The sequence below is a fragment of the Dryobates pubescens genome, chromosome 12 (genome assembly GCF_014839835.1).
Source record: "Dryobates pubescens isolate bDryPub1 chromosome 12, bDryPub1.pri, whole genome shotgun sequence".
Classification (NCBI taxonomy): Eukaryota; Metazoa; Chordata; class Aves; order Piciformes; family Picidae; genus Dryobates; species Dryobates pubescens.
The window spans coordinates 15525350-15660435 of NC_071623.1; the positions used below are offsets into that span (position 1 = coordinate 15525350).

Consider the following 135086-nt stretch of genomic DNA (forward strand, 5'->3'; position numbering starts at 1 on the left):
TTCCTCTGGACCCATTCCAACAGATCCATATTTAGCACATTTAGCACAATTAGTACAAACCCAAAGTCCTGGTTTTTCCCACTATAAGAAAGCCAAGGCATTTCTGAGGACGCTGAGTGTGTAGTACTGCACTCTCATTCAGTTCTTTGGTCATACTTGGGTATGGCGTATGGTTGCAGAACTAGGTAACTCTCAGAACTTACACCAATGTTTAACGTGAAGTGATTTTAGGATTTTCTGTAGCTGTGTGAACTGTAAAGGTCTTCTGTGCTTGCTTGGAAGTGGATGGACAGGCTCTATTTTTTTCCACTTCACAGAGATGACATTTACACTTTGGCAATGAAAATTGTACGAGCTGCAAAATGCATGAAAAAAACCCCACCTATTCAAAGCAGTTGTAGTAGCTTTGTCTTTGAGGAGCTGCTTTGGTGCAAAGGTTAACCCTTTGTTCCTCGGCTCATTGACCGAGTGCAATCTGAGTGATGCTGAAACCTTCACGATGCTGAAAACTCCATGGACCTCTTTCTTTCCCACACTTATTGCTCGCCAGCTTTCTGAATTTCAGTAACTCCAGGGGTAAGTGACCGCAGGATGCCCGAGCTGGGGCATTCCGCAACAGCCCCGGTGTTGTCTGACTGCCTCCAGCCTTTGTGGTGCCTCCGGGACGGGCTGGTGCGAAATCGAGCCGGCATCAAGCCGGGCTCAGGCAAAACCTGCATCCGGAGGCAGTGCTTGCGACGGCTTTTCTCCTCTGAGCTGACCCCGCCGCTCGCCCACCCCGCCGGGGCCCCGCTCGGAGCCGCCGTACCAGTTCTGGCCAGGCGCAAACCGAGAACCTGAGAGGCGCGGCTAGCTGAGACTCCGCCTCCCTACAGCGCCCATTGGTGGAGCCGGCCGTGTCCCGCCCAGGGGCGTGCCCGAGGCCAGCACGGAGCTGTCCGACGGCCAGAACCCGCTGGGTGCCGGTGCCGCGGGAGAGCTGGATGGCGGCGGCGGCTGGGACGGGGCGCAGAGGCATGGCCCAGAAATACGACGTGATCGTGGTCGGGGGCGGCATCTCAGGTAGGTACGGAAAGTTGGCGCGGCCACCGCACATCCGCCAGCCTTCTCCGGGGCATCATACCGGGGGTGGTCGCAAAGTCTGCTCTGCGCCGGGGGCGGTGTAGGGGCGCCGGCGCTCGGGGACGGGGTACGCCCGGCCGAGCGGTGCGGGGTCTGGGAGCGGAGGGTGACTGGTTGTCGCGGCAAGCCTTGAGGCTTAGGCAATGGTTAACGCTAGTGTCAGGTCTCCACGGGGTTCAGATACATTTGGTATTAAAGAAGTGGGGAGGAAGATATCCAGGTGGCTATTTTAGACCGTATTCACGTCTTCTGCATTGATCTGTACCTTGTGTTCATCAGAAGAAAGTCCGTAGAAAACCTGACTTTACAATGTCCACAGGTGCAGGAGAATGCAGGGATACAGGCTGGGATTTTTGCATCACAAGAAATACGATCTTTTTCAGTGGTGCTTTTTAGGTTGCTCTTGCAGTGCTGGTGCTTCTATTGTTTTGATAAGTACTGCAGAAAGTCACCTGGGAATATCTGTAAGAACATGTTGGGCTTTTGTGATTGTGAAAAGAGCTGTACTCTGCAGACAGCCAAGTTCTCCCGTGTGATGGACTTGGAAAAGTACTTCCCAAAATACTATTCAGATCTACTTCAACATTTGCAAGTGCAAATGTTTCCTAAGATGAGAACGTTGCTAAACAAAATCTTAATTTGGTCTGTTCATCAGATAAATACAGTATTAGCAGCTTTGGCCAAGTTTCAGTTTTCAGGGAGTCTTTATTTCACTAACAATTTAGAAAAGACAAGTTATGTGACCGAATGACTTCAGTGATGCTACAATTATTGCTATAGGTAAAATTATTTTTTCATTAGAATTAAGAAGTCAGAGGCTTCCCTTTATCCAATCTGCAGTGAATTAGTGCATGAGACAGCAAATTGTTTACTTAATGACATTATTTCATTTGTTGAAACAACAGTAATTGTTTAAATAATTATTTGTGACAATGTAGTTATGTAAATAATCTGTAATATTGCTGAACAAAAACAGTTTGGACCTAGCTTAGGTTGATTTTTAGTTGTACCTGATGGCTGGGTGTTTTCCTGCTAGCACAAGTCGTTTGGTCTTGATCCTTAAGGTTTCTGTGATGCACAGAGTGCCCTTAGGGAATTATCACCCATACTGCGTGGAGTTGATGGCCATATGATCTTAATGTGGTTTCTAGGGCTCTGAGAAGCTTTTAATCTCTGACAGCAGCTTGCTCCTCTGGCTTTTCCAACCTGTAGCAGTGTTTGTAAAATGCATCCAGCATTTCTACATTCTGTCTTGCCTCACCAGTACAAGAGTCAGTATGTTACTTCAGAACACTTAACGCCTTGGACTCAAGCCTGGTGTGGAGTCTGTAATGGAGCCAAGCAGGAAACGTCAAGGCATTACAGTCCCTGAAAATGTCAGTGGCATTAGGAAGACAAATAAACATGTCACAGTACTGTTAGGGCACAGGAACATTTTTTCTTGCCAGTGGAAAGTCTTATTTCATGCCAGTGGCATAGAAATTGCTGTTTGCCTGTTGGAAAAGGCATTATTTTAAGAAAGATGCCTTAGATAAATGAACAATAGATTCCTTAGTTTATAATTAATCCAATTTAATATACAACACCATTCATAGCCAGGCATTATAATTTCTATCAGCTCCTAGTTTGTTTTGTGTTTGATACACTTTCTCTGTGGCTACCATTCCTGTATCAATATGCCTATACCTCAGTTCTCTAGGTAGTGAGACAGTGCTACTTTCTGGTCTTAATAAAATTATTCAAAAAAAGGGTATCTGTATCTAGAACGTTGATGCCAGTATAAATAGTAGTATCGACAGGATTTCCTTTCAACATCTCTCTGACTCTGGTCTTGACTTGCTGCTTATTTATCTATAGATAAATAAGATAATAGATATCTTATTTATAGATTTGCTGTTGCCTCAACTGGTCAGATTATTGCCTTCTCTCCTGCTGTATTTTAAACACTCATTGCAAGATGCTTGCAACAAAGAATAGGAAACTTTGGGATAAATAAGTTCTCCACTAGAAGTGCTTGAAATGCATATAGTGTATAAGCAAGCTGCTTGTCATATTGACTGTGAGCTTCCCAGCAGTGGGCTTTTAAAGATGCTTATACAATATTTGTAAAGTGAAGCCTAAATCCTGACTGATGCCTCTGGAATTAGTTATTCCACAAAATGAAGCATGGCCTTGAGAATAAATTTCTGTACAACCTAACACACTCTTCTCATCCATGCTCCTGGCCTCTGTATGCACCCACCTGTATATGGTCATTCACAGGGACACAGAATCTACTCTGCCTGTAGGAAGCTATATTCTAGGGATGGAGGGAGCTTCTGCAGAGCGCTTCACAGTGGGGAAGCTTTTGGAAGAATTCTGATCTCGTGGCCCCTACCACATACATTTTCCTCCTGAACCCCACAGAATTGTGTTCAAATTGTCCAAACTGCATCAGCAAGTACATTTGGACAAAGAGGTAGTTTGGGCTATATTGCTCTTTTCTTATGAGCATGCATGTTAAAAATGTGGATCATGACCAGAAAAGGCCCCAGGCACATGTTTGTATCTTTCTAAGTGGATGATGTCCCCCATAATACAGATAATACTAGTTATAACATTTTATTCTCAAACATTTTTGTTCTCAAAATTGATGCCTGAAGTTAAAGACTTTCCCTATACCTGCAAGGAGTTCTCATTTATATGCCTTGAATATGGCTCCCATTTTCTACTTGTAGTGTTTTCTACTGAATGGAAGGAGTGTTCTGGTTTGGATTGTTTTGGACTTTCTGCTTGTGCATTTTGGCGTAGGCTATGGAATTCCTTCATCCGTTAAACACAGCAAGCTGACCATGGATATGTGCCTGATTAATCAGCAGAATTGTAACCTGGGCATCCCATCAGAGAGTCCCCTGCTGCCTGGGTTAAGAAGCTACACTGTTTGAGGAGTGGGAGACTGCCATCCCCTGTGTGGGCTAACTACTGTATTGACAGCTTCCAGAAGTTGTGCTTTTTATGCAGCAAGTCACCACTGCACCACTCCTGGTCTGATACTTTGTGCCCATACCAGCTCCATTACCTACTTTACCAGCTAACATCACAGTTACAGGGAAATTCAGATTTTTGCTCCATAGCTCAATCATGCAGCATGCACAGGAGCTCTGAGATATGAGGTGGGTTACAAGGAGGTCCAAGATGCTCAGTCACTCACTCCTTGGGAATTACTTGTTAACAACTGGATAACATTAAGTTTTCAGGCAGTCTTGTCAAAAACTTCAGATTTTCACCTTTTCAGATCTAGAAAATGGCTGCTGCCTACATGTGACCTGTCAGAACTCTCTAAGTGTCCTTTTTGGGGCATATTTTCACATGGATAACAAAATGTGATATGCTAACTCAAAGGCTACTTCCTTGCCAAATTTCAACTGGCTGCTAGAACTTCCAAAACAGGAATAAAATATAAAAAAAATAAAAGCCATGGATTTTGAAAATCAAATTATGTTTGCTTCTTAGAGGTTTAGAAACAGCTAGCTGATTTTGACCAAGATTTTCCAGCAAAAAAGCCTGAAAAACACACCCTGAAAATTCAATCTTAAATAGTTCAAAATGTGACAAAAAAAGGGTGTAGGCAGAATATCCTAACTTTTTTTCAGCAGGAAGTCTGGATTGTATTTGTTTGCCAGTCTCACCTTATATGTGAATTTTGGACACTAGAAGCTGAATTTATCAAAAGAAGGCATGGAGAATTAAGAAAGTTATTTACATAATGCAAGCCAGAGACACAGCAGATACACAGAGAAATATGTCCAGAAGGAGTCAAGTCCAAGAAAACTTGCATGCCAATATCTTTTGGAAGAAATTCTAGCACATCGTGTTTCAAGCACAAATCACAAGGGAAACATAGCCCTAATTGAAACTTAGTCTGAAGATTATCGTTCTATGACATAGATAGTTCTTATTTATTTTTTCTTAGAAACAAGGCAATCTTGTGGCTCAACCAAACAGACACTTAGATTTTCCAGCTGCGTGCAGGAAATGGCTCTGTTTTCTAATGCGCTCATGGAGGACTCCGAGGGCCACAAATTGTAGGAGAAACTGGGATGTAAAAAATAGGTGTAATTAGTCTTTATATTGAAATAAAATATATGACACACTATAAAGGCTGTTTTGTTTTGTTTTGTTTTGTTCATTGAAGAGCACTCTGTGTCAGCATCTCCTGCTCCACAGTGTGTGATCTTCAACCTTACTGCCTGAGCTACCTAACACATTGGCTGTGGTCTCTGAGTGAAAGCCTGAATAAAGAAGAAGTGCAACTGTTGCTTGCTTGCTATCATGGCAAAACAACTGCAGTTGTATACTACTCTGTTTGTTTTGACAGCATGCTAAGCTGATGGTGGGTGGTACTGTCAGATAAAACTGTCAAAGACACAGTTCCTGGTAGAAGACATAATCAGTCCTACCTGTGTAAATCTGGGGTAATTTTCAGTAGATTTTTAATTTTTTCTTATGTTACTTCTAATGTTACCCAGAATTGGATCTGTAGGAATTCAGTTGCTGCTGTGTTGATCTCTTTGTATCTGGCCTGTGCAGGCTCTGGCTACCTGATTACTTCCAACTTCCTTTTTGGATCCATCAGGAAAGCTAATAATCATTAATAATATTGTCACTTGGTACCAGAATCATAGAATTGTTAAGGTTGGAAGGGACCTCAAGGATCATCTAGTTCCAACTCCCCTGCCGTGCGCAGGGACATCTTCCACTAGATCAGGTTGCTCAGAGCCACATCCAGCCTGGCCTTAAAACCCTGTAGGGATGTGACTTCTACCACCTCCCTGGGCAACCTGTAATTCCTGAAGGCCTTCTTTTGTTTTGTTTTAGTTTTTTTTTAATGAAAAAATGATAAACAATGTTTCACAGAGCCCTCAATTCTCCATGAGCTGCTGGCACTATGAGAAAACAATGTACAGCAGAAACAAAATCGTCGTACCCCCCTATGATGTATAATAGATGTTCTATACAATGCTTGCAAATAAGCAGAAATACCAGTTTCCGTTTGCCTCCTCCTTCATAATGTCTTCTAATGTTTTTGTGCTAAGGATTTGACACATTCTGATATGGGGCCTGAGTTTTGGTTAAGACACTCCTTTGTGTTGTGCTCAGTGCTTGATATTTAATGATGGCCAAAATATGGTCATGATGTGTTCATTATATACCTAGATGTAGAAATATTGTTATTTCCTTAATCTTTCATCATATTTTTCTTTTCTGCAGTAAAGGCATCATTAATAAACATTGTCTAACCCAGCATGATTCATAGGTTAGCTAGTTCAGAGCTGTACACCTATGGTTTTTTTGATGAGGCATAGTTTTGGGCTTATGTGAAAGTTGTTGAAAGGTAGGAAAGAGTATACCTGCTGGCTAAATAGATCTGAAGACTTAAGATTGTTACTCACTCCAAATAAATTGCCTTGGGGGAAAAAAGGAGAAAAAAAAAAAAAAAAAGAAAAGAAAAAGAGGGGAAAAAAGCCAAGTAGTTTGAACATATTTCCTTAGCAAATTTTGACAAATATCCTTGGCAAAACTACTTGGTAAAAAAATAGCCAAGTAATTTTGACAAATACCCTAGAATAGCAAAACCAGGCGTGGGACAGCCATTATGTCTTTCCTGGGAATACCAGTGCTGGCAAGGACATTGATCATAGTTTAGCAGCAACAATTTTTTCACAGGCGTATTTAATGGGAGATCAGTGCTTGGCAAACGTGATTTTATTCTGCATAGAGAACAAAACAATTATCAATAGTTAGAAAACGTGTAACTAACTCCCATGAGCTAGATTGTATCATCACTTTAACTGGTGCTACTCAATTCAACCAGTAAGGGAAAGGAGCGTGCTGCATTTCTAACTCCATGCTTTTGCTACTTAACTTTTTTCTGCCTTTGTTTGAGGGGAGGGCATTATTCAGAGAAAGAGCACAGAGCCACAAAGATAATTAAGGGAGTGGAACATCTCTCTTATGAGGAAAGGCTGAGGCAGCTGGGTCTCTGTAGCTGAGGAGACTGAGCAGTAACCTCATTAATGTTTATAAATATGTGAAGGGTGAGTATTAGGAGGATAGAGCCAGGCTCTTTGCAGTGATGTCCGATGATAGGACAAGGGGCAATGGGTGCAAGCTGGAGCAGAAGACGTTCCACATGAACATAAGGAAAAGGTTTTTCACTGTGAGGGTGACTAAACACTGGAACAGGCTGTCCAGAGAGGTTGTGGATTCTCCTTCTCTGGAGATATTCAAAATCCACCTGAGAGCATTCCTGTGTGATCTGCTGTACATGCTCATGCTGTGGCAGGGAGGTTGGGCTAGATGATCTTTTGAGGTCCCTTCCAACCCCTAATGTTCTGTGATTTTGTGAAGAGGTGTTCCCTACAATGGCCTTTGAACTTAAAAAGAGAAGTGGATTCATCCTCAGGATATAATTCCTCTTTCTGCCTGCCATGTTTCTGTTGACACTCTCTGTGAGAAACTGTCTTTGTGCCCTTCAGAACAAGGCTTGCATCTGTTAAAAGCTTTTAGACAGTAGTGCTATTGAAACCAGCCAGAGTGTCTTGGTCTCAGTTGGACAGTGTAGTCTGCATTATAAAATATCTATTCTCTTTTGGTGGCAACTGTATGATTTTTGCTGGGGGAAGGGGGTGGGGAAAGAGGAATTGATAAAAAAGAAATGAAAAACATTTACCTGAAAATGACAAATAAATGCAACCTCATCCTCATTATTTAATATCCTACATGGAGGATTGTGAAAGAATGTAGGGAAACATAAAAATATGGTTTCTGACAAACAAAGTTTGTGATGTTCTGGTATTAGGCAGGACTGAAGAAATTAATACAGACTGTGTATTCTTGGATTCTGCAAATTTAAGGGGCTGTCATTTAATTAATGCTTTAGTTATTTATTTATTTTTCATGTTTTTCATGGAAATTTTAAATCTTCAAATCCTTGGTCTGTGAAAGAAACAAATTTCTTTCATTCTCAGCCTTCTATACTTCGTTTCCCATTAGTAACTGAGTATATTTTATCTCTATTTTAAAAGAAACACCATCCTGTGCACAAAAATTCCAATGAGAAGAAAATCAGGGAGGGGCAATAAGGACCAGAAAGAGATGAGGAAGGGATATTTTACTCTGCAGGCATGGCACTAATATTTTGCATCTCTTGTTGACATGTGGCCACTGACAGATTTAATTCGCCAGCTATGTCTGGAAAACGTTAGGGTTTTCCATCAGTGAAACAGTAGAAAGAATCAGAGCATTACAGTGGAACTTTAATGTGGATATATTGACAATTGTCTCTCTTTACTAATGTATGCTAGAATCATGAGCAAATAAGTTTTAAAATTATTCCCTACTTAAGATCAGAAAAAAAGGGAGATATTCCCCCCACCCCGTGTGTGTTACTCAATTACAGCCTGCTAGAACACTACAGTAAAAGGGTTACTCATCATTCCTACAGCATAATTATCCCACTCCAGGCACAGTAGGGTGGATTAAAAAGGATTTTATGAGGGAATGTTGCATCAGGTGGGTTTGGGGAAACTTTCAGCTCAACAGGCAGCTAAAAAGTCAAATGCACTTTGTTGAAGAAGCTAGCAAGCAGGCAAACAATGAATCTAGAGAACCAGCAGATAGTTCCCTTTTCAGCAGTAACAGGTAGCTTTCTCTGCCTTTGGGTTGATTGGGGTTTTATTTGTGTGCTCAATATGGCACATACACAGTGGCCTCAGTTTGAAAAGTTAAAAGGTTAAAGGTATCAGACTGTCATCATCACTACCCTTGCATGTTTTGGAGATGTTCAGTACACATCATGTAAGTGATGCCTCTGGGAAAGATGCTGGTGGGTTTTGCTTCTGATCATGGTGTTTCAGTGCATCTGTTTGGCAATGTGGATTTACAGAACCTAGATTTTGAAAAGCAGAACTACTATACTATTCTATAGAATTACTATCATCTTTCCAATAAAGTAATTTAAAAAACTCTCACCATTTATGGTACAGAACTTGTATCTGCTCGTGTGCCTTCTGTCAACACCACAATTGATACAACTTGGAATTATTCTCATAAAAGCTACCCTTAAAAACGTTCCCCTACAAAATAGGGACTTGGTTGGGAATCAAGATCAAGTCTTTTAAATCTCAGTCTTGTGTTTTACCTGTAGAGTTGAAACTTTCTTCTGTTAGGTGAAGGCATGCTTTGTGGTATTTACCATCAGGCTACATACAAAATTCAGTGTGCTGTTCAGCATCTCTATTTCAGCTATGGTGTATGTCTTGTTGTCTGCAGATTGGCATAAATTCATTTTTTTGTTTTTCTTTCTTTTGCTTCCTCTCTCTTTCTTTCGCTTCCTCTCTCTTTCTTTCGCTTCCTCTCTCTTTCTTTTGCTTCCTCTCTCTTTCTTTTGCTTCCTCTCCTCCTTCCTCTCCTCCTTCCTCTCCTCCTTCCGTCTTTCTTTTGTCTTTCTTCCTTTCTTCCTTTCCTCCTTTCTTCCTTTTTTTTTTTTTTCTAACTGTATATCCAGTGTTTTTATGCACTTGAAACTGCTTTGCTTGATGGGATTGTGACAATTTTCTGAAATGAAAGCAGCAGCAAATCTGAGTTCTTAATAGCTGTGCAAAAATCAATAGGAAGAGAGCTTTCCTGCACAACATCTTCAGACGAGGGAAGATTGTTTTGAGATCGCCATAGAAACCCTTGTGGAGGATGTATAAATCATCTTGCCTTGTTTATTCTCATCCAATAACAAGTGAATTTCTACATCCAGATACTTCAAATGAGGCATGGTTTTGGCAGGTTCCTTTTATCTTTCTGAGGCAAATAGTGTATTTCTAATTCATAGAATTAGAGTGGTATCTGGAAGGAATACAGCCAGTGATCTGGGGTGGTTTGCAGCTTTATCTCTAAACTGCATTTGGAGAAAGTGAAGGCAGCAATGGAACACAGCAGCAGCCTCGATGGTAAGAGGCTTGTCTGAGCTGCAGGCATACAGGCATTCAGAGGTGCACTTTAAAATACCTTACCTAATTCTTGGTGGCATCCCAACAGATCACAATCCAGTGCTTCGATGTGCTTGCAGGGCACAGTGGATATTCACAATATCCTAGGATTGTGTGGCTGCCAACAGAGCCTCTACACATAGTAGAGGGTGATGGTTTTAGAGCAGTGCTTGTGCTGTGGGAGGCCCTTGCAATATGAAGTTCCTGTCTTCCCCCTTAGAAGCTCCTGGAAGGAGCATAATGTTCTCTATAGAGATAGCAGAGATGTTGGAAAGGAGGTGAGAGGTTAGCTCTATGTGGCCTGAAGGGAGCTGAGCAGGCAAAAATGGGGCAAGGAGCTGGAAGGTAGAAGGTATTGTTCATTCTTCTCTTTCATTCTCACCCCAATGATCAAACAAAAAGAAATCACACTCTCACAGTATCACAGTACATTAGAGGTTGGAAGGGACCTCAAGAGATCATTTGGTCCAACCCCTCTGCCAAAGCAGGATCACTTAGGGTAGTCCCCACAGGAATGCATCCAGGTAGGTCTTGAAAGTCTCCAGGGAGACTCCACAACCTCTCTGGGCAGCCTGTTCCAGTGCTCCGTCACCCTCACTGTAAAAAGTTTCTCCTCACATTGAGGTGAAATATTCTATGTTCAAGCTCGAATCTGTTGTTTCTTGTCTTATTAGTGTGCACCGCTGAAAAGAGCCTGGCCCCCTCCACTTGACACCCACCCCTCAGATATTTATGCACATTGATGAGATCCCCTCTCAGTCTTCTCAAGACTAAACAGCCCCCAGCAGTAAGCTTTACTTCCAGCTCAGCCCAGTGCAACCATTATATTCTCTAAAACAGCTGTGGCACGAATAGCTGTTGTACATAGCATGAAATGATGGTTTTAGGCAGCAAAGACTGGCATGCATTATTTTTTTTCTCATACCTATGACAGATTTTTCACTGCTCCTACAATAAAATCTTACAGAAGATTTACACACAGTCATGCTCAAGTGGCCAGTGGTTTTATGCAGACTAGAGAAATTCGACCTTTTATTTTATATATGTAGGAAAGCCACTTTCTGTGAGGAAAAAAACCCAACACTGTGTATTTTAAAAAATAATTTTCCCTCACATAAAAATTGAAAATATTTGTAAGAAGGTACTACAGTTAGTCTTGCTAATGCTATAGATTTGTGTCTTGCATGTTTATATTGAGGAAGAGGAGAGCACCACCATGAAAAGGATTAAAAAATTAACTGGGAAAATGGTAAAATGTTCTCTATAGGATTTCATGCAGGAAAAAAACCTTATAAAAACCTACTGAAAGAAATTAGATCAGTTTGTAAGCTGTGATCCCTCACTGACAAATGGCTTGTATTTTTTAAAATCAGAATATTAAATAGATGGAAGAATTGAGTACAGTTCTCCTCCAGCAGCAATCTAAAGAGTATGGCACAAGGGTGTAAAGATATTTTTGAGTATGGAAATTGGTTGTGTAATTTTTGTCAGTGTAGGAAGCAGAGTCCAGTTGGAGACCTGTAGCTAGCGGTGTTCCCCAGGAGTCAGTGCTGGGTCCAGACTCCTTCAACATATTCATCAACAATCTAGATGAAGAGACAGAGCATAGCTTTAGCAAGTTTGCTGATGATATGAGACTGAGAGGCATGGCTGACACACCAGAAGGCTGTGCTGCCATTCAGTGAGTCTTGGACAGACTGGAGAGGTGGGCAAAGATGAACCTAATGAAGTTCAACATGGAATATACCATGTACCAGTACAGGCTAGGGGTTGATCTGCTGGAGAGTAGCTTCATAGAGAAGGACCTTCTAGTCTTGGTTGTTAGTAAGTTATCTATGGGACAGGGTTGTGTCCTTTTGGCCAAGAAGACCAACAGTATTCTTGGGCGGATTAAGAAGAGTGTCAAGGGAGGTACTTTTCTCCCCTCTACTCAGCCCTAGTTAGATCACATCTGAGAGACCTGGGGCTGTTTAGTCTGGAGAAGAGAAGGCTGAGAGAGGGGACCTTATAAATGTCTACAAATATCTTAAGGGTGGCTCTCAGGAGGATGAAGTCAGTCTCTTTAGAGTGATACCCAGTGATAGGACAAGGGGAAATGAATATAAACTCAATCATAGGAAATTCCATCTCAACCTGAGAAAAAACTTCTTTACTGTGAGGGTGACCAAGCAGTGGAATGGGCTGCACAGGGAGGTTGTGGAATCTCCTCCTCTAGAGATCTTCAAAACCCACCTGGACATATTCTTGTGTGACCTGCCCTAAGTGGTCCTACTTTGCAGGGCAGTTGGACTTGATGGTCCCTGGAGGTCTATTCCCACCCCTGGCATTCTGTGATTCTCTGATTTGAGTTTCCTCAGTTCTGATTTCCAGGGAATGATGTTCCACTTCCCCATTAAAGCTGCCCAGAAAGATTTCTCTCCCCTGGTCTTTTCAGATGTGCATTCATTGTAGGCTCACATACAGTTGTTTTTAATCAGATTTTGAGGTAGTGTAATAAACATGAATATAATATTATTTCTTACTGTAGGGTATCTTGGAAGTTCTGATCAATAAGGCTGGCTTTCATATACTTAAGGAGGGGAAACAACTCCAAAGAAACAATGCTGCAGTGCCAAACTAGCCTGCAGGGCAAGGGGGTAATCCAATTTCACAGAGTCATGATTGCTTTTTACAATTTCAGCTGGCATTTGTCAAAAGCAAAAAGGACTCCTGTCCCATTGAATTTTCAGTTGTCTCTAGTGCCCCCATCACTAAGTCCCATAATTTGATGATCCTTTCTGAGACCACAATTCTTTTTATAAAGTGTCTACATACAGAGTGTTTGATTGCTACAGTCAAACCCCATTGCTGAGAAGTAACCTTGACAGTGAAGCCGACCTTCTTCCTGCATGTGAATGAGGGCAATGGCTAGCAGTAGAATGGAGAGTTGATGAGTGAGAGAAGTTGAAAGCCTACCTTACTGGAACATACCTGTTTATTATTTTTATCACTTTAATGCTGCAAGGCCCATAAGCTGGGCTTTGCCTTTCTGTGCATTGCACAAACAGAAGAGTTCGATGTGTGTCCCTTAATAATGGAGGGTTTACTGCTTAAAATGCCAAAATGTGTGGCAGCTTTAGGCTGTGCCTAGAAAATTTTTCCACAGATTGAGTAGAAAAGTGATAGAATGTAAATAAATTACCCTTGGATGTAAAAGGAAAAATAAAATGATAAGGTCTAAAAAATCCCATTGGTCTGATAACTAACATGAAGTTAGTTGTATGAACTAACTCTTTCTCTTTTGGATGCTTTTGTTTTGCTCTAGCAGATACTAGCTGGTGCTTTTGCTTAGCTGTTGTTGACCTTGGCTGCATTCTTCTTGTGGCTAAGTAATAACAAGCTACGTTCTGCTCTTCTCTCTTTTACAGCATACAGGGGAGAAGGTAGGGGGTGGGGGGAGAGAGGAGGAAGCTGTTGGTAACCCCCTGGTTTTGTCCAGGGCGGGTGCTTGTGTTGTTTATAAATTGTAAATATATGTAAATTATGTATATTTTGCACATACTCATTACATTTCATATTTCTAGACTGTAGTTGTGCTTGTAAATACAGCTTCTTTTGCTTCCACAGAGCTAGTCTGGCAATTTTATTTTGGGAGGTAATTTCAACCCACCACAAAATGCTAACCTGGAGGAGGAAGCTTCAGGCTGTAAGTGCTGTTTATCGAGATGGTCATAGCATGAAACTAAGCAGCAGGCATGTGATTTCTGTGGCAAGACATCATTAAGGTTTCTGAATCTTCAGGAATTTTTGAAAATGGGATTAAAATGTCTGAATTTGAAGCTTTGGTTCATTTTTTTGAACATAAGTGTGACCGGTTCCTGCCACTTGTTTTTAAGGACTTCCTCCTCTTCTGGTAGGTTTGTCAGCTGCCAAATTGCTGTCTGAGTCTGGGGTCAGTGTGGTGGTTCTTGAGGCCCGGAACAGAGTTGGGGGAAGGACATACACCATCAGGGTAAGTGCTTCTTTAGATGTTGGACTGTAACTTCTGGAGGTCTATGACCTGGCAAATGTCACTCCTACCTTCAAACAGGGGAAGAAGGAGGACACAGAGAACTACAGGCTGGGCAGCCTGAGCTCAATCCCTGGGAAGGTCATAGAACAACTAATCCTGGACACCCTTTCCATGCACATGAAGGACAAGAAAGTCATCAGTCACCATGAATTCACCAAGAGGAAGCAATGCTTGACCAACCTGATAAAGCTTCTATAATGGGATTACTGGCTTGGTAGATGAGGAAAGAAGAGTGGATATTAGATTTCAATAATTCAGCACTGTCTCCTGTAAGATCTTCATAGACAAGCTTATGGAGCTGATGAGCAGACAGTGAGACGGACTGAAAACTGGCTGAACAACCTGGGCCAGAGGATGATAAAGTCTAGCTGGAGGCCAGTAACCTGTGATGTACTACAGGGGCCAATGCTAGGTCCAGTCCCTCTTCATTAATGATCTGAATACTGAAGGGATTGAAGCATCTCTCCTATGAGGAAAGGCTGACAGAGTTGGTACTATTAAGCCTGGAGAAGAGAAGACTGAGGGAGATTTCATCAGTGTATAGATAGGAAGAAAGGAAGGGAGCAAAGAGGATGGAGCTGGGCTATTTTCAGTGGTGTCCAGTGGCAGGACAAGAGGTAATGTGCAAAAGCTGAAAGGTAGAAGGTTGGAACCACACAGAATCATACAATAGTAAGGGTTGGATGGGACCTCTGGAGATCATTGAGTCCAACTCACCCTAGCAAAACAAGATTACCTAAGGCAGGTCAGGATCATGTCTGGGTAGGTTTAGAAAGTCTCTAGAGAAGGAGACTCCACAACCTCTCTAGGCAATCTGTTCCGGTTCTCCATCATCCTTACAGTAAAGAAGTTTTTCCTCATGCTGAGATGGAACTTCCTGTGCTCCAGATTGTGTCCTCTTGGCCAAAAGGACACAGTCTTGTCCCATGGACAAAACCTAGACTCCAAGGTCCTTCTCCATGCTTTCCATCATTCAACCCCTAATCTATACTGGTGCATGGTGTTAATACTCTGTAGGTGCAGGACTCTACACTTATCCTTGCTGAACTTCATTAGGTTTCCCTTTGCCCAGCTCTCCCGTTTGTCCAGATCTTGCTAAACAGCTGCACAGATTTCTGGTGTATCAGCCAAACTTCCCAGTTTCATATCATCAGCAAACTTGCTGAGGGTACACTCTATCCCATCATCCAGATCAGTGATGAAGATGTTGAACAAGACTGGAGCCCCAGCACTGATCCCTGGGGAACACAACTAGCTACAGTGGACTTTGCTCCCTTGGCAACAACCCTCTGAGCTCTATTGTTTTTATGAACACTGTTATTGTATATATGAACATTAGGAAATCCTTTTTTTTACCTGTGACAGTGACCAGGCACTGTGCAGGTTGCCTAGGGAGGTTCCAAGGAGATTCCTCCTTGGAAATACTCAAAAGCTGTCTGGACATGGTCCCGGCCCTGCTTGACCTCCAGAAATCACTTCTAATCTCAACCATTCTGTGGTTCCATTGGGTTTGACATCATTAGCCAGGAGAAAGAGGGCGAGTAATGTTCCCAAAGAAGGCAGGGGTCTCAAGTTACTGTCACTTTTGTCAAGTAATGGAGCTCTGTTTGGACAGGTGCATTGCAGTGCATGCCAGCATTTTTTTCTTGACAGAAGCTTTAAAAGTGGTCTGAAAGCAATTCTGAGAGCCAGCAAATGACACTTGGTTGCCTAACCAGGAGTGTGTAGAGCCATTTTAGCTGCCCTAGGATACCTTGCCTCGCCTCCAGCTATAGGTCTTCCATGGGACATGAATCAGATTTGTCAGTCTTGCACAGAAGTCTTGGATAACTTAGATTGTGGGATATCACCTGTATTAAGGTAATTGAATTCCACCCATACAGTCCCTACCCTTTGTCAATGGCAGGATCTACTCTGCCTTTAGCATTAGAGAGGGTAACTATCATCTCAGACAAGGAGTGTCAAAGCATTTCTCCTCTCATTCCTGCCTCACTTTGTATACTGTAACAGGCATGTTAACTAAGAGCCCAGTAAGAAACAGCCTGAGCAGGGCCAGATATCACTACAGCTCAGCCATACATTTTACACAGCTCTACAATATCTGAAATAACACTCTTGCTTCTGAAAATGGACTGTGTCTTGATTGCCTCTAAAAAGAAAAGGAAAGGAATTGGCACAGGGTAAAGCAATACCTCTGCTTCCCACCCTGGAAGTAAGGGAGGTTTGAATTATGTTTGATGCCATTGCAGAGGAACCAAAGATAAACAGTGGGGTTTCAGCAGAAATCATTATACTGGAAACATGAAGCATAAACACCATCTTTCTGTGACACTAAGAGTGCCTAGCTTGAAATGCTCACTGTAAACAGTGTTAAAAAGGAATTACTGTCTTGGGCAGTCAGCCTACTCGTAATAGCATACGTCCCTGAAATTTGTTTTGTTTTCTTCTTACTTCCCAAGTGAAAGTGATGTTGGGCTGAGGGGTGTGTGGAGCACTTTCAGTGGCAGGCATGGCTGGGGACTGCTAGCCAGTGTGCACTAGGCTAGAGCCAAGGTGTGCCAGGCTGGAAAGCAGATTACTCTCCTTGCATACTGCAGTGCAGTGCTCAGCGCCTACAGCATTAAGTCTAAGAAGATAAATATACAGAGAGAAAACAAACCTCAATTCTAGAGATGGTTTCAACTTGAGAAATCTTTTGCAATGACAACAAAAGGAACATGAATTCTGAAAGAGTGAGGTTAGACTTCACCAAAGTGTTGATTAAGATGAAGTTCTTCACATGCTCTTGTATTTTGTGAGACTAAAATGCCAGTACTAAAAACTGCAGTGAAATTTAAACAAGACTTAATTCAATTGCACATATGCATGATGGAGTGACTACTCTGTGACCTTTGGTATGAAGTTTAATGAGGCCAAGTGTAGGTCTTGCACCTGGGAACATAAAATTCAGGAATGCAGCTCAGATTGGGAGCCACATGGTTTGAGAGCAGCACTGTAGAGAGGGATCTGAGGGTCTTGGTGGACAAAAGGCTTAACATGAGTGAACAGTGTGCTGCGGTGTCAAAGCAAGCCAACAGGATGCTTAGTTGCATTAATAAGGGTATCACAAGCAGGGATAAAGATGTCATTCTCCCACTCTGCTCAGCACAGGTCAGGCCACACCTTGAGTACTGTGCACAGTATTGGTCCCTGCTATACCAGAAGGATGCAGACAGGCTGAAAAGGGTCCAGAGAAGGGCCACAAGAATGATCAGAGGACTGGCAGACCTGTCATGTGAAGGAAGTCCGAGAGAACTGGGTTTGTTCAGCCTTGAGAAGAGAAGCTTAGGGGACACCTCATAACCATGTACAAGTACATAAAGTCATGAGGAGGGAGACTCCCTTTTTACAAAGAAACACACAGTAAAGGCAAGGGATGATGAGCACAAGTTGCTACTAGGGAGATTCAGACTGGATGCCAGAAAATTTTTTTTCACCATTCGAACTATCAAACATTGGAATAAATTCCCAAGGGAGGTGGTGAATTCCCCTACACCAGACAGCTTCAAGGCCCAGCTTGACAGGATGCTAGGTGATCTCATTTAAAGTGTATTCTTACCCTGTGAAAGGTTGGACTCGATGATCCTCGAGGTCTCTTCCAACCTTGGTGATACTGTGATCCTTGAGGTCCCTTGCAACCTGCTATTCTGTGAGTCTATGAATCTCTCACAGAGCTCAAGATTGCCTGGTTTTAAGTCAGTCAGTCTACATTTTCTCCTGCATGTGTAGTTGCAGTGCTAATCAGTATGAAATAATCCTTTCTACTTCTGGCTGCTTGTACTGAAGAGCTTCCTGCACATATTCTGATTCCTGTGTGTTTTCTTTTGACAGAATGATAAGGTTAATTACGTAGATGTTGGTGGAGCGTATGTGGGACCTACCCAAAACCGGATTCTCCGCTTGGCTAAAGAGCTGGGTATTGAGACCTATAAAGTGAATGTTGATGGGTATATGGTCCACTACAAATCGGTAAGTACTGCATCTTTCATGTTGAGATACCTAAAAATACCACTGAGCTTTGGAAATTACTGACAGTCATTAAAAGGCTTTCTTTTAAAGCTGACTTTCAGTAACCCAGTTAGCAGCAGTTGGAAATACTCATCATAGAATCATAGAACTGTTAGGGTTGGAAGGGATCTCAAGGATCATTTAGTTCTAACCTTCCTGCCATGAGCAGGTTGCTCAGAGCCACATCCAGCCTGGCCACAAAAACCTCTTCTACCACCTCCCTGGGCAACCTATTCCAGTGTCTCACCATCCTCATGGGGAAGAACTTCTTCCTAACATCCAATCTGAACCTACCCATTTCTATTTTTGTTCCATTCCCCCTAGTCCTATCACTGCCTGACACCCTAAAAAGTCCCTCCCCAGCTTTCTTGTAGGCCCCCTTAAGATACTGGAAGACCACAATAAGGTGTCCTCAGAGCCTTCTCTTCTCATATCCTATTTTAACTGAGTGGTTAAGTGGGATCGGTGGTTCTTGTTTTCTTTTGAAAAGTGTTCACCAAGACTGACAGCAGCAAAAAAAAAAAAAATTCAATTGGGATACATTCAGAAACTGATGATTTCCTTTGAACATACCCTCTAAAGAATTTTTGCCTAAAATTCAGAAGTTCTGAAGTAAAAGCCAGATTTAAGTAAGAAAAAAAACCCAACAAATCACTGTTGGATATTATTGAGCAACAACACTAGACAGCAGCATTATGGAACAAGTCTGGAAGTAGTATGACACACTGGCACCATTTACATAACTAGGATTCCTGAGAGATCCCTCCCAGTCCTGTAGTGTGGGATTCATCTTATTCCAGTTGCATGTCTGGAAGCTGGGCATCTAATTTGAGACTCACTGAGATTCCCTCTCTGGGTAACAGTGAGAAATAAACTCCTCCTGAGGCTTGCTATAAACTTCATGTCTGAGATGTGATATAGGAGTCCAGATCTTGACTAATGGGCCATGCTTGAGTAGATATTGGTGTGGTTAAAATGCACTGCAGTAAAACCTGTCTTGAGAGCAAGTTTCCAGCCCTTAGATATTTAGCCCACTGATTTTTTTCCTGAAGTCTGAGTCAGGACCTACTGCCAAAACCAATGCAGAGGGAGAGGGGCAGGGAGAGGGACAAGGACAGACCTGAGATTTGTAGGCATGAGGTACAACTGTCTATCTCCATAACTCACAAACTGCTTTATCTTCCTAAGACTACAACTTCTAAATTTTGTTAATGTCCTTTCATTTTGATACTACCCAGGCTCTGGCAGAATGAGGTTTATAGCCTATAGGAATCAGAGTTGACATATTTGATAGAGTAAGGCTATGTGGTGGATCCTGAGTTGATTTAGTTTCTGTTATGTCTTCCCACTTTTTTCTTCTGAGAACTGGAGCAGTGCACTCATTCTGCAAATCTGGTTCTGGAACCTCACTATACTGGGCAGGTTCCTGACATACTCAAAAAATAGTCACATCTTCAATGATAGCATAGCTTGTCCACAATAGTAAAAAAGTTACTTTGTCCCAGATGGTGTAAAATTGGTGTAGTTCTACAGCAAGAAGGCTGGCCTGATTTGTACCACCTGAATTTTTGGCCCACTCTATTTAATTTAAATTCAGACATGGATCCCTTAGCATTCTAAAAGGCACTTATCTTCTGGATGTCAAATAAAAAGCTCTAATGGGTTGCATAAATTTCAGCTTTTAATCCATTTTGACACTGAAGCTGCAGCTTTTTTTTTTCATCCCACGTTATATTATGCATATCCTTGCTAACAACCATGTAATTCTGTGAGTTTGCTTTGAAGTGAAAGCATGCTTCTAAGCAAGAGTCAGCATGATGTGCTACTCAACTGGATCACAGCCTCTGTGGACCAGTTCTAGATTTGGCTTCATGATCCTGCTGAGTTAACCAGTCCCCAAGGGAGGCATGGTTGCTGGCCCAGGGTGACAGCAAAGGGGCTTGCAAGTCTGCCAGTGTGGACAAACTTGAACACAGATGAAAAAACACAATGATTTTCCTCCAGTAGATCTTATTCCTCCTCCTCATCTTCCCACAAATTGCAGGCTTCTTTTCTTTTCCTAAGGTTTTCCACTGCTGCTTCTCCTTATTCTTTCCTTGAGAAGTCATGTAGTCATGCAGTCTTTGTTTTAGGGATCTGTTATTTAATCCCCTTTTACATCATACTTCTACCAGAAGCCCATTGAAAACCATCTCTGCAGTCCTGGCTATTGGTCGAGTTGATCAGTGCCCAGGGCCCTTAGGGTTTGTACATTTTACCTGCCTGCTGCACACTGTTGTCCTGCTGTGATGGTTATTTGGCCAGGTAGGGATTTGTGCTTTTCTGGCTACAGACACACCCCTCATATTCATTAAAGTTGCTCCAGGAACCCAAGCACCTGTGGTGTTTCCTAGGTGATAGAACACTTGTTAGCAAAGAGAATATTTGATATTAAATGATCGTTGCTCCAGAAATTAAATACTAATCTGAGAGATGAATGTTTCATCTTCTTAGGCTAATACACTGTCAGCTGTGGGTCAGCTACTGCCTTTCAGGTTTAAAAAGTTTTACTACAATCTTTTTTTCCCTTGTGTCTCATCTGATATTTCTATCAGCTGGTGGCTGTCAGGGAACACAGAGCTGGGGCCAGACAGGAGGGTCCATTCCCAAGGGCATTTCTTCGAATGCTGTGGTTTTGTCAGAGGCATGAAGGAGGGTGCTTTGAGGATGACTAAACTTGGCTTTAGAATTTGTTGTGACAGTCATTCAACCACATATAACCCCAAGCATCTTCAGATTAAGAGATTTTTGGTCTTTTTGTTTGCCTTTGTTTGTTTGCTTGCCTTTGTTTGCCTTTGTCAAGTTTGGCTCTTTCTGAAGGATTCCAGGGTTGGGCTGGGTTGGGTTAGGGGAAAGTGTGGGGAAATGGTTCATCCTAGCAGCAGAGGCAGCCAAGGGAAAGTGGAAATCCCCAAGGAGATTTCATGAGCCTCTTTGCTCTGAAAGGAATTTTTCCCATGTGTGTGTGGAAAAATTCCATGTGCTGCAAGCTTTAAAAAGCATGCTGATTCAATGTGAGCAGGTTTCTTTTGCTGCTACAGTTTGTTAGAAAAATCCAAATACGTAACTGTTGTTTATCTTGTTGTTGTTGGTTGTTCATTCTTTCCCATCAGTCACCATAGTAACATGGACTGCTTTGATATCAATCAGGAATTTGTTTGTATCCTGTTGTTGTAAATGTGTAACTTCAAACTATAGATTTTGTTACTGAACCCAACTTTCTCATCAGCCAAATTACTCTGTGACTACTGCCTCATGATTTGTCAAGAATGCTTTAGACTGAGAAAAAGCAGATGTGCTGGCATTCTCCCTTCCCAGAAGGGGCAGATAGCTTTTAATTCTTACAGAGGTCCTTGAAGGTCATGCTGTGCTCCATTTTCATGATCTCTTTAGTAGACCATAGAAAGTAAGTGTGTGAGGGCCTTGGTGTGGTATTAACCGTCCCATACAATTAGTCCTCTAATATCTGGTTGCAGCACCCAGCTCCAGCATATATAACATTAGTAAATGAGGACTGGATTTGCTTATTTGTTTGTTTATGATTTTCTGAGCAAGGTAACAACTGACAAAAGATAAATATTTGTATGCAAAGTTTCACTTTGCCCAACAGGGCTTCCTTCCTTCCTTCAGCTTTAAAAGATTAGGGCCCAGCAGTTAAGGCTGTGGCTAAATCTGTGCAGTTTGAACTCAGGAATCACAGACAGTCCAAGGCACTGCCATGCTCACAAGGCTAGACCTGACTACTGAGCAGTGAAGAATGCCCACCTATAACCCTCCCAAACCATAAGGGGGTTGTTGCTCTGTCTGTGCGTGCTATGCACAGCCCAAGGGCAATGGCAATCTGCTCTGGGGTGCAAGGAATGCCCTCTCTGTGCTTCCTGAAGTGTAGCTTGTCCTCAGCACAGCAGCTGGGAGCCAGGTTTGCCTTTCTCAAGACTGGCAAAGTTGTGTGCTCCTCCAACACAAATTGAAACTTGGGGTGGTGTCACAGCTGGGGTGACATGGGCTTAGTTCCTGTAGTTATAAGTCCCAGTGTAGCCCAGGGCATACCTCTGCTGCCTTCCTTCTAACGACTGAAGTGTGGTGCTTGAGGTTATTGTTTCCTTCGGATATGTGTGGGGTAGCTAATCCAGGCAGGCAGCAGGTCTCAAATCTGAGGTCTTCAGGAAAGCATTTGACACATCAGGGGAAAAAAAAAAAAAAAGAAAAAGAAAAAAATTTAAAAGTTAGATAAACTCTGTGGGTCAGACAAGCAACCTAGCAGCCTTGTGTTAGCATGGGAAGAATGCCAGTAGGTTATTTGCCTTTAAGTTAAGAAACCAATCATTCTCAAAATAATATACCCAGAACTCTATAAACTTGTTCCAAAATTAAATATTGCAAGACCTTGCCTGCTTGCAGTGAGCTCCTTTGTGCAATATGCAGCCAGAGCTCCTCTGCCATTGGATGAGCTGCCCAGGGAGGTGGTGGAGTCACCGTCCCTGGAGGAGTTCAAAAAAGGATTGGATGTGGCACTTTGAGCCATGGTTTAGTTGTCATGAGGTGTTGGGCATTAGGTAATAGGTTGGACTTGATGATCTCTGAGGTCTTCTCCAACATGGCTGATTCTATGACTGTTTTATTCTATTCTAGGTACATTTGAATGTACAGAGTGCTTAGGAACAAGAAATTATTACTTCACTGGACAGTTTTTTGAGTCTGTTTAGCCCTGAATTTGACAACCTGATCAGAACAAATGTACTTCTCTCCATCCCATCCAAACAAAATGTGGAAAAAAATTAAAAGAAAGAAGAAAATAAGAAAAGTGCTATTGTCCTCTTTAACATCAGCCTAACTGATTTCCCCCCTCATGCTCAGCTTCATGCATTCCATTGCTTACATTCATATACAGGGTAAAAAAAATCAAACCAAAACCAAAATGACAAAAAGTTCTGGGTCTTTTGAGGCAAAAGTCAGCCACATGATGACAGACTTTTGTGTTCTTGAGGAATGAATCACAGAATCACAAAAAACATCCAGTTGGAAAAGATCTCAAATCTCATCCAGTCCAACCCTCAACCCAGCACCGAAGGGTCAACATTAAATCATGTCCCAAAGCACCAGGTCCACATGCTGCTTAAAGACCTCTAGGAATAGTGACTTCACCACTGTCCTGGGCATTCCAGTGTCTGATAACCTTCTCTGTGAAGAAGTATTTCCTAATATCCAGCCTGAACCTCCCCTGGTACAGTTTGAAACCATTGCATCTAGTTCTGTTGCTTGACATCAAAGAGAAGAGGCTGCCCCCTCCTCGCTCCAACCTCCCTTCAGGTAGTTGTAGGGAGTGATGAGGTCTCCCCTCAGCCTCCTCTTCTCTAGACTGAACAACCCCAGCTCCCTTAGCTGCTCCTCATAGGCCATGTAATATATCAAGCTATGTTCTGGTGTGTTTCAGTTATGTTCTTATATGTATTTTAGGGGAAGTCAAGCTATATGACAGATATTTTCCCTTCAACATGGAATCCCTTCATTTATCTGGATTACAATAACTTCTGGAGGACCATGGACAAGATGGGAAAGGAGGTAAGCTCTGCAAATTGTCTCTCTTTTACAATGCTCACCTCACCATGAGTAACCATTAGTTTGATGTTGTTTCTGGAAGGCTTTTTAATTGCTTCTTTAATAGGGAAAGAAAAGGGGGGAAAAAAATATATCATTCAGGAAAGACACCTATATCACACAGGACCTATCAGGAATAAGAGGGCTTCCTCACCAAGAGGGAGCTGGAGTACACATTTAAAGGTCCCTTCCAACCCAACCATGGTGTGAGAGGATACAAAATATCTGGATATTTAGATACCTGAAAAAATATTAAGTTGAACCTTAGTGTATGTACATTCTCATGCCAGGGAAAATCATTTCATGAGCTGGGAGATTAAAGAATCACAGAATCATGGAACATTGGGGGTTGGAAGGGACCTCAAAAGATCATTTGGTCCAACTCCCCTGCCAGAGCATGGTCACCTAGAGTAGGTCACACAGGAATGCAACCAGGCAGAGTTTGAATGCCTCCAGCTCAGACTCGAGGTGAGGAGAAAGTTCTTCACAGAGAGAGCTGTTAGCCATTGGAATGGGCTGCCCAGGGAGGTGGTGGAGTCACCATCCCTGGAGGTGTTCAAGAGGGGATTGGACATGGCTCTTGGTGCCATGGTTTAGTAGTCATGAGGTCTTGAGTGACAGGTTGGACTTGTGGACTTGATGATCTTTGAGATCTTTTTCAACCTTATTGATTCTATGATTCCACAACCTCTCTGGGCTGCCTGTTCCTGTGTTTGTCACCCTTACAATGAAAAAAATAATTCCTTATTTTCACCTGGAACCTTCTGTGTTCCAGCTTCCATCCATTGCCCCTTGTCCTGTCATTGAGCATCCCTGAGAAGAGCTTGGCTGTGTCCTCCTGACACTCACCCTTCACATATTTATTAACATTAATGAGGTTACCACTCAGTCTCCTCTTCTCCAAGCTAAAGAGACCCAGCTCCCTCAGCTCCCAGAGATGGGAAGAATTTTTCCAATACCTCTGTGACAGACTTCATGAGTAAGGATGATTCTCTTTTTTTTTGTAGCTGCCAGATATGGGCTTCACTTTGGCTTCAGAGTATTTTTATTTCTAAAATGATATTTCTAAAATTCTTAAACTGTAAATGCCTTCAAAATTGAAGCAGTGCAACTGCAGAGCTTCCTGTATGCAAAAGATTAGTCCCTGAAGCATCATCACGCCGTCTTTGAAAGATTTATCAGTTGCCTTATAATCTGACTACAAATCAGGGTAACCTTCAAGCACAGCTCACAGAATCACAGAATTTCAGGGGCTGGAAGGGACCTCAAAAGATCATCCAGTCCAACCCCCCCTGCCAGAGCAGGATCACCTACACCAGATTACACAAGAACACATCCAGGTGAGTTTTGAGTATCTCCAGAGAGGGAGACTCCACAACGTCCCTGAGCAGCCTGTTCCAGTGCTCTGTCACCTTCAACTGTATTCCTAAAAAGTTCATTCAACTGATGTGGTTTTGTGGAGGGAAAGTTGTTCAGGATACTCTGCATGATTTTGTCAAATGCATTATTATTCTTTTTTTAAGATTGCAATACACAGTAGTATCCTCATCTGTCATGATACTTACATGCAATGGATTATTAAGAGTTTAGCTGTCAAAAAAAGTATTAATAGTATCTGGGTATTTTTTCTCCCCCTGTGGTTTAACAGAGAGACATATGGGCCTTTGGATACCCATCAATTCAAGAAGGATGAGGAACTGCATGAAAGAGTCCAGCTCAGAGCCACAAAAAATATTAGGGGAGTGGAGCATCTTCCTTACGAGGAGAGACTGTGGGAGCTGGGGCTCTTTAACTTGGAGAGGAGGAGACTAAGGGGTGACCTCATTCATGCTTATAAATATGTGAAGGGTGAGTGCCAAGAGGATGGAGTCAGGCTCTTCTTGGTGATGCCCAACAACAGGACAAGGGTCAATGGGTGGAAGTTGAGGCATAGGAAGTTCCGTGGAAACAGGAGGGAAAATCTGTTCACTGTGAGGGTGACAGAACACTGGAACAGGCTTCCCAGGGTGGCTGTGGAGCCTCCTTCTCTGGAGATGCATTCCTGTGAGATCTACTCTAGGTGATCCTGCTCTGGCAGGGGGCTTGGACTAGATGATCTTTTGAGGTCCCTTCCAGCCCCTGATGTTCTGTGATTCTGTGATCTTGGCATTGACTGAGTCTTAGACTGGAGGGGAAAAAATTCTCTCAGCTGTTAGAGAACACTAAGACCACTAAATTAGAATAGACATCTCACTTCTGGACAGCTAAAGGCCAGATGAGTTCCAACATAATGATATAGTTCATTAGTCAGATAAAGCCAGATTTGGTGGCCGTCCCCAAAGGTGGGAATGGAGACATTTTGTTTGATAAATTTATTCCAAACTTACAGCCATATGCAGGGGATAAATGCAACCTCTGGCCAACATATCAATCAACTCTGTGCTACTAGTTAGTAGCTATGCTATAGTATTGAATAATATATTGAATATTTTGCCTCTGTCTCCAGATTCCTCCTGAAGCGCCATGGAATGCTCCACATGCTGAAGAATGGGACAAAATGACCATGCAAGAGTTGATAAATAAGATTTGCTGGAGCAAGTACATAAGTCTTCATTCACTTTGAAATCCATCTGCAGAATGATAGTGGGTCCCTGACAAAATCTGGGGTACAGATGAGTATAGTTGGGATACAGGCAATGAGAGACCAGGAGGTTATTTGAGATGAGGCTGGTCTTTCTGATGAGCGTTTTTCAGGCAGTGGATGAGGGTGGTACAGCAGCACTTGGCAGGTGGGATTAAAGGTGCTGGGATATCTGGAATTTTCTTCAGCAGGCCCATGCATACAGGAGTGACAGCATGGGCTTTTGCCACCATGCTTTCACTTCATTCAGTTGTAGATTCTGTGCCTTTGTCTTTAGGAAGAGCAAGGTGGAAATAAAACTCTGCTTTGCAGGCATGAATAAATGTCACTTCCAGGATTGGAGATGAGGGCAGGCTAGGAGCTGAGGAGTGATGTCCTCCAACTTGGCTATGTCCTCTCCTGCACAGTCCTCTCTGCTTTTGCTGCATGACATGCATTGTGTGTACCGCGGAGCAGGCAGGCACAACTGGCTCATCAGAGAGCAGCATGCTATGCCAGAGGGCAGCTCCTTTCCAGTGTTCGCTCAATGGATGGGGGAGCATGAGACCCAAGGAGGGGGAGCTGAGCAGCTGTTGGCTTTGGAAACTCTGGAGAAGTTCAAATGCTGTTCCTTGTTTCAGTAGTACTGCCTGCTGGATCACCCCTTGAGGGAAACGAGGCAACCAAGGCAAACTTTCTTGTCGTCTTTCACCTCCCTGGCTAGTTTGCCCTCCCCAGCCTTCTTGTAGCCTCCCTTCAGATACTGGAAGGCTACAATTAGGTCACCTCAGAGCCTTCTCTTCTCCAGACTGAACAGCCCCAACTCTTTCAGTCTGTCCTCATTCCCATGAGATGTTGCCAGGCAGGTCCTTAAGAAGGATAAAATCTGCTCTTCCAAAATCCAGGCTTGTAATTCTGATGTTTGTCTTGCGTCTCTTAGGATTTTAAACTACACAGTCTCATGGCTATTCCAGCCAAGGCTGCCCTTGACCTTTGCACTACCCAACAGGTTTTCCTTGTTTGTAAGTAGCAGGCCCAACAGAGCATCAATCCTGCTTGGTAGGAAGGGTGCCCAAGCTGTTGTATTGCCTAGAAAATGGCCAGTCTGTAAGGGACCACACTGCACAATGGAAAAAGGAACAGTGTTCACTGTGAGGTGACAACTACTGCAAACACTTTTTTCTTCTTTTCTTGTGTTCAGTTAATTCCCTTTACAAGGCACAGAGAAGTGTGCTCATTTGAGCACTTGTGTCCCCACCTGCTGTGCCAGCCTCTGTGTCGTTCTGTACTCCTCTCCTGCCTCATATTCAGTGTCTTTTATTTGTGTGGCTGTGCTCTGTTTGCCCTTTCATTTGGACTGTGGTTTAGCACTGTGGTTTAGCACTGTGCCTGCAGCTTCCTGACCAAAAATTGCTGTTTGAAATTTATTTTGATTGCTTAATTCTTTCTCCAGCTCCATCTGATACAAGGTACAACCATTTGGGTTGTCTCTTGCTTTCTGTGGTGTTGGTAGTTTTCTTTACAATTAGTTTTCTCAGCCATCTGCCTGCAAACTTGGGTACTTCTATCTACCCTTTCTGTTGCAAGTGCACTGACTCTTCCTCTTCTGTTTTTTACTGTTCTTGGTCAGGGTGCCAGTGGACTATAAGCAGAACTGGATTTACAGCAATCTCTCCTCCTGTAACACACTTCTTTGCAAGACTGCTTCTGCTACCAGTAGTTTTGTGACACTCCAGTATTAATGCATGTATTCAGTGGAAACACATTTGAAAACTCAATAAAAAGCCCCTTAAGACCTTCAAAACAAATCAGATTTTTCCACACTCAGTTGAAAACTGTAGTACCCTAAACACAAAAGCTCTTCCACAGCATTTTCTATATGGCTTGGGGCACGATTACAGAAGGTTTTTTTGTTGTGTGCCGCAGATCAGCAGCTACTCATCCTGGAGACTCTCTCAAGCCTAAACCAGCTACAGCTGTTTAGTGTTTAAGCGCTTTCAGGATTGTGGCAGAGAGTTCTTGCATGCAGGATGTTTTCATATTCTGGCTGATGACATAGTGGTGACTAGGCTTCATAGCCAGGGACATGAGATTTATAAGTTATGGATCTCAGCCTAGATAATTTGCACAGCCCCTTCCTTTATCAGATGATTACAAATTCGTGTTGTTTTATGATATTTCTTCTTAGTCAAAGAAGTTTTAACTTCTATGCAAGTAATCTCAACTCCTTTAGCAATCTGTAGCCACAGATGAAAGAAATAGCAGCAGCCAGATCCTCCTTTCCTACTGCTGTAACTGTTTATGTTCAGAGGACTTAGTGTGGTAGACAGTTGACTCTCTCATTACATTTATGGCAATGCTTGCCAGTTTGGTTTCTCTGGATTATTTACCATGTGTGATTCTCAGTTTCACAAAAGGTCTGGGCAGCAGAGTTACGTGGGAGTTGGGGAATATTTTGACCAAGTGGCTAGTTGAGTCCTTTGGGACCCATCAGACCTTGGGAATTATTAGTCTGCTGATCTCCCCATGAAGGAGAAATGCAGAAGAGTTTCACTGCTTGCTTCCCAAATGCATTCTCCTGCTGAGGAAAGCATTTGTTCTGATGAGAGAAATAGCAGCTGGAAAACTATTTAAAGAAGTAACTGGGGTAATATCAGTGGGATTTCAAATTGAATGGGTAAATGCTTTGGGAAGGAGGCAGGTGCTGATATAAACCCATTGAAACAGTCTTACTATAGACTGAAAAATGACACATATAAATCACCTTGGCTTTTCTGGCGTTGGGAAAGCAGCCTTTATTGAAAACAACGAAGAAAATCCTGAAAGCAGTCAGGAAGCCACATTTACTCACTGCCTGCTTCTGTTTCTGTGTCTCATGCAGAGCTGTTAGAGAATATGCCACCTTGTTTGTGAATATCAACGTCACATCTGAGCCTCATGAAGTCTCCGCTCTCTGGTTCCTGTGGTATGTGAGGCAGTGTGGGGGCACTGACAGGATATTCTCCATCACCAATGGGGGCCAGGTACAAAAATTTCTCATATTCTTCCTCCTTTCTTGTAATTGGAATGAGCAAATGGAGTGCTGCACCCATCAAAGCCCTGCAGTTAATGAAAAGAGGATGAAACGCTAGGAGAACTGGAGAAAATCATGTTCTCAAGGGGTGGAACAGCACTCTTGGCTGACTCTATACAATTTATCCTTTGGGATACATTTGGACAATTTAATCAACTTGGTTTTCCTGCATTCATTTCAGCACAGCCCTATTGTTGCTGTTTTGTTGGGGTTTGCCAATTTGTTCTCTGGGGTTCACTTAGCACCTTTGAATGTTTTCACAAGTTCAAAGCAAGTGCACTTCAGAGGGAAATGCTGCCTTTTTTGGTGTTGAAGCCTCTAATGAGAAGATTTGAAGATTTTGAAGTAGGTAGCAAAAGGCCCTTCCTTCTTGGGACAGTTCACATGACAGAGGACAAAGTAATTTGGATGTGGTATCTTGGCACCCTTTACTAGCCTTCTGCTGCAGTTAATGCAGCTGCATAAAGCGGACACAGCATTTCAAGCTTAAGCTGCTGGCAGCAAAAGTAAGGACAGTACCATGCTGTTCCAAGTGTGCTGGCATAAGGAGACATTAAGAAAGGTTGCCTGGGAAGAGGTGAAGTCTTCATCAACATCTATCCATTGGGGTAAAAGTAGACAACCATGTCTCAGGAAGGATGTAACAGAGCTGCCCTGAGATATGAGCATGACCTAAGAGACTTCCTCCACCAAAGCCCCTCAATCACATTTGCTGTCCCATGTCAGCAAATGCTAGAAGTTGCAGTAAGAGTTAAAAATAAAATGAATCTTCAAGTACTCAAAGCTAAATAAAACATGTGGAGAGGTGACAAATAGCCTGGGAAGAGCATTTCATTTTCTTTGTGCCTGAATGGAGCATGCTGGTTTTGTTTCTACCAGCCTTCCACCTCCCCTTATCCCAGTCAAAATCAACTGAGCAAAAATACTAGAGGTTTCTGACTTAGCAGCCATGACAAGTCTTACAAACTTCTTCAGGCAGCAATTTCAGCACAAGACTTTGTGGATCCTTTCCTCCCTGCTGGTACCCACATCTTCTATGTAACAGTGAGCTGTGTGATATAACACAAGCAGCTGGTAGATGAAAGAGGGGAAGTGCTTCCCCTGAGCCTTTGCAGAGACGTTGCAAAGAAGTGTGTGTCACAGATTGTGCTTTTTTCCCAGACAGCAGTGTCTTTGTATTTTCCCATGGACAGATAAAGCTCATTGCCTGCTGCACCTGAGGCCAGATCTGTCTTCCTTCTGGGCTGGTGCAAGCTCTCACTGTAAAGATGCAAGTTGGTGTCTGTCAGACATGAGCGTACTGGTAGCACAGTGATGGGTAAAATACTCAAAACTTCTTTTTAATGAAGTGATATTTTTATACTAATTGGAACACCTGCATTATATATGTTTGTTCTTGAGGCTTCAAGAGTCTTTAAGCCAGTCAGTTGAGGAAACTATTAAGACAGTCTCCACTGACACTCAGGTTTATGCCTTTACACTTCTGAAAGTCTGGGCCTCCTTATGCTTCCTTAGGACTTGCAGATTTAGCCTGGAGTTCCTTGATTTTAAGCAGAAGTTGTATTCAATGTCATTGTGATTAATGCTGATGATTTTTTTGTTTGTGTTTGTTTTCTGTTTGTTTTTTAGGAGAGGAAGTTTAAAGGGGGTTCTGGTCAGATATCGGAGAAAATAATGGAACGCCTCAAAGACAGAGTTAAACTAGAGAGACCTGTGGTCTGTATTGATCAGACAGGTGATAATGTCATTGTGGAGACTCTAAACCATGAGATGTATGAGGTAATTTGATCAGAATAAAAGTAGACCATGCATTTAGTGGGGGAATACATCTACTGTAGCTCTTAGCCAGATGTAATCAGGACGTACCCATTTGCGTGTGTCTATTTCTTGGACTGGCTTGACACTCTGTGAAGCCTGCATTACAGATTTATTTATGGCTAGGTCTCTTCTTGGTGTTTTGCTAGATAGTTTCTGGCATTACTCTGCCTTTTCTACCTTAATGTTGTCTGTGATTATATATTTTTACATTTAAGGTCTGCATTGAGACCATTTCAAAGAAAAATAATGTTCCTGTTCACATCTAAATTTGTTATCTGCAGAACAACAACAAAAGATATTTTAAATGCCTTTCATAAGATTTTGCCTCTGTTCAGTCGTGCTGTGAAATGCTCCATCGGTACATTATCTCCCACAGTGGCACTCTCGGGCTAGCAGCTCCCTTATGGGTGCAGAGCACAGCCTGCCATGCAGGTATTATGCAGGGCTGTCATGGCCTACAAGATCCTTGTCTCACTGGTGGCACTGTTTGGAGGATATTGAGAGAAAGCCAGCAGAAGGGGAAAGGGATTTTGTCAGAGAAGGCAGTCTAAAGATGTCCTGGAGGCAGGATTCTCCTCCTTCTCTGGAGCTTTTTAAACCGTGGAGTTAGAACACCGGCTTCTCCTTCCATGCTGGCTGAATGACAGCCAAGTCAAAGGAGATGGGTTTCCTGTACGCAGCAGCTCCATCAGCACAAGAGAGCCTGAGAGCAGCAGCATAGTGTCACCCTGAGCCCTGAAACCGAGCATCCTTCATCGCTCCAGTCAGACACAGTATCTGTGAGAGGGATGGAGCTTGTTCAGGAAAGCTGAAACCATTGTTGCTTGCCCTGGAGTAGTGTTCTGTGAACCTGCACAAAAGTGATTAATTTTTTAATTTACAGGTTTAGACAAATGCAGGTTATATTCCCCTGGGGATAACAAAAAGCAGTTTGACTTATGCCATAAGATCTTTCTTGTTGCATTTCTCCAGTTGTCTCCAGCCAAGTTTCAGCTCTGGTTTTGTAGTGTCCAGCAAACTGTCAAGAATCAAGTAATCATAAAGCAACATGCTTTTTTTCCCAGATTCTTTTTCTCAAATGGCAGAATTGTTTTGATCACCTGGAAATATCTGTGTGGGACAGCCAAGCAGCAAAGTCAGGTGTGGGAAAGCTGTTAACAGTCATCTTTCAAACGTGTCCTGTGGGGCTGGCTCAGTGAGAGGCAGCACCTTGTCTGTACTGACTGTTTTATGTTTCAGGGCAAGTATGTGATCAGTGCTATCCCCCCCATCCTGACAACGAAGATTCATTACAAACCAGAACTGCCACCAAGGAGAAATGAGTTAATTCAGCGTTTGCCCATGGGCTGTGTCATAAAATGCATGGTGTACTACAAGGAAGCCTTCTGGGAGAGGAAGGGTATGTGGGGAAAGTGAAGGACTTGGGAGCCCCATGCTGTGCAAATTTTAAAGCTCTGCTTGTCTATCAGGGAATATCACAGAATGTTAGAGGTTGGAAGGGACCTCCAGAGATCATCAAGTCCAACCCCTGCCAAAGCAGGATCAGCTGGGGCAGGCTGCAGAGTAACACATCCAGATGGGTTTTGAAAGCATCCAGAGGAGATTCCACAACCTCCCTGGACAGCCTGTTCCAGTGCTCCATCACTCTCACTGTAAAGAATTGTCTTGTGTTGAGGTGGAGCCTCCTGTATTTTAGTTTGTACCTGTTCTTCCTTGTCCTGTCACTGGGCACCACCAAAAGAGACTGGCACCTTCATCTTGACATCCATCCCTGAAATATTTATAGATGCTGATAAGATGTCCCCTCGGCCTTCTCTTCTTAAGACTAAGCACCCCCTGGTCTCTTTCTCCATAGGAGGGATGTTCAAGTCCTGCAATCATCCTCATAGCTCTGCATTGGAGTATCTCCAGCAGATCCCTCTCTCTTTTGAACTGAGCAGCTCAAAACTGGACACAGTTCACCCTTAGAATATATCCAAGGGGGAATCAAATGTCCAAAAACCCCAAAACCAAACACACAGGAAAGAGAAAGATAATATGCTCCTTAGAAAGAAGAACTCTTCCTCCAAGAATGAGTGTGTGCTGTGTCTCAGAGATGAGTCCAGACCCTAAGAGCATCCTGAAATTTATTGTTGCTAGCTGAGGATGGACAACTGTCAGAACAAGCAAGGATTCCCTTGGAAGCATCAGGGACAGAGTTAAGGCAAGCAAAGAGAACAGACAGCAGATGACAAAACCTTTCCCTGTTTTTAATCCTTTGTTCTACAGACAATATCTCGGAGAACTGAGATAGCTCTTTGTTTGACTGGGGGTTATTTTTACCATATGCTACAACATCATGTGTGTCTCAGCTCTAACTGATACCATTTACAGAGCTATTTGTATGAACAGATTAATTTCTGCTTCCTGTGCAACAGTGCCAAGAGTTGCACCGAGGGAGAATGCTTCTTAATCCAAAGGATATCATTTAACATGGCATAAACAGGCCACTGGGATTAGAAAGAAGTGTAAACAGGCTTATACATTGTGATCTACATGGGATTTTTTGTGTGCTCATCTGAAAAATGCATTGATGTGATACCAGAGTAGATGGCCTATATTTCTATTGCATTACTCTACTGGGACACCATGATTCCTGACAGTCTTACCATCAGCAAAATCAATACAAGGTGTAAATTTGAGCCTGCAGTGACCAGTGGTAATCACACTGAATTTTGTGGCTGTTGTTGATGTTCTGGCCAACATTACTCTAGGAATGGACCGTCATGGTTATTTCTAAATCCATTTATTTTTAATGTTTATTGCCCCCAGTAGAGAAAGCCAAAGGGACTTGCAACAATTCACAAAAATTCCTTGTTAAGTAATAATGGAATTTAAATGTGACTTGTATAAGTCTGTGTATAGAATTTCTCAGGGTTGGAGAGAAAAGAGGAGAGAAACCATTACAAAAACATTTCAGACATGGAAGCATTGTTGGTGGTGAAGGAATTTCTGTACAATTCCTCTTATGGATAATTTTCCTTGCTCATTTTTATCAGAAACCATCATCAGCAACTTTCTCTGCCAGTTATTATGTTTCTTTTTTTCCTCCTTAGGTTATTGTGGTTGCTTTGTCCTTGAGGATGAAGATTCTCCAATTGGAATAACCTTAGATGACACAAAACCTGATGGATCTTTCCCTGCAATTATGGGGTTAGGAGCTTCTAGCCCATGCTTACAGATGTGTATTTTGTTTTGTATGAAGGAGCGGAAGTAGGCGGAGGAGAGGAAGTGGCCAGGTCACATCAGTGTTGCCCACTCCCACAATCCTTATAGATGGAGGAGAGCACTCCTGACAAGCCTCTTGTGTCTCCCTAGTCCATATAAACGTTTAGGTGATGCTTCTGCTACAAATGGCCTAATACAGTAGAGATGTTTGGGAAGCAGTCGCAGAATTCAGCCTTAGTTCCTTTTAAACATCCAGTCAATGGTTTGAGGTTTCTTTGCTGTGGAGTAGGTTTAGAAATAATTCCCTTTCTTACTTAGCTTTGTGAGCCTTTATTCAGCTTATATCAGGCCTTGTATTTAGCACCTGAGCCAAAGCAAAAATGCTGTTATCCAAGAAATCCTCATTTGCCCTCTCTCCTCACTGAGCTGAGGCAGGACAATGAACATCACCTGGTGGTCAAGCAAGACAGCAGCTGTACAGTGAGGAAACCCAGATGCTGAAGAAGCTGCCAAGTAAAAAAGTTGTAGTTTGGACAAACAGATGAGAAAATATGTTGAGAAAATATGCATTGACTGGCTTTTCAAATAGGTTAAACCAGTATAAACAAACAGTCTTTACAAATGTTTCTGCTGTAATCTAAATTGACTGCTCCAAAAGGCCAATATAAATGTCAGACAACTAATCCTTAAGTGTCTGGTAAGGAAAGGTTGCCACTTCTTCTGAACTCTACGTGTTTATGGGCATGTTCAAGGCTTAAAAAAACTCCATGACCTGAGAGCAGTAAGCCTTTTCCAAAACATGTATGGCAGTTTCCTGCTTTCTCCTTGTGGATTTATGTAACTTTCTAAGAGTGCAGGAACATACTTCATCCCCTGGGTATCTTCACTAAGGTCAGATGAAATGATCACCAAATCTGTGTCCTTCAAGCTGAATAAATATTAATCCCAGTTCTTACATGACCGGTCCAAGAGACCGTGCAGTGCTTGTCAGAGGTGAAAGCTCTCATCCCTACTAACACAAATTGAAGTGGCAGTGGTATGGCCAGCTGTCTGTGAGACTTTCAAGAAAACTCAGGGTCTCAGTCCTTTTGTAAAAGACTAAAGTTTAAGAGGGTGGATAGTGCAGGCTATTTCTGGACAGTGTCCTCTCTGCCCACTTTGGGTATAACTTTGCTCTCCTGAATTAGTGGGGGTGGAGAGCTCATTCTCACAGAGCAAAATGAGGCAACTTTGAAAACACACTTGCAGTCCCAAACTTTCTGATCTGGTAGCTGTCAGACAGCCCTAGGCATGCATGCAATTTCAGTTAACTGAGGCTGCTACCCTGCATAGACTTTTTCACCTGTATGACCTGTAATTATTAACTGATGAGGTATGATGAAAAACTGGCAAACCATTACATACTGGTCAAGTGCTTTGCTCATATTTTCTACTCATTTCAAGTCAGAGCTTGTGAATCAGCTGGGTTGCTGACACTGCATGATATTTATATATCCTATTTTTCTTTTCAGTTTCATCCTTGCCAGAAAGGCTGTTAAGCTGGCCCATCTCACTAAGGAAGAGAGGTAAGAGTTCAGAAACTAAATATTCAGAAAGAAGTCAGTCCTCTGGGATGCTCTCCCACTTTAGTATAGAATAGAATAGACCAGACCAGACCAGGTTGGAAGAGACCTTCAAGATCATCGCATCCAACCTATCATCCAACACCACCTAATCAACTAAACCATGCAACCAAGCACCCCATCAAGTCTCCTCCTAAACACCTCCAGTGATGGAGACTCCACCACCTCCCTAGGCAGCCCATTCCAATAGCCAATCACTCTCTCTATGAAGAATTTCTTCCTAACATCCAGTTTAAACCTCCCCTGGTGCAGCTTGAGACTGTGAACTGTTGTTCTGGTGCTGGTTGCCTGGGAGAAGAGACCAGCCCCCACCTGGTTACAACCTCCCTCCAGGTAGTAGTAGAGAGCAAGGTCTGCCCTGAGACTCCTCTTCTTCAGGCTAAGCAACCCCAGCTCCCTCAGCCTCTCCTCATAGGGCTTGTGCTCCAAACCCCTCACCAACTTTGTTTCCCTTCTCTGGACACATTCCAGGAAGTCAACATCTTTCCTAAACTGAGGGGCTCAGAACTGGAAATCAGACTGCAAAACAAAGCCAAACGATGTATTGCAGCAAATGTGATTTCTTTATAAGAATAGCAATAGTTAAGAGGGATTTTTCCACCTTTTTTCTTTTTTCCTGACTCTGATTTTATTTGCATGTAGGAAGAAGAAGATCTGTGAGAGTTATGCCAAGGCAATGGGAATGGAAGAAGCTTTACATGTAAGAAACGAATGCCTGGTTTTCACCTCTGCTGTAGAGTGATGTTGCTTCTTTGTTTTGGAAGATGAAGCCAAAATTCCTGGTACCTAAATGTGTACCTAAAATTGCAGGTTGTGCCATACAGTCTGTATTCCCAAGAGGGCAGCAGCATCTAGTACAGGAAGAAAAGAGCTGCCAATCTCATTCTTTACAAGAAAGAAAGAAGGCAGTGCATGGTTTTATTTGTCTTGTCATTTCCCCATGAGAGGATTTGTTTTGCATGGATGGATGGCATTAGCCAGGTGACACAGCACTCTAGCCTGTTTTTCCCCTCTTCAAAGGAAATTTGGGGTTTTATTTCCATTTTCTCTGCCATAGTTTCATTCTCTATTATTTGCTAATATTTACAGCCTGTACATTATGAAGAAAAGAACTGGAACATGGAGCAATATTCAGGGGGTTGTTACACTGCCTACTATCCACCAGGCATAATGCATTCTTATGGAAGGTAATCCAGAGAACGTTTTGCTTTGTAATTTACACTTCTTAGCTCATGTACAATGCAACAAACTGAAGGGACATGTAGCATATTGAGGGAACTCCAACCATCTTTCCGCTCCCTAGTCCCCAGCTAGCAAGGATCTTGGTACTGACTTTAGTAAAAGCTGAGTTTCTCTTATGACTTCCAAGGAAACAAAGCACAGTCACAAAGGGACATGCTAGAGGCAGGAAACCTTTCCCTCCTAGGTTACCAACAGTATTTGCCTCTACACAGTAATGATAGTAGATCCCTTAATGCTTTCTAAGACCTCACGGGCACACATCTTGGACAGGTGAAGAGTCTTCAACTGACTGTGTAGATGAGCACCAGGTCCTGACAAAGCCCATTGAAACACATCACAAGGGGACCCATCACTGCAAAAACATCTTTCACATCCTATTGTAATGACAGGATAACAATGGTGCTCCCATCTAGAAGACATAAATCTGTCAGCTGCACTGCATTTCTGCAGGCTGTTAGGATTATCCCTTATCCCCACACTAAAATAAGACTCATATTACTTTGCACAGAAATCAGGAACACTGATTTATGCCTTACATTTCCACTCTCTCAGATCTTGTTTGTGTTCAGAAGCAAGTGGGTGGTCCTGCAGGGACAGCTCATTGCACCATGCTCTGCAGCAGTTCTGAAGAACTGAAGTCGAGTGCTCCATCAAAGCCCATAAATAGCTTTTAGAAGGATCTTAGAAGGATCATCACCTTCCTCTTACTTGACATCTGACATTCTCCATTTGTTTTGAAGGACCATTCGCCAGCCCGTTGGCAGAATCTACTTTGCTGGCACGGAGACAGCTACCCAATGGAGTGGATACATGGAGGGGGCTGTGGAGGCAGGAGAGAGAGCAGCCAGAGAGGTAGAGACCATTGGTTTGTTTTCAACATCTCTATCAAAAAGGTTCAAAAGGATTAAGTACAGCTGGGAGGGTCTGATTTCATGCATCACACCCTGTAGTTCTGCAGACACTCCTGGAACTGATAGGGAAGAAAAGGGTATGAACCAAAGGCTTTTTAAAATGTATCCTAAACTTTACTTCCTTTCCTACTGAATAAAGCTAAGCCAAGAATCTCACCCAAATCAGAACTTCATGCAGTGTGATGCTGCACTGGAGACTTCAAATGAAGCTCATGCCATACACCTCATGTCTAGAGGGATAAACCTTCCAACCTGATGCTGCCCTTAGATACACTGCCACAGTTTCTAACAAATTAATCACTGTATGTTTAAAAAATAATTTAAGTCATTACAAATGCTCACAGCTGTTTCCCGTGCAGCAATCTGGAAATCTGAGTATTGTTCTCATTTTTGATCTATCCCTTCTGCTTCTCCCTTTAGGAGAGAGTACCCTTAGCTCAGCTTTATGAATTTGTAATAGGCAGTTCTGATAACATCTAAATCTCCTCAGAGTGACATGCACTGGGCTGTGTTCCCAGTCCCAGTGAAATCCCTTTACAGTAGTCTGGAGGGAGGGGAACAAAAAAGAACATTAAAGGGTGTACTTTGCAGTGAAAACTGCTGTATGGCAGAGCCATAGAACTGTTATTTAAGGGAAAATCAGCCTTTTCCTTCCATTTGACAGAATGCCACACTCGCCTTACAATCCTCATTACCTGTGCTGTTTCAGGTCATCTAATTTCTTTTCTTTTTTTCTCCATGCCTTTGAGCAGGAGTTAAAGACTGCTGTCTCCTTCTGGAGACCTTCATTTGCCCCTGAGAACTGCCATGATTGTTACAATCAGTTTATCCTCAAGAAGAATCCTCAGTGAGCTTTGTACTGCCTGAATAGCCAGAAGATAACTTCCTAATTATATGTTTTGAAAGCCCCAGAGTTGTATCTCTCCTCTTTCTAGGGTGTGATCCAAGAAGCATCGCTCCTAACAGGCTTTGCGTCCCCAGTGTGTGGCAGTAACTTCACCTTGCTATTTTTCACACTGTCATATGAAAAAGCTTTTTTTTTATTTTCCTTAGACTCAGACAAAAAAAATGTAAAATAATCATTTGAAGATGCTGTAGTTCATGTGGATTTCTAAGTGAAGTCCTGCCTTTTACTAATGACTCTGTGGAACTGTCCATTTATCCTGGTTAGGCACACAACCATTTGATGGCCAGCTATGATACACAAACTCCTAAAACTAAAACAAATAAATATTTCTCCCAGGTATTGCACCATATGGGGAAGATCTCAGAGACTGAAATTTGGATGCCAGAGCCAGAGTCAAAGGTAAGCTAGACTTTGTCCTTGTCACCTGGTCATGCATGTACCCCTCAGTCAGGCTACAATCCCTGTTTTGGCAATTCCTATAGAGCCTGTTCCCTGGCAAAGTTTTGCTTACCTCACATGCTGATGGTATTCATTATTTTTGAATCACCTGAGGAATACTGCTGCCTCTGTTGTGGTGGGTTGAAATCCCCCTCAACAGAAAGTTTGCCAGGCCAGCTCAGTTGAAAGCAAAGGAAGCTATATTTACAAGCAAAACTACAAAATATACAATACTTATATATATATTTACAATTGATAAACAGCACAAGAACCCCTCTGGACAAAACCAGGGGGCTACCAACAGCTTCCTCCTCCCTACTCCCTTCCCTCCCCCTGTACACGGGACAAGAGAATGACAAATAGCAGAGAGTCACTTGTTAGTGCTTAACCATAACAAAGAAATGCAGTCATGGTCAGCAAGCCAGCAGAAGCAGCAGCTAATGTCTGCCAGAGCAAAGGAAGCTGAAAATAGAGAGAGTTAGTTTATACAACTAACCTTATGTCAGATCTCAGGGCAAAGGATTATTTAGACCTTACCGTTATTTTCCTTTTTACATCCAATGGTAACTTATTTACATTCTACTGCTTTTCTGCTCAGGATCTGTGGAAATTTTTCCAGGCACAGCCTGAAACCACCACACTCTCTCTGTGGGGTGGATGGCAAGAGCCAGAGACAAATATCTCGGAGCCTGGGGGACTACAATATCAGCCTAGTTCTGCCCAGTCCCATGGTTTTAAGCCAAATAGAACTTCCTTCCAGTCACAAATAACTCTACCTCCACTGTCCTGTGGCTGTTCAGGATGACAAAAATACAAGTTTCACACCCCTACTCTCCTTCCCACTCGCTGTTTGGTCCTTGGGAAACCCTGTGATCTCCTCAGCCAAGTGAGGGATGTTTGGCAATCCCACAGTGGCACTCTCCCCACTCACATGGTGACAGAAGCCTTGCAGTAGTACCATCTCCTTTCTCCCCCAGGATGTTCCAGCCAAACCATTCCCCACCAGCTTCTGGGAGAGAAACCTGCCATCTGTGCCAGGGCTGCTGTGCCTGCTTAGCTGTACCATGTGTGTCACCTCTGTGGCTGCCGTGGGGCTGTTTGCTTATAAAAAGGGACTACTAATTCGGAACTAATTCGGAGACCACATGTCCAGGTGAAGCTGAATCTTCTTCAGAGGAGTGTTACTTTTGGACAGAAATATGGACATCTGGAATGGGCAAAAGCTGTTCTTGTGATTTTTCTTCTTAGTACCACAATTAATTCATCAAATCACCTGCAGTTCCTACCAGCTAAACATAAATAAATCAACTGTGGGGGCATTTTCCCCAATTCGCCTTTTCCTCATCCATTTGTTTTCATTGGACCTGATGATACCAATGGTATATTCCTAAGACAGCCAAGGCAAAATGCAAATCACACCTTTCCCAAAAGGCAAAGAGGTCTTGGAGAATTCGTTTGTTTCAGCTTGCCACTTTATTTTTGTACCACATGAGATAATAAATGCCCTTCTGTATTCACCTCAGTTAGCAGCTCAGACTCGCTGAAGTTATTCCCGCAGCATCCCCACTGCACAGAAAAGATTAGCATGCCAATCAGAGGTGGAATTGCCAAATTAATTTCCAAATGCATTTGATTAATTATTAATCACCACGACATGAAACTTGTCTGTGAGCTGGATGAAAAGAGCTAATTAGCATGAAGCAGCTCAGTAAATGGTGAGAGAGGAAGTGTGAGTGGACTTTATTCTGCCCGCTGCCGAGCAAGCATCTGCGCTTTTCTGTTCTGCAGAGTGCCTGCGTTCGTGTGGCACGGCCGTGGCATGGTGCCGTAGTTTTAGGGAGCAGACAGATGCTCTTTACCCCTCCCCAAAGGAGTAAAAGAAAATGCTCCCCCCAGGACTGGAAAGAATCAGAAATTTAAATGGGAGTACTATTCACAGCTGTATACAACAGTACAAACAACAGGCAAAAATACCCAACAGTTCATATTCAGCCTGGGCCCAGCTCTCCAGCCTGGGCTTCTCCAAAACCTCACTAGGGCATCACCTTCCAAAACCTCCCCTGCAACCAGGCCTCAGTACCCCAAGCCTCAGAGCCCCCCCCTCCCCATACTTCCCTACCCAGGCCTGAATGGCACAGTAAAAATTGGCTCTGCCAAGGCCAAAGCCAGGCTGCAAACCTCCCGCCATGAGAGATAAGGTTCAGCTGGGAGAAGAGAGAGAGAGGGAGAAACTGAATGTGCAGCCAGTTTTTATAGGGAAGGTAGATGCAGGCTGATGGGAATAAAATAACAAAAAGATTACACTTTCCAGCCCACCTCCTTGCACCTCTCTGGTACTTGGAGGTCTTTCAACTCCATGGTAAAGACATCCAATTTCTTAAACCCATAATACATGGCTCTTGGTTACTCCACAGCCCAAGAGCATCTGATCCAGCCCAGCCACTTGCTGTTAAAGTGAAGTAAAATCAATTTGCCAAGTTAAAGCCCCTCTGGCCTGCAGCAGGTGCTGGCTGTTATTTTCTGGAGGGCAGCAACTTCCTGGCTCCCTGTCAATTTGCTGCCCCTTGTTTTGCTCACAATCCGTACCGCCTTCCTCCAAAAAGGAGAAGTACATTTGGGGCTTGAATTACTGCCTTGTAAATTACAGTAATTGGATGCATCTGCCTGTTCCACTCTTACTATGTACATGACAGACTTTAAATAATCACTTTAATGTTTAACTGACAATGTACTGTCGTTATGCAGTCCTCTTTTTTTGCCACAAAATGTGGCAATTGTATGTATCCATGAACTCAGCTGTCATTCAACGTGGGTGAAATGTGCCTTTCAATAATTCTGAAACCTTAATAAGAGGAGCTCTTCTATAAACTTTTCTTCAGATTTTCTCCTGTGTCATTTTCTTGGGTGAATTTATGGAAGATGGTGTTTGTCTACTGTGTTAAATCACTCGGCTTATCGCATGCAGCAGCCACCAAAATGGTGTTCTCCTCAATATGATCCCAATGGATACGCCAACAGAAACACCTACCTACCCAAGATGACATCGCTTCTGGTCTCTGCTTCAACAACATCCTCTCACTTCTTTGTATCAAAACCTTGTAGACACTCTTAAGTGCAGACCAACCTCAGCCTAAGTGCTGGTGGGCTCCAAATCAGAAGCCGTTTCCAAAGGAAAGGGCATGCCTGAGGCAGCCCTTTCTCATGAGATGTGAGGAAGGTGCTCATGCTCCCAGTGTGAAGCACCACACAGAAAAGGTTGCAACGACAGGACAGGTCTCTTGAGCTACTTTGTTCATTGTTCACAGCCATTCTGTGTGAGGATCATCCAGCCAGTACTGGCTTCTCTGGGGTAAAAAGACCTGAACAGATTATTTATAAGAAGAATATCTACATTTTCAACTACAGCTTGCCCATCTACCTTGAACTTACAGAGGCACTCCAAATTACTCTCACAGTGAAGGAGAGACTAAGCCTCAATAGGAAGCAGCAATATTGATTTTGAACATACTAAACTTTAGTATTAAATGTTTAAAGGTTTTTTTGACAGGCCGTTTGATAGGTTGGCTTAGCATCTGCCTTAGAAAAATATTAAGGGGGGAAAGTGACTAATGTGAATTGCTGCTTGACTCAAGGGCTTCCTGCTGACTGCTGTTCTCCCCAGCTCCAGCCATTACAGAGAAGGGATTGCTGTGTAGTAGAACTGCCTGGTGCATGCAGCCTGGCACAGCTGTAGTTGCTACCTAAGGTCTTGCTACCATTTGAGTTTCCAGGGCAGAAACCAAATGGGACAGAAAGTAGGTTACCCCTCTCTTCCTCCTCCCACTCCCCCCATAGGGAAAAGGTAGGCATGGGAAGTAAAAGGGTAAACAAAAGACCTGAACAGAAATCAGAAGAAAGTAATTGTTACAAAAAAATAAAAGGTATTTAGAGAAGGGGAAGGTCCAGAGGTATTAGGGAAAGGGATATATATACGGGTGTACACAGAACCAGGTTGGATGGCGATGGATTTCCTGGGATGCGGGCCCCCACACCAGGTAGCAGACCTGGATCTTACCTGGCAGGTAAGTCCAACTGCGTGGTCACCAGCTCTCAGCAACTGCAGCAAGCTCCACCAGGCAGGGAGGAAAAGGCAAGACAAAGTGAGGCCGGAAATTGCTCCCCCGTTATACAGAGAGTAGGCAGGAAATGGGAGGGAATAAACATGACCTGGGGCCCACCTTAGAGTCCACCCAGTGGGTCAGGTTTCCATGTGCCCCCCCACACAACAGGTCTATGAGCTCTCAAGCTCTCCCCAAGGAAGACAAAGCACAGGCTTGCTTCTGACAAGCATTTGGTGATTCTGCAAAATAGTTCTACACAGTTGCACACTCTACCAGGGGGATACTTCCACCACCTGAAAAACACTGTCCATACCTGTTAAAAAACATTCAACCATATATTGTTCAGCTTGGAGAAGAGGAGACTGAGGGGAGACATCATTAATGATTATAAATACCTAAAGGGTGAGTGCCAAGAGGTTGGAGTCAGGCTCTTCTCAGTGATGCCCAATGACAGGACAAAGGGCAATAGGTGGAAGTTGAGGCATAGGAAGTTCCATGGAAACTGGAGGAAGAATTATTTCACTGTGAGGGTGACAAAACATTGGAACAGGCTGCCCAGGGGGGCTGTGGAGTCTCCCTCTCTGGAGATATTCAAGACCTGCCTGGAAGAGTTCCTGTGTGATCTGGTAGGGGGCTTGGACTAGATGATCTCTCAAGGTCCCTTCCAACTCCTAACATTCTCTGATTCTGTGATATGTGTATTTGTGGCAATTAGAGCCATTCATTTTTATGCCGACTTTAAACTTGATACCTGAATTTCATAGCTTTTGTGTGCACTTGCAAAAGGGAGCCCAAATCTGGAGTATGCCCATAAGCCAACACTGTCCAGCTTCATTTTTCACCTTATCCACACATTTCTATCCCAAGTCGTTTCAGTTTTGAAGTGTGAGTCCGATTCAGCTGAACGAGCCTGAAACAGGGCCAGGTACAATGTTCCCCCCTTTGCAGGGGAAAGAAAGCACGTCTCACTGCAGTGGGAGTGGTAAGCAGCAAATGAAATGAAAGAGGTTGATTAAAATTGGCATTTCTGAAACCCCTGCAGCTCCCAGGCACCAGACTACTGCAGAGCAAGGGCAGCGTTTGTCAGAGATTGTAGACCAGTTTCCATCCTGCTTTAATGCCCTTCCTGACAATCAGAACAATTGCCCTGTTTAAACATTAAACATTTAGCTTAAATATTAAACAGTCAGGCATCCTTCTTAAACCAATTTTGAGACAGAATGGGACTGAGTTTATTACCACTGACAAGTCTCCAAACAACCTGCTCCTGGTATTAAAACCATGAGACTGAAGCACAGTGGAAACACCTTTTTTTCACTGGCTACTCACTCAGGCCATGGAGTGAGAAAACCTGTGGTAACCTTCACAGATTCACAGGTTGCATCAGGTCAGAAGGGAACCTCAAAGGTCATCTTGTCCATACCCCCTGCCATGAGCAGGGTCACCTCCAACTAGGATGGTCTGCCCAGGGCAGCCTTCAAGTCCGATCTTGTCTTCAGGGACGGAGACTCAACCACATCCCTTGGCAACCTATTCCAGTATTTTACCACTCTCGTTGTAAAGAACTTCTTCCTTATGTCCAATCTAAAACTACCCTGCTCCAGTTTCAAACCATTGCCCCTTGTCCTATTGCTACAAGCCCTTCTAAACAGCCCTTCCCCAGCCTTTCTGTGCATCCCCTTCAGATATTGAAATGTACCTGTAAGGCCTCACCAGAGCCTTTTCTCTAGGCCGAACAGCCAAAATTCTTTCAGGCTATCTTCTTAGGAGAGGTGCTCCAGCCCTATGACCATCTTTGTAGCCCTCCTCTGGACCTGCTCCAGCAGGTACCTGCATCTCTTGTGCTGCGAGCCCCAGAGCCTGACACAGCTGGACACCTTCCCTAACCAGGGATACTCAGTGCCCTCATTGTTGAAGGAAGTGCCATGGACTCCCTTGGCAGACATGGCTGTCCTCTCAAAGTCAGGGGTGAGATGAGAGAGGCCAAGGTCCACACTAAGTCCATCAGTACCAGGTTTGGAACTGAACTGCATTGACATACCTGGGAAATGGGCAAGACTCAAGTGAAAATTATGCTGGTTAGTGCTTGGAAATAAAGAGCAGAGCAAGAACTGGCAGAAGGAGCAGCAGGGAGAAAGGGGGAAACAATCAAAAACAAACAAACCAAGAACAAAAAAATCCACCTATACCTCCATAGCAAATAAATCAGGCAGTGTGAAATAAGCGAGCAGAGCTGATGCATGTGAGACTCTGCCTCTTTTCAATTAAAATGCTGGGTTTACTTACAGGTACCACAGCAGTTGTGCCCAAACCCCTCACAGCATGTCACATAATTAGCCTTTCAACATCTTTGAGAGCCATAGAAATCAGCACTGGAGATGGAAAAAACACTCTTGTGAGACTTTCATGCATCCCACTTTCTTTCTGTCCCTCTCTTTTCAGCTGCAGCTCCTGCCTGTGCAGGGCAGTGTGGCTGCCCTCTTCCTCTCTGCCATCAAGCAGCCTTACTGAGATGAGGACCCTGAAAGTGACAGGCTGCTGGTCCACCAGGAGATGGATAAGCAAGAGGTGTGGGAGTAGAGCTGCTGGATGGTTTTTTGCACCATTATCCCAGTGAAGCTTTCCTTCCCATATCATCTGGCTATTACACAACCTCCAAAATGCCCAGCGTGGGTGCTGACAACTCAAACCCCTCCTCTGGTTGGAAATGTGAGAGGTCTGTGAAGGGGATACCACCACTAGGATGAAGCACTGGGTTGCAGGGGCTGCATGCTTTGGTGCAGTGGGCATGAATGTCCTTCAGGTCAGGCAGTGTTGTTTCAGCCTTACTCCTCACATGGGACAAGGCAGAGGGAAATGTAACCTGATTCGCCTGGCAAGCAAGTGGGTACCACCTGCACCTGATCTCTTGATACTTGTTCACCATCAGTATGTCCCAGTCCGTGTTCGATCCAGCTCCCACTTTCAGGCTCAATCTCTTTTCCCAGGGTCAAACACACCCTTAACCACCAGCACAAATTAGCATTATGTATTTGAACATAAATTATCATACAGGGGCATGTGCCAATGCTGCACAGTCTGACAGGCTGTAACAGGAAGGTTTCACAGAATCACAGAATCACCAAGGTTAGAAGAGACCCCAAAGATCATCAAGTCCAACCTGTCACCACAGACCTCATGACTAGACCATGGCACCAAGTGCCACATCCAATCCCCTCTTGAACACCTCCAGGGATGGTAACTCCACCACCTCCCTGGGCAGCACATTCCAATGGCTAACAACTCTCTCTGTGAAGAACTTTCTCCTCACCTTCAGCCTAAACCTCCCCTGGCACAGCTTGAGACTGTGTCCTCTTGTTCTGGTGCTGGTTGCCTGGGAGAAGAGACCAACCCCCTCCTGGTTACAACCACCCTTCAGGTAGTTGTAGAGAGCAATGAGGTCTCCCCTGAGCCTCCTCTTCTCCAGGCTAAACAATCCCAGCTCCCTCAGCCTCTCCTCACAGGGCTTGTGCTCGAGGCCTCTCCCCAGCCTCTTTGCCCTTCTCTGGACACGTTCAAGTGTCTCAATGTCCTTCGTAAATTGAGGGGCCTAGAACTGGACACAGTACTCAAGGTGTGGCCTTGTTTCCCATCTGTAGTTCCTATGTTGACTATGTTCTGCTGCCTGACATCAAGGGCTTTCTCCAGCCAGAAACTACTCCAGGAAGAAGCTGGGGACTAGTCTTATGTTCTTTGCACAGAGCTCACCTTCCAGTCCCAGACAGTGGCATCAAAAAAAGGACAAATCCAGAGACTTCTCTTATGTGGGAATGTGAATTCAGTTGGTGTTCTTATTTTCCTTTTGGTCTGTTGCTCTTTGGAGCAGTTGGAAACAAGAAATTTTGCATTGTAAATGTTCACAGCAACAATTACTTTACACACACACACACACACACACAGAAAGCAAATTTCACCTTGGTTTGAATCTGGTAGGGAAAACTAAATGTGCTCTTTGTTAGTGAACTGTAACTTTTCCTACTTAGCTCCTGCACTTGGCAATCGATGTTTCAGGCTCCAGTTGCAGTTCCTGTTCTGCTCTTTACTTGCAGTGCTTGGCTTCTCAGTTTCTTTTACCTGTTTCTTGCTCTCCTTGTTGTTGTTTGTGTTTGGCTGGGGTTTTTTGTTTGCTTTTTGATTTCCTCACCTTATCTAGTGCAGACAAAATAACTCATCACACATGGAAGCAGCAGAGAATAAAAGTTTCTCAAGCAAGAGCACATTACTTATGAAAGGAAAGGGAAGCTTAGCACAGTGATGCTGGCAGCTTGCTGGGTGCCAGAGGAAATCAGAAGTGCCTTAAAGCTGCCCTTTGCCTCTTCCAGGGGTCCCAGGAGATATGATGTGCTACAGCCTATAAACATGAACACATCACACAGGGGGATGTTTCAACTGCCTATGAACTTACCAGGCAGAGACAATATAAAACAAACATCATTTGCCAGCTCTATCTTATCACTGTTACACTTTCTCTATGAAATCTAACTGTGAGCTTCACTGCCACAAGACAGCTCCCACTCAAGGTAAGGTTGAAAACAAAGCAAAGAACATAATCATTTCTTGAGTACTTCTTCATTTGGACTTTCATGGCCAGGTCATTCACTTGAAAACTCCTTGGATGATAGCCTGACCACCATCATAAAATCACAGAATGATAAAATGGGTTAGGTTGGAAGGAACCCAAAAGATCATCTAGTCCCAATCCTGATACCATGGAGAGGGAGGGACTCCTTCCACTAGTCCAGGTTGCTCACAGTCCCATCCAGCATGGCCTTGAACACTTCCAGGGATGGGACATTCACAACCTCTCTGGGCAACCTGGTCCAGTGTCTCTCCACCCTCACCATGAAGAATTTCTTCCTTTTATCTAACCTAAATCTACCTCTTTCAGTTTAAAACCATCACCATTTGTCCTATCACTACACTTCCTAATAATGAGTTTTGATTTCCATGAAAACGTTGGTTCAATCCAGGATGTCTGGCTGAGTTTTTTAAAAAAAGCAGAGCTTAAAAAACGGCAGAGCCTAGCATCTGGAGAGGGGACAGCAGTTGGCAGACAGCAGCTGCAGCCAGCTGTGCTGGAGCATGGCCGGCGCCGCAGCCGGGCGCGGCGGGGCTCGGGGCTGCCATCTGCTGGCTGCAGCGCAGCAGCAATTTACCACCTCGCAGACAAAAGCGTAGGAGCAACCTTGCACTTTGATTTGCCAAAAGATCTCAGTGGGTCTTCCCGCACTGGTGCTCCTGTGGGTACCCAAAATAGCAAACTCTGGAATGGAAGCACACTAAAGCAAGGCCCCAGATTAAAGTCCCAGTTTTCACTCATGTCCAAGCTCCCATAAGGACACATTGGAGGAGACAGAGAAAGGCAGGCTCCATCCCTGCTTTCCTGCCCTAGGCAGCTGCTGGCAGAAATCAGGGCAATGGAATGGCTGCTGCACACCACCACTCTGCAACCTCTCTGCCAACACTGCAAGACCTCCTCTGAAGGGCAGCTTGAGTCTTTTCTGATGCTTGGCAGCATAAAGGATCTGGAAGAAAAGTGTGAGCACAGATCCTGATTGCACCTGAACTCTCCCCTCCTCCAAGAAGGGTGCGTCTCTTGACAGAATATAGCTGTCGGCTTAAATATGCAACCTCTGAAAAAGCATCCTGGCCACGCTCCAGCTCATAAACAAATTATGAGGGAATAACATAGTTTCTAATTCAGTTTAATACTCTTGTTCCACTTCAGGCTGAATTGGCAAGTGGAAGCTGGAGTAACATCTCCCGTTAATTGTGATTAAGTGCAAGCGTGCAGGTCAATTGTTTAAGATAACAACTGCACAGTCTGATGGGACATCTTGCTGCCTCAGACCTGGAACAGAAGTTTCCACATCTGAAATTATAATGTAATTTCTGCTAAAGGCAACACTGCTGTACAAAGTGTTTTCTTAGAACTTGGAGCACATGCAAATTGGAGTGAACAGCCTGAGAGCTGACAAGGATGCCTCAATGCATTATTAATATGCTTTCTTTACTCCCCCTCCCATTAATATGCTTCCTTCCCATCCAAGCATCAGAGCATATTCGAGTGCATCATCAAGTAACATTAGATGGCTGTGTGGGAGCAAACCGAGCCATTTGACAAACCCCATCAGCCACAGGCTGGTGTTTCTGCTGGGTACTGCTTCCTCAAGAATATCTTCAACAGATCTCTTTGTCCACAGGGAAACAGCACTTCACAAGACCCCTTCAAAGTTACTACTGACAATGACATTATGCCCTTGGGCAGGTGAGGCTGGTCTGTACTTCACAGAGTCACAGGATGTTAGGGATTGGAAGGGACCTCCAAAGATCAAGTCCAACCCCTACTGCCAGGGCAGGACCATAGAATCTAGCACAGGTCACACAGGAACACATCCAGATGGGTCTTGAAAATCTCCAGAGAAGGAGACTCCACAATCCCTCTGAAGAGACTGTGACTCTCACAGTGAAGAAGTTCCTGCTCCTGGAGGAACTTGTCTTATCACACCCTTTCTGCTGTAGGTCAGATGACTGGATGGCTTAGATTTGGATGAGGTGTTTTTCCCTTCTCCAAGCTGCAGGGATGGGAAAAGGAGTCTACAGAGTCTGTAGATGCCAGAGTAAATGGAGCTGGATATTTATTATTTTCATAGAATCATAGAATCAATAAGGTTGGAAAAGACCTGAGAGATCATCAAGTCCAACCTATTACCCAACACCTCATGACTAACTAAATCATGGCTTCAAGTGCCATGTCCAATCCTTTTTTGAACACCTCCAGGGTCGGTGACTCCACCACCTCCCTGGGCAGCACATTCCAATGACCAATTACTCTTTCTGTTGTGGTGAAGGCACCATACACCCAGAATTATGCCCCAGATATTGAAACTTGTCCCAGCATGTGTGGACACATCCCCCTCCTTTCTTGAGAGAAACAAAGGCCAAGGTGTTAGCCAGACAGAACAAACAACTGCATGCATCTTTCACACAGGATACTCCTGCTACTACCAAGTATGGCCATAATTCTAGCTTCACACTTTCTGTAGGCTGAAGCTGGTTGTTTACAAGAGTGCCCATTGGCCAAATCCAACTTTGAGAAACTTATAAGTATTACCCCAATTTGCAAACAAGTTGCCCTCTTTCTCTTTGCCCTCTCTCTCGTGGCTCGAGCTACCAAGCTCTTTGCTTTTGTGCTTTCGGGTAGTTGTAGAGAGCAATGAGGTTTCCCCTGAGCCTCCTATTCTCCAGGCTAAGCCACCCCAGCTCCCTCAGCCTCTCCTCATAAGGCTTTTGCTCCAGACCTCTCATCAACCTTGTTGCCCTTCTCTGGACATGCTCAAGTGTCTCAATACCCTTCTTAAATTGAGGGGCCCAGAACTGGACATAGTACTCAAGGTTTGTAAGGTTTGTTCCATTAAGAATTGATTGCAAGATTTACTAACAGAAAATTCCCTATGCGCATAGGAAAAAGAGCCCTAGGTGAAAGGTAACAACCCTTTATATCCAAATTAGAAAAGTTAACTCTCACATTCTGTCAAAACACAGAGTGAGATTGTCTTTGACCCAAAATAGATGTAAAAACTCAAACAATGTTGTTGCATCTTTCAGTAAGGTCAGCATGAATGGAAAACTGGGACTGAGCCAACACAGCACTGGGTAAAGACTCAGCAGACAGCAAAATTCATTTTTGAGCTCTTTCTAGCCTAACTTCAGAACAGCTGATTGCTATGACTGTACCAATCATGCAAACTAAGATAAACCTACAAACCCTTCTACTCAGGTATATCTTTTTTGCAGCTTAACTTGGCACTCAACTGCTAACTGAAGGCTTTTCTAGCAAACCTTGCCAGTATTCTGACTAGAGTATCACACCTTCCTTTTCCCTTCCAGTCACCAACAAAATCACTGCCTAGGCTGTCTGCATAAAGGGCAGCTATGGTTTAACAAATGACATGTGCAGGTACCTATTAATATGCAATGTATTAACGTGCATGACATTAGATTCCCAGGATCTGCATTATCCTTGTTTGTATTTCTCTAAAGTGAAACACTCTAAGGAAGCATTTAAGCACCTAATTGCCATCAGCAGTTGGTAGGAGGTAGAAGCTGCCTGGTTTGGTATCCAAATCCTGTGCAGCTGTGCAGGACTGGTTTAGGACACATGGCTACCACTAGCAGCAGATGGAGAATGGTCAAGGTGCCCTCAGGTGTCTGAAAGGCACATGGCAACTATGTTTTGGTTCCTGAATTGCTTTTAGGTGGGCACCTATGTGCTCTTTGAAAACATCTAACCTGGCTATTGATGCCTTTGCAGAATAAGTGAAACAGATGCATTAGATATGAACTAATCCCATGTATTTGAAGCATGTAACCGAGATCCTGAAGTTAGAAACTCCATCAATTTAGGTATTTTACTACACAGAGCAAGAGAGAAAGACCAGTCAATAGTACTCCTCCAGTCCTGCATGGGCTGAATCACAAGGCTGTGTCCTGGCAGCTCTGTTGACAGAAGCAACTCAAAGGAGGTGGCAAAAACTTGGGCCCTACTGCACTGGTGTAAATAGAAATCCTCACCTTGTTTCCAGCAGATACCAAACGTTGTCTTGTTTCCGTACAACCTGAGGCCAGTATTGCCTTTTGTTCTTGGATGCTTTTCTTTTGAGACAACTCTGTAGGCCCAAGGGGAATTTACCCTGCCTTAATCCAGAAGGCAAACCTCATTAGCCCTTCAAACATTTCAGAGTTTGTTTCTGATGAGTAGATTTGTACAAGCATACAAGGTGAGAGGAAAAGACAATCCTCCATTTTTATACTAGGAAGTCAATTTTGCATGATTTCACCAAATAATTTGCAAACACATCCTACCCTCTCTTAAACAGCAAGTGGGATTTCAAATTGGTTTCTTGGGAAATCATATTATTACCTTCTAAGGATGTTGTACAAAACGCATTTCACCTGTATTAATCTGTCCAAATTAATTTTCAGTACGCTGGACTGCTGGAAATAATGAAGTGCTCCCTGGCTGACAGAGCTGCTTTGACATGCACACTGAAAGAATTGCAAATAAATACAGGCACACATTAGCATTTCAGTACCTTCTCTGGAATGCCACAGGATACATCTGAACAAAGGGTTAAAGATGTAGTTCAAATCTGACCCAGGGCAGCAACACTGAAGACTCAAAACCATTTATGAGCTGCTTTGAGGGCCTGTGAAATGAGTTGTTGGCTCTGATACATTTCTTAGGGGAGTGATGCTTTACAAAAGCATGCAAAGGATTAGTTGAGGATATTTACTTTCATGGTATTTGTGCTCCTTTATAACTTGTAAGTAATACTGAAAGTTAAGCCCTTACAAAGGGCACTGCATACTTTTGACACGTTTTTCACACTTTTTCAGTAGTCATAGTCTATGTTTTTGTGAAACACAGGTCGCTTCCCAAAGACAAATTTATTTCTTCAGTGACTGCTCTAGCACTAACAGTGGGCTGCTGGATTAAATAAAGCCACTGCTATTTGTCTCTTGTTTTTATTCCAGGTTTTTCAGGTTTACTCCACACAGTATCTGGTACAAGTTTTGTTTCTTCCCATATTCACTAACAGCTGCATACTATTTGCCCTTGACTCTTATGAGCACCTATAAAGCACAAGCTCCTGCCCATGCATGTTCTTTGTAAACAAGGCGCTGTGAGAGAGACTTGTTCATGATGGGGACACTCCAAGCCCAGCTGTAGCAATAAAACTAATACTTCAGTATAAGACAATTGGCCATCCACATGTTAGCAAGAACTGTTACCAAGTATGGTTGGATTTTTTGGTGCTTGCTTTTGAGGGGGGGTTGCTCGGCTTTTTTTATCCTCTCCTTTAGAAAGCTTTCTTTGTTGAGAAAAGACAAAGATACCTCACTGGCAAAACATTGTGTTGCCAAGTAATACCATCACAACCAAGTCTAAAAGGGTTTCCACGAAAGAAAAGCTTCAGGCAGTAAATGTGACATGACAATATTTATTGATTCTAATTAAGGTTAAAAAAAGTTCACATCTGTGATAAAAATACCTGCAGAGCCTATTGAAAGAACAAACTTAAGAAGGAAACCAAGGGAGACAGTTACCACAGAGGCACTTGAGAAAATGCTACAGTTATGAAAGGCACAAGATCATCACACACAGAAAAAAAAAAAATATATATATATATTCCTGCAAAGTGAAGTCACTCTTTTTCCAAAACACAAAGGCAGGCATCACTGAACACTGACCTGTACATGACCACGGGAGACATGCTATAAGCGGCAGTCTATGACAACGCCTAAATGATTTGACTGTAGAGATACTTTGAAAGCAAGACTGCTTTGGTCATCTGTTTTATTCTCTCTGTTGAAGAACAGATTGTAAGATCAAGGTGATCTTAAGATGGTGAAAATGGGAGAGGGAATGTTAGTCTATTTAAACACAGGTCAGGTTTATTTGTAATCTGCGATTTACATGGGTTTGCTTTTTCACAGAAGGGTCAGGGTCTGGAAGGGACCTTGAAAGATCATCCAGTCCAACCCCCTGCCAGAGCAGGATCATCTATATCAGATCACACAGGAATGCATCCAGGTGGGTATTGATTATCTCCTGAGCAAGAGACTCCACAACCCCCCTGGGCAGCCTGTTCCATTGTTCTGTCACCCTCAACAGTGAAAGTTTTTTTCCTCCCGTTTCCATGGAGCTTCCTATGCCTCAGCTTACACCCATTGCCCCTTGTCCTGTCATTGGGCATCACTGAGAAGAGTCTGAGAGCAGTGGCACATCTGTTGTCGTTTAATCCTGCCTCTCTTTTTCATACAAATACTTTTGGAAATCATACAATCCCTTCTTCCTCAAAAATATTTGTCTTTCATGTCTAGAAATATAAACAAAAAATTAAAGAAAAATCCTACAGTTTCTGGACTTCTGTAAAGTCTTCCTCAGTGAAACACTAGTTGCACTAAAGACATGGGAAGATATTTTAATAGAAGTCCCTAGCATCTCCTCCAGGCCTTGGGTTCCAGTGATGACCAATGCTCAGACATATATTTAATTATGATTAATGTTCTCTGTTGTATTGACAGCAGATGTACCATTTGGAATCAAGATATGCATGGAGATGAAAAAATCCACTAGTTCAAGGAAAGAGAAGAGGCTGCCTCAAATTGCTCACTTCCTTGTTACTGTCAAAGAGTTTATACAATTAGCTTTCAAGTACTTTCATCAACACACATTTTCATGCCATGAGCCAATATCCTTTGCCATGCACAGCTGCTATAAAAGCAGTGTACAAGCAAGGAAACGTCTTGTGGTGTTGGTTTGTTTTTTTCCTGAAAACTCTTAGGAGCCTTACAAAATATGCATGATAACACAAATCAGTTCGTAAGAGACAAAACCAATTAATTCCATGGTTGTTCCTATAACACATTTTATGAAGCCAGTAAACTGCTGGAACGTTCACAATAGCAAATTTCTCATCAAACATGATAATAAATTAAGAATACAGCACAACTGGTTACCCATTAAACCAGACTTCATTCTTCTTTTTGAAGGGTCGACGCAAAGGAGTTTGAAAAATGTAGCCCAGTGCTGAATGTTCCCTCTTCCCATGGGGGAGCAACTTGATTCTCTACCTTCGTTTGTCAGCTTTGTCATCACAGTGGCATCCACATACACGGAGTGCCACATATTCCTTTTACGTGGCAAAGGGCAAGAAAACAGCAGCTATTCCATCTTTTCAATCCCATAGTGATGGTAAACTCCACAGCAGAATGGCAGCAAGACACAGCTGTAAAGACAATGAGAGCATTCCTAATGCTGTAGCAGTCTGGAAGGATGAAGACAAAAAAGTTGAGCGCTAATACAGAGGTAATTCAGACTTCCCAGATTCATCAGGTTTGGCTAGAAATCTCAGAAGATCCAAATTTAATTAAAGTTTTTAAGCTGCAACTATTTTTAGCTGTGGTAGATCATGAGAAATCCTTTGTGGTTGATTTTGGGTGGGTTTTTTATTATCATTTTTCTTTTTGTTTCTTCTGTTTGAAAGTCTATGACTATTAAATTTTATTTTTTTTTATTAAGTTGACCAGTCCCATGAAAAGCCTTTGGTTATGATTCAGTTCAAACTATACCTAACTTCTGTTTTAACTTTGGATTTTCTGTCTCCACAGCAAACAAGTTTTTCTTGTTAGGCTGGAAAAAAAAAAATCTCTGCCAGATTTGGGAGCAAAGAAAAGTGAGATATATTTTGGATGTGAATAAAACCAATTTATCCTCACTAGTCTCACAGATCCCAGGTGGCCAAGAAAGCCAGTGGCCTCCTGGTTTGTATTAGAAATGCTGTGTCCAGGAGGGGTAGCGAGGTGAATATCCCCCTGTACTCGGCACTGGTGATGCCATACCTTGAGTATTGTGTCCAGTTTTGAGCACCCCAGTACAAGAGAGGTATGGAGGTACTGGAGTGAGTGCAAAGGCAGGCAATGGAGCTGATGAAGGGCCTGGAGAATAAATCTTATGAAGAGTGACTGAAGGAGCTGGGGCTGTTTAGTTTCAAGAAGAGGAGGCTAAGGGCAGACATCATCGCTCTCTACAACTACCTGAAAGGACTTTGTAGAGAGGTTGGTGCTGGTCTTTTCTATCAGGTGATTAGCGATAGAACAAAAAGAAACTGCTTCAAACTGCAACAGGGTAGGTTTAGACTGGACATTGGGAAGTTATTTTTTTCCACAGAAAGATTGGTCAGACATTGGAATAGGCTGCCCAGGGAGTTGGTTGAGTCAGCATCCCTGGATGTATTTAAAGGCCATTTAGATGTGGTGTTTGGGGATATGGTTTAGGGGTGAACTTTGTAGAGCAGGCTCAATTGTTGGACTTGATTCCAGTGGTCTTTCCCAGCCTGAATGACTATGATCTGCTCCCCCTTTAGAAACCTGCTGAGTATTTCTAGAGCAGAAGCAGGGCTTAAACTCCAAACAGTTTTGGAGCAGAGAAATCAACTGCAAATGCAGCAGTTCTTTACGTGTTAAGTATGTATTCACCATCTAGCACTTACAAATGTTGGGCCAATTGAAAAAAATATCTTCCCAAAGTTAGGTTCCTATGTTTAACTCAGGCCTGAGAATTGTCTGAGTTGCAGAAGTTCTGAACTTACCAATTCAGCTTTTGGTTACAAATTCATTTAGTAAATAAATCACATGGAGAGAAAGCCATGTAGAAGCATTCTGTGGTAGGCACATGTCCTAGCCAATTGGTGCTCTATGGGATACAATGAGAAAGGCCATATGTATGCTGCTGCACTGTTCTTCTGACTTAAGGATCTTTATGTCTGAAAAGCTCCCTTACACATTTTAAGAAGCTGTTATGAGGATATTCATTTGTGGTAAAACCCAAGCTGCTGCTATAAGAAGCTTTTTAACTGGCACATCAAGTTAAAAAGAAAGAAACCTAAGGGCTGGAGACGGATGCGCTGCTCACAAATATTACAGGTTTATAAGTCCCATAGAAATCCACTGAACTACTATTTGGAGAACAAAGCATGGCTCTGCACAAGAAAGATCAGATGCTATCCCCAAAAGTCTGCCTGAGACTGGTGATACAGTTCCTCTGCCATCTGTTCACACTAGTTGCTGAATACATTATTACACTTCCCTCCGTGGCTTTTTACTGCAGCGTAATTTCTGTGCATATAAATCGGCAGTGGTTGAAGGGAGAAGTGCAGCAAACAGGCTCAGAAAAAATTCCAGACATCTCAAACTTCATCTGCACCAATTCCTGTCCTCATATTACACCTGTGTCTTCCTGTTTTGTGTGCAGATGTAAACCAGCAGAAACAAGGTACCATCATCTTGTTGGCAAGTACGTAAAAGTTTGTTTCGTTGACTTTTCCCCTAGTGTTCCCCCTCCCCCTCTTTTTTTTTTAAATATTGTTTGGAGTGTACCAAGGTCAGCAGGGCAGAAGCACTTGCATACAACTCTCTGATCCATGATTCTCTTGGATTACTCCGTCATTTAGATCCTTGAAGGGTTACTAAAAAGTGCACAGTCAGTACAACACAGCAGGCAGAAGTGCTAATTCCATCAATACAGTTGGGATCCTGAGACTGAAGCTCTGAATCAGCTAAGCTGTGCTCAGCATGAACCAAGTTTTGGGAAGCAGGTAAGTTGGCTTCCTATTCTTTGGGTTATTTTACACCAGTGCTACATTTGCAGGTCCATTGTGCCCTACCTGGCAAGTGACAGCCTCGAGGTGTCCGAAGCATACACAGAATCATCCAGGCCAGAAAGGCCCTCTGAGATCAAGTGCAGCCATTTCCCCCACTCCACTAGGAGTGTCACTACACCACGTCCCCAAGCAGCAGATATATATGGCTTCTAAACACATCCCTGGGTGTGTTTAGAACTCAACCACCTCCCTGGGCAGCCTGTTCCAGTGCCTGACAACCCTTTCCATAAAAAAAACTTTCCTAATGTCCAGCCTATACCTCCTGTGGAGTAGCTTGAGGCCATTCTCTTCTCACGAGAAACTAATGATAGAATGAAAGGGACCAGTGCCTATCTCTCTACAAGCCTCCCTTCAGGTAGTTGTAGAGACCTGAACATTTAAGTAGATGAAATAAAAAAAAAAACAAACCCCACACCACACAAACCAACCCCCACAAAACAAAACAAAAGAAACCCAGCAAAAACCACCATAAGGAAAATTTTTTATGGAAGGCTTTACAACTTCTTGGGGTAGAAAGAGGTTAACTTGCACTCTTGCTATCCTGCAAGAATTTAGTAAGCTAAAGGAAGACCTCCTTGGCAAGGAGATGCCAGGCAGGGTGAAAAAGGTTCAGAAAGGTGTGTCTGTACATTAGCACAAGGGTCCCCATTCACACTCAGGTCCAATATTCTGATTGGACACACTGCTATAAGCATCAGACCAGAGCCTGCCAGTTTTCTAGGCAGAGGAGATCTGATCCAGGGACCCACACAACTGGGACACACAAGCTCTGCCCTTCCAGGCAGCACAAACACAGCTAGGGAGATTCAACCTCCTTGCCAAAGGCAGTAAAAGCATTGTTCCTTAACTCACTGTAGAGCAAATGTGCCAGTAGAAATGCCAAAAACCTGTGGTCACACTTGCACAGTTCAGAGGGATAAATTTAGCCTGGCTTGTCCCTTAGGTGCTGCCTTTACTCTGAACATCTGGGTGAAAAACAAATCTGCTCAAGTAATCCTTACTAGCAATTTGTATGAACTAGTTAATTATTCTTTAAACAATGGATTTCTTTCTCAGACTACTACCAGGAAGGCAGAAATCCTTTGTTTACAAGTAGAAACAGAAGTGCCTAGGAAGACTTGGAGTTCAGGGTCTGGTTCAGATGAAAGCTCAAGAACTCAAAATCCAATCCAAGCAAGCTTTAGAGATATTTTGTCACTTTTGTCCTGAGATCTGGATAAAAACTTCAAGACAGTAATACTTGGCAGGGTATGCTAGAAACTCAACCACCAAAATGCTGGTAGACAGGAAGCTTGAATTCAAAGGTTCTCTTTCAATATGAATCCCCTTCTTTTATCCCTCCCCTCCAGCCTCTTCTCTTTAGTGTTTTATACTCTTGTCCAGTCCTGATTTGATTTTGGAGAAAAGGAAATACACAAAGGAACCTCCTTAAAAAAGACAACAAGTATGAGGCTTTGTGTTGGTACCTTTCAGTTTCGAACTAGAAGCCCCTTTCTGTAGGCAAATAGCCCAGCTGCAGCCACAGATGTGAAGAAAGTGGAAAATGCAATCAGCTTTAGCAGTCCTGGCACAGATGGCAAGTTCCTCTCCCAGAAGGTTGTAGTGATGGGCAAAGCTGGAACGTCCTGCAGGGACAGTATCTATTATCAACATCACATCATTTCCACTGTGAGAGGCAGAAAGTAAACCTGGAGATTCTTGCAGCAGAAACAGACACTGGGTTGAAGCAGTTTGTGTTATCAAGTACAGAGTATCAGACTGCTCAGTTAAAGGTGAGAAGAGGAGCTATGTGGAGAAAATGGTTAAAAATCACAGTTCTTTCTGATCCCAAGCTACACAGTTGTCAGGTGAGAGCCCTCTCCAGATTTTTATCATGTTTAGGGCATGGTAAGTGGTGAGTAAGTGGAAGTCTTCTGTGGCTTTGATTTAGTGAACTTAAAGAAAACAGCTAAACCCCAGGAAAAACAAAATAACCCATTTACTCTACAGAAAGACTTACAATTGATTCAGGTTCTGGCTTCCAAATTTCACTGTCTGGGATTTTCCTCATAGCAAACAGTATCTGAAAATAAATAGCATTCTCTAGTAAGTGCCATTCATTTTTCAAAAGGGAAAGAGCTGGATGAGAATACTGAGCACATAAATTGCTGTGTATTCACATGTTAAAAGAAAACTGAGGAAGCCTGATATTTAATAAGGCATCCCCTCCTAGTGGGAAATAGAAACAGTAACAAGAAAACCTCTCTGTGCTTACTTAGACCATGCAAGATACTGGAACTTGACTAGTCCCATGAATATGAATAGTAGTTGACTATACACTCATGGAAGTGAGGCATGCATAAACCAGCTACTGCATGGCCAAGCTAGATAGGTAGGAGCAGCTTGTTTTGCAAATTATACTGGGATTTAGGAAGAGGAACAGAATCCTGTGAGTGATGACAGACCACTGCTTTCAGTCAGAAGAAAGTAACAATAAAAAGAAATGGAAAAACAACCCTTCGAAGTACCAGAGCAACCACTGATCAGTAGGATAGCAAAGATTATCTGAAATGAGTGGCAGAAAAAGGCAGCAGGATTAACTACTTCTACAGTAAAATAAGGTGGAGGTGGTGATATTAATGGTTTTTCCTATTCTAGGCACTTGTAGTTTTAAGATTTTATGTCTTTTACAATGGGCTTTTATTCTAGACAAGATTGATGGACCCTGACAACTTTTCAACATGGGAAAGCAAGAAACAACTTTGCACTAGGTTTTAAACATTTTTCTTTCACAAGTAAGTGGGGAAAGAAAAACAGCAGTTTTTGTTATTGGTTTTTTTTTTTAAACCATCCAGGCTTACTTGTCAACTTCTCTGCCAAGGCTTATGGAAGTCTTGTAGTAATGTCCTAACATTAGAGAGGTCATGAAGACTATCTCTGGAGGTTTTCAAGAGCAGGTTGTCAAAAAACAGGATAGCTTGGAGACAGTGGATCCCTGCCTTTTTAGGCTGGGGCAAGGGCTAGATGAAGTCTCCAGACTCTTTCCAGGCTAATTTCTGTTCCCTGGCTGTAGTTTTTAGCCACAAAGTTCCCTTCATCTCATAAAACAGATGAAACTTCTTTTACTGCTCCATAAACTAATATTCCTGAAAATACTTGCCTAACTGGCATTTTCTCAGAAGTAAAACATTAAAGTCCTTGTTTGATAACTTTACATAAGGCTGTCTCAACAGTATATCACTGTCAGTGGTATTGTTGGAAATACCTGAAGAAGGAACTGGCTTGGCATGGATAGCTGCAGAACTGAGCTGTTCCTAGTAAGGCTAACAGCCATGATCAAATTATGAGTGCCCCTCTGGGGGAAAAAATTACTTAGGTCCACGACCAGGATTTCAGTTAAAGAAGAAAGGATGTAATTCCTGGAAACAGAAGAGTTTGATGAAACAGTGAGAGTCCTTCCCAAGCATTCTAAATCAAAAGGGATGGAGGTTTTGCACTTAAGTCTCTCTCTTTTGCAGGGATTTGCATCAAGACTTCAGGATGTTTGAAGCTGTCAACAGTTCCATTTAACCTCCAACCAGAAAAGCTTTCATTTTTATAGGACAATTGACAGTGCTTCCTGGTTTGGGCTTGCATCTGTACCTCTCTGGCTGCTCTTTCTCCAGCCTGTACAGCCCCCTCCATGTATCCACTCCACTCTGTGGCTGTCTCTGTGCCAGCAAAATAGATCCTGCCAATGGGCTGCCGAATAATCCTGGAACAGGACAAGCGGTAAGTCACATCAGCCATTTCAGAAACAGTAACTTAAATCCTTGGGCTAATATCAGTGTTTTAAATAATGGTGAGCGCTTTCCACAGTAACCATGGGTAAGATGAGTTGGAAAGGGAGTCTGCATTGCATTTAATATTTGACAGTAAACACATCAGTGCTCATATTTTCTGGATGTCTACATTACTCATGTGTGTAGAGGACGGTTAGTTTAAGATGAGACTTATTCTACCACACAATTTTAGCCAGCGTCACAAATACCAATGCTAGGCATTACCGACAGCGCAGCATTCTGAAGTACCATCCTCATAATATCTAAAACAACAAGCAAATAATAATCAATCCAAAAACCAACAAAATTTAAAAGGATTACTTTTTTATAATTCTATTTTTGCTAGAATTTGCAACAGTTATTAAAATTTCATTAAATACATGAAAATCAAATTAAATACTAAGGCCTCCATGTGCTCTTCATTGCAACTCTTTCATTACTCTGATTTCTTTCTACATTGTGAAAACTTGCACTCCAAAAGTTGGGCTATGCCACCCCGTTAAAAACTTATGTATATAAATCCAATCACCTGTCTGACCAGGAAGCCTTTTTCTTTTTGGTAAATCTTATTTTCATGCAAAAAAAAAAACTATGTCAGAATGGACTGTATACAAAATGGCAGACTGATTACTAGCTTAAGCCTTCACTCCTGAAAGAAGAACAGTCCAAAGAAATTACTGTCAATAGTGGCAAGAATTAACCCTCTGCCAGTATTTATAACATATCAGCTAAAGATGTGGCAGGAAGGGTAACACCAGTCTCAAATATCCAAATCCAGTTTTCTAAATAGATTGTGAAAGCTTCCCAACTCCCCTAGAGGGGCCCAGCAAATAACAAACGTGAATAAAACCCCCTAATGATATTGTACTCATCCATCACAAAGCACAACTGAGACAAGTGGAAGGTTACAATACCTGTATAGAGCAAACAGTGACAAGGATTTATGATCCTTTCTGAGCATATTTATTAACTTGGTCTTATCGTGCTACTCCAAAGCCCACTATAAATAAACACTGTACCTTCCATACTGAGTCATTATGCCAGGTGGGAAGTAGGCTGTGTAGCAGCCCCCAGAATATTGCTCTTCACACCAGTTCTTCTCTTCATAATGCACTGGCTGTAAAACAGAGATTAATACATTTAAGGAAGGGATGAAGTCCCTTAGAAGCTTATAAAAGGACTAAGGAAAAAGCAGAGAAGAATAGGTTATGATTTGTTGCATATCAACTTTTGACAAGACAAGCAAATTCAACAAGTCTCTTAACACAACATGGATCCAACACTGAAAGCCTTTATGTTTTAAATAGTAAGTAGTTTCTAAAGAAGCACAACACAGAACAATCTGACCATTGTAGAACATAATCCTCTTAATCTGTCAATGTAAATTCATATTTTAAACACAAAGTTATGCTGAGCCATGGAAAGCAATATTAACCACGATGTACACAGGTCTAACACCTGTTATATGTACACTGGATACAAATATACACTGTCAGAAACACCAGGCGTGGCATTTGCACAGTTCTGTAACCTTGACAGTGGTGACTACAACGTTCAACTCGTGGAAAGTTGCCCTTAAAGGATAAAAAGCATTGATTGCTAACTAAATGAGATCATAGAATGGCTTAGGTTGGAAGGGACCTTAGAGATCCTCTACTCCAAATTCCCTGCAATGGACACCTCACACCTAGACTCAGCTGCTCAAAGCCTTGAACACTCCCAGAAAGGAGGCATCCACAACTTCCCTAGGCAACATACTCCGGAGTCCCACCATCCTCATACTGAAGAGCTTCTTCCTAACTTCCAGTCTAAACCTACTCTCCCTCAGCTTAAAACCATTCCCCCTTGTTCTTTTGCTAGACACCCTTATGAAAAGTCCCTCTGCAGCCTTCCTATGAGATTCCTTTGGGTATTAGAGAGCAGCTATAACGTTCCTCCAGAGTCTTCTCTTTTCTAGGCTGAACAGCCCCAGCTCCCTCAGTCTATCCTCATAGCAGAGGTGTTGCAGCCCTTGAATCATCTTTGTGGCCACCCTCTGGGCTTACTCCAACAGTTTGATGTCCTCCTTATGATAGGGGCACCAGAACTGGACACAGTATTTGAGGAGCAGTCTCACAAGCACAGAGTAAAGGGGAAGAATCACCTCTCTTGACCTGCTGGCTACACTCCTCTTGATCACAGAGATCCTATCAGTTATTTCTTAGTTAGGAAGAGAAGGCAAAGGAGAGCAGAAACAATGCCAGCAAAATGCAAGCAGCAATGAATCTTAACAAGTAATAAGAAAGCAGAAACATTATGCTCAACATAGACTGAGAGGAAAGGCAAGACTCACATTTTATATTTCAACTGTTTTACAGTGGTAAGCACTGTGAATGCCATCCATGAAGGTGAAAGAACATATCTACCTTTTAACTATTTCATCAGCTCATTCATACCCTCAGTGCCATACACAACATAAGACTTGCCATAACCTCCTCTCCATTCCTCTGCAGAGGGCAGCAAGTGCTTCCACAGCAGGTACCTTCTCCAAAAGGCTATGCAGTGCCAGAGCACTGTTTCATTCTGTTCTTCCCCAGCTCAGCAAGTCTGACAAGAGATGCCATGGTTTAGATTGTGCTTACATGTAAAGCTTCTTCTGATCCCAGAACCTTCGCATAAAGCTCGCACAGCCTTGTTTTCCTGCAAAGGAAAGGCAACAGAAGTCTTGCACGTGAGGAGAGACAAAACCTACCCCAAATGTGTCCTAGTTTCAATAGAACAAGTATTAATATCCGTTTGCCAAAAACTAGAGCCTTGATTTCAATCTAATGTCATCAGCTTCAGGATCACCAGAAATAACTCACAATTCTGTGCAAAGTGCTGGTTTTACCAGCAGTTATGCAAGCTGTTCCCTTAAGGTACCTTGAGTAGTCCAAATCCATACATTATCCTCTAGGCTGCCAGGAAACAACAGCAGTAAGGCACTGCACTTTGTTGTAGCACATAGTCTAACTTACAGGATTTTTTTTCTGCAAAGATGCAGAAAAGAGGCTCTCAGGGAATCAGTACTTTATTTCTAGATCTATAAAACTTCCTCCTGTTTTAGTTTATGAGTCTATAAATCCATGAATATACTTCATTCTGTAGCAAACCCCAAGTGCAATTAAGTGTGTTCCTATAAGCTTTGGGGGGCTTATTTTTCCTCTGTTAACTGCACCCAAACACAAGAAGATAAAGATTAAATAAATCAACCAATTATGAAAAAGAAACACACAAGCACAAGACTAGAAAGATGTTTACTTTCGGAAGCAAAGTCTGTGCTCCTCAGAAAGCCATACTGGGGGCAAAAATACAGCAGTCTCAGCTCTGTAGTTGTACGGGCTACAACTTAGAGTGTATGAGGTAACCATATCTCTACTGCTGTATGAAGCAATGCAGCTATACAGAAGCCCACCTTCACTCATGAGCATCTGAACTCAAAGAATGCTACAGAAAGGGGTTGAGGAGAAAAAGTTAAAACCGGAAGAGAGGAAAGACCCTAAAGAAGTTGGCCTGTAATGGTTGTTGCTAGAGCAAGGCAAAGTGAAGACTGATACACTTCAGAAAGAGATGTGGCCCTGGGGTGATTTTGTGGCTGGCAGGAAGGAAGCAGCCTTTTCCTTGTGACCCATGGTAGAAAACAAGGGTTAGCCTGCTGCAGAAGCAGAAATGCATGGTGATGCAGTGGCTGGCCAGGAAAGATCTATACATGAACCACCCTCTACAGTCAAGGAATGAGATGAATCTAGCAACAACCATAATAGAAGGGATCGTTTCCTCTATAACACCTACATGAGGCAACCATTGTGCACTGCAGACCACCAGCACCTGTGCAGTCTGACCAAAAGAAAGCCATTTTCACAGTATAATCTAGTAAGGCTGTGGTCTGCCTGTCACCTCTCACAAATGCTTACTGGCTCCTGCTTCCAGGGCAGGTCAGTAACATGAAGGGGCTCCACAATGCCTCATTTGTTTCTGCTCCTCCCAGCACCATGATGGGAATGAGAACAACCTCTCTACATCTGTCTGTGCCCTGTCCTATTTCCACACATGATTTGAGCCTGAAAATGGCATTCATATACGGCCAACTGCAGGGCTCCAAGTACCAGGTTCACTACTGTTTACTAACTACATTGCAAATACAGATAAAGTTAGTTTATGATAGCCATTCAAAAGAAAACACTAAGCTTCAAGTCAAGGGCATCTTCATACCTAAGGATTCCTTCCATGATCAAGTGTTTTTTTTAAATCAATAATAAAGTATTATCTGAAAAAGGAAAAAACCCACAAACTAAAGAAAAGCAGTTTCTAAAGGACAGACTTGTACTAACAGTAATCTAGTAATGAGGCCACTCTCCCTAATAATCCCAAAACCCTAAGTATGGATTGCTGTTAATGTCAGCATAGAATATATGGAATATGAAGCAAGAATATTCTTTATTTCTTGTCTCTGGAATCAGCTAAGAAGATGCCAACAGCACTAAGTAAGAGGCCTAGAGCCACTTAAGTATGATCCTGTGGTGCTACATGCTGTGTGAAGTGCACATGCAGATGCTCAGCTCTTTTTTTCTGGTCTCTTCCACAGCAGCATGTGATGCTATCATCTTTGTTACACAGCTGTGAAAGGTAGGGCACAACCTAAGCACTAATTACTCAGGGGTACCTGGTGTGGCAAGACCAGATGGAGGATAGCAGCGAGTTTTATTCATTTTAGTCTGGCTTAGGCTGTAAAACTGTTTCTGTCCCCTTCCACAATCATAATTTATGATAGCTCCCATTAATTCTACACCCTACTCTACATATCCAAAGATTACCCTGTCATCAGCATGAAACAAGGAGAACCCAGCTTGTGTTGATAAGCAAGCATAATATCTAAGCAAGAGGCATTGTCTGTGGTGTGCCACAAGAAGTCTGTTCTCAGAAGACATCCTTCTCTCAAAACACCATAGCCCCTGTCTAAACAGTAGAAACTGGTTGCACCCTGAGCACACACAGAGAAGGTCAGGATTTGTGCTCTCCCCCTTCTTCTGGACCCTGACTTCTGCTCATTTGCAGTGCAGCCCAATGGGTTCCTGCATCCACTGGCTGTGGCCAGGACTGCAGGAGCCAGAGAAGTAGTCCCCACACCAGAGTACATCTGTCAGGTACCAACCCAAACATATTTCATAACCATTCTTAAACAAATCAAATTTCTTCCTAATTCATCAAAAGACAAGAGTTCAAAATCCTTTCATTTAAAACTTGGCTGTAGGCAGCAGCAGGGTCAGATAGTTGTGCCAGTGCTTTTAAAGCCCAGGGGAAAGCAACCTTTCCTGCATGGTGCCTTGCAAAAGGCAGAACAGCCCTTCATCTCAAAGAAAGAGAAGCTTTCTCAAATACTGAAAATGCTCCATTGTAGCTAGTACACTAACACAGTGTAAGACACCATTTGGTGTTTACAATGGCTTAAAATGCTGAGCACACTGGATTACAGAATACTTACACTACTTTTATCATCGGTTGCCTGCTGAGGGACTATCTCAAAAAAAAGACTTCCTTGTGATTTGAAAAGACTGGGACATTAACAGCTCCATTTAGACACAATATCCACAGAGTGCCAGATTACCTGCAAAGCTAAGCTGAGATGACTATATCTTCTCTAGTTAGACTACCTATTACTGGCCACATACTACTACCTAATACTTGGCCATAGTATTCCTTGTGTCATGCTTTAAAAACAAAAGCATTCTCTCCAAGTCAAAATAAGGCTCTCCTCATATTCAGATTTTCTACTTGTAGCTTTAATTCAATCAGCTACTGTGAATCAATGTGATGGAAAACTCATTACCTGATAAATCTATTTTAGCAATAAACCAAAGAGAACTACTGTATGCAGAAATTTGTTTCAAGACGACAGTAAAAAAAAGACCTTCATCTGTGCCTGAAGGGCATGTTGTTTCCCCATAACTGAGAGTGAAGAGCTAGAGGCAGGTTTTTGATCCCTTCATAGTGTAACCTTGAGGCTGCTGTAGCTGCTAAGTTACAGGCACTGAAAGGTCCCTCCAGGGTGATTAGAAAAAATACAAATAAAAGAAAATTGAAGCACGGTGGCTAAGTTTGTTCCTTCTGACAAGCCTTCAAACTCAGTGCATTTGCAGAAAGCCCAAGAGGTAACAGAGCAAGGGGATGAGGCTGGCCCTGAACCCTTTCCAGTGAAGGTAGTAGAGTATCTACACTGCTTTCATATTCACATCTTAAAGCATCTCTTTTGTTTGAGTGACATAAATGAAGCAGACCTGATGGGAAATGTGAACCAGGATCAGATATTTTTCAAAGGGCCTGCCCTTTTGGCTAGCTACCACATCTGCTGCTGGTTTGTGGCAATTCTGCGGGGCCTCCCACCAAAACCAAGTGGTATCTTATTCCTTATAGTGACATGTCTGCCTGGTGTCACAAGGTTACAGGTAACTCCCTTCAAATTAGGGCAGTTTTTCCTCCTCTGGCCATTTATAACAAATTATAGACTCAGATTCCATTCATATCTCCAGGGTTTGTACTTACCTTTCTTCTTTCGTGAGACCTGTCAGTCTTCTACACTTCCGAGCAAGAATGAAGCTGTAGGAAGACCACAAACAATTCACCCCCATTGTGTTACTAAATTTTCTGTATCATTTAAAATGCCAAAACTTTGATGTGAGGCTGTAATTCATACCAATAGCTTTTGATTCTCTTTCCAAAACACCCATTTCACCTCTTTGCTTAATGTTCTACACTCTGCCTGCTGCTTACAAGACTCTCTGTGGAAGGAACCAATCTGAGAGTCAGCTTAGAATCTTTGCATGAGATCACAGTATATTAGAATACATAGAATACACCAGGTTGGAAGAGACCTTCAAGATCATAGCGTCCAACCCATCAACCAATCCAACACCACCTAAACAACTAACCCATGGCACCAAGCACCCCATTAAGTCTTCTCCTGAAAACCTCCAATGATGGCGACTCCACCACCTCCCCAGGCAGCCCATTCTAATGGGCAATCACTCTTTCTGTATAGAACTTTTTCCTAACATCTAGCCTGAACCTCCCCTGGCGCAGCCTGAGACTGTGTCCTCTTGTCCTGGTACTGGCTGCCTGGGAGAAGAGACCAACAGGTTGGAATGGGACCTCCAGAGATCAAGTCCAACTTCCATACCAAAGCAGAATCATTTAAGGTAGGCCACACAGGACTGCATCCAGGTGGGCCATCATGAAAGTCTCCAGAGAAGGAGACTCCACAACCTCCCTGGGCAGCCTGTTCCAGTGTTCTGTCACCCTCACTGTAAAGAAGTTTCTCCTCATGTTAAGGTGAAGTCTTCTACATTCAAGTTTGAACACATTGTTCCTTGTCTTATTAGTGTGCACCACAGAAAAGGCTTGGTCCCCTCCACTTGACACCCACCCCTTAGATATTTATACACATTGATGAGATCCCATCTCAATCTTCTCAATACTAAACAGCCCCAGGGCTCTCAGTCTCTCTTCATAAAGATGCTCAAATCCCATAATCATCCTCCTGGCTCTCCATTGGATTCTATCCAGTAGGTCCCCGTCTGTCATATTTCCCAAAGAAGAGGTTTCCTAAATAATTTTATGAAGCAATGAGTGCATACAGACCAAGAAGGGGTGAAGCCTGGGACTGAATTGGACATTGCTGTTCAATAAACTTTATAAGACTGATCACATTCTCTGGGTGTTCATAAAAAGCACCAAGAGAACAAACCAAAATATAATTCCAGAAAATAAACTTTCACTTAACCGGAAGATTTGAAGGAGGCAAAATATTTGGAGAAAGTTTTACATTACTGCAATCACCCCATTTTTATTTCTCCTTCCTTTCCTATTATCCAGTTTTGCACTTTGCCACAGCAAAAGGCAAAAGACAACAATGGGAAAAAGAAGAAAATTGTCTATTTTTTTTTAAGTCACCAATTAAAACATGTTTTTGTCTTAAAATTCAATATAACTTATTCACCACACATGCTGAAACTCAACCCTTTAAGCATTTTGAAGTATTTATCTTCAAAAGTAGTAAGTTTTTTATTTTGGCTTAGAGGCAACAATTGAAACAAAAAGGTATTAACTGGACACTTTCTTTGTCTCTTACCCTATAATGGCAGGAAAGCTGCCATCAGGCTTAGTATCATCAAGTGTTAAACCAATTGCAGCATCCTCATCTTCGATGATCATGGTACCGCAATATCCTGTTAAGCACAAGGTGGAAAAGAAGTGAGGATCTACGTATCCAAACATAGGATCGAGCTTCCAAGAAGTTGTGAAATACTCAGAGCTCAACTGGAAAAAGTGCTGAACAGCCCGATTTCAATTAATTCTGTTTTGAGCAAGGCACAGGACTAGATGACACCCAGAGGTCACTCCTGATCTCTATCATTCTCCATTTTTCCTGTATTACAATCATGGAATCAAAGGAAGGGGTGGGGATGGGACCCAAAAGCCAAGTAAAGTGACCCCCATCAGGTGACAAAGATTAGCACAAAGCTGCCTTGATGATCTGCAAGGTAGTGTAGTATAATTTTTGCCTTGGGTTGGAGAAGTATTTGATCTTCTCTAAAAGAGAAAGTTTATATCTCAGATGTGCTGACAAGTAACAATCCTTTAAGTATCTTAAAAAGATAAAGTCACTATGGCAATCTCCTATTGTGGAATTCATGACAGAAGAAGAAAGTCTTCTGCAACCTGGTTAGCAAAGCAATTGATTGCAGAGGAAGAGATTGCTCTTAGATGCTGAAAACATTCAAGAGCCTCTAGCACAGTTGCTTCCATATGACATTTATGTCAGACACAGAAGGACATTTATACACTGTTTGAAAACAGAATTGCCTTTAAAAATGAGGGTTTAAAGAACATAAATTGTTCTTCAAAGAAGAAAAATTAGCAAAGCTTTGTTAACACAAAGCAAGTACAAAAAGTGTGGGGTCTATCAGAAAATGGGAGTCAACCCTTGCCAATGCATCCCAAGTGTAACAGCCAGAATATGCCAGGAACCAGAACTCTTAAAATCATTCACACAGGTGAGTGCTGGATGACATTTGTCAACAAACAAATGTGGACTCATTACAAGCAGTGATGCAAAATGGGTGCTATTACCCTGCATTTTGGTTAAGATTCAGTTTGTCTTACTTCTCAGATAGAGCTGAGGGATCATGATGGAAGTATTCAGCATGTAAAGGGAGTCCAGGATGTCTATATGACAACACCTTCAATTAATCCTGCACAGTGCATCCCAGAAGGCAGAATTTTTGCAGGTTTATAACTGATCAGATAAAAGCTCTTTCCATCACACATCACTTATGTTACTGTACAGGTGGAAGACACTCATACCTAGGTGCTACTGAAAGAGAGGAGGACAGGAGCACCCAAGACAGTATGCTATAAGCATGACTTCTTCCTTCATGACTACCACCTCCTTTTTGTTCCCCTACCCACCCTCTCCCCCTAACTGATATCTCAAGTTTCTCACCCAGGGAAAAGTGAAACTGGTACAGAAGTGTATGAAGTTTCCTTCTAAGATCCAGTATCATCTAAACACATATAATTGTGTCTGTAGCCTCTTCCCTCTCCCTGTTTCTACTGTTCTTATAAATTAAAATGTAGTACCCTTGTTCCTCCAGAAAATTTCCTTATAGTACACAATGCACTTGATGACTGAGCCCATGGGGATTCGATTGATGAGCTGGTTTCTCATTGGTGGCAAAGGTGGGTTGAAATGAATCTTCAAAAGAAGAGCAGGAGGAATGGCACTGATCACATATTTACCCTGGAAAAGAAATTAGACATCAGCCAAACACATTCTCCACTAGTTCATCCTAAGTATATTGCTCTAATGATTTTGGCATGCATCTGAGGAGGCTGCAGGGCGGTATCTTCTGACACAATTTTGGCATTTAGCATGAGAATTGAAAAACTGAACTCCCCCCAAATCCTGCTCGTTAAACAACTAACTAGCATTATATGAACAACCATCTGTTCAAATGGTGGGCAGCTACTCTTTCACCAGTCCTTAAAAAAAAGGTGCTGTGTTTTAAGAGTTCATTGATCTTCCTTTCATCTGGACACCTCTGATACAACTTGGAAGCCAAACCTGCAACATTTCTCACAGAAAGTTTATCATTGTTACATTTTTGTGATCACCTTAACAGTTATCCTTTAATCCACGCGGTAACTGAACACAACAAAGAGATAGTAGCAAAGAAAGAGCTTGAATATACACTTTGCTTTTCAGGCATCACTTTAAAGTTCTATCACTGCTACTACTTTTGGACAATCAAGAAAGTGTGACTTTCTGTCACAGTCTCTTGTAGTCTTGGCTAAAGGATTTTTGAGAAGTCAAAAAGGAACAGTTAAAGGATTCCTAGCAAGTGCTGCTTAAATGTTAGAGGTTTCACTACCTCATATAGTTCATGATCTAAGGTTTCCACTATGACACTTTGACCTGACTGGTCAATGCGGATGACTGGCTTCCTCAGCTTCACTCGGCCTCCCAGGCGCTCCATTATTTTCTCACTGATCTGGCCAGAGCCCCCAATGAATTTCCTCTCCTGAAAAACAGAAACCAGCTACTCAAAGCAGACACAGACAAGAGGTGCTCATCAAGTGTGTATCACAACATTGTGTTTGGCATTCAAAACAAACACCATTCTTCTGTTAGTATCAGAAAACTTTTGGGAAGCTTGTCTGTCTCACCTGGAAAACGTGTCCATGTTTCTTTCTCTTCCTATTAATTCAAATACTTTCTACATTTGACCACCAGCCAAAACTAGGAATTACCAGTATCCTCATGAGAAAATACCTCCTCTTATGGTCTCCAAATGGATTCCACAGACCTGTGTGCATCAGCCAGACTTATGAAAAGTACTTAAGCTTTTAAACCTTTCTCCAAGTTCACTCCTATTGCTGCACAGGTCTGTGTAACAGAAGCAGGAACCCTGATCCTCACAATAAATAAGAAAGTATTAGAAGTGAAATAGCCAAGACTAAAAATGTCTCCTGCAGTGTATTATCTAAGGCAACTTCATTTCAAATCACCTCTAACATAGTACAGAATTAAGATATTGAATTCAATGTATTCAGAATTATTTCTTATCAATGCATACTTATGCATTTAATGTTTTAATGTATTTTTACTTTTAGTTAGCTATGATTAAATAACTTGCATTTCTAAAAAAATATTATTTCCAATACAGTTAGTAAAATCTGCATTTCCTCAATTAGAAGACCATTAACAGTCTTTAATTCCTTGAAGTGTAGAAGCACTCTGTATCAAATTTCAAACACCTCAGAGAAATATGACTTTTAAACAGGAAATGTTAATTTTTCAAGATAATTTGAAAATCTTAATAGTTTTAACCCTTGGAAGGTTGCATCTTTAGGAACCTGGCTCTGTGCTAGATTTCCACTATTAATCTGGAGCACTCCATGCACTCATGCAACTAGTGTTGCCATCTCTATGAAGTGCTTCCGAAGGCTTGCTTCAGCCTCATAACAATAATAGGTGTATGTAAAATGTCGTTTTTTCTCAGCATGGAAAAGCCAATTACATTTTCTAACCTGTCTTGGTTTGAGAGGACAGAAAGGTATTTTACCCCACCCTCCCTACCCCAGGAGTAAGATAAAGATGCTGACACAGAATTGGAGATTATATGGAAAACACTATTTACAAATATATACAGAGATACAAAATACACAAATTCAGACTCAGCCTCAGCCCAGTTCTCCACCTGAATCTACCACAGTCTTCCCCCACCAGGGCTGAATGCCCCCTTGCCCAGTCTCACTGCCCCCCCACAGCTAGGCCAAAATTGAATAGCAAGAAATTATCTTTGCCAAGACCACAGAAGGCCACAGTTCCCCCAGAATACCAAGAGATAATGGCCTGCAGTGCTGGCAGCAGAGGAAGGGAGATTGAGGGAAGAATTGGAATCTTCTATATAACCTGGCTATGCTGCAATATTATGGGATGGGATAACTAAATTCACAATATCCTGTGTCTACCTCCTGTCCAGCCCTTGGAGGAATTTTTTTTTAAGATCTCTATGGTAGGACACCAGTCCTAAATCCATAACATAGCCAGAACCCAAAAGGAAGTCAGAGGCAGAAAGAGCAGATACAGATCTACTGATCGCTGTGCCAATGGCTTCAGCACAGCAACAGGCTTCACCACTAGTTTTGCAAGGTTCAGATTAATGTGTAAATGAACAGACCCAGTTATCAACTTGCTACTGGCATCTCAGTTGGCCCTCTGAACTACAATAAAAAAAGCAAAAGAGGGCCCATCATGTGCTGCAGAAGGTGATGGCTTACAGTACCTGTCCTCCATTGGTCGTTGAGAATATCCTGGTTGTCCCTCCACACTGCTTCACATACCACAAAAACCAAAGGGCAGAGACCTCATGGGGTTCTGAAGTGACATCCACATTCACAAACAGAGTTGCAAAACTCTTGGCAGCCCTGCAAAGAGACATGAAATTGGGTTGATTTAAAAAACTGGAGAAGGGTGACAAGATTGTTCTTTAGTAGGGGAGAAACTGACTTTGCTACCCTCTTCTTTCACTGCAGGCAATGAATTCCCTAATTTCAGTTGAAGCAGGAAACTATCAATTCCTTTTATGCACCATTTTTTCAAGTAATCCCAAAAAGAAGAGTCAGGCATTGCTGTATTCCAGCCAAATTAGGGCTCCAGGGAACACAAGAGAGCATGAAAGCTTATGTCACTTTATGCTACTAATGCAAAGTTAGCTTGTCATCCTAGAGACGGACTTCCTGTCTTCACCAGAATCCAAAACCACCATGTCCTCCCACGGTTCCTGCGTTACATAGAGGACCTGTAGCTCAGTTTGCTCCTGCTGAATATACACATTCCTATATCATACAGATTACTCAATGCTTGCCATGAAAAAAAGTGATCTTGTCTAAGATAATTATCTAAATTCTATGGATTAGTAAGCATCCCCTCACTGCTGAAGCTGGAACACGTGCAATGAAATGTAAGCAGGAAGCCATAAGAGAAAAGACAGCATATAGATATTCATGTAGAAGTCTGGCAAGAAAAGGGAAAGGAAACTTTTGGTTGCTCAGCTTAGTATTTTAGCCAGTCACCTGATAGCCAGTGGTGATGAATACATATGTGGAAGAGTGGCCACATTAAGGATCATGGCTTTATGTCCTCTACTTGGTGTTTTCATAACAGTTGAAAGTTACTGTATAAACCTGTACAAGATTTTGGAGTGCACTAAGAGTTCATTAAGACTCAGAGAAACATTTTCCTCTTAGAAGTAAATACTTCCTCTGCTCTCACTCTGAAGTTCAAAGGGACATGGATAGGACTACAGATGCTCAGTTTAACTGCATTGTGATTGACAGGGGCTGAGATTCTATAGGTAACTCGCATAGAATCATAGAACAGTAGGGGTTGGAAGGGACCTCTGGAGATCGTAAGAGTCCAACTCCCTGCCAAAGCAGAATGACCTAGGGCAGGCCACACAGGAACACATTCAGGTGGGTCTTGAAAGCCTCTAGAGAAGGAGACTCCAGAACCTCCCTGCAGTGCTTACAGTTAAAGAAGTAGTTTCTCCTCGTTTTGAGGTGGAACTTCCTGTGTTCCAGTTTGTAGCCATTGCCCCTGGTCTTATCACAGGACACCATGGAAACAGATGCCAGGACACATGTCAGGCATCAAGCAATCAGTACAGAACCCACTGTTAGCTGCTTCTTTTTTTCAGACATCAAACTTTAAAAAAAGAAATAAAAAAAAAATTGAAAACCATAACTGAAACTATTTCAAGCAGTCATAGATCCATACAGGAAAAAAAAGAGACATCTTCTGTCATTTCTAAAAATGAAGAGTCTCACTGCTGAAGTAAAAAGCTGATCTACTTTCTGAAATATGAGCACATTGCAGCTTCATTTCTGACAGACAAAAGTAATACAGAAAATATTCAATTTTATATTAAAAACAATATTGCAAAATATCAATAGCTGAAGCTATTAGACAATGATTAAGTTCTTGTTATGTCTGCTGCCTTCTCCCATTGCTTTTCAGCATTTCAGTTCCCCAGTTCTGAGTTTTACCTGGAAATGGCAGCATGATTTCAACCAAGAGCACTCAGGGTATTTCCAGCAAGCATCTCTAGCCATAAGCAAATCTGTACAGTAGAAGATTACCCTTCTGGATCGTTACCTTCCAGGGTGAGAAGTTAAAACAGCAGGTTGCATAAATCTTGAACAAACTGCTCAAATCAAGCTGAGATGCACATATAAAATCTGAAAAGCATCTTGGAACTAAGAGAAGCTGACAGTTATGTCAATATTCAGGTAAAATGTCAAGTCTCATTCCATCAGTTTGAAAACATAGGCATGTAATCACACGAGCCATTGGATATTCAATGACTGACTACTGACGCACAGTGTTTTGCTAACTTGTGTAGTTCCTCACCAAATCAGAGGTTCAAATAGCCAGCAGAACTGCCAGCATCATTTTCTATTTGGTTTTACTGAGTATGGACAGTAAGACAAAAAAAAAAAAAAAGAGAAAGGTTTTGTGCAATTTTCCACTCTTGTTAAAGCAGAAGATTGAAAGTTTTTGGTCAAGTGCCCATGGTTCATTAATAATGACCATGCTGGTTTCTAAAGTCTGTCTGAAGCTATAAATATGTCCCTGTCACCTACAGCATCAGCTTGAGTGGGTGCTAGCAGGCTTCTGTGCCAGCCACATGACAGGTGCTTAGCAATTGTGAAGAGGCTGCTGCAGAATTCAATCTGCTTTACAGCAAGACAGAATCAGTGTGATGAAAACCAATCAAACTGTGGCTGAATGGCAAGTAAAGAAAAATTGCTTTGATGTATACATAAAAACAGGAAGCATTTTCAGTTTCCCTCAGTGGTATATGGTGCAGCAGTTGAACAATAGAATGATGGGTGCTAGAAGTGATTTAGTGCTATTTCAAGACAAATGCTATTTTATTTTTTAGCATTTTGATAAAATCAGCTGTTCCAGCTCAGAATAAATCAAAAATATGATTCAAAAAACCTGCTGTAGCCAGAACATTTTTCTCTTAAAGGTTAAACACACAGTAAAGTGGGAAAAGTGCATGTAACAAATGAAGGTACTACCCAACCCCTCAGAAGTAACCCTCCCCAAACATTTTCCTTTTATCTTTATTTTAGTCTAAAAAAAGTTATGGAAGCATAGCAGAATCCACTGTGTACACTGACAGATGCAGTCCATTACTGCAAGGCATTTCTTTTCTCCCCTTTCCTTTAAAAAGGCTGTATTCCAGTGGCAGCTCTGTTTGCAAACCAGTAACACTTATTTGAGACTCCAAGGTGTATAAACATAAGCTATTATAGTTTGTATTAAAGAGCTTCTTACTTTGTCCAGCAGATTTTATCTATAAAATCTTGCATAGTCATTTTGTCCCACTCCTCAGCATGTGGAGCCTTCCATGGGGCTTCATTAGGAATCTAAAGAGACAAAGAGCATGAGTGGCATAAAAAAGAGGCAACAAACACAAGCAAACACAAGCAATCACAAGCAGTCTCAACTCTGTATGGCAATTCAGCCTGCAAATGTCTGGTAGGTAATATAGAGAACTCAGAGGATGTTTTTACGATTTTCTTGGTGTTTGCTTGCTTGTTTTATTATTTTTTTATTTTATTTTATTTAGATTGAGAAAGAAAATTTTAGAGTTAAGAACTTTGCCTAAAAAGGCAAAGTACAATGTCAGGGAATGTCTCTGACTTATTCCATGTCCCTCCCATTCATCTGTGCAATTAACGGCAACTTCTCAAAGTCTTGTAGCTCAGTCAGTGGAAAACATACACTACTGGCAACAAAATAAAATTAACAAGTTGAATTTGAAGGTGGAGAAGGGCATGTCTTTGAGGCCTACAAGCCTCTTAAAATATTACTCACTCAGTTGTCAGGCAAAGTGCTAAAAGTCACATGCATAAGCCCTGATGTTCATATATCCAGAAAAAATGAAGGTTTAACTGCAGACAACCTCAGCAGAATGGGCTTCTAAAGAGCTTGCCAGGATACCACTTATACCTATGCTCTGACCATCAGTGCATACAAATAAAGCATGGTATGATGCTGCTCTTGCCATCACCAGGTCTGTTCAAGATAGAGCAGGCTTGCCTATCTGCATTCTAGTCACTTTGCCCCTCATGGAGACAAAGCAGAGCTGATGTGGTCAGCTGCAATTCCTCATGCCATACCTCCTTTCCCATTTCATCCATGGTCCTCCATAAGTTGTTGTAGTCCAGGTAGGCCAAAGGATTCCACATAGGAGGGAATGGACCTTTAAAGGGATAAGACTTACCCTACAAGATGAAAAAAAAAACAACCAACCCATGACAAAAAAGCAACACAATTATAACCATGGCTTTCATGAATGAGAAGCTGCACCAAACAACTAAACATTCTCTGGAAGAAAGCACAAATATTAATCAATACATGCAACACTACTTACATGTGTACATGCAGAACATGAGGCAAAAGGCATAAACTGCAGCACAGGAGGTTCCCTCTGAACATTAGGAGCTATTTTTTCCGCTGTGAGAGTGGCAGAGCACTGGCACAGGCTGCCCAGAGAGCTCATCAAGTCTCCATCCTGAAGACTATTCAAAAGCTGCTTGAATAGAGTTCTGGACAACTGATTCTAGGTGACCCTGTTTGAGCATGAGAGTTGAACAAGAGGACCTCTTGTGGTCCCATTCAACGTCAACCCTTCTGTGATTGTTCCCAAACCATTCTGTGATTCTATGTGCAACTTCAGTGTGATACAGAGTTGAATTACATCAGTTGTGTGCAGAACTGCTAGTGCCCTCTACCTTCAAAACTTCATATTGAGCACTTCTGGGCAAAAAACAATTAACACCTGCAGTAGAGTCACTAAGATCAGATCATAAAAGTGAGATGGAACAGAGTTGTTCAGCTGAGATGAAAAACTGCCTGTTTGTTACTGAAGAAACATATGTTACATTTTCTTCTCCTGAATGCTCATAAGACAACCAAACTGTTAGTTATTTAATGGCTGGGTGTTGGGTTTTTTCCTTTTTTTTTCTTACAACAGCAGCTGTTATGAGCTTTACAATAAAGTCAAATCACAGCTCTGAGACCTCCCTGGAGAAGAAAAAAGGAAAAATAAAAATTCAGTAAACCTAAAATCCCCACCCTAGAAAGGAAAAAAAAAAAAAAGAGGAGTATTTACTAGTAATGACTCATTCTTCCAGTCCAGCTCCCCTTGCCTTAAAGTCCAGAGTGTGCTAGCGTGGCCAGTAAGAATGTCTTAATTACATCATTTAAGAGCTAGATCTTATATATCTATTCAGGTACTACTGGATATTCAAAAGATCTAGCTTAAAAAAGAGTGGAAGACAACAGGTAATTTGCAGAGCTTTTTGATTTCCATGGTTATTTCCCTGGATGACTATATGGATGGCAGCATATTAGCTTTTAAAAATCACAAAGAATGCTCATTTGCATTATGTGCCTACTCTCTTTTCTCCCCCTCCAATGCATTCTGAACTCCATAAAAGAGATAAAACAATAAGGGCCATATTGTGTGCCACAGCTAATTTGTCGATTTGCATTAAATTATGTGTTTAAGTGAGCACTGTATCAGCAAGAATGTCAGGTGGTAGAAGTACTCACTTTTAATAGATATTTGATGCAGTGTCACACAAATCTATCACTAAAAAATTATTTAGACTAGCTTTAAGAAATACTGCACCAAGATTTAATATTTAAAACCAGGTGCTGTGTTGAGGAGAGGAATCCAAAGATCACTTACATAAAGAAGTGTCAGGCTTGATTTGATTTAGCCTCTTTATTAATAATGTGAAAGAAGGGACAGAGAGCACATTATTCAAATCTGCAGTAGTTTGCAAGCACCAGAGGAGACAGTAAAAGGGATCTTGAAAGACTCAAAACTTGGTGTGGAAATAATATAACAAGATACAACTTGAAAAGTGCTGTCTAATAACTTTGAAGACTCCTAATTCAAAAAGGGAGACATGTAGAAAGCAGCAATGTAAAAAAAACAACACCCTAAGGATTAGAATGAGAGAAAGATCAGTTTATGAAAAAACCCAGCAGGTTAGACAAAGTAAAGAAGAAAAGGTGTTGTCATCTAGTCTTTGTATTGATACAGGAATCTAATGGAATCCCTGTCACAAACAACAAAGTAATGAAAGGAAGAAAGCAAAGAGTAGGAGGAAAGGATTGGGACATATGAATAAGCAGCTGCAAAGTAACAGTTTCATTTTGAGGTGCTTTTGAGAAGACATTATGGGTTTCAATCAATTTTTTCCCTAGCCAGAGTAGATTTCCACTCACTTAAACAGACAGAGACACCAAGTTTGAAAACCTAGCATGTCCAATTTCAGAACAGACATTCCAGCACATGTTCACAAATACACCAGAAAATGGAGGGTGGTTGGTTTTCCTTATTTTTATTTTAATTCATCATAGAACAAAGGTGCATGCTTACAGCTCTTGTGCAAAATGGAATCAGGAAAAAAAATTCCTGCAGATGGATATTAACTCAGTGAGCTTGTTTCAACAGAAATATTTAGTCTCAACATAGGCATTTGGAATCTATCATGGAATTTAATATTCAATTAATCTGAACCAGAGGTACACCTCCCTATTGATCTGCCAAAGTGCTATGAAAGAAAAGCAAAAGCTCTCAGACTGAGTACCTTCCTGTCCCAGCCAGTAACATCTGAAATTATATGTTGGTAATAACCTTTTAGCCTTTTTGGGCACTTTAAAATTCCTTAACTAATTCCTGTGGCAGCAGGAAGTCAGTTTTACCTTGTCTTTTTCTCAACACTGGAGCTACACTTCACTAGTGTAAAAATTAAGTAGGTATTCCAAAAACATGCACACCAGCTTGGTTTTAAGTATCTATCATTTTCCAGATTTAGATTTATGGAACATGGAATAACCTATTCTGATGTTTTCTTGAGCACAGCAGTTACAATTTGTACTGAGCTTCCTGCTCTGCCAGAGGCAAAACTGAGTTAGCCCCTCCAAGTTAACTCAAGTCTTATAAATTCCCTGTGGTGCTTCCTCTTGAGTGCACAGCTGAGAGACATACAAAACATATCTGGTTTAGTTTTCTTCTGTTTCATTGCATTTGAACTCCTACAAAGGGAAATCTTGGGTATGTCTCTTGTGCAGAAATCTGGGGGGACAAGTCTCATAGCACAATAACAAACTGGAAAAGCAAAAGCAATTGCAAGAGTGAAGTAGTCTTATGTGAAAGTTAACTTCAAGAGATCCTAAGACATTACCTAAGGCTTGATCCTTATTTCCTACACAGATAAAGTTCCAGCAGCTGTCAGAGTTTTGAGAGAGGAAACTGCTAGACTAGGCTCTACACAGAAACAAAAGAAGCAGCAGCACCAAAAGAAAGACTGCGTGCAACTGTAAGACCTAAGAAACCAAAACATTTCCATTTTACTTCTGGTGAATTTGCACTTTTTGCCTAAATATCAAGGAGGTTGCTAGTTTTGCAAATTTGTCAGTTCCTACCATATTGCTGGGAATTGCATTCTCCATAATTCCTATTGCTCTAAAGAAAGACAGGACAATGAAAAATATGCCCCAAGATGCATAAAACATTTCCTGTTCATTTCCTGTGTACTTTTTTTATATGTAAACCAGAGCAGTACAAACCCAGCAATAGTAACTGACACACTGCAACACCAGTACTGTGATGCTCAGAAGTATCTTTTTGCCTTCTACAAATCTTTTTGTTTTAGCTGGGATTTTAGGGCTTCGTAGTACTTAATACAGGCATATATTTTTAGATACTGTTTCATGATGCTGTCAAAAACAGAAGATAAGCATTAGCAGTTGGAGGTACTGTGTTTGTATAGGTCACTTACTGCTTACAAAGGCAGTTGCTGCAGTACGGAATAAAGCATAGGGAAGAGGCTTAAACTATAGGGAAGAAATTGATGTAATCAGCTGTCTCTGGAACAGACAAACAGGGAAGTGAGAAATACAGTGTTTGTCACAAATATTACAATTCCCAAGAGATTTTTTTCCCATCCAGTTGTTCCATGTCAATCAACATTTGGCATACTAACACTGGACTCACTAATGTAAATAGTATAGAAATATCCTCTCTGCATGCAGCAGCTCTGTTTGAAGTCAAACAGCTGACATGAGTTAATATGGGGGAGAAAAAATATAGCATGAGAACTGAACCCCAGCACTTGGGAGGATGTAGGGACTTGACACTGTCACAGAATCACAGAATGTTAGGAGCTGGAAGGGACCTCCAGAGATCATCCAGTCCAGCCCCCTGCCAGAGCAGGATCACCTATACCATATCACACTGGAACTCATCCAGGCAGGTCTTGATTATCTCCCTCCTGGGCAGCCTGTTCCAGTATTCTGTCACCCTTACAGTGAAAAAAAGTTCTTCCTCATGTTCACCTGGAACTTCCTATGCCTCAATTTCTATCCACTGCCCCTTTTTACTGGTCTTTCATTTCTCCTGGGAGAGTGAAAGTGAGTGAAGGTTGGCTGAGAAAGAGTGCTCTGCCAGGAAATATCATCTGTACCTCAACACAGAGTGGAATCTCAGGAGAAAGTCTGGCACAAAGCACAAGACAACTTCACACTCCCCTAAATGTTATGTGTCCAGATAGCACCTGAGTGGGATGCAGTACCGTGAATTGGAAGCGCTGGTGCCAACGATCCAGACATTCTTTATAGCACAGTAAAAACACCTTGGAATATAGTCAGCATTCATTGGAAGAAATTAGATGGTGTGGTGCATTCTCTGTATCACTGAATGAATACAGGTATTCCCTCAGCTAAGTCACCTAAACCTCAGTGTAACTGATGCTAATTCTACCAACACGTCACTCAGCATCAGCATGTTAATTCAGTTACATAGTGCCCTCTACTGATTCACAGCCCTGGTGCATGGCACATACCTCCTCTTCTTGACTTAAGTTCTACTAACATTATTCATACAAAGCCTAGGAACAGGAAGATAAAAGTTGTGAGAAAGAAAAGAAACAGAAAGGCATCTCCTCAGGCTATAACTCTGTACTTGTCTCAGATATGTAGTTTCTCATCTGCTGCTGTGTGAAAAGTGATTTGCAGTTGTTTTGTGAGAAGCTTTTTTTTTTCCTCCTTTGCCCAATCCATAGCATCTAACAATATTTGCCTTTGGGACCAAGCCTCTTGTGGAATCATAATTCTTAATAAAACATGGTAACTAGCTGGACCAAGCTGAGAGAGAGAGGTATAAAGGCCTACTTCGAAAACCGTAACAGTGTCAAACGTCACTGAATTTCCCTTCTACGAGTAACCCTTCAGGAGTTCATATACTTGCTGGTTACTATACTGACAGATATTCTAGAGATAAAAATATCTATAGGTTAGTAAATATAAATGCAGCACAAGAAAATCTGGATAACTAATGGTGGAAAACAACAGTATTAAGGCACACTAAAACATCCTCCAGTTTTCTTTCTACATCTAGTTTGAGACCGTCAGCTTGTGAATGCCAGAGCGCTTTGTGAAATTTGGCAAGTAAAAGCAACTCCATTTTGAGTGTAGCACAGCCAAACACATTGGCTTAAAACATGCACCCTGAACAAGAAAGGAGCTAATTGAGAACAATTTGTTTCTGCCATATTGTAGAAATAAAGGCCATTTTCATTCTGCTACAACATAAGCCATATAGATGCTGGAACACTTATCTGCAAAAACAGCAAAAATGAGAAAGCCAACAGCACTGACGTTATTTAGTAAGGGAAACTGAGGTTCTGCTTGGAATTTAAAAAGCAGTACAACTATTTGTTATTTCCAATCAGTTGGAAAAACAAAAAGACAAGTTTGTCTCCTTCCTACTAGAAAGGGTTTTGTCTTGGAAGTTAAAATAACAGTTTTACAGAAAGCATTCAGATGTCTTATGAAGCACAGATGTATAGAGACTGTTATTCTAAACACTCTTTGAAATGGGACTGTATACGGCTTTCAACACCTGGAATAAACCTGCAAACAAAATGGATAAAATCCATTGAAAACTTCCCAGTATTTCTAGAATTAGTCTTAAGAAAACCATCCTTCCCCTCACAAAAGCGGAGAAATGGTAAAAATGAAAAGAAAACAGGAGAAAAGAGGAGTTTCACGAAGGAAAAAGACATCAAATGAGCTCTGCCTACAGATAATATATCTAAACACACAGGGGGCACACACTCTCACAACTAAAACGCTGTCTTTAATGTAAAGCATAATGTTGGGTTCACTAATTTTGTATCTAAGATACAAAAAAACCCCCAAACCAACACCTTGCACATAAGTGCACAGACATGGGAAACTGTACACTCAGCCAGCTGTTTCTGTCAGAAATACACTTTTCCTCTAATTCTGTTTTTCTCTAGACCTTGACCAACTCCTCAGGGGAAACAAAAATCAGTTCTCATAATCAGATGAAATTGAAGCTTTTCTCCCAGAAGCCCAAATTAAATAAGCTAGGTGGAAGTGTAGCTCCTTTTCCTTATCTCCTAGGATACAGGCCCTGGGGTCTGGGACAGCTAAGACTAAGAAAGTAATTTTTGCACCCATGCCAGAGCCAGGGGCAAGACCCTCAACCAGCCAAGATACCACACAGAGGAACTCAGCCCCAGTAAGGAGACCCAGCCAGCATCCATGGACGATATTGGAGTGACCACCAACGCTCTTCCTACCTGACCGGGGGGCCACCAGGCCCCCCGGCCTTTGTTGTCACCACCACCATCACCCCGTGTGCACCATGGGCACTCACCAGAGATGAGAGGAGGATCCCTCAGCCCAGATGGGCTCAGCTTAGGGCTTCTGCCCATCCTGGTGGGGATTAAAAAGGGGAGTGGGTGGGGAGGGCAAAGTGGCCGCACCTGGGGTGGGAGGAGACTCCACCAGAGCTCCAACCCCCCTGCCACAGGCACAGACACTTTCCACTAGACCAAGTTGATTAAGGCCTCATCCGACGTGGCCTCGAACACCTCCAGGGAGAGGACATTGTGACCTCCCTGGGCAGCCTTTCCCGGTGTCTCACCACCCTCACTGTGAGGAATTTTTTCCTGATGTCTAGTCCAAATCTGCCCTCCCCAAGCTTCAGTCCATTCCCTCTCATCCCGTCACTACGGATAGAACAACAGGGAATGGCCTCAAGCTGCAACTTGGTCTGGGACATTGGGATTTTCCACAGTGGGAGTGGTGAGGCACTGTGGTGCTGGGGGATACGGGTTAGGGGTGAAATTTGTAGAGTAGGGTTATTGGTTGGACTCGGTGATCCTGAGAGTCTTCTCCAATGTGAATGTTTCTGTGATTCTGTGAAATCCCACGCTCCCCCATACCAGATAAGAGCTTGTGCCTTCCCAGGAGAAGAGCAAAGGGAGAATGTGGAAGACCTAGCCATACAGCCAGCTTATAAAGAGCAGAATTATGGGATAGGATAACAATTTACACTTCCCGATCCATCTCTGGACCATTCTGGTCCTCCTGGAGGTCCTCAACTCTGTGGTTCTCAAAGGCATCCTGCCTCAAACCATAGCAATTGTTAAAAACTCCTCCTAGATATTTATCCAAATGGAGTAACTTGCTTTTCATGTTTCTATAAAACCTCAGTGATGGAATCAGTTTGCAGTGTTAGCAGGTCAAGTTATGAGTTCACTGAGGAACACAGTATTACCTCACTCTGCAAGCAAAGAGGAGGATAAAGGAAAATGTAGGTCTTTAAAATACATTTCAGAGATAAAGGGAAGTGATTTCTCTTGCTACTTTTTTTCCCTGTTATAGTTAGCCACGACTGCAAAGTTGGTGCCTATAGTAAAATTGGACATGAGGCACAGGATCATGGGATCACAGGTTAGGGGCTGGAAGAGACCTCTGGAGATCATCAAGTCCAACCACCCTGCCAGAGCAGGACCATGGAATATAGCACAGGTCACACAGGAATGCATCCAGAGGGGTCTTAAAAGTCTCCAGAGAAGAAGACTCCACAACCTCTCTGGGGAACCTGTTGAACTCCTTTTTTGGAGGTCCCTTCCAGCCCAGACCATTCTATGATTCTATGAAAGTTTCTTTCAATTTAGATTTAATGAGGAACTGCATACTTTATCTCCAGTTAATTTTTCTTACTACTTTCATCCTCATGCTACCATTAGGTCACAGCTGCTAGCCTCCCAGTCAATCGTCTTGATCAATAAACATCCCTTGCAAAACCTTGTTTTACAGTCCCCTTTGGCAGAGATCAAGGGGGACTTTGCGGATTTGCTGTACATAATCTTCCTCCTTTTAGGCCGCTGTAATACATATATTATCCATCATTTAATTAAAAAGGCTTAATTACATGCCTCCTTCTTGCAATTACTGCCAGGTGGCTGGCACAGAAAAGGGAAGATGCCCTTTTATTTACAGGGCAGGTCCGATGAGACAAAAGTAAGAACAGCCTTTCCTATAGTCTTGCCAATGATCACTCTTCACTCACAGCATGGAGGATGAGAATTTGGAAAATGGTTTCACCAACCTCCACCTGTTTGATTCTCACACTCACTTTAGAGGCTACCAGAAAGTTGGATTAATCACATGGTGTTTTGTGGTAGGAAAACCTGCATCCTCACATCTAGTAAAGGAGTCAAAATAACATAGATCTGCATTGCAGCAATGGTATGTAAAACTACAAAGGCCTTGTAATAATTAAGCATATTTGAATTTAATTGGCTTCCTTTTCAAGATACCAGATGCCCAGCATAACTCAGATATATTCTTCTAGGTTGCTCAAGTTCTTGCCTACAAATCATCAGCAAAAAGAGGAAAAACTAGAAGATGTGATGCCATCTCATCTCGCTTAAACTGATGGCAACTGAGTCTCACAGGCTTTTCATTCTGTGACTGCACTCTAATTAAGATACACAAAGGAAAATGAAAGCACTTTTATCTAGTCATTCAAAAATCCATTTAAGCTGTTATGGTCTATACTACAGACTATGCCAGGAGACACTACTCTTAGATTTGCAGAAAAGCAGGTCAAAAGCTTAAATAAATCATATGGCTTAGCTTCAGTGCATATATCACTGATAGCACTCATAGCACTGAAGACATGCCACTAAATTCTATAACTTCAGATAAGGCAGTCACTTACCCAGCTGCTAATTAAATCCCAATGCAACACAACCACCACATTTTTAATTCATGAACAAGATCACAACAAACTGCATTTTAATAAGCACAACAGTGCTGAAAATGAAGGACACCCAAGAGGGCTGTAAAATTTTCTTTTCCTGAATATCTGTCATATATCAGTATATAACCCAGTAAGATGAGCACAGATTTGTGGCCCTAGTTAAAAGTACTGTGAGTATAAAACTAAATATTCACCTTCAGAGATGTGCTGCAGGCAGGGTTCGCATTAGCAGTCTCCCCAGAGATGCTAATTGTATATACTTGTATGAAAGCAGCACTAAACTTGAAGAGGGCATGACATGCATTCAGGTACCTCTAGCCAGTGCTGCTGGTAGATGAATGAATGTGAGGAAAATCCATTCTCTTACTGGGAACTTAACTGAGAGAGCTATTGGCAGGTTGGTGTCAAGAACCTGTTTCACGATTAGGAAAAGGATGCTTCATGTTTCACCCTGTACTTTAACCTGAAAGACTCTCCTGGATGTGCACAATGCCAAGTGTGCCTTTTGGTGCTAAGGAAGCAACCAGCAAGACTGCCCTCAACTTTAACCATGAGGAATGTTTCAGGTGCTGTCAAAATTGCCAGCCACCTAAGGCAGCTGCTGGCACTATGTGCAGTCTGCACTGTGACAACACAGGGATTAAAAAGAATGAGTGTTATTATCACTTTCTAGCAATTATGCTATAATCTGGGGAAATTCCAGGAAGGATGATGGCATTATCCCACAGAAAGTTCTGGTGGAAAAACTGTCCAAACAAAGATTACAAGAAGCATCAATGTCAGTGGGGAATATCTGCCACAGACTAATGACTATATTTTGAGAAACATGCATGGTTAGTCTTATGTAGCCACTAAGGAGTCTTGTTGCCAGTTTTTCATGCAAGCTCTTCATCACTAAATATGGGATCAGATGCCCAGCTGGCACCACAGCAGGACAAAGAGTAGATCATCCTTACTGTATATGAAGGAATCAAGTTCTAAAAACATTAATTTGGCAAACCAGTCATCCAAGGAAATGTTTCTTTACCCAGGTTTAGGGTAGCAGAATAAACCAGACCCATAGTCACCTTATTCAGCAAAGGAACCTCTCTGATGTTTTTTGACATTGGTAAATTTGTGTTTGAAATTGCAGGAAGTTTGTATGGCTATTGGGACTGCATAAAAGTGAAGTACAATTTGAATTAAGGAAGAAAATACATTGGTAATTAAACTGTCACAATAATTTACATGTTTTCATCTTTTGACAATTCTTTCCAGGGTGAAAGCCAGCTGGACTACATATAGTTTGGTTTGACTTTCTGAATCAAAAGCTGAGGAAAATAAACATCACCTATCTAAGTCAGGGCCCTGCAGCATCCCCTTTGGCAGCTAAGGAAAAGTTATCGTCTTTAAAGAAGTGTTTTACATTCACCTACCAGTCCAATGGGAGCACTGTTAGGAGACAATGGCTTTTCATATAATTCTACTTTTGCTTCTTAAATCTGGATTTAGGAACCTAATTTCAGTTATGCCATTGAAAAGCAACACTATTCGGGCATCAATCTGCCAACCAAATACTACTTGCAGAGTTATACTAATGTTTCACTAAGACTGATGAACTAGTATTTACACAAATGAAAAGAACATACTAATCTTTCAAAGACCATGAAAAGAAAAAAGCTGCTTAACAAGTGGAAGGAGAGAAAAGGGGGGGAAAAAAGAAAAAGAAAAGAGGGTAAGAAACATAATTTTGAGTTTCTGTGAAGATATCACACAATAAAAGCAAGACAAAAATCATCTCACAATAGAACCTGACATTAGAAAAGATTAAAGGGGGAAAACCCCCACACAATCCAATCAAGTTGGTAAGGCCTAATTAGCAGAGACTCACCCAGAGATCAAAATGCATTCTTTTCATTTTGTAGTACAAAGAAGCTGCATATATTATTGTATTAAGAAGCCTGTAAAATGAATTTAACCATGAGAGGCTTGATTTTGCCTTCGGGCATATGTGAAAACAGCAGGTGATTTTACAAGATGCACTGTGATGCCTGATTGTGTAGTGCAAGCATTAAAACCTTTAGGTTTCATTGCCTCTCTGAGTTCAGAAAATGTTGTGGTCCTGCAATTAATTACACTTGGCCACAGTCACAAAGGTGTCAGCATGTGGACTCAAATTTGCACAGGGGCCTTTGTGTATTTTGGAATCTGGTTGGTAATCTATGACTTGAGAGTATTGCTTGGATTTCAGGGAGCACACAAGAGCTCTGTCCATTTGCAGGGAGAGCATGAGCAAGCCACGGGGCTGAAAGTGAGAGACCTGTAAGGAATGTATTACAGATACATAAAACGCACAAGGCTGGAGATTATGACACTGATCTGGCCACACATCAATGCATGTCTACTACATAGTGTTCATGTTCAAATTATTAACCGCAAGTAACTCTTCAACTATGTTAAACCTCTCCCACAATCATATAAACACAGAATAAAAAAGGAAATAAAAGATTTTAAATGAATTAAATTAGGAGATTCAAAGAAGGTTCTACTGACTGTGGAATATCTCCTCTCTTTACCTCCTGCTTGGCACACATGTCACTCCCTCCTCTCTTCTTCTCTTCAGGAATTCCCCTACAGGCAGCCACTTCACAAGCCTCTGGCTGAAACCAACCTACAGGCTCCTGGCATGCCTTGGGAGCACCTCAGTAAGCAGACGGGATCTCTTTCCTTAAGAACAGCCCCAAGCAACCCGACCCATGAACGCTAACTAAGCATATGAACACTGAAGCAAGCCCAGGCCCTCTACCTTCCTCACAGCTCCCGCAGATCTGTTAGCAAGTATCAAGCAGCAAGGTATCAAGTAGCAAGCACTCCATATTTCCAGGCTTGCATGTCTTGAATGCCTCCACAGTATCACAATATATTAGAGGTTGGAAGGGACTCAAGAGATCATTGAGTCCAACCCCCCTGCTGCCACAGCAATACTGGTATCTCCCCACAAGCTGGCTCCCAGTAGAGATTCTAAAAGAAAATGTGGTCCGACTTACCAAAAGAGCACACATAAATCAGGCCCACATGTCAGCTTCAGTGACTTCTGCAGCATTTTGGAATGCCCCCATGCTAGGACAGCAAGGCTGTCCTGAGAGGTGGTCATCCTGACTAGCCATGTAAATTGTCTTCTATCATTACGGTTTCTCATCACAGCATGATCTCCTATTGCTATTGAGAAGGCTATGAAGTGAACAATAGTGTGAACAAGCAGAAAAATTGGGTTTGAGGATGATGCCAGAAGCACATGAAACAGAAGAGCGTGGAGGTACCCATCAGTTCTACCACAGCAGAAGCAGTTATGAACAGTTACCATAGCAAATCACTTTAAGAACACACCTTTTTTTGATAACAATTGAGTGGAAAAAAATGTTGGATAACATGACAGAACACCTTTTCTGTACAGCTGTTGTAAATTCTGCCAATGTTTTCTTTCACCTTTGCTTAATCACCAACTACTATCCGACGAATACTTTGCCAGTCACTGCACAAATGTTTTTTCATAAGCATATAATGCTAATTTCCTCAAGACTAACATAGGAAGTTTCCCTTCTGTGGGAGTGCAACATTGCTCTATATCAGGAAAAGAGAAAGGCTGCTCTTTTGGAGAAGGCATAGTATGAGCACTCAGAACATGTGGGCTTTTTAACAGCTTTGTCATAACCGTCCTGCTTCAGATTGTTTAGATCTGCCTCCACAAGAACATTTTACTCCCAGAGCATTTTGAAATTACTATTACAATGCCTTTTGCACCTCTGCTTGCTAGCTTTCCCACCAGCAAACCAGACTTAACCTTTCATGTTTCATTCAGTCAGGATAAACATTGCCACTTTTGGAAGTCCTTCCTGAGAAACTTTCATCCTGATTGAAGATACTTCTAGGACTTCTGAAAGAGACTTTCAGAAACCTTGGGCAGTGCATATGAGAGCTCATCTGCGTGGATGAGTCACAGTTGTAATGTCCATTAAAAAATTAAGCTTTTTGAGAACTTTTAACTAAGAGCTTGGACTTGAAGCAAGGCAACAGCTAGGAGGATGACCTTAGAAGGTACACATGTAGATGTGCAAGCAAATAGTAATGGGCAGGAGTTCTTCATTACCAGCATACTTGTTTTTCGCCAAGAAAATCAGATGATGTCATACATAACCAGGTATATTCCAGTGGAGCATGGATGGAAAACAGTGAGAAAGGAGATCACTAGATCTTGCTGGTCTACAGCAACATCTTGAGAGCATCTTACCTTGACATGATGTATCAGGTGCTCCACTTCATTCACTTTATACGTCTCTATTCCTAACTCTTTAGATAACCGCAGGATACGATTTTGTGTTGGCCCCACATAAGCTCCTCCAAGGTCCACATATTTAACTTGTTTATTCTAGTGTGTCACACACAACAGGGAAAAAAAAAAACCACAAACAACAAACATTAAAAATAGATAAGCCTGTTTAAAATAGTACACAAATTAAAAGAGCAAACCAGGCAAATTCATCAAATGAAATACTCCCAGAGCATTTTGGAGAAGATTCTTCTCTCCATGGAAAACTTCAGCTCTTTTACAGAGTTCTGGTGTGATGGCTACTGAGAATCTCAGATCAGGAGTTCATAACCAGCTTAGATGGTCTGTTGTTATATTACAGCCTTAACAAACATGAGGGGAAAGAATCTGACAGGCAGAGAGAGAGATTAACATCAGAGACACACACAGTTTTTGCTCCATCAGGCATTGCACCAACAACTAGTTCAAAACAGACTGTACTAGGAGCTGAGTGGGAAGTGGTCTCCCAGGTCAAAGTACAGTAGAAGGTAAATGTGAAGGGAGACATGCTGCAACATTCCAGCTCCCAGCCACCCTTGCCATTCCTCTAGCCTAGGTCACTTAGAATATAGAATACATAGAATACATAGAATAAACCAGGTTGGAAGAGACCTTCAAGATCATCGCGTCCAACCCATCAACCAATCCAACACCGCCCAAGCAACTTCTCACAGAGCTTGTTACAGTTTAGCTCATGGCTCTTCAAGCCATGGTTTGCTTCATGAGTGTGTTTTTTTAGAGATTTCTACAGTGCCTCTTCCTGGGAAAATATTCTGAAATTTAGTTAATCATGTTCTTCTTCCCAGAGGAAAGAACTGACAGCTCCAGAGCCTGGAAATCACAAGGAAACATTCTGTCCTCATCATCACACCAATTTTTCTCCACTCTTGTTGGTATACCAGTGAATTTCCCACCTGAGAGTGCTCTAGAAATTTTGCCCCAGGTAGGTACTCTAGCACAAAAGATAAACAAATACATTTATGTGCACTATTCATATACTATATGTATACTATACCTATATACATATATACTACATGCACATGCATGATTATACATATGTGTAGTATACACTAGAGGGATGCATATGTAGCATAAATGGGTTTAGAGATAATTACCCTTACAGTGAACGTTCTTCCACCAACCCTGTCATTGGCTTCTAGCAGCACCACATTCAAGCCTGCCTCAGTCAGGAGTTTGGCTGCTGAGAGGCCTACAAGACAAGAAAAACAATTAAAGAACATTTCTGTATATGCACCCCACAGCTTCTGTGACTTAACATGAAACACTCACATTAGTTGTCCACCAAATCCTGACGTTTTCATTAAAACACTTGCCAGGGTGGTGAGTTGGAATTAAAAAAACCCACCAAACAACAATAATAATGAAATGGATCTGAGCACTTTTTGCACCATATGCTCAGCTGGTGCATAAGCCAGCACTGTTATAATAGCCATCCAGTCAGGCAGAGAACCTGGGGAGGGGACAGCTTTCTGTTTTCTAATATCAGCACAAACACAAAAAAGGAAGTGAAGTTTTCCTGAATCTTGTTGTACATGACAACTTTACAGCTCCAAGTATTTTGAAGTACATTAAGCAAAGCTCCCACACAGTCAAGTTTCTTCTCCTGAAGAAGAAGACATTGTCTGACTCCAAAGAGACATAATGTGCACTTGTGAGTGGCAGCAAGGGGGGAAAAAAAATAAAAGGATAAGTCGACCTCAAAAAATTGTTAAATTCCTCATCCATTTTCTTCACACACTTTTATTTCCATCTTGTGATTCTTGAAGCTGAGACACCAAGGGAAGAAACAATGGGAGTGCAAGAGAGAACATCTCATTTTAGTTCTGATGCCATAATTTTCCATAATAGCAGATGAAAATTTGAGCACCAAGTCCTGGAGCTAGTGTGTCAAGCTTCTATAGGAAGGAACAGAAACTGAGATTTGTATAAACTGAAGTTATTACTTTGGCCATGGGTGAGTGAATTTCTAGTGGGACAGGAGTTAATACTCTAGAAAGCTTCATCATCCTCTTGAATAAAGTTCAGCACAGGCCAGGCTGGAGTGTTTACTTAAGTGTTAGTGAGAAAACCAGTAACGACCCTGATAAAGGTCTTTCCATACTTCCTTATTGAAGAAATTATATTGTAAAAACATCTGGCTGGATTATGGGCTGTGACTTTCCTAGTGGAAATGGTTACAAGCTGTGCCAGGGGACGTTTAGGTTAGGTATTAAATATTTCTTCACTGATAGGGTTATCAAACACTGGAATGGTCTGCCCAGGGCAATGCTGGAGTCACCATTCCCAGAGGGTGTTCAAGTGTGGTGTCGACCTGGAGCTTAGGGACATGGTTTAGTGTCAGCCCTTTAGTGCTGGGTCAAGGGTTGGACTGGATAATCTTTGAGGTCTCTTCCAACCAGATATATTCTGTGATTCTGTGACTCCACTCACAAATATTTGAAGATAGCAAGGAAGAAAAAAATATAGAAAACTTTCATGGCATGCAAACATAGACCACCTCTTCAAACAATCTGCAGAAAGAGACCAGCTCCTGAAGGAAAAAGAGGCAACAAAGCTCCTAAATAAATATATCTTAGGAGTTAATGAAAAAAAACCAAAACAACCCAGAATAAAACCCCAACCAAATAAAAAAGCCAAACACATAACACCCAAACCACTGCTCTTCAAATAAATGTTTCATCAGTTAGGAGTGGATCAATAGGTTTTATTAATAATTTACAGAATTAATACATAACCTGAAGGTTGCTGTCACTGCAGGTTGCCATTGGTTCATCATGCTAACAGCTATTGCTTAATCAATTAATAACATTCACTTACCAGCACTGATTAAGGAATATAAGATTTGACTTCCTTTATTAAAATCTAATGAATAAACACTTCAGTACAGCTGAGAAAAAAGGCAGTTTACTCCCAAGAGATGAAAAGACAGAGAAGCTTGTGAAGGGGTAGCTCTCTAGACTCAACTGAAACGCAGCCGATCTGCAGTCATCAGCTCAGATAACAATTCCTCATTTCCTTATCCACTTCTCATCCACCCTGTTTGACCTACATAATATTTCTTCCCTAATGTTTATTTTGAGGCAAGTGCTATCCTTTCAGGGTTTTTTCCCCCCACATTCACAAATGTACCTGGTAGCAATGGATAACAACTTACTTTCGTGATGCAAGTACAAAAAACTCCATAAACCAGTGCTGAGAGGAGGATCAGGCTCATTAGCATCTGTGGTGGGTTAAAATCACCCCCCAAAATAAAATTGCCAGAACAGCTCAGATGGAAAGCAAATGAAGCTGTATTTACAAGTGCACTAAAAACTAGAAATATGGAATGCAATATGTACAAAATATACTCTATTTAATTGTATTTACAAGTTATAAACAACACAAGAACCCCCCTGGACAAAACCAGGGAGCTACTAATAGCTTACCCCTCCCTGCTCCCTTCTGCCACCCTATACAAGGTAAAAGAGAGAGAGAGAAGAGCAGAGAGTAGCTTGCTAGTACTGGGCCACAACAAGAATGCATCCAAGGTCAGCAACAGCCAAGTAAAAGCTACTAGCTAGTATCTGCTAGAGTGAGGAAGCCAAAAAGAGAGAGAGTTAGTTTACACAACTAACTTTATGTTAGTTATCAGAGACCAATGGGATTATTTAGAATTTATCATTATTTTTCTTTCACATCCAGTGGTAATTTATGTACATTCTACCACTTTTCTACTCAATCTGTGGAAAATTTTCCTAGGCATCAGCCTAAAACTGCCACAGCATCTCACTGCCCCACGCCCTTCCTGCAGGAGATAGATCTCTGCAGGTGGTGGAAAGTGTCCTCAGAACTTGGATTTATAGCGGCAGTTGCAGTCTTCAGGGTTCCTAAACTAAACACCACCTGAGCACTTCAAGGACTGGTGGTCCACCTTCTTCTCTCACCTACATGACATCTCTGCTCTGGTCCAAAGTTTGCTAGAGAGATTATACAGGTAAATGCTGACAAAGACAGGGAACACAACCAGTATCTTCCTCATCACAAACATGTAACTAGGGAAAACAAGTGGAATAAATGAAGCCAGAGGCTCAGCGAAGGATCAGGTTAGGTCTCACAACACATGCAGCACAGGATAGGGCAAGACTGCTGTCATAGATAACACATCACCAGTGCGATGCTGACAGGCAGAAGCATTGCTGGTTTTGGTATCTCACACAGTATTGTCACAATATTGGCTCATCTCTCTGTACCTGTGCCCTGGAGCTGAAGCCAAGACTGCAAAGGGGCTCTTGAACTGTTACTATAATATCAGTTAGAGAACTGGATGCTTCAGAGGAAGAGCTCCAAACCAAAGTGATACAAGGACAGATAAGGAACCAGGAACAGCAACAAAAACATATTAAAATGAATAATAGCACATGAATATTGAGGCATGAGGTTAAGGTTTGCTTTTCATAAACTAAAAACTGCTTCAGGAAGTTCATCCAAACCACAATGTCTTTTCTGGGAAAGAATCGGCGTGGCCCTGCTGTGCTTAACACTCCAGAGGTGGCAAACAGAGCATGCGTGAAGCCAGAGAAGCAAAGCCTGGAAAAAAATCAATCACACATGAGGCAAGGTCTCCTCTTGAGTAGTTTAACCCTTCACAAGTTTCACATTTCAGCACTGTCTCTGCCTTACCTCTCATTCTCTTGCACATCACTATTAACAAAAGGCAGATCTTTAATATTGCCCCCATTCCTCGGGAGTGAGGCAAATAGCTACATTCAAATGTAAAGCTCATTCCCAAGTGTGGCTGATGCTGTTATTACTCTCATTTTGTGCACAATGTTTTGCTACCCACTGGCATCTCCCCCTTCTCCCAGGAACACTTCAATAGAATCAGATCTGATTTGTAATATAAGGGCTCAGCCACTTTTGCCACTACTTCAAAGACAGTAATTGGGTCCTGTTTCCATTGCAGGTCAGATTTCTTCAAAGGCTAAGAGAGTGCCAGCTATATATACATGGCAGAAAACATGTGGTTCAGCAGCCTCACTTACAGTTCTGCTCAGAGAATTGATAGGCAGATAATTAATGCACATAACAAAGAAACAAAGACATTAGGTCTTATTTGAAGCCCTAGACTGAAAATACCATTGTGCTTAGAGGATGTTTAACCAGGCAAGCCTTCATCCGTCACCATAGCAACCTGGTACCCAACTGCAGCCACTCAGAGATTCTGGTAAGAGATTGCCTTCCCCAGAAATTTATAATGCAAGTTCAAGCCATGAAAATCTTTTCTCCATCATGCAGCATTGTGCTCTCACACAGATCACACTCTAATGTAATAATCACAATAATTACTTCATCTTCAAATCCAACTTTCTTCTTTCCTACTTGATATCTCTATACCTCCTAAATATCTTGAATTGCACCACTTGATTATGAACAGCTTCACTCACTTTCTAACATTAACAACTGTCTTATGTTAAGACAACAACTAGTTATTATTTTTTTCTTTAAAGAGAACATCTTGTATTTCTGTGCTAGGGCAGAATACAAACTCACATTTGGACTGATCATAGAATCCCAGAATGATCAGGGCTGGAAGGGACCTCAGGGATCATTCTAGTTAGCAGTAAATGTTCATGATAAATGTGACAAGAGTCACATTTTTCATCTGACTACAATGAATGCTCAAAATTAAACACATCTGACTGAAAAATAGTTTAAGGCACAGTTTTGCAAAACTTACTGAAATTCTGTAACACCAGTCTCATTCTGCCTGGAATCAGTAAATTTACTGAAATACTCTTCCAACTTTAGCATTTCCACAAAAGTTTCACTGGAGAGGACATGAATGGTAGGGGCATCTCTAACAGGTCTCTAAATGATACTTGTGACTTCTTTCATTTAGTTACTTTTTCCGTAGGATACTTTTGTCATTCTCTGCATGGCAGCATAACGAAGACACAACAGCAAGATCATAAGCAAGATCTTTCTCCCTCGAGATATGTTCAATTCCCTTGCAATATATAAAGGACAGAGCAGGTAAATTCACAGGCTCACAGATTCACAGATTGCATTGGATTGGAAGGGAACCTCAAAGGTTATCTTGCCCAACCCTCCTGCAGTGAGCAGAGGCACCTCCAACTAGATCAGGGTAACCATTAAGTCTGATCTTGAATGTCTTCAGGGACAAGGCCTCAACCACATCCCTGAGCAACATGTTCCAGTAAAGAACTTCCTCCTTACGTCCAACCTAAATCTACCCTGCCCCAGTTTAAAACCATTGCCCCTTGTCCTATCACTACAAGCCCTTCTAAACAGTCCTTCCCCTGTCTTCCTGCAGGTGCTCTTCAGATACTGAAATGTAGCTACAAGGTCTTCCTGGAGCCTTCTCTTCTCCAGGCTAAAAAGCCCCAATTCTTTCAATCTGTCTTCACAGGAGAGGTGATCCAGTCCTCTGATCATCTTTGCAGCCCTCCTCTGGACTTGCTCCAGCAGGTCCATGTGTTGGAAGCCCCAGGGCTGGACATAGTATGCCATGTATGTTCTCACCAGAGCTGAGTAGAGTTGTAGAATCACCAGTCTCAAGAGGTATATATTATAAAACTGTGAATAAAGTTTAGTTATGAAGGCATTCTTGGAGGACCTGATGTACTTGCTCTGTATCATTTTCCACTTTAATACGTTCCTCCATATTTACTATCTCTCTTCTTAGAAGGTAAGATGTACTTACAAAATTTGACTACAAATCCTAAGCTCTAATTCCTGTGGGAAGCAAAAAAAAAATCTCAAAGACACTGGCTTTCATTTAACAGTTTCTAAGATGGTTGCAAAAAAACTTGTTTACTTTAAACACTTAATTTCTTTCTCCAACAAAAATTGTAAGATGAGCAAGAAGAAAGGCTGCCATCATACCTGCGTGGTACTTATCTGCAAGTCTTACTGCAGAACTTCAATATTTCACACTTCTATTTCCTCAGACTCGTGAAATTTGATGATATTGCTCTCTCCTCCTCTTTATTTATTTATTTAAACACCAAAGATATGTTTACAAAGTACTGCACAGAGGAGCTGTAACATCTATAATAGAACCTGAACACTTGAGCTTTGCATACGAACATTGGCTGTATATGTAGATTAGAAACATTCAACACAAAGCAGGAAAGGTGCTGATTTCCATTCTTGCTGTGCCTTCATGACTTGGATATATGTGTGAACAAGGTCTGTGCTGACAAGCTTCTCCTTTGACATCACGTATTTGAGCAGGGGCTAACGTGGTTTTTCCAATATATTTACAAGTGCACCAGCTGCACTGAAAGTCATCTCCAGGCAACCAGATGAAATCTCAGGCATGTCTGCATGAGAAGTGGCTGCTGTAACATACCTTGTAAATAAAGCCAAGACTGTTGAGTTTCTTAGGGACTATTTCCTTGCTCTCAACTTGTTCAGCCACATCTAAATCACTGTCTGCAGAGATGTCAGGTAGCAGACACTCCTTTACCCAGGGCAGAGCAGCCCACGGCACCAGGGTCAGAGCCTAAGTACTTTGATGGGGCTCAGGGAGGTAAACAAGCACAACACAAAGTTCAACACAAGGACATGTCACAAAATGCATCGTGGAAATAGCACAATACTTAGCCTGCAGAACAAGTACAGTCTTTGGCCCTATGGTTAATGAAGAAGTTACAAGATGTTTCACAAGATTGGGAAAGAAAGAAAAGGAAACATACCATAATTTATTAGAGATATAAATGAGTAAGAGTTGAGTTCAAGGTCATTAAGGTAAATGAACTCAAAGTTTTTTTAACAAAAATGTTCAAAATCATTAGTCAGATCACCTTTGTCCATGGACATTTAACATCTTGAAGCTGCCGTTCTAGAAATCTCCAAGATTTGCATTCTTCGTCTTGATCTTGAGCCCAAGTTTCATTTTGACCAGAGAGCTCAGGAATTTTATTTCTTTTCATAATGAAACCAATGAGCCTCACAAAAATGCAAGCTTAAGAAGTTGAAATGTTATGAAAAAAGCAGCAAATCTGTCAAAAGCTACAAAAAGTAACAGAAGCTGGTATTGCTATGGAATCACACGAGAAACACAACTGCCATCACTATAAGATGTCTTCATACCGCAACCCTTATCTTCCATCTCTGGTGCTCAGAAATACATACAAAAAGCATACAGCAAATAACTTTGGCCAAAACTGCTGAACTGTACCCAGCAAGACAAAATCCATCTGTTTTAAAACTGCAGAATAACTTCTGAGGATAACCTCTTTGTTAGTGGTCAACACAGTTGCAGGGTTTGACTCAGGGAAACAGGAAGAAATACAGAGGAATATGCTCCAAGTAATTGATGTAAATTGTAGGGATAGCTGAAAAACACTCCTTCAACCATCAATACCCTCTGGGTGAGTTCCTAGCATCTCAAATTTAAATCAGTTAAAGGAAGAATCCTGTTTGCTGTTACTTAGATGTAATAACTTTAAAACTAAAATAAAACCCCTCCTTCTTTATATTCAGATACCTGTGACTTCCTTTTAAGAGATGTCCCCAAAATACCCTGTCAGGGCAGTGCCGTTAGTGTAATACAGTTTGCACACTGCTGTGGTACTGAGGAGACAGAAGTCAAAACCACAGCTGAGCAGCCATTTTGCACCAGTGGGTTTTCTCCTTCAAGTCTTCCCTGGCTTCTTTATTGTATTACTGTGCTAGAAACTGCAATTTGATAGTGCTGGTCTTGTTTGTGTTGACCGCTCTAATGAACACAATCCAATTACTGCTCTGCCACTGAGAGATTGAACCTGGCACTGAGCACCTTTACTTCTGTCACTCATGATTAGCCAGCTGAAGTGTTTTAACTGAAATAATGGCTTGAGACAATAATGCCTGTAAGGCATTATAGGTATGGATTGTATGAGAAGTAAAACAAACAAACAAACAACAACCGCAAAAAATTAAAGCAAACATGAAACTGGTCCAAGGTCTGGGTGAGTTAAGGTGATACAGGCAATTGTTTTGTAGCTTTCCTCATATTATGGAAAGATCAAGGGATTTTGCTTACGTGAAGAATAGTATCCCTTTATAAATTCAAGGGGCGTGCTCAGAATTGTAATGGGAGCACTGAACAGAGACAGCTAAGAGCACACTGCCTTGAAACTCAGTTCACATCAGACTGGCACACTGCTATTGGAAATGGTAAGAGTAAACAAGTCAGTTTTCCTGCTTCATTGCTTTCTCAGTCCTCTGCAAGGAGGACAGCATCCAGACTGCTCCAAGAGTTGGCTAGATGCAATACTTCTGAAAAGCAAAGGGCTTTTCAGAAGTAAAGCAAAGGGCTTTTCAGAGGCAAAAAGGAAAGAAAAGAAAAGAAAGAAAGAAAGAGAGAGAGAAAGAGAGAAAGAGAGAGAGAAAGAGAGAGAAAGAAAGAGAGAAAGAGAGAAAGAGAGAAAGAGAGAAAGAGAGAAAGAGAGAAAGAAAGAAAGAAAGAAAAGAAAGAAAGAAAGAAAGAAAGAAAGAAAGAAAGAAAGAAAGAAAGAAAGAAAGAAAGAAAGAAAGAAAGAAAGAAAGAAAGAAAGAAAGAAAGAAAGAAAGAAAGAAAGAAAGAAAGAAAGAGGAAGAAAGAAAGAAAGGAAGAAAGAAAGAAAAGAAAGAAAGAAAAAGATGCTGAAAGGGTGACAGGCAATCTGACAATACCTTTCAGCAATTAAGCCTCTTGCCTCCACTCATAGACTTCCCAGAGAAGATAATTTCTTGAGTTCTCTAATGGGTACTTTAGATATCTGACTCAATCTCATGGAAGATACAATAATTATGGTTTGCAAGCTAACACATGGTAGAGCTGGGTCTCTGTAAATTGTCACTCTTGGTTATTCTCAATGCCTTAACTTCATGTATTGAACAATACAGTAAAAGGTATCAAAACAACTCTTTTTTTCATTCAAGTATTTTGACCATATGGGAGATACTCTCTCTTCCCAAGCTGCATCACTGCGCAGCAATGAATTTCATTAAAATGAGTATCACTCACCTATAACATTAGAGAACTTAAACAATAATAAAATAATAAATTTAATTTCAGAAACCCCAAGGAAAGAAAAAAGACATTCTCAATCTGCCTCTCTGCTTAAAATGTACATTTACTTAAAATATTTGTACAAAGGACAGAATATTTCTGCCTAGGATATAGCACTCTATGAGCAAATATAATTTATTTCTGTTAGCATTTCATTGTCTAGCTGAAGCAATGAGTACTTCTGTCTGAACACTGGTTCTGTAACCCTGCCACTGAGACCATTACCCATGAGTTAATGTGACTTCACATGAGCATAAACAAGTCCCAACTTTCCGTGATTTCTTCTCCCTGGTGACGCTCCCAGATGATTCATCCACAGTGCAAGGAGCTTGTGTGTATATTAAGCAAACTTCTGAAGAACATTAAAAACATTCAGTCTACAGGTATCACACTTGGTTAAGTGATAAAGAGCCTGTACAGTTACGAGTGAGAAGAGCAAAGTGGTGGTGCCTTAAACTCAAGCCCTGCCAAGCACAGAATGAAGAAAGCTTATTGTGTTCGGGGAGAAACTCAATGTCTTCAATGCAGTGGTGCTCACACTGAAGTGCTGAGGCCACAGCTCTTTTATCCCTGCTCAGGGCTTCCCTTTAGTTTGTATTTTTATAATTGAAGTTTCCAGTGAAACTTAAGATCAATGAAAGCAGGCACTCAAAAACTCAAACAAAGTAAAAATAAAAATAAATCACACACAAAACCAACAAACCAACCAAAAAAAAACCCCAACAAACATTCTGTACATCCTTTGTTATGGCCCAGGGATATACTGAAGAGTTAAAGTTGATTACATTATTACCATCTGTATTGCAGTACTATATAACATGTTCAATCCTAGAGCCTCCTTTGGCTTATGTCATCCCTTTCTGACAGTTTACAACCTAGGCTGCCTCAAAACACAACAGACAGAGGGAAAAACAAAGGAGAGAAAGAGAACTGAAAGATAAGGCAGCACTACAATGAACATGCTGTGGCACTGGAACAAAGAAATCTTAGCACAATGAGCTGGCTGAGGCAGTACACAAGCAGTGAACTAAAAGCATCCTTTTAGGCATTACTACTATGATCAGATATACAAGCAAACAAACCACCAGCCAGACTTACACTGAAGAAGAGTTTTGGCTTCCATACTCAGCAATATGAGGGGGAAAAAAACCACTAAGCTATGTCTAGAAAATCTTGTAAAATGATGCAGCAATTGCACCATACAGAAATGCTTACCTGTTTTACTAAGACTTGCATGTTCTCAAGGAAAGAATTGATTTTCTATAGTGCCTTGAAAAAAAATATAGTCTCAAAATATGTGATCACATAGATGTGAACTTAAAAAAAATAAAGACTACCATTCAGACATTCATATCATGATATTAAAAAGTAACATGTCATTTCCCAGATCTCTTAGTATCTGGTGACTCATAGGCATCCATCTAGTGAAGGTCACTTCTCAGGGCAGATAGCAAAGCCCTCAGCAGAGCTATCATGCCTTCATTCCATGGCTATCCATTTTGTTTCATGTTTGCCTTGATTTTCAGCTATTTTCAGCTAGCTGAACCCCCAAATTAATGGATTTATATTGAGCATATTTCACTGTTGCTTTCATATATCCACCAAGCCACGCCCTGGTGATTCTCTGGAATCAGCACAGCACACATGTACAAGTAGGGAAACATACATGCATATGCACACACAGGCTAGATATTACTGGCTTGTAAAGCTTACAAGGCTTTGTGAGCATTATATCTGGAAAATGAAGATGAATCCCAATACTTCCCATCTACTATCTAGATCTTTGCTGATATCCCAAAAAGACCACTTCATTTCTTGACAGCCAGCTCAGGATGAACCTTAGCTGAGACACCAAAGGCTGAGAACATAGATGTCACCCAGAGAAGTCCAAAAGGGAACTACTGAATAAGAAGATCTTCAAGTGACTGTCTTCCCTCCACCTCTAAGTGCAGGCAGGATAAAGTTTGACCTGAGCATCCCGTAAAACCATCAGTGTTACAGAAGAAAAAAAGTGCTAAAGTTAGATTTGTACCATTCTGATATAATGAGTGAGAAAAGAAATTAAAAAAAACCACCACACCAACAAAATAGAAAACCACAAAACAAACAAAAAACCCAACCAAACAAAACAGAGAACAACAACAAACACACACAAAAAACCAACAAAACACACAAACAAACAAAAGAAAACAAAACCCCAACAACCCAGGCAGTGAAGAAAGCACAGAGGGAAAAAGAAGTATGTAAGGTGTAAAATAAAAAGAATTTACACTCTCCCCATTCCTTATTTGTGCATAATTCACTGATTCGTCCTTTGGCCAAGTCATAAAAGTTCATTTATATGGGAACAAAAGAGGTGTGCTCCTGTAATTCAAACACAGATCTATCACTCAAGCAAGCAGGATGCAATTTTATATGCATAGTATGAACCGGCTGTTTGATCAGCTGTTGCCATGTGCAGTCAACCAAACAGACTGCATTCAGTTTTATATATGAATTATACCATCAAGACAAAGGCCAGCTGCCTGGGAGGCAGAAGGCTACAAGGACATCTTTCCTCCCCACCCCTTTCACTCCCAGTTGAATTATATGGTGGAAACTGAGAAATCTGAAGAAGCTGGAGAGTACAAAACAATACTTACAAGATAAACAGGTTTAAAAAGAATTAAAACTTCAAGGAACTCACTAATCACCTGATACATGAACAGTGGTCATCAGCATAACCTAACTCTTTTAACTGCAAGATGCCAGAGGCTCTAACAAGCCACAACTAGCCTCTGCAGTGTTAAGCCAGTGTCAACCATTAGCTCACCTATGATGTATTTTGCTTTACACATCATTTACCAGAAGTAGCTCACAAGGTCTCAAACTTTCTAGAGTGCACAACCATTTCTTCTGGGCATGATGTGCACATTGTGTTCCTCCATCCTGTTCTCTGCCCTCCCTTCTTCTACACAAATAGACACAGACTCCTCACAAAAATCCTGATGCCCATCATTTCCTTGAAGCATTCTCTGCTCTCTTTCCACAGATGATACTGTCACTGATGCCATCAAAAGCCATTCCTCCTTACGCTATCTATGAGGGCAGGAGCCCCAAATACTTGCCAGGAAGGTGGTAACATCTGTCTGGCAATGGGGGCAGCATGAAGGAGGACAGGGGAATGAATAAGAGATGGGGAGAAGAAAAAGATGGGTTAAATTCCCTTGGGCATCTTTGTCCCTGAACACATTTCACTCTTTTCTTGGAAACTTGCTGTTGCAAGTGATAATAAATATTATCACTGTTTCCTGACTAAATCAATACAACTCCTTTTTTGCTTGACAGGCACTTTCCAGCATCTCCTTTTTTGTTAACTTGTCCAGAAGTCAGGGTCTCACCAACTGAGATATCAATGCCTATTCCTTTTCCTGTTCCCTTTCAGCACCCCAGCCCTAAATACTTCTCATAGTAGTGGTTTGTAGAGCAAATACAGTTTCTAAGGGACTTCATGACATTACCTTTAACCAAGCTGTTTGAACAGAAAACTGACAGAAAAGTTTGCACAAAATACAAGTGCATGGGTAAGTTACTTAAAAGAATGCTAGACGTTCATGGTTAAAATACCAATGCACTGTAGTACGAGCTCATTGACAACTAAAATCAGAGAAAACCCAAACCCTTTAAACAGGGATCATACATCACAAAATTATAAAGCTTAGAATAAGATCAGCCCATAAGGAAATAAAGTTGGTCAATTAGATGAGTGATCAAGTTTTGACACAGCATCTCACAAGGCAGCAAGAACCTTAATATCTCACATAAATTTATAATGATGAAATAGATCACTGACCCAGAAGGAAAGCCATGTTAAGTTCAATCATGGATATATATCAACTAAACATCTGAAATTGTAATTAGATTAATGGAATTTCCTCAAGAAAGTTAAGACATGGATCTGTTGGAGCCAGTCCAGAGGAGGGCCACAAAAATGATCAGAGGGATGGAACAAACTCCCCTGTGAAGAAAGGCTGAGAGAGTTGCAGTTGCTTGGCCTGGAGAAGATAAGGCTCCAGAGAGGCTTTATTGTCACCTTTCAGTACTTAAAGGGGGCCTTGTAATAAAGCAGGGCCTGTAGCAATAGGACAGGAGCAATGGTTTTAAACTAAAAGAGGGTAAATTTGGACTAGACTTAAGAAATAAAACTTTTGCAATATGAGTGGTGAAACACTGGAACAGGTTGCTCAGAGAGGCAGTTGATGCCCCATTCTTGGAAACATCTATAGGCATGTTGAATGGGGCTCTGGGCAACCTGATCTAGTTGAGGATGCCCCTACTTACTACAGGGCGGTTGGACTAGATGACCTTTAATGGTCACTTCCATCATTCTATGATTCTATGAATGATGACTGATTTCAGAAACATAACTGAGAGCTTTTTAAGTGCATCATTACACATTCTTTGTAAATGACAATATAAGGTCAGTCTTCAATGTACTATGGCACTGCTCAGCACTTGTAACCATGCTAAGCTTCACCATTGTATCAGCACTGTCTGAAGTAGCTGCCACAGAACTGAGACAAAACACAAAGGCAAGAAACTCCTCTTTTGGAAGGGGCAGTGAGACAATATGGTTTTTTATCTTTAAATAACAGAACTACTTAACTACAGTTGTCAGTTTTGCTATACAGAGGGAAACTGTGCCAGTGGGAAACATGCCAAAATCATCCAGGTTGTTTACATACAGAATACTATCTTCTGTAGAAGACAAGCCTTCTTCATTGACTAAATCATGCATAAGAACCAATTCATTGTCATTAGCTGCTGTGTAAAATATGTAAACACAGATCAAGCTCTGTGCTTGTTTATGCTGCTACAAGCAGCACTGGAAGTTTACCCTTTGGGATTATCAGATCTGCATAAGCCTGCATTGCTCAGGTTGGCTACTTAGGCAGTACAAACATGACTACTTAGCTTTTTGCCTCAGTTCTCCACCTTTTGATAAGACTACCTCAACTCTACAGCTGTCCTTAAGTCCTTGCATACTCCTGAGATCACACTGGACAGCCTGAGCTGCTCCTCAAAGTCTCTGGGACTGCAGAGACCAGCATTTGACCCAGACTCATATCTCTGTGGTGACTGACATCTTGCTATTTGCTGAAGACCAACACTACAGTCACTTGTTACAGGAAGGGAAGCATGCCAAGTTGTGTGCCTGTAAAATTACTCCTGTCCTCAGTGGTGCCAAGCAGTAAAATGAGCAAATCAAAATTCATAAGTACATAGAATGTGATCTTTTGGCAGTCTCTTGATGCTACAAGCAAATTAAACAAAGGGGAAAAAAAGTAGACAAGGAGAAGACATAGAGGATTGAGACAGAGGATGCAGGTGCATGTCTGTGGTCAGGATAAACAAGTACATTACTGTTTAACTGTGTCTTTGTGGAAGAAAAGCATAAAATTTAAATGCTTACTCTTTCCATGTTACTACCTTTGATCTGCAAAACTAAAAGTATCCCAGGAAAGCAGTGTGCCATGTCTACCTTTGCATATAGTGCAGAAGAGCAGAAGGTCTGGAGAGTGAAAGAGTTGTATCCTGAACGCATGTGTCCATAGTATATCCATGGAAAGGGCCTTATTTCAGACTAACTCTTGTATGGTCCTATAGGCTGAACATCCCATTAGGAGCTGGAGTTCAAAATGTGAGCTCCAAGAGCATGTCTTCCCATTCAGTCTTGAGTGAAAAGGAATCCAATTCAGACTCTGTATCTGCACCGTGGTGCATACCATACAGTAACAGGTAGGGTCCATCAGGCTAAGCAACCCCAGATGAATCTGAACCAATGTCCTGCCACAAAGCTGGTGAGGGGTTTGAGCACAAGCCCTATGAGGAGAGGCTGAGGGAGCTGGGGTTGCTTAGCCTGGAGAAGAGGAGGCTCAAGGGAGACCTTATTGCTCTCTACAACTACCTGAAGGGAGGTTGTAGCCAGGTGGGGGGTTGATCTCTTCTCCCAGGCAACCAGCACCAGAACAAGAGGACACAGTCTCAAGCTGTTCCAGGGGATGTTTAGGATGGTTGTTAGGAAGAAGTTCTTCATAGAAAGAGTTATTGCCCATTGGAATGGGCTGTCCGGGGAGGTGGTGGAGTCACCATCACCGTAGGTATTTAGGAAGAGACTGGATGGGGTGCTTGGTGCCATGGTTTAGTTGATTAGATAGTGTTGGATGATAGGTTGGACTCGATGATCTCAAAGGTCTCTTCCAACCTGGTTAATTCTATTCTATTCTATTCTATTCTATTCTATTCTATTCTATTCTATTCTATTCTATTCTATTCTAAAGGGAATACCTACCACCACCTGCAGTGTGATAAGGTTGCAGTGAAGTACTAGAACGGACTCTGACAAATCTCATAAACTACAAGCCCCACTGCAGGTAGCTGTCCAAGTAAACAATGCACTGAACTTTCTTACAAAGAACTTCCATCTTCTCCTGTGTCTAACCTTGTGGGTCAAAAAAATTTGTGCAGTTCAGCAGTACAGATAAGAAAATCCTGTGGCCTTTGCAGTTTGCAACTCTACACACAAACCTGGGAACTCCCAGGAATCACTTGCCCAAAGTTTTGCCACCTTAACTCACCTTTTTTGCCCCTGACATTGGTTTTCACATTTTGCTGAACAGTCTGAATGAACTTTCCCTAATAGAACCATTTCATAAGGCTTAAATAACCTAATGAAAAAGCTTTCTTTAATGACACATTGCTCCAAGCTTTAGGAGATGAGATGGCTCCTGCATGTAGGCTGCAAAGCTTGTTATCAAATCAGCTTTCACTGCAATTAGGAGGTATCTATCAGCCAGGGAATTAGAAGTGCTGTTCCTGCTGCCTAGGCTACCAAACTATTTTGCAACATTACACAGCTGCTTTCTGTCCTGTTTACTGTGTATTGCCAAGTTCGGGGCAGGGAGAGGGGGGAAGTGGGGGGAGTAAAACAGCAGGCTCCACCCAACTGCCTCATGATCCTTTGCAGAAGCTATAAAAGTAGTTGAACACAAAAAGGATGAACTCTTTGATGATAGAGACTGAGGACTGAAAAACTGAACAAAGAGCTTCATCATGTCAGCCGACTGGGAAATGTCCTGGACTGTCTTTGCCCAAGCGCATCCCAGAGAGAGTGTTATCCCTCAGTGAAGGTCACAGTCCTCCTGTGGATGGATCCATTTATTTCGTCATGCACAGCTATTTCTTCCATGCCTGCATTTCATTTTGTTCTGGGTTTTTTTAACTCTTCAGATTGAATTTAGTACAGGGCTGCTAGACTAGTAATGTTATCCAAAAATAGTGTCTTGTTTGGCACTTGAAAGGAGAAGTGTTATGACAATGTAAATTACTAGCAGAGAGCAAAAAGAAGCAAGTAGTGGGGGTTATGCATCTCATAAACTTTTCTTGCAGCACATCCTAGTTTTGTTTCGAAAGCAGTTTTACCCTCTAGTTCTGCCTATTTTAAAACAGATTGAACATCTTCAGCCTAAAACACTGGATCTGGTTTTGGTTTGGCTTGGGGCTTTCTAAATTAATCTGAAACTGACAAACAGATGCAGTTACAGCTACTGTAACTAACAGCATATTAGATCATCACACAAAGTCAAAACAAGGTTTACAAAGAATACAGAGCACAAGAATAGGTATTGAAGTATTTTAAAAGCCTGACTTTTCAATAGAAATATTTTGGTGTTGATCTGTTAGAAGGTAAAAGGACTCTGCAGAGGGACCCTGACAGGCTGGACAGATGGGCAGAGTACAACATGACGGAGTCCGACAAGTCCAAGTGCTGGGTGCTGCAATTTGGCCACAACAACTCCATGCAGCGCTACAGGCTGGGGGTCGGGGTGGCTGGAGAGCAGCCAAACAGAAAGGGTGCTGATTGACAGTTGGCTCAACGTGAGCCAGCACTGTGCCCAGGTGGCCAAGAAGGCCAAGGGCATCCTGGCCTGCATCACAAATAGTGTGGCCAGCAGGAGCAGGGAAGTCATTGTGCCCCTGTACTCAGCACTGGTTAGGCTACACCTTGAGTACTGTGTCCAGTTCTGGGCCCCTCAGCTTAAGAAGGACATTGAGACTCTTGAACGTGTCCAGAGAAGGGCAACGAGGCTGGGGAGTGGTCTTGAGCAGAAGCCCTGTGAGGAGAGGCTGAGGGAGCTGGGATTGTTTAGCCTGGAGAATTGGAGGCTCAGGGAAGACCTCATTGCTCTCTACAACTGCCTGAGGGGAGGTTGTAGACAGCTGGGGGTTGGTCTCTTCTCCAAGGCAACCAGCACCAGAACAAGAGGACACAGTCTCAAGCTGCACCAGGGGAAGTTTAGGCTCAAGGTGAGGAGAAAGTTCTTCACAGAAAGAGTAATTGGCCATTGGAATGTGCTGCCCAGGGAGATGGTGGAGTAACTGTCCCTGGAGGTGTTCAAAAAAAGGATTGGATGTGGCACTTGGAGCCATAGTTTAGCTGTCATGAGGTGTTAGATATTAGATAATAGGATGGACTTGATGATCTCTGAGGTCTTTTCCAACGTGGTTGATTCTGTTCTGTTATTTTACCGTAGACTTTGATTATTAACTTACAAGAACATGACAGGTGGCTTGTGAACAGAAACGAAACTAAGCATACTGAAAATAACATTCAGCACAATTTAAGAAAGAAAAAAAAAAGGTTTCACCTTTCAGGAAAATATAGAATTATAAGCACTTTGATTGTAAAATCTGTGTGCCAGAAATTTCAAAGAAGCATTTTCTTCAGGAGGACTGGCACAACATTAGGATAAGATTAGATCACTTCTTTGAAAACAAAGAAACAAACAAACAACAAAAAAAAAAAATGAAAAAGGGCCCCACTGCAAAAGCAGGCACAGGAAGGCACTTTGGAAAACATGTAGAGGAAGTTTTTAAACAAAACCCCTGAAGAGATTCCAAGATTTGATTTTAAGAAAATGTCTGTCATCAGTACCTCCATTAAGAAGATAAGCAAGCCTGATGACACAACCTCATAGTTTTTCACAGTCATTTCCATCCTCGTGCTTGAGGAGCCCTTCAAAGAAAGCAATGGCCTGAGCAAACAGAGGAGCCTGTCGCAAGTTCCAGCTCCATGAGGACCTTTTTATGTCCACACTACATACAATGTATGGCTAAGCATTTTCAGGCATGCTTTTTCAGGCTGCTAAATTTTCTTTTAAAATATTCATTTTTAATCTACACCAGTCACAAAAATTTCAAGAGCTTGAGTCATGGCTTTAGCCATAAACTGCAATCTGCTCTTCAGTAAATCCTGTTCCTCACAGGTCTTTGCTGTCATCAGCTGTAGAGAGATAATTTGAATTCTTCAGAGAAGCCACAGGCCAAGTTTTTTAGACTTGAAAGAATTGCATAAAGTTTAATTTTGAGTAGATTTTCATCACGTAACACTTGAATCAGCCAGTTCTTTAGTTTTCAACAAACCTGTAATGAAGGACACTGAAAATAATTCATCAAAGGAGCTGGTATTTTCTGATTAAACATCAGCCCCTCCAGAGGAGAAAGGGGACTGTCAGGGTTGTGAAGGTCTCTGCACTGCTATTCCATTACCAGGTTTTTCAGTTTTTATCTTTTCAATCCTACTAATTAAATCTGGATAAAAGGATGAGTAGAACCACTGCCAAAGGCCACAGCACTGCATGGACAGCTCACATTCACCTCAATAAATAGAGAAAAAGAGACTGCAACATTTGCTGTCACACTCACCTCAGCACAGCAACTCTGTTTCTTCTGTGACTATGAGCTTATGGCTGTAGTGGTTAACTCAGACACACCGGAGGGTTATGAGAGCTTTCCACTGTGCAATAACTGATGCCTTCCTCCCCTAAAGGCAGGAATAGCAGAGTCTCAGCTGGCTATGCCTCAGATGGCTCAAAAGCAGTGGTTTTATGAAGAAACCCACAACTTGGTTGCTTCAACAAGCAACTCATTTTAAAAATCATAGACTTAATTTTTCAGTAGACAGATCTCTGCAGCAGGGTGGCACACCAGTAAGAGCTTTCAGAGTAACGAGATACAAAACCAATTTCATCACCTGGCTGCAAGATCACACAGGAAGTTTCAGTTCAACACAAGGAGTAACTTCTTTACTGTGAGGGCGACAGAGCACTGGAACAGGCTGCCCAGAGAGGTTGTGGAGTCTCCTTCTCTGCAGACTTTCAAAGCCAAACGGGACATGCTCCTGTGTGGCCTGCCCCAGGTGATCCTGCTTTGGCAGAGGGGTTGGACCTGATGATCTCTGGAGGTCCCTTCCAACCTCTGACATTCTATGATTCAATGACTCCATAATTTACAGAGAGGTGTGCAGGCAGAACACAGAGGTGAATCAAAAGTGGTAAGTACATAGCAGCTAAGGGAAAGCGACTGAAGAGAGGTGCTTAGTCATTATTAATATTTGTGTGTGTGTGTTTTTCCAGCCTCTTATAAAGACATGAGAGAAGTTGCTGCAAAATGAAACCAGAGTGCTTTGGTGACTATCCAGTGTAACAAGAAGTAAATACAAAATCGGTTCCTGTACCACCACCAGCAGCAGCTACTTGCTGCTGTCCACAGGTAGCAAAACGCAAAGCACACAATTTAATACGGCCTAAGACTGCTTCTCTGCTCTGACTGCTTTGTCAGACAAACATGTGGGCTGTGCAGGCCTGCTATGAAAGTATTCCCATGGCAACCATGAAAAAACAAGGGTATATTAAAAGCTGTTAGACTAACTCCTTCACTCTAACTCATTCAAGAGAGAACCTGTAGCGCTATTGCTGTACAAAAGCACACCACTGGAAATATTTTCGTTTAGAAAGCACAAACAGCTAACACTGGTTCGTTTTCTCTAACCAGCTGCCACTGTGAAACGTGGTGCAAGTTAAAAATTAGCCATGACACTATGTTCAAAATCAACACAAGAGTGCTGGTCAGTTTTTGCTAATCATGATTGAAACATTCTGTAATTATTCAGTGGTTTGTTATCAAAGAATCACCCTTAGGAAATAACGCCAATGATTTTGTCCACTGCATTTTGTATGTCATTCAGACTGCCCACTGCACACCTTAATGGAATGGTTATACAGACATCCAGAACTATACATAAATAAATAGTGAACATTAAAAGGCAGATACAAAAAGGATTAATACAATCATGTTTTGTAACAAATTTGAGTAACTCGTTTGCAGTTTGGTAAAAGGTACTACTTGGATCTGTGAATGTATGCATACTCATTATGCACCAAGGAGATACACATATGGCACAGAAGCTATCAAGCTACACACCTCCCAGCACTAAAAGGACTCAATGCAATGGTCTGGTATGTCAAAACCACAGGGAAAAAAAAAATCTACTGCACATACCAAATCTACCTGAAAGGAGGTTGTAGTGAGATGGGGAGCCATTCTCTTCTTCCAGGTAGCAAATGATAGCATGAGAAAAAATGGCCTCAAGTTGTGCCAGGGGAGGTTTAGATTGGATATTAGGAAAAATTTCTTCACCAAGAGGGTCATTGGGCACTGGAATGGGCTGCCCAGGGAAGTAGTGGAGTCACCATCCCTGCAAGTGCTTAAAAGATGTTTGGATGAGGAGCTCAGCAACATGGCCTAACAGCTGTGTACAGGGAGATGCTAGGTTACAGTTGTGAACTTGATGATCTTCAAGGTCTTTTCCAACCAGGCAATTCTATGATTCTATGTCTCTCAGAACAAAACACAGGAGAGAGATTTACTCTGGGCAGTCTTTAGCCAGGAACAGGTTAAAACCAGCAGACATCCATTTGGTGCAAGAAGGTTTCCAGGCCTGCTGTCCGTCTCTGGCAGACCACACATGCTCTCAAATCAATACCTGTGCTGACTGAGGAACCAGAAACTTACTAAACGATCCAGCTTGTTTCAGGCATTTTTCCTTTAGGCTTCTACCTGCTCTAAACAAAAGGTACCTCAAGATTTAAATTAGGCATTTGTGACCGAGGGCCTCTGCATAATACCCCTGGACTCAGTGCAGAGGATGCGGAACATGCACAGCTTCACCTGCCCAAAACTTCCCAGGGGCTCCATTCAGAATTACACAGGTTCAGGGGATGTTGGGGCTGGACAGTAGAACCATAACAATAAAATAAATAATTAAATACGACGAAATAAAATAAAATAAAAATAAAATATAAACTATTTTAAACACAATTCTTATAATAAATAACAATACTGTCTGTGGCAATTATGGGGACCCATCTTAGTCAGCTTTACCGAGCCAGACGGGACGCGCTCGCACTTCAGGCTTGCCGGAGGACACCCGCTCAGGCCGAGGAGCCGATGCGCACCGGCACAGCTTTTCCCCGCTGCGATGCCGTGATGCTCCGGCCACCCCGCCGGTTCCGCCGCCTCCACCCGGCCGGCCGGGAGAGCGAGCGGCAGTGCGGGGCGCCGGGCGACAAAGCCCAAGCCTTCTGCGTGTGCGTGCCGCCACTCGCCCAGGGACCGCTCAAGCTCGGCGGCCCGGCGGCTTACAAACACCTCCGCCCCGGGCCGCCAGACCCACCTGAGATGCCGCCCCCAACGACGATCACGTCGTATCGCTCGGCCATGCTGATGCTCGCTCCCCGGCCGGCCACCCGCCCGCGACGGCTCTAGCCCAGCTCTAGCATCCCCAGGGCGGACCCCTTCTTTCCCCGCCCCAGCGATGGGCGCCGCCTCCCACCACCCCCCGGCTAGGCTGACGGGTGACGGAGGCGCTCCGGGTGCTCTGCTGGGTGAGTAGACTCGCCTGGGAGGCGGCGAGTAGGGCTGCTGGAACTACTGGAGACAGTCCAGCGGAGAGCCACTACGATGATTAAGGTGCCGGAACATCTGCCTTACGAGGAAAGACTGAAAGAGCTGTGTCTGTTTAGCCTGGAGAACAGACTCTGGAGGGGTCTCAATCCTTAATATCTGAAGGACAAGTGTCAGGAGGATGGAGCTGGACTCTTTTCAGTGGTGCAAGACCAGGGGCCACGGACACAAGCTGGAACACAGGAGGTTCCACGTAAGCATAAGGGGGAAAAAAATCACTATTAGAATCTCAGAGCACTGGAATAGGCTGCCCAGGGAGGTTGTGGAGTCTTCATTTCTGGCGGCATTCAAAACCCACCTGGACATGTTCCTGTGCTCCAACCAGGGACGATGAGGTCCCTTTCAACCCCTACCATTCTGTGATTATGTGATACTGCTGAGGGGCCACTGACCCTCTCAGTGATGGCTGACCCCTCATATCAGCCCCACAACCCACACCCACAGCAACATGTTTGTTGCTCTTTTCTCTCCTACCTCCCAGTGGGTTTGGGGAGAGAGAATGCACCCATATGAGGAGTGCAGCCCCTGAGATGCAGCAGCCTTCTTCTCTCCAAAGGCCAAGGAACCATTGGAGTCTACTTCTGTGCCCTCTGCAGCTGCTCCAGTGCTGCCAGAGGGGACCTGTGGCTGGTAAGCCTGGCAGTATGGACTCTGGAAAACCAGCTAGTGCTTCCCTCAAGAGCTCCTCAAAATGAGCAGCACCTTGTGCCCACTGCAGTTTTTGTAGTGACATGCTGGTATGCATTGGTGCTTTTCCACATTGGCCTCCACACTGAGAATGGTCTGATGAAATCTCCAAGAGACTGACCCACAGGGAAAATGACTGACTCATCCAGAAGCAACAGCATCATCAAGTTCACCTTGAGTCTTTGGGCTGGTCCCCTACATCCCCAGCAGGTTTTTCCATCACATGGGTTTCTACCTTACCGTGAGTGTGGCTCCAAGAAGCCATGGCATTGGAAATAATGTTTGAAACATGTAAACATATTTCATCAGGCACAGCTGTACAGATCACATCAAGCAGACTCCTCTGAGCCCAAGACGCATTTTCAGTCTATGCCATTCTCAGTTTCCTGGAGCCATACATCAGAAGAAACAGGCCATGAGAGTCTGAACAAGAGTCCCTGTCCCTCTTCCATGATACCTTGAGTGATATTTTATGGTGTACAGAGATGGAGACACCTGTGATGGGAGTCACAAATATTGCTACAGCAGGTGGAGTCCTACCTTTTTGGGGAGAGTGGCAGGGAAGATAATATACGGGTCAGGAAGCAGAATAAAATTAGGTCTAAATCAACTGTCTGCAACGCTAATCATTCATGATCTCATCCTGTCTTTCATTGCTGAGAATAATTCCCACTCCACGCTGTTCCATGTGTCCTACCCGGACACTGTGTGGCACTGTGCTAGTTGTCATGGGCCAAGTAGTGCCAGGAGGTATTCTAACAGACAGTAAGATGTTCACAGGGCATTGCCTGAGGATGCGGCTTGGACATGCCTAGTTTTCTAGGAGACCTGTATCCTGGTTCTCATTCATAGTAGATGACACTTTGTTCATGGGCACCAAGTTTAATGTCCAGTGCTAAGGCTCTACCATCTTCATGATGCTCCAGGATGAAATACCATTATCTTAGTGTCTAAAAAGCATTCTGTGTTTCCTTACACTTTTCATAGAATTACAGAATGGTAGGTTGAAAGGAACCATATCAGGTTGCTCAGTGCTCCATACAACCTGACCTTGAACACTCCCAGTGATAGGATATCCACAACTTCTTTGGTCAACCTCTTCCAGTGTCACACCACTCTCACCATAAATAATTTCTTCTGAAAAAAAAAATCTTTCTTTGTGCTTCCACCTCAGTTTCCTCCCCAAGTCTACTCTCATTCCCTAAAGATTTTCCATAGGCTTAGATTCAAAAAAGGTAGATAAGTTACCATTGGACAACTGCTAGGTATATATCATTCATTCCCTTGCTGAACAACTTATACTTGGTTTCACAGATAGCTCTTTCATCCCTTCTTCTGTTGCTTCTGCTTGCCACTTCTCTCTTTTTCTGTGACCTTGCTCTTTTGACTACTGTGTGCGAGATACCAGGAAGGTAAGGAAAAAATGGGAGGAGGTTAGTAATGTTTCCCCTGAACCCTAACCCTAATTCTGATTGTTGAGTTATAAATATATGTAAATATATTTTTTACATATTCATGGCATTTCATACTTCTAGATTTTAGTTTCCCTTTTGTAAATATAACTTTCATTTTCCTTTCTGAGTTCTGAATTTTTTCCTTTTCAGGAATTTACTCTGAGGGGTAGATTCCAATTAGTTGGGGAATACTTTCAACCCACCACAACACATCATATAATTCTCTTTAGTGCATAAATCTGGCAGGACAAATCTCCCCCCAAGCTGGGTTGGTAGCTTTTCCCTCCTCTCTCCTACAGTAAGTGTTTCAAGAGTTCATTTTTTTTCATCTCAGTAGATTATGCTTCCAAAATGTTTACACCATGATGCATCTAAAGAGATACCATGTTACCCTTTCTGCTTTTCTGTTTGCAGTGTTGATGCTTGTCAAGCACTTTAGTATCCTCTCATAGTGTGATTCACAGAGTCACAGATTGCAATGGCTTGGAAGGGACCCTCAGAGGTCATCTTGTCCAACCTCTCTTCAGTAAGCAGGGGGTTGCTGACTACAGTGGTGTACATAATCCTAGCAAAACCTCTTTGATGGCATAAAGATTTTTCGTGTCTGGAACCCTCTCTTCTAATGATATTAGGATTCCCTTTCTGGTTTTTATGGCCCCATTACTTCTCTAAGGTTATTTGATTCTAACTAATGAGATAGATGAAGTCTTCTGCCTGGATTTTGGTGTGTTACCCTGTGAGTATTAAAAGCAAAATAAGCTCTCTAAGAAAATGGCAACTGAGAGCCTCCAGCTTTTCTCCTCTTGGAAGAGAACATGTCTGAGCAAAGTGTAGTGCTTTCATAAATTTTGTTAGGCATATAGGCACTGTGGCCATGAGATGGTATAAATAGATGTACTGTCTGGTAGAAAATGTACTGACAGATCTGAAATAATTTTAAGAAATCAGTGGAAAGATGATGGAGTAGGCATCAAAGCCAAAGATCTCCAAATTTACAAAGACTAAGAGGTAGAACTTAGGCACATGATTCATGACTGTCTGCTCACCGACGGGTAAAAACACAGTACAGCATTTTAAATTACACTTCTTCTCAGTCTCTTCTTCTTAAACAGCAGTGTATTTAATAACCCAGCTTTTCATTGTTTTTTATGTGTCACAGTTTCTCTCCATCATATTCAGCAGGAAAGTCTCTGCTTCAGGACAAGCTAGGTTTTGCTGCTGAAATTTCCTGCTGGCAGGTGATGCGTGTTGACATCATCTTTAATCAAAGCATCATAATGAATTCCTCCATTACCTGCAAGCTATATTAGCACCCTCATCACTGGAGTGCTTCTAAGTTCCAAGGTCTGGATGCAAAATCACACTGTGCCAGGTCAATGTCAGTGAGCTCTGGACCTTTATCCTGTTTCCCACTATTCCCTACCACTACCACCATCGCCTACAGCACAAGCCCAGACACACAGGCTAGATGTACACCATAGCACACCACAGTGGATTTCTGACCTTCATAATTGGGGTCAGGGCACAAGGAACTGACAAATTTTATGGGTTTGATGGTCAGAGGTGCAATCTTAGGAGCACAGGTAAGCCTAGACACAACCTTAGGGCATTGCCATCATATACAGAGAAACTGAGAAGAGAAAGATAAAGAGATTGGTTGTGAAGAGTAAGACTGAATCTTCCATCATGAGCATATGCTGAGACTTTGAGTTATCAGTCACTTAGTGAATTTGTACTTGTACTTCATTATCCATTTCTGCTGGAGAATCCCCCAAAGGTAGGCTGAACATGGCTTGCTACCTCTAGTCTGCAACCAGGTCATGCTGCTCTTTTGGTTAGTACCTTTGTGTCTGCTGAATACTGATGTTACAGAGGAAAGGCAGATTTAAATAAAACTTTAAGAATTTCTTTTACATACTTTCAAATCTCTCTAAAGCTATCAGTACAGAGATTGTGAAAGCTTTTCCCAGTCCTCTTGATGTACTCTATAATTAAATAAATATAAGCTCCATGCTAGGCTTTCCAATAAAGAGAAAACTGCTGCAAGAAGTCTCAGGAGGTTGTCTAGTCTTTTCCTATGCCCTATGGCAGCATCAGCCATAACCAAAATGTAGCTTCATTAGCAGAAAATGTTAACTGGAGACTCTAAATGTTAATAGTCAAAATTTTTAATCCAACATGCAACATTCTGACATTAATCTAGAGCTAATAAGCCAAAATTAAATATTTAATCAATCAGATTCCATTCAAAGTAGGACTGATCATTAAGCATAAACCCTACAAGATTAAGCTCATTAGCAAAAGTGATGAGTGAAAGTAAACACATTATTCCTGAGCATACAGAACTTCAGACAGAGCCAGTCTTGAGTTTGTAGTTGAAAGCTTTTGTTGCCAAATAATCCCTGTTTAGTAACCAGTTACCAACAGACACATGTTCTGAACTGACAATTTACAGTTTGCTGTGCAAAGCCTTTTTATTTTTCTGACCCATGTTTACAGTCTGCTTGAGCTTTTTTTTTTTCTAGAACTAGATGAACAAATGCTAAAGATACAAAGCAGATGACAGTAGTGAAATTCCTTCTCATAACACTGAACAGTGTCCTGTGTGATATGCATTGCCCTACCTCAGAACACATGAGGCAAGGAAACACTTTCATCCTTTTTTGAAAAACTTACTGTCATGTTCACCAATAACCTAATCTGAAGTGTTACTGAAGAGACAGGTTATGCCTCTCACTTATGTCAAACGTTTTCCTAGTGAATAATGGCAGGTGACCTTTTATTTTTCCCTAATCATGCTGGTTTTGCTGCTTCACATCTATTGAAGGCAAAGCATGCTGTTTCCATCTGTCACTTGAAAGATAACTCCCTTTCTGTGCGGCCACTGCCAGCTTTCATTAATTCACCACTAGCCTATTTTTACCTTAATTGGAGTCAAAAGGAGTTCCTAGGTTTGCATTCCTCTTTTTCCTCATTCTCTAATTATGTCTTTTATCTGTGTTTCCTCTAATGCCTCATTCCCTAATTGGCAGCTGTGGTGAAATAGATCAGCATCAGTAGCAAAACTCATGGGAAATGTATACAGGAAGATACTCTCCAAGCTGCTACAATGCAAACTTAGTGTGGTAGGTTGAGAGAGGGCTTAGCTCTCCCTCCTCCACAGAGTAAGAAACCACAGCTAACTCAGTCGAAGAGCAAAAGCTATATATTTACAAGCATATATGGAAAGCAGGTTATATATAACACAATATATACAGGTATTTACAATATATACACAGAAATACACAGCAAAGACAAATAACACAACAAAAATCCCTCCCTCAGGGAGGGATCCCCTCTTTGGAACCCCCTCTCTCCCCCCCTTACCTCCCTTTTTCCCCAAAAAGGGGTTAGAGAGAGAGAAAGGCAAGTTACTAAGGAAAAGAGTTGTTAGCAAGCTTCAAAAGCCCATGCAGGATTAGTGTTTGCTTATCTGAAGGCCAAGTCCAGCAGTTCGCAGAAGAAGCAGGCAGGGAGAACAGGCTGAAACACCAAACTCCCCCAACTCCCAAACCGAACTGAACTGAGGAAAAAATTTTCCAACCGCTTCACAATCTAAAGCTGAATTTTTGTTTATCAACCAATGAAATTCGTTTAGAATATCAGAATGTTTTGGTTCTAGTACCAAAAACATTAGCCAGTGTGTTCCAGCAGTGTTTGTTCTTAAAGGCACAGCCTCAAACGACCACACTTAGGAAAGATTTGAAATAATTAACAACAGGCTGTCATGTGTTGATATGGAAGCTACTGTTACTGAGGAGGCTGTTGTTGCATGTATTAGGTACTACAATGTGTGTGTATAGTAATGCTGGTGTCACTACTAGGGGTATGTTGCTTATACTTCTCTGCATACTTCCATAGTCCAAGATAGCCTCAGTCAAAGTGGCTTCAGTGAAGAGCCCTGAAAATAAATAACAGACTGGGAAATATGCTTTCTAGTGAATAATCAAATTTAAAGAAGAGAAGGTTAAGAAGTTATGGTTTCTACAGGTGGGATTAATCCAGTCTTCTATCAGCCATTTGCAGTGGCCAACAAGCTCCCTTCTGAGTATATAGGTGGGTTTAGAGACTGATTTATACTATACTAGAATAGTTAATCAAGAGAGATGGGACAAGTTTCCTTCCAAGATGCCTGGCTCTCTCTAAGGATGCTTAACTAATTCATTTAGACTAGAAAAACTTTCAGATTATGAGAACTAGTGAACTACATCCCAATCCAAGTATGTACTGAGGAAGCAAAGAGCTACTCATAAGTTCTTCAGGCTAACGAAGGAGAAATCAATACAGATCTTCCCTGGAAACCCACCACTTGGGTTATTTTGTACAGATTGTAAGATCTTGTCCTTGCTCCTGAGAAGAAGCATGAGGCTGTGACTTCAAAATGTATTGGTTCCTTGCACTTCCAGGAAGGCCAGGACTTCCACTGCAAAGGCCTGTGTTGTACTGCTTATCCTCCATGCCTTTCATTAGTACACCTCACTGCCCTGGAGCAATGCTGATACAGCTTCCTGAATGTGCAGGGAGAGCCTCTTGACATAGGAAGACTAGGGCCTTGCTAAATGTTAACATCATAGCACAGATTTTGAGTACCCACAGACATAAACATCATTAGCTGCATGCTGGACCAGAATCAAGTTTGTATCTTGTCATTGCTCTTTGTGGTCTGTTTTCTAAACATTCAAAATCCCAGCGTTGCACAGTGCTGGGTTTAATCCAAATCTTTGTATGCCAAAGACTTGTATGTCAGGACTTGATCCTCTTCTTTGAGGCTTGGGGCAGATTTTCCATGCTCATGTTATTTTTGCTTTCTGTCCTATACACAATTTTCATTCTTTTCAGGCCTAAACTTTCTCCCAAATTTTTAATTACCCTATAAATTCCCAAGTCCAGCTCCTTATCAGCTTTTCCTTGAATGCTTCCTTTAACTTATTTCCATAGAAGAATAGAAGTCCTCTAGAGACCTAAACAAATACATCTGTGTCCACTTACTAGATGCACAATAGTTTAAAATCCATAGCATCTGGTTCTAACAATAAGCAGGGCTCCTTGTAGTGTTTTCATGCTATTTTTCTGTCTCTCTTAAGTATGTAGATCTGTCTTTCCTTATTGTCTTTCATTTTACAGCCTGCTTCTTCAGAAACACATGGTTATTTTAATAAGCCTGGCAAGCAAAGGGGGGTTGTTTATATTTGCTTTTCTGTACAGTGCACCAAGGATCAGTTGTAAGTCTCTTTGTTTACTGCAAAAGGAGCCTGCTGCATTTCCTTTGTATTTACAGATCCCTTGTGCATCAGAATTTTTACTGCTGTCACATATAGAAACTGAACAATAGTTTTCAGATAAAAATATTATTTGATCCCAGCTTTCTCATGATCAGTGTTTTGGTTCCATGCAGTAGCCAGCATGTAGTAAGTGTTACTGTGGGTTGTATTTCACAAAAGGTTGACTTTAGAGGAGGTCAGTACTAGTTGGGATATTTTATAGTGCTGTTGGTTTACAGAGATGAGTGGCAAGACAGCACCAGGTGACCTTGCCTCTGTCTCTTCATCTGTTTTCTTGTTGCTGGTGGCTGCATTGAATGGAATTGTCAGGGCTGGCTGAGAGCAACTTTATTTTAAATAAAGACCTCACCTAATCCTGGCTTTGTCTTCATGAACTAGATCCATGAATCAGAATGTCATCTAGAATCTAGGATATCATCAACCATCTTGTTTGTGATGTGAAAGCAGAAGCTTGTGCTGATCAAATACCTGACCCTACTGTCTGCATGCTTGGGAAAAGAACTGCAGTGATCCTTTATCTTCTGGCCATTACCATTTCATAGCAGATGGCAAAAAAAGATTAAGGTGAGCTTTCTGCCTTTTCTGTGTTAGGATTAAAATCTTGGTCATGATCCATCACATGCATTTGACTTACTGCCTCCTTTCTGAGTGCACTGGCCATTGCTTTCTCTTACACTTTTCTGGGGAATGGCTGATACCTGATGGGGTTGTGTCAGACGTTTTTAACTCATTGTATGCAGGCACTTTCAGTAGAGTACTCTGCAAAGCTATTTCCACCCGCTTTGCTTGTTCAGACAGGTGTCCTTTTACTTCAAATGTTGTGTTAGTACTCCTAATGATGCCCTGGAATCAAACTGTGCACTGAATTGAGTCTGTACTCATTCCAAAGTCTTGCCTGCTTCCCTAACAGACTTTTGGTCTGTCTTGTTTTGCATTTTCTTCTAGTTCCCCATGAGCTGGCTTTGTCTGCTGTGGCTGGGTGAGCCTGACCTTGCTCAGTCTTTTTTGCTGTTGGCTTCATGTATCTGCAGTGTAAGCAGAGTGGTGAAGGAAATTGCTGTGATGCCTTTCTGAACACTGCTTTTGTTTATATACTGTGTATGACTAGTTCCACTCTCGATTGGTTCATCGGCTATGTCTCTGCCAGTTGGGAGAGAGGTTACAAAGTTTCATTATTTGGCTTTTATAAATATTGCAGACTGTGGTGTGACAAGCTAATTTACAGCCATCTGCAACTTCTGCCACATTTTTTTTTTGCTTGGCATACTGCCCATAGCCAATGAATTTTGTGATTTTGTTCTGCTGACTGTCAGAGTCAGTGGAGAGATTCATGCTGGTGTCAGGGACTGTTTCCTGAGAGCTGGTGTCATAGGTTTTATTGCTGCTCAGAAATTCCCAGCTTTAAGAAAACTAGCTTGCTTTTCATGCATGATTTTTAGATTAAAAGAACATTGACATACACAAGCAGTTCACTGAAGTTAGACAGACATTTTGTCTAAGCCACACAGCTTTCTGGAACTGGTACCTGTCCAGGGTACCATGGGTTAGTTGTTTAGGTGGGTTGGATTGGTTGATGGGTTGGATGCGATGATCTTGAAGGTCTCTTCCAACCTGGTTTATTCTATTCTATTCTATTCTATTCTATTCTATTCTATTCTATTCTATTCTATTCTATTCTATTCTATTCTATATCTGATCAAAGGTACAAGAAATATCTCATATGGTAATTCTTCTGGCAAATAAATGTGACTTTTAAGCCATGTCAGTCAAGAGAAGCAATTGAAGCAATTCTGTCAGTCAGGTCTTATGAATTCACAGTCAAAAATGCCTCAGCACTGATGCAAGACTTTAATAAAGCAAGTATATTTGCATACTTTCATACTTGGAGAATTATGTGCAGACAATAACAGAAAGAAATGGCCTTTTTGAATATTGGTTAGTGATTTCAAATACCCTGAGTTCATTAGAGTAGCCAGCATTTTGTCTGGGATTGACTGACCAATAAAAATAGTACAGATAAGCAAAGTAAACACATTATGATTAATTAGCAAATATACATGGTATTTCTGAAAAAAATCCTGACATTTTCATAGGAGACTCAGGGATTGTAAGCATTACATGACCATGAGGCTTGCTTAGTGACGGAATGTATTCTGAAGTGAGATTCTTTGCTGTACCTGTATGTTTTAAACTGGCACTCAGTAACCGTATCAGAGAATCACAGAATGTTAGGGGTTGGAAGGGACCTCAAAAGATCATCTAATCCAAGCCCCCCTGCTGGATCAGGATCACCTAGAGTAGCTTGCACAGGAGCACATCCAGGTGGGTTTTGAATGTCTCCAGAGATGGGAACTTCACAACCTCTCTGTGCAGTCTGTTCCAGTGCTACACCTCACAGTGAAAAAGTTATTCTTTATGTTTATGAAATGTCCCCATGAACACTGGCTTTTACTGCACTGTAAAATATCATTGTCTTGAGAAACAGTTATAGGTGTTCATCTCTGAAAAAGGTGTTGCTGTTATGGGGTCCTCCAAACCCCCCTTCCCCCATCTCCATCAGCAGAGGTTTGAATGGGGAAAGACAAAGGCATTAAATTGACTTCCAAGGTATGACATTGCCTTCCAAGGTATGCAATTGCCTTCCCCATCACCTGGGGACAGGTTAAAAGTGCCCATTCTTCCTGCCAGAGCTGAGGTCACTCACAGGTATTTACCCATGGGGGAAGTCCACTGGGTTAGCTATGATTAGCAGGGTACTTCGAGCCCAGTGTACATTGGCCCTGGACACATTGTCTAGGAAAGCCTTAAATAGTGACCAGAAAGCAGTTGGGGCTCTCATTTTTCTGCTCTCATTTGGCTCATCTTGGACTCACTCTGCATTCATGGTGAAATTGGAGAAACCAGCGCTCAGACCTGGCTTCTCCCTGAACCTGCCTGTCCCAGGTCCTGCTTCCTGCCTGCCACTGGAGTGACCCTGCCTGCCATGAAGCTGAGGCTTTTTTGCACTGTTCAGACAGTGATGCTACATGAGTTTTCCCTTGTGGCAGCCGTGTCCCATGTGCATTTACTTGTTTTTTGACCATCTTCAGAGACAATGATTCCCCAGCTTGCCTGGGCAGCCTGTTCCAATGCCTCACTATCCTTTCAGTAAAGAAATTCCTCCTAATATCCAATCTAAAATCCCCCTGAAGCAGGTTGAGACTATTATATCTTGTCCTATCATTAGTTATTTGGGAGAAGAGGCTGGCACTGGCCTCACTACAACCTCCTCCCTCTCCTGTAGAGAGCAATAAGGTCTTCTCTCACCCAAGGTTAGGTAATATCATGTCTTGGGCAGTAACTGTGTAATTCCTTTAAAACAGTTTCCAACATTCATAGCCTGCTGGTCGTCATCATTCCACTGACTTGTTTTGATGACAATTAGAGGTATTAAAAAAAAAAAGAAGCACCTTTCTGTTCATAAATATCTGTCTTTGTTTTCTGGCTGATGTGAAGTTCTCTCAGTTCTGTCCACTAGAAGCAGCATAAGGCCTGAACCTTTTACTGTGAAGAAATACTTCCAGCACTTCCAGACATGAGCTGTACCTTAAAATTCAAGCATGCCACACAGATCATCAAACAGTTTATTTCAAAGGAGAGCTGTCACTGCATATATTTAGCAGTTAACATTAGTCCCATCCTATCCTGCACTGATACTGGTCATAGACTGTAGCAATTTTAATTGCATATCAACATTACATAGGGGGAATGGAAAAAAATTAGAAATGGGTAGATTCAGATTGGATTTTAGGAAGAAGTTTTTCACCATGAGGGTGGTGAGACACTGGAACAGGTTGCCCAGGGAGGTGGTAGAAGCCCCATCCCTGGAAGTTTTTAAGGCCAGGCTGGATGTGACTCTGAGCAACCTGATGTAGTGTGAGGTGTCCCTGCCCATGGCAGAGGGGTTGGAACGAGATGATCTTTGAGGTCCCTTCCAACCCTAACAATGCTATGTTTCTATTTTACTAAGATTATTAGTGCTCGACAAGAGGCTTTGTTTGTAATATGAAATGAAAAATGAAGAGGAATATAACCAGATTAACAGTTTGTATTGCAAGCCTTGTTACTGGATCATTATTTCATCCTGTTGGCATCTTGATCCGTGTTCAATGTAAGACAAACTGTACTGCCACTGTTTGCTTTGGAATAGGCAAGCAACAAGGTGACATGACTCAGCTATGTTATGAAGTGCTTGTTTGCTCTCTTTCATGTGAACAGCATGGTGTTTTATTACATTCTCATTACACTGACTCTGTCCTAGCAAGATTCCTTTTCTTTTTCTGATAAGTAATCATGCTCACATCAAAGTGTCAGCCCCAGAGGAAGAAGGAAGGAGGTGAGTAGCACATATGTTGCTGCCAGGAGACAAAGAATCTGTTTTTATTTATAGTGAAAGTGACAGAACAACCTGGCTTAAATGTACAAAGCAGTAAAACGGAGAATCCCGACTTTCATCAGCGAGGTTATTTTTATCTCTGCATGTCTGGCTTTGGTAGATTTGTGTGGTACTCAACGATGATTCATAATCCAGCAGAATCAGAGTGACACCTCAGAATACAATTAAAAATTATGTTCTGGTTATTACTGTAGCCCTGTGAAGCCTCGGAGTCTGAACACTTGTCCTGTATGTAGATCTCAGTACAGAAAAAAAATGTCAGTGCTGGCATTTGAAAAGGCCATGGCAATTAAATGAGATAGAGACAAAGCATCCAGAAGGTTCATAACCTTAGTGATTTTAAGACAGATTACAGATGAAGCAATCTTCAAATATTAACTATGATAATGTCACCCTATCTCCTTGTTGACATTGTTCATATTCCAAATCACAGTTATTGTCCAAAATGGTCCATAGTTCACACATGTTCATGAGCTGTAAGGAGCATTTGTGTTCCCTGTCAGACTCTGTAACTGTGATCTCTGTGTGACTGAAGGATTTACACTTGGAACAAAAAAGGCATGAGCTCCTCACAGTTATCCCATTTCCATGCTGCCTGTCATGCTCCACCCAGCCTGTAAAATACAACTGTATGGTGCTAAATACCAGACAACAAGTTGCTGCTCATTGTCTCACATGTTGAAAGGCAGCAGAACAGCTGCCATCAGTACAAACAGGGGGAGCAGGCAGGTTGCCCTTGCATTAACCTATTCCACTGGAGTGACATTTGCTTTCCTCCAATCCTCAGCTGTCTCTCCTGCAGCCGGGGGCCTGGTCACCTACCTGTTTATGTGGTACCACTGTCACCACATTTCTTTTACTAAAAGGTTTATCCCAGGTTGCAACCATAGCTGTACCTGCACAGGTAACTAACCCTGCAGACTACCCCAGCTTCCTGGCTATGTGACAAATGCTCTATTGTGTTTAGGAAGTGCAGAATATAAACAAGAACAGAAGTGAAAATGTAGACCAGGAGAAACAGAATCCAATCACTCTTGTAAATTGTTCAAGGCTTTTGGTTGAATCTTCCCCATCTCTACAGGTATCTGCAGCAGACACCTGCTCACACCTGCAACCTAAGGCTATTTTTGCTTTTGCCAAAGAACAGTCAGGACAAATAATAGGCTACTTTAACTTACACTTTGACAAGCCAACTGTTGCCAGGCCTCTGCAAGCTGCCTTGTTATATGAAACAATTTCATGGTATATTTACTATTTCAAAGCATTGCAGCTCTGCTGTCTTTTCAGCTCAGTTTTGATAGCAGCTTGCAGGTGACTCTACTTTTCTGCTTCCTGAGCAGAGAATCTCTTTGGCAGAATTTTTCTAACACCCCCTGCAATGATGACACATGCCTTGACCTACTCCACTTAGTTTAGGAGCATAATATTTTCAACCTCTCATCAGGGGTTATGCATCATGAATTTACCCATGAGAAAGATGATGGTTGTGATGCACTGTTACACACAGACAAAGAGAAAGACACCTGAGTAGATCTTTTAATTCACTGCACCATCCAGAGGTAGGATTGACTATACCTAACCATTTTTCTAAACTGCTCTTGTCTTCTGTGTAAGAATGGTGGGTTTTTTTCCTTGGACATTAGAAATCTAATCCCTGCAGCATTTTGGTTTGGGGTTTTTTTGCATATTTTAGTATTTTCAGCAGACCTTCTCTTCTTTTGGTTAGAAAACCCACTTCCTTCAGTTCTTTCTTATGGGCTATGTTTTCATGTCCTCTATTAGAATTTCTGTCCTCTATACTTTCTCTATTTAGTGAAACTCTTTCTTCAGCTCTAAACTGATCATGTTATTCCACTGAAGCTTTACTAACACCGAATATTGTGGAAGGACTGCTTCAGGTACCTCATGATGCCTTGCAGTATCACATTTAGCTTTCTCATAACAGTATGATGTTACTGATTTACATTCTGCTGTGATCTACCAGAACCCCTGTATCTCTTCCTGGTGAAGTTTTGTATTTGTACAGCTGATTATTCCTTCTTGTCTGATGTGTGTTTCAGGTCTCCTTTCTGTTTACTTTAGGCAGTATCTTCAATTTGTCAGGACTGTTTTGAATACTAATTTTTATTTGCTGTCCTTCCTGCTTAGTGTCATGTGCAAAACCAGTAAGTATCCTTACCATGAGGAGTGGTACGAGGAGAGACTGAGGGAGTTGGGGCTCTTTAGCTTAGAGAAGAGGAGACTGAGAGGTGACCTCAGCAATGTTTGTAAATATGTAAAGGGTGAGTGCCAAGAGGATGTAGCCAGACTCTTCTCGGTGGTGCTCAATGACAGGACAAGGGGCAACGGGTGGAAGTTGAGGCATAGGAAGTTTCATGTAAGTATGAGGAAAAAAATTGTCATTGTGAGGGTGACAGAGCACTGGAACAGGCTGCCCAGGGAGGTTGTGGAGTCTCCCTCTGTGGAGATATTCAAAAATCACCTGGATGCATTCCTGTGTAATTTGGTATAGGTGATCCTGCTCTAGCAGGGAGGGTTGGACTGGATGATCTTTTGATTCTGTGAGCCTTGCAGGGCTGCAGCAAGGACAGGACTCCTCCCACCCCAGGTGTGGCCACTTGGCCCTCCCCACCCACTCCCCTTTTTAATCCCCGCCAGGAAGGGCAGAAGCCCCAAGCTGAGCCCATCTGGGCTGAGGATCCTCCTCTCATCTCTGGTGAGTGCCTGTGGTGCACACTGGGTGATGGTGGTGGTGACAACAAAGGCCGGGGGGCCTGGTGGCCCCCCGGCTAGGTAGGGCAATGATTGATGACTCCTCCAGTATCATCCACGGGTGCTGGGGCTGAGCTCCTCTGTGTGGTATCTTGGCTGGTTGAGGGTCTTGCCCTTGGCTCTGTGATGAGTGCAAAAATGGTGGTGAGAGAGCAGGAGCTTCTCTGGGAAGATGAAAGCTGGTGTTGGGGGAGGGAGGGGTTTAAAATAGATGACCTGTAGAGGTTGCTTCCAACTCTGGTGCTTCTGTGACTCTAGGATCTAGTTTTAACCCCCTTGCTATGGGCAGGGAAATTCTATGATTCTGTTATCCTCTTTGTTCTATCTTCTCAGAAGTCAGTGAAAACATGCAGTGCTCCAACAGATGTAGTCTTCCATTCTGACAGTGTTTATTAGTAGATGCTTTCAGAGAGCAATTACTTACCTCTCAGAAGTTCCATCTAGACCATGCTTCCTCATCATATTTGTGAGGCTATCACTAGAGAGACTATGTTAAGACCATTCTCTTGACTCCTATTGATTCCACAACTGCAGTGAGGTTGTATCTAGATCTGAGTTCTTTGAGTTAAAATTGTCCTTTTTGTGTGTGTACAGTATAGTGATCTGCACCTGAAACTATTACTCCATTAGGAATCATAGCAAAAGTAATAAATTATAGGAAAGAAATAGCAGGTGGATTTACCTTGCAGATTAAGAGTATGCAATCAATGTCTAACATCCTGCCATAGTCCATGGATATCTAATCAGGACAGTCAGTTTAGTCTCATCTAGAAGTAGACACCAATGTCTAGTCATCTGGGTTGACTCTAGACTTGGTTGTCTCAAATGGATCTCCACTGGCTGCAGCAGGAGGTTTAGACACAGGCCTGATTCTAAGTGCCTTGACCTGTAAGCCAAATCATAGAATCATCAAATTGTGGAAGGCATTGGTTAGGAGGGACCCTCAAAGAAAGCTATTTAAGCTGTCCTTAGATACTGCACTCCTTTAGCTGTGGTCTAGGTAGACTTACAAGTAATTCTCATTCTTAGGAGCATGCTTTGGTGGTAGACATGGCAGTGTTATGTTAGTAATTGTACTTGATGATTTGAAGGGTCTTTTCTAACCTGAGTGACTCTACTATTCTATGGTACACACTTTCAAAGTGTAGGAGAAAACCAGTGAGAAGGGTAATATTTGCTGTGTAAGCATGAGTAATGCTTCAACACCAGGCTGCATGAAGCTTTGAGCAGCCTGGTCTAGTAGGTGTCCCTGCCCATGGCAGGGGAGTTTGAGCTAGATGATCTTTAAGATCCCTTCCAACTCAAGTCATTCTATGAGTCTGTGAACACAGGAGTTTGTTATTGCTGATCTCAGTAATTACTTACAGTACGGATAGTGATCTGTCATGTGAAAAGGGTAGTTGAGTCTTCCTAATCCTGACCTATGAGGTCACCTTAAATTACTAATGTTACTTACATTTGTAGTAATTAAGCTTTATGCTGTGAAAAACCTGGGGAGCAAAATACAGTAACAAGAACAGAATGAGTGGCATGTGCTAGCAACACTTAAAGATCGTTTCCTTTCTAACTTCATTTCCTTTTAAAACCTCTTGATGCATACATAGAAGGAAGGTGTGGATATTAGTATGAGAAATCACAAAGTAGGGAAGGCTTTGTGGTGCAGGTGTAGTTTCAGTTGATGAAGCTTTGTCTGAGAAACAGCTCACTGAAAGAATTGCTATTTTACAGATCTTCACAATAACCCAGACTCTTCCATCTGGTACGGGTAGTCAAAAAAAAAACCCAACCAAAACACAGGAATTTGTGAGAATCCAGCAAAAATAAGCACTGAAGTAAGAAAGAAGAGGAGCTCTTCAGGCAGCAGAATTGAAAAGTCTAATTACAAAGCCAGAATTACAAAACTTAAATCTATATCTGTTTTGGATTCATTTTGTTTGTGGGTTTTGGGTTTGGTTGTTGTGTTTTGATGTTTTGTTGGTTTTTACCCCTTGAATGCCTCTTGCTCTTCTGGACTGCCTTTTGTTTATACCATGGCTGCAGACAGTTCTTCCCTGGAGGCACCACTTATGTCTCCTCTTCTATTGGTCACCAATTCTCAGCTGTAAAGACTTAAATATCATTTAAGTACAAAGCTGAAGCTGAATCTCAATCTGCTCTTCAGAGGCCTTGCCTGCTAACTGAGTATCTGAACTTTCCTCCTCCTTTAGTTGCCCCAGCTGTGTGCCAGATTCTGCTGGCAGAAATTGTAGACTGACAATATCAACCTTCTTTGTACCTGACCATACCTCATATCAACTTATATTAAAGGCAAAAAGGAGCAAGAGCTCATAGTATTTCATGAAATTACAAGAATGTTAGAGTAATGTTGTTAACAGATCCCCACTCAAGCTGCATCATGTGGACAGACTACCTGCATGCTGATGCTGCAGTCCAGACTCATACTAACCACACAACCTTTCAGTTCAGCCCTGGGACAGCAAGCTAGGGGCAGCTGTTGCAAGTCTAACCTTTCAATTCCCTGCCAGGGCTTTGACATGGTATTTGGCACCCCCTGATCCCTCTTGGATATCCATGCACCATCCCACAGCTAGCAGGTGGACTCCTTCAGTGTAAAGGTGCTTTTTAAATAGTTTTCTGTCCCAAATATCTGATCATCCCAGGAGGCTTAGGAGTGTGAAAATATGATGGGCAAGATTTGGAGCTATGTCTGGCTCTTCCAAAGGAGAGCAAGGACACTGGGTGAAGGGACTGGAGGGAAAGTCTTACAAGGAGAGGCTGAGGGAGCTGGGGTTGTTTAGCCTGGAGAAGAGGAGACTGCAGGGGGACCTTATCACAGTCTACAACTACCTGAAGGGACGTTGCAGTAAGGTGGGGGTCAGGCTCTCCTCCCAGACAACTTAGGACAAGATGAGAGGACATGGACTGAAGCTGTGGTTTAGGTTGGATATTGGGAAGCACTTCCTCATGGAAAGGGTAATTAGATTCTGGAATGGACTGCCTAGGGAGGTGGTAGTCACCATCCCTGGAGGTGTATAAGGAAAGATTAGATGTGGCACTTAGTGACATGGTCTGGTCAGTGTGGTGGTGTTAGGTCATAGGCTGGACTTCATGATCTCGGAGGTCTATTCCAGCCTCAATAGTTCTGTGATTTCCATGAGTATAGTGTGATATCACTGGCAGCATCAGGTGTAATAAGAAAAGTGATGTCATTTTGCAGGTTTAAACCATTCCTGCCCCATTCTGCTGTCTAGGCTTGTCCCCTGGTGTTCTCCAGGACACTTGGGTCTTCATCTCCCCTTAGCTGACACAGGCCTTGCTTGTCATGCCCAGTATCACCTTTACAGTGTGAAATGATCACAGTTTTTACAAGTGTGGCTATATTAGACAATTGCAATCCCTCTCATGTGACTTAATTGCAGACAATTAATTCAGATAAAGTTTTCTTTCACTTATTTGTGCTCATCCTCCAGCCTTTCAGATCTCACAGAAGAAGCTGTAAGAAATGAGAACCACATACTTTGCAGCAGATGCATGGCTACCAAGTTTTCCTTCCTGAGCACAAAACTTGCACAAGAGCCTGATATTTTTTTTTCATACTTCCCACTGCACTTCACTTGTGCAGTGGCCTTCCTCCCGATCACACACTGCTCACCCTCTCCCACAGCACAGCCTTCTGCAGCTATGCAGCAAAAAGTGCCAGGTGCATCCAGTGTCCCATGCTCCTGGACCATGCTGTGTCTCATCCTGAGCTGAAGGTCCATGGAATCCTTTTGGACTGGGATGTGAGGTAGACATGCAGGGAGTTTCTCTGGCAGCGTGGAGCTGCACAAAGTCTCTGATCTCATCCTGCAATGGTAGTCAGGTGCACACAGCACTTCCAATTCCAGTAATGTAGCCTAGCCAAGGTGGATTCACTAACAGCCTTATGCCCTGCATGCGCTACTCCACACTGCGTACACAGGACAAAAGTCATCTTCAAACAGCCCTCGAAAGAAACACTTTTTCAGCTTGTGACGAATCTGCCTACCAGCCACGCTGTGAAAACCAGGAGACTAATTCTGCTTTTCCTGCCTCTGCTTACAGGGCTGGACAAGTTCGGCTGTGTCCAGCAGGATCTGCAAGCGTGGCTCTTCCCAGGAGCGGCAGTACGTGAGCTCCACCTAAAGGCTCAGCCCCCAGTTCGCTCTCAGGAACGGAGGAGGGGTCCACGGGGATTTATTTCATCATGTCTGAGCCTCACTTCTGTGCTCCACCTCCAGGGAAAAGCATAGGTTACTCAGCAAAATGTAGGATCTGCCAGTAATTGCCTTTGCCTGCATTGCAGCCGGGTGTGCTGCTGACCTGGCCTCCTTTTGTATTTATCACCTTTTATTTTATTGTGTTCAAAGTCATTCATGCAGTTATCTTCTTGGGTTTTTTTCCTGACAGCAATTATATTATTGAGGTTTAAATGCCTACAAATATATTTATAAATATATAGAAGCAGATTTGTGTGTGTTTTTGTATGTTTCTCTTGTATTTCATGAAAGATCCTAGTAGAAATCACTTCTGACAAAGCTGGGCTTATCCAAGTTGGGGCTAGATACTACAGCTCTTCTTATGTTACAGTAAACACAGTCTCACTCCCCCTGTCTCCATGTGTATGTGTACATACACATATGCATGCACAGGTACAGATGGGGGTGTGCAGAAATCACAAAGAAGTCAGTAGTGAGTTTCCAGCAGCAGATCACAAAATAGCCCCACTGCCTGGAGTTTACAGTGCCTGCATATGAAAAACCAGCATTGGTACATCATTTGATCTTTGAAACAAGAGAGAAGTCATCAGAGGAGGATGCAGATATTTCCTCCTTAAAGGTTCTTTCCAAATTGGAGAGTACAGAGGAAGAGAGGGGGACTACTGGCTCTTCTTTGCTCAAGGCTTTAAAGGCAGCAGCAAACATAAATGAATAATACAGGTTGGACTTGATGATCTTTGAGGTCGTTTCCAGCCTTATTGATTCTATGGATATGTGGGAAATGAGGAGGTACAGGAATAGGCTCTCCCAGCATAGGGGCATTCTTGCACTTCAAAAGGAATTAAATATGTCAGGCAGCAGTAAGACCAGTCCCTGGAGTAGGAGTATTTGAACATTATCTTGCTAATATAAAATTAGAATTGGTTTTAAGTCTGTACAGTCTTGCTGCAGCAGGTGACAGGTTTCTTCTAGCATCCCATTCCCAGTTACTGGGAATATCTGGACAAGGTCTGCATGTGACAATGTGGTGATGTGTCTGACATTAGCAGGAGGATCCCAGTTGCATAATTGTTCCACTAGTTAGAGGTACAGAGTAGGTAAGAAGGAGCATGACAAAGAAAAGGGATGAAGAAAACTTTAATGAGCATAACTCTGAATTTTCTTCAGTTATGGCAGCTGTCTTGTAAATGTCTGATGCTGAGGACTGCTAGTATCCTGAGCAACTGTGTCACAGAAATGGATCCATTCACCCTTTTTTCCCCTATTTGTCTACCCCATCCCTCTCAGGCCAGACACTTTGTGGTGCTGGCAGCTTTTCAGTGAAGTTACAGATTGGTCTCCTGTGTGAATGGAAGTGGAGTTAAGCTAGCACCTTTGAAAAATCCCACTTGGAATTAATTCAGTGCTTATTCAATTAAATATTAATTATGAGATCTCTTTAGCTAAAGAAAATCCCTTACTGTCACTTCATCAAAGTGTAAAGTATGGTGTCTTCCCTCAAGCTTCCCTCTGCTGCATTTTATCTTCTGATGTATTTTTTTCCCACAGTTGCAGTCTGTAAAAAAGAACTACATTTTAAAATCTAATTCCAGAGATGAGGAATAGCAGAATTTCTAATCAATATAGAACAGGGTTTTTGGGGTGGTTGTTTTGTTGTTTTGCTTTGTTTTTTAAGTGCCAACAGTCTCTTTGTCAATACTCTAAACAGTTCAAAACAAGAGTTGGGAAGACCTGCAATTTTAAACATAAGTATAGCTGAAAAGAGTAAATGTAAACAGGCAGCTTCGTATGGCATCACCATGATCCCT

General features: G+C 42.1%; 2 protein-coding genes across 2 annotated transcripts; one reads left to right on the forward strand and one right to left on the reverse strand.

The window, feature by feature from the left end:
- Positions 1-958: 958 nt before the first annotated feature.
- LOC104303808 (amine oxidase [flavin-containing] A) lies at positions 959-40866 on the forward strand. The gene is made up of 15 exons (XM_054166094.1): positions 959-1062; positions 14042-14136; positions 18067-18204; positions 23740-23844; positions 26366-26457; positions 29361-29502; positions 31182-31331; positions 32610-32769; positions 34466-34562; positions 36089-36142; positions 36842-36899; positions 37289-37386; positions 38182-38293; positions 39596-39658; positions 40675-40866. Exons 1-15 carry the CDS (start codon positions 984-986, stop codon positions 40828-40830), a joined length of 1599 nt encoding a protein of 532 aa, XP_054022069.1. The 5' UTR covers positions 959-983; the 3' UTR covers positions 40831-40866.
- A 14305-nt stretch (positions 40867-55171) lies between these two features.
- Positions 55172-114194, reverse strand: LOC104303668 (amine oxidase [flavin-containing] B). The gene is made up of 16 exons (XM_054166095.1): positions 114082-114194; positions 92581-92675; positions 91388-91525; positions 78137-78241; positions 77289-77380; positions 74227-74368; positions 72310-72459; positions 71519-71678; positions 70008-70104; positions 68423-68476; positions 64486-64543; positions 62884-62981; positions 61686-61797; positions 60064-60126; positions 59531-59689; positions 55172-55631 (listed from the first exon to the last, which is right to left on the reverse strand). Exons 1-15 carry the CDS (start codon positions 114125-114127, stop codon positions 59534-59536), a joined length of 1566 nt encoding a protein of 521 aa, XP_054022070.1. The 5' UTR covers positions 114128-114194; the 3' UTR covers positions 55172-55631; positions 59531-59533.
- Positions 114195-135086: the final 20892 nt, after the last annotated feature.

Bases quoted from the DNA above. Each gene is read 5' to 3' on its own strand.
- LOC104303808 (XM_054166094.1), top strand. From the start codon at position 984: ATGGCGGCGGCGGCTGGGACGGGGCGCAGAGGCATGGCCCAGAAATAC. The intron at 18,205-23,739 runs GTAAGTACTGCA...TATGTATTTTAG, and splicing joins ATATGGTCCACTACAAATCG to GGGAAGTCAAGCTATATGAC. The intron at 36,143-36,841 runs GTAAGAGTTCAG...ATTTGCATGTAG, and splicing joins CATCTCACTAAGGAAGAGAG to GAAGAAGAAGATCTGTGAGA.
- LOC104303668 (XM_054166095.1), bottom strand. From the start codon at position 114,127: ATGGCCGAGCGATACGACGTGATCGTCGTTGGGGGCGGCATCTCAG. The intron at 74,369-77,288 runs GTAAGAAGCTCT...GTCTCTTTGCAG, and splicing joins GATAAAATCTGCTGGACAAA to GGCTGCCAAGAGTTTTGCAA. The intron at 61,798-62,883 runs GTACAGTGTTTA...GTCCTGTTCCAG, and splicing joins ATAATGACTCAGTATGGAAG to GATTATTCGGCAGCCCATTG.